This window comes from Elephas maximus, chromosome 20 (genome assembly GCF_024166365.1).
Source record: "Elephas maximus indicus isolate mEleMax1 chromosome 20, mEleMax1 primary haplotype, whole genome shotgun sequence".
Classification (NCBI taxonomy): Eukaryota; Metazoa; Chordata; class Mammalia; order Proboscidea; family Elephantidae; genus Elephas; species Elephas maximus.
In genome coordinates, this window is record NC_064838.1 from 39827589 (window position 1) to 39971201 (window position 143613).

The 143613-nt window shown below is 44.5% G+C and overlaps 4 protein-coding genes across 4 annotated transcripts; 2 read left to right on the top strand and 2 right to left on the bottom strand.

Annotated features, from left to right (window-relative positions):
* Positions 1 to 16770: 16770 nt before the first annotated feature.
* On the bottom strand, positions 16771 to 33675 carry LSM3 (LSM3 homolog, U6 small nuclear RNA and mRNA degradation associated). Its single transcript, XM_049862980.1, has 4 exons — positions 33572 to 33675; positions 30035 to 30145; positions 27279 to 27374; positions 16771 to 17143 (listed from the first exon to the last, which is right to left on the bottom strand). Exons 1-4 carry the CDS (start codon positions 33590 to 33592, stop codon positions 17063 to 17065), a joined length of 309 nt encoding a protein of 102 aa, XP_049718937.1. The 5' UTR covers positions 33593 to 33675; the 3' UTR covers positions 16771 to 17062.
* Positions 33676 to 33777: 102 nt separating this feature from the next.
* On the top strand, positions 33778 to 86007 carry XPC (XPC complex subunit, DNA damage recognition and repair factor). The gene is made up of 16 exons (XM_049861914.1): positions 33778 to 33966; positions 44752 to 44950; positions 48550 to 48668; positions 51464 to 51587; positions 52636 to 52720; positions 54452 to 54609; positions 55041 to 55161; positions 61994 to 62083; positions 62928 to 63806; positions 65436 to 65596; positions 74212 to 74293; positions 78724 to 78858; positions 78939 to 79108; positions 79613 to 79706; positions 80954 to 81043; positions 85000 to 86007. Exons 1-16 carry the CDS (start codon positions 33861 to 33863, stop codon positions 85213 to 85215), a joined length of 2829 nt encoding a protein of 942 aa, XP_049717871.1. The 5' UTR covers positions 33778 to 33860; the 3' UTR covers positions 85216 to 86007.
* Positions 86008 to 87069: 1062 nt separating this feature from the next.
* TMEM43 (transmembrane protein 43) lies at positions 87070 to 105562 on the bottom strand. Its single transcript, XM_049861915.1, has 12 exons — positions 105366 to 105562; positions 100142 to 100291; positions 99092 to 99226; positions 98385 to 98479; positions 97528 to 97577; positions 97216 to 97285; positions 96363 to 96433; positions 96111 to 96232; positions 95722 to 95796; positions 95044 to 95145; positions 91736 to 91853; positions 87070 to 89449 (listed from the first exon to the last, which is right to left on the bottom strand). Exons 1-12 carry the CDS (start codon positions 105375 to 105377, stop codon positions 89247 to 89249), a joined length of 1203 nt encoding a protein of 400 aa, XP_049717872.1. The 5' UTR covers positions 105378 to 105562; the 3' UTR covers positions 87070 to 89246.
* A 167-nt stretch (positions 105563 to 105729) lies between these two features.
* CHCHD4 (coiled-coil-helix-coiled-coil-helix domain containing 4) lies at positions 105730 to 118047 on the top strand. The gene is made up of 3 exons (XM_049861916.1): positions 105730 to 105931; positions 115319 to 115417; positions 116831 to 118047. Exons 1-3 carry the CDS (start codon positions 105910 to 105912, stop codon positions 117136 to 117138), a joined length of 429 nt encoding a protein of 142 aa, XP_049717873.1. The 5' UTR covers positions 105730 to 105909; the 3' UTR covers positions 117139 to 118047.
* Positions 118048 to 143613: the final 25566 nt, after the last annotated feature.

Genomic DNA, 143613 nt, shown 5'->3' on the forward strand with positions numbered 1-143613 from the left:
CATAGTAGATGATCAGTATTTGGCCACTGTTATTATCATTGTTGTTATTTACTTTAAAATAAGTCCCCAATGAAGCTGAAACTGTCCCCAGTTTTAGCACCATGCTCACCTTCTCTGAGTTTCTGACGCTGTTAGTTCCTCTTGCCTCTCATCAGAGATGGGGGCTTTTAGAGCTGAAAACTACATCCAGAAGGAGCTCAGTGGCCACCTCAAATTCATTTAGACTGCAGAGTCCATGGTCCACGTAAGCTTTCCTGTTTGAAAGGTTGGCGCGTCCTCAAATACATGCGTACCATCTCCTTCCTAAGTCCTAATGCTGCTTCATGCTTTGTAGAGACTATAATGCCATCCTTTCTTTGCCTGATCTGAATCTCCAATTTCCCTCACAGTCTCACCCCTCACTGTCCTTTGCCCCCATGTACTGTTGCACACTGTGGATTGTCTATTTAGACAAGCACATGACAACAAAAGGCAGTAAAATCATTGAACCTTCTGGTTAGAAGGAACTGAATGGCGCTTAGTTGAACCCCTCTTCTAGTGCTTGAAGTTTCTTCACCCCATTCTTTGCTGAGGATTCATTCAGCTATTCTTACTTATCTCCAGTGATGGGGAGCTCACTCCATGGAAAGATGGATCATTTCATCATTCACAAGGTTGGTTACCAGTTAGCTGCCTGGCTCCTTGGAAAAAAATGTCATTCCACAGCAAGAACAAAGCATCTCTCAAGGATAGGCCATCAGTGAAGAATAGTTCCAAAGAACAAGTGTTTTCTTGTCCATCCCTCCCCCAACTCTGAGCTTTGTGGGGACAAAAAAAAATGGAGATGACATTTTTCTCTAGAATAACAAAACTTTGTTAATGTGTCTCTTTTATTCATCTACCCTCCAAGCATTTCTGTAAAGAATCGACTTCAGATGCCCACAGGGAATGCATTTTCAATTCTGAACATAATTAGCTAGCTTTCAGGAGAAGAAGCAGCATTTATGGGCATAGATGAAAGCATATCCTTGGCCAAATACCCTCTTCTACTTTCCAACAGGGAACTCAGAGCAATTTAAGGCCATGACTGGTGGGTGAGGCCGTTTTCGTTGCGTAGTTTAAGGAACAGAGGCAAAGTGAAGTGAAGGTCACCCAACAAATCCAGGGCAAAGGCACGCACTAAATTCCAGGAATCTGAGACCTCCCAGCATAGCCATTGACCCCCTCAGATAAACGTTTGTCTTGCCAACCAGGGATATTTACTGCAGTCCTTACAGACAGGTTCTTAGGGCCCAGAACTATAAACAGGGAAACAAGGCCTAGTCATAAGTTGAGTGATTAATTGGCAGAGAAAGCTTATCAAGGAGGGGAAGGATCAATGAGCTGAAGAAAAATTAAACATCTTTTAAGACATTTCCCTGGCTCCCTTACATTGTTTTAATTCTTCATGCTCAGTCTGTTCATTAAACATTTCTGAAGTGGGTTTTTATTTTGTTTCTTTGTTTTTGGTTTTTGGTTATTTTTCTGGCAAGGCTATTTGATCACATCTCCAATTTAAGATTATTTCTCAGGTTGAATGGAACTTGACCTTTGCCCAGTGAAGCAGGGCAGGCTCTTGCTTATCTGAAGTAAATGGGACTGAGAGGCCATGGAATAATCAAGAATGCAACCAGAAATCGCTGGGATACAGCATTCTCCATTTCCCTGCCAAGGAGAAGGGCACAATGAGGATTAGGTGGGCTTAACAGCTCCGAGGGAGCTGCCTTGGCAGTGGACCATCTTCCAGCCCACTGTTCTCCCTTGAGGCACCTTGTCACCAGCAGTGGAAGACCACAGGCTTTGGTCTGAGAGTTGTGACTTAGACAAGCTGGGCAACCTTTCTCCTCTGTCAGGGTTTGCCTGGTGTTTCCTCAGGATTAGACTTGGGCACTGCCTTTTAAGGGAGGAAAGCCACAGAAGTGGTCTTGAGTCCTCATCAATGCATCATAGTGGGGGGTACACAGGTTGCTCTGTCCGGATATTGGTTTTCCAGCCAGCTCCTGCTAACCCACAAGCTCCAGGGTGTAGGGGCTGCATCTGCCATGTTAATCATTGTTTTCTTAGTACCTAGTAGAGAAGAAGTACTCAATACATACCTGCTAAATAGATGAAGTGAATAAGGATACTATGTCCAGTGCTGTAGGACCGTTGTGAGGATTGGTGAGAAATTTGTAAATACAAGCTGAGGACATGTTAGATGCTCAAGAAACAATGGCTCTTACATTCTCAGACTCCTTCCTTCAGCGTCGGTTAGCTGGGAAGGAATCTGGGATATTGCATTGTATAGTCCCTCGTTCTACAGGTGAGAAAATTGAGTCTGAGATAAGGAGATCAGTTTGTTTGTTCATTCATTATATATATACTCACACACACACACATATAAATTGAATATATCCACGTCCGAAAAATCAGTCACTGAAAACCCTGTGGAGCACAGTTTTATTCCGAATGGAGTCCACGGCAACTGATACATACGCTTGCGACGTGTTAGGCGTTGTACTAGGGGATCTATCACTACGGAAAAAGGCTTCAGGCTTGTGAAGAGATTCTAGAGAAGGAGACAGTGAACTAATGTATCAACAAGAATAATTCCATATATTAACAAGGGCTATGGATGGCATTTTTTTTATGGTTAGCATAGAGTTCTTGTGGCACAGTGCTTAAGAGTCTGGCTGCTAACCAAAAGGTCAGAAGTTCAAATCCACCAGCCGCTCTTTGGAAACCCCACGGGGCAGTTCTGCTTTGTTCTACAGGGTTGCTAAGAGTCGGAATTGACTCAACAGCTACAGGTTTTTTGTTTTTTTTTTCTAATGGTTAGCCTCCAAGCACTTAACCACTGTGTCCCCTGGGCTCTTTCTATGAGAAAGAATAATGAAAAAGGTGGCAGTGGTGGTAGAGTTAGATGGGGTGACCGGGAGGGCCCTTCTGAGGCGATGTGGCGTCAGAGACCTGACTGAGCGAGAGGGAGACACGTGGAACTTGGACGCAAGGCTGCTCTGGGACGCTGCTTTTCACTGGTTTGTTTTGGTGTTATCCTTTTTTATTTTTTTTTCATAGGTCTTTTTGGGGTGAGGAGGTATTACTTTTATTTGGATATAATTTCAAACTTACAGAAAAGTTCCAAGAATAGTACAAGGAACTCCCAATCAGTCTTCATCTAGATTCCCCAATTGATTCTATTTGCCCCATTTTCTCTCCTCTCTCTGTATATATGCATCACATATATACATACACTTACCCATATACACACACCAATGGCATCACAAGGGTCGGTGTCACCCAGGGTGGTAACTCATGGTGTCACCGCCTTTCCCCCACGGACCTCCTCCCATACCAGACCATACAGAATCCTTAGTAATGTTTTTTGTACTAACGTTGCTTATAAATTATAAATTCTGTATATCACTCCTTCTTTTCCTTTAATTACTACTTTGTTCTCAAAAAAGTTATTTATAAGGTTCACAAATAATAATTACCACACTAATGTCGCTAAAACACCAGAAAATTTGGCAAAATCAGCCACTATAGAAACACCAGCAGCAAAGAAAACAACAGCGCCTGTTTGTAGCGCGTGAGGCAAAACCACAGGATTCGCAGTGTCGTTGTAACTGGGTGATAATGACAGCCCTGACCACTAGGGGGCGTATCACATGAGAAGGTTCACAAAGTCAATTAACATAGAGTTTTAGCCTTGTAGGTATATCGATACACGTAAGCTAGGCTTACAAAAAGTATTTTTGTTGTTCTAACTAACAACAGGGATATTTTTATAGTCGTTTGTGTCATCTGCTCTGACACTGTTGCCAGGTATGATCTGCACCCCTGCAGCTCCCTAGTGACACCGCTGACACACTCTTTTTCAGAACCACTGGAGAGTACATAATGCAAACATATGGCCTTTTTACTCCTAGAGGGTTCAGTGTGTATTTCCCAAGAACAAAGAATATTCTCTTACACAACCACAGTCCATACTTAAATTTTGTCAAGTGCTCCAACAATAACCTCTTTAGTTTTATATATATATATAAAATTGACACACACACGTCAGAATTGACTCCACGCCAACAGGTTTTTATATACATATCACTATCACCTGTTGTCATTGAGTCGATTCTGTCTCACAGCAACCCTGCAGGACAGAACAGAACTGCCCCATAAGGTTCCCAAGGAGGAGCTGGTGGATGCGAACTGCCGACCTTTTGGTTAGGAGCCAAGCTTTTAACCGCTGTGCGGCCAGGGTTCATATATGTATATACACGTATATTCCAGATCTAGGATCACGTGTTGCATTCAGTCCTTCTGTCTTGTCTTAGTCATCTAGTGCTGCTATAACAGAAATACCACAAGTGGATGGCTTTAACAAAGAGAAATTTATTCTCTCACAGTCTAGTAGGCTACAAGTCCAAATTCAGGGTGTCAGCTCCAGAGGGTGGCTTTCTCTCTCTGTCAGCTCTGGAGGAAGGTCCTTGTCATCAATCTTCCCCTGGACTAGGAGCTTCTTGGCACAGGAATCCTGGGCCCAAAGGACGTGTTACAATCCCACCCTAACCTTTTTTAACATAAAATTATGATCACAAAATGGAGGACAACCACACAATACTGGGAATCACGCCCTAACCAAGTTGACACATATTTTGGGGGGACACAATTCAATCCATGACATGTCTCTTTAGTCTCCTTTAATGTGAATCAGTTCCTTAGCCATTCTTTGCCTTTCTTGACTCTGACGTTTTTAAGAGCACAGGCCAATTGGTTCGTTGTATGCTCCTCTGTTTTGGGTTTGCCTGACGTTTCGTCAGGATGAGGCTCAGGCACCGCCTTTTAGGCAGGAGTGCCACAAAAGTGGTCTTGTGTCCTCATCAGTGCATCCTGGCAGTGGGGAGGCACGGGGTAGCTTTGTCCCAATATCTGTGATGCTAACTTTGGTTGAAGTAGTGTCTGCCAGGTTCTTCTACTATAAAGTCACTATTTTTCCCTTTGTAGTTAATAAGTAATTTGGGGGGAGGTAAAAAAAAAAAATTTTTTTTTTTTTTTTACTTTTAGGCTGTATATATTTTGTTTGTCAAACTTTCATCCACTAGTTTTAGCGTTCACTGATATTTTTCTTACTTCCTTATTCCTTCTGTACTTATTAGTTGCCATTCTACCGTACTATTTCTTTATACAATCATTTATTTCTTTATAGCACTATCAACTCATGGATTTTTATTTACTTCAGTGGTTTATAATCCACTACTACCAGATTAGTCACAGATTTGGCCAGTGAGAACTTCTTCTAACTGGCTCCTGTGTCTTTCTCACATGTCTCCATCATTCTGCAAACATTTCCTTGTTTTCTAGCACAAGATCTTCAAGACCATCTTGTACTTTCCCTGCCCCAGCCCTGGAATCAGCCTTTTCTCCAGCAAGTCCCGATCCCTTTGGTGTTGAATGTTACTAAGAACCCAAGATCTGGATGCCAGCTATGCTCCTTGCTATCAGTGTGCTGTTGCTTTCAGGCCCTCTCAGGACAAAGAGCCAGGAGGCTTCTCAAACTTTAATGTGCATACAAATCACTGGGGATATTGTTAGACTGTAAATTTTCATTCAGTAGGTCTGGACGGTGTCAGAGCTACCACATTGCTAACAAACTTCCCGGTGAGTCTGATGCTGCTGGTCCTTGAGCCACATTTTGAACCCCAAGAATCTAGGACAGTAGTTCTCAAGATTTGGTGCATGTCAGAATCCTCTAGAGGACTTTTTAAAACACATATCCCTGGGCCCTTCTCCAGCTTTCTGATTCAGTAAGGTTTGGAGTGGGAACTGAGAATCTGCATTTCTAACAAGTTCCCAGGTGATGCTGGTATTGCTGATCTGGGGCCACACCTTGGAGAACCACTGATAGAGGACTTTGGTTCTCAAACATTGCCACACATTGGAATTCCTGAGGAGTTCAAAAAAAAAAAATCGATCCCTGAGTCCCACCCTAGAGATTGTAATTTAACTGGTATAGGATGTGGCCTGGGCATTGGGAATTTTATGAGCTTCATAAGCGGTCTATTGATTGCTCAGCACAACTTGAGAAGATTGTTCTAGTAAGAGGTAAAGCCGAATGCAAAGGCTCCAGTGAGAGTGAGCTCAGCATTTTCAAGGCACAGCAAGGAGGCCAGTGCGGCTGGAGGGGAGGAGGTGGGGGCAGAGAAGGCTGGGGGGGAGGAGGTGAGGGCAGAGAAGTCGGCAGGGGCTGAAGGGTGTGAGACAGGGAATGAGTATACTCTACTCAGGTGAGATGGGAAGCCACTGGGAAATTCTAAGCAGGTGTGATATGACCTGAATACCTTAGCTACTATGACTCTCGCCCAACAGTTTCAATGCCAGCTGTTTCTGCCAGTCCAGGTTCTTTCTCCCCAAAGGAGCTTGGATTGTGATGAATAAAGGATGAAGTAGCTTCATAGCCTTGTCCAAATGCTCTTCATATAAAACATTGCCCATGGATTTTTGTTCAGAACTATTTTCCAAAGCTTTGAAGCCCTTGCAAAGTGTAGGCATACTAAAAAAGTGTTATGTCACAGGAGAAAGCTTAGTGGACAAGGGATTTCTCTAATAATTGACTAAGACATCCAGGAGTGTTTTGCTTTAAGTCAACTTAATGCATAAGACCATGAACTTTGGGAGTATATAAAGGTCCCAGTGCCGTTGAGGAAAATTCCGACTCATAGCAACCCTAGAGGACAGAGTAGAACTGCCCCATAGAGTTTCTAAGGAGTGCCTGGTGGATTCAAACTGCCGACCTTTTGGTTAGCAGTCATAGCACTTAACCACTACACCACCACCATTTCCTATATAAAGGTAGGGGCAACCAATTTTAGTTGTGTAGAAACGCAGCTGGTCTGGGCAGAGAGGCCTGCAGAGGCCTTGCTGCAATGCCAATTCCAATAAAGTGATAACTTGAGATTTTGCTTATCTGCTGTATCCCCAAAAGGGCCCTGCACAGTATGAGTGTGCTTGGATTGGTTAGGATTCTTGTGACATGATCCACATTCTATTTTGATTCTGGCAGTTGGTAACCCTTCTTCTAGGAAGGGGCGGGGGTGGGAAACCACTGGTGATACTCTGTTGTTCTGACCATGAGAGGGCAGCAAGGTTGACCAGGGCCAAGCAAGCAGAGCCAGGTGTGGCCCTGGGTAATTTTTAGCAACATTCCTGGGCCCTGATGTCTGATGAACGCCTGCACACAGCTCTGTCAACCTGCCATGAAGATGACCTGCCCTCTCCCTCCGTTATTTGAGCCCTGGGTTTTTCCTGGGCAAGAGCTGACAGTGATGTCATCATCTCGTGATGTTGTTGCATGACCTTGTTCACTGAACTCGCTCCACTTATTTCTCTTGTACCCTAAAGCTGAACTGAGAAAAACATTGCTGAGAACCAAGGAGGAAGCGGGTAGAGGACTCTGCAAAGGGGATGCTCCCTCTCCACAACCCTCTTCCCAGTGTAATTCAGAACTGCTCAGGACTAGCTTTTATCTAACCCAGTTTCTAGCAGTACTCAGCCTGGAAAAACCATAACGGAAAAACAATGCAAGAAGATCAATGAGAATGTTTTTTAAATGTGGTAGTAGTAGACTCAGCAAGGCAGAAACTATGCACTCACAAAGAACAGTTCTGACCCTTGTTATAAAGACAGATAAATATTTACAAGAAGTCTCTTCTTACTACAGACCAACCACAGAGGACTGAAAGGCAGTTAGGAGGAGACAAGAAGTATACTATGTGGAGCCACTGGTTTAATTAAGGGAAACAAAGATATACTGAGCTACTTCTCCACGCCAGGCACCGAGCTAGATCCTTTATTGGGCATAAGTTAATCCTCAGACCTTCTTCATGAGATAGGCACTACTATTAGCCCCATTTTACAGAGGCAAAAACCGAGGATAAAGGAGGCCAAGTCTGTTATTCAGCTAGTAAGTGGTGGCGCTGGGATTTTGTATGCAAGGCTTCTAGACGCCAAATCCGTATTCTTTATCTGAAACACCTATGTGTTGGCTTTCAGACACTGGAACCAACAGTTTACCAAGAACTCTAAATTTGGGCTCTTTTAATCAATCACAGCGACCATAGGCCTCTCCCCCAACACACAATGTTCAAGCCAAAAGGACATTACCCAGGTGAGAACACGGAGGCCATGAACAGAGAAAATGATTGGCTGCCCTGTGGTGGACTCTGGCCTCAGGCCCTGATAGAGCACTCTCCAACCGCCCATTCAGCTACACACACAGGACAGAGTGCCGACCATCTCTCCGGGACCATAGCCTTAGCTCAACAGGATGCGGGCACATTTAGGAGGGCGCTTTACAACTTGTTCCTCAAGGACTAAGCAGCAAGCTGTTTTCTTTCCTACTTTGCTCCTAGCAGCAGTCTGTGGTCAAGTTCCACAAACTGGATTTAAGGAAATAAATGTCAAACTGCCTGCTGGCCCATATATGTTGACTACAAACCCAAAGGAAACCCATAGTGGTTAAGAGCTATGACTGCTAACCAAAAGGCTGGCAGTTCAAATCCACCAGGCGCTCCTTGGCAACTCTATGGGGCAGTTCTACTCTTTCCTTTAGGGTCGCTATCAGTCGGAATCAACTCGATGGCAACAGGTTTCGTTTTGGTTTTACAAACCCAAAAGAGATGAAGTTGAAAAGCAAGGAGCACAGCACCACCTTGTGTTGAAAATTAAGACAGGTACATTTACGCATGTTCTCATAGCTAGAAGTGTGGATTAGTAGCACGGCAAGCCCCTTAGGAATAAAATTCAACTCTCCACATTTCCCTTCCTATAAGACCCAGAAAGGAAACCCTAGTGGCACAGTGGTTAACAGCTATGGCTACTAACCAAAATGTGTGCAGTTCGAATCCACCAGGTGCTCCAGGTGCCCCTTGGAAACCGTATGGGGCAGTTCTACTTTATCTTACAGGCTTGCTACGGGCCGGAATCGACTCAACAGCAATGGGTTTGGTTTTTGTTTGGGTTTAAGACACAGAAAGGGTTGAGACTTGCCAAAATTCACACAGGTGGGTTATGGAGCCGATTCTCGAGTGTTTGATTTCCAGCTCTGTGTTCTATGAATCTCTTCCTACTTCATGAACTCGAACACCAGCTCACATATAGTCCAAATGGCAGCTGTTACTCAGAAGGAAGACCACTTCTTTCCAAAACGGAAAAGAGGGCAAAAAGTGAGCTTGCCATTGGAAACAAGGGGGTTGGCAGCTGCAGGAACCACACACCGTGTAACTCCAGGGGGCGGAGTTCACATGCACCGCTGTGTGAGCAGCGCCCATGGGAGGTGTGCCACACAGTGGCCCAAATGCAGGTGTCAGCACTAGGTTAGCCTGCCTGGACTTGCTTGTGGCCCGGGGCAAGACTCTTTCACTCTCTTAGCCTTTTCCTCCCCATCTGTAAAACAAAGTACAGAATTACACCTGGACCTCTAAGGACACCCTGATTGGCTCCCCTCTCTGACCTCCCACCACACTCCCAAGACTCACCCTCCTCTAGCCTATTGGTCTCTTTGCTGACCCTTGACCATGTAAAACTGTTCTTGCCTCTCCACTTGTCTCATCTGCCTGGAATAATGTTGTTTTGCCAGGTCCCCACAGGGCCAGCTCCAAACTGCCATTCGGATGTCTGCTCAGATACTATCTCTTTGGACAAACCTTCCCTGAGTCCCTTAACCTTGTGTTCATGCCCCATCAACTTAGGTCCTTCATATTCTTCATGGCACTTAACATTGTCTATTTAGTTTGTCTTATTCAGTCCTTTATGGTCAGAGCTTGGCATAGAGTAGACATTCGATAATAATTTTTAATAGGTTGAGTTATATTATGGCAAATTCATGATTCTACTTACATAGGAGAAGAAGAGGGGGGACAGCTGGAATAAGATGGAGTAACTTTAGCAAACTGGACTGGCCTTCCAATATGTCTCCTCTTCTGTGACTTCCGAACATGGCATCTGTGATGTGTCAGTAACATTCCAGGCACTGTCCTAGCTTCTCATATAGGCTACTTCCAATCCTTACAACTGCCTTGAGAATTAACTCATTTTGCAGTTAAGGAAACTGACCTTGTTGTTAGGTCTTGTCGGGTCAGCTCCAACTTATGGTGACCCTAGGTACAATAGAACAAAATATTGCCCAGTCCTGTGCCATCCTCACAATCATTGCTACGTTTGAGCCCATTGTTGCAGCCACTGAGTCAATCTATCTCATTGAAGGTCTTTTTTTCGCTGACCCTCTACTTTACCAAGCTTGATATCCTTCTGTAGGGACTGGTCCCTCCTAATAACATGTCCAAAGCACATGAGACAAAGCCTCGCCATCCTCGCTTCTAAGCAGTATTCTGGCTGTGCCTCTTCCAAGACAGATTTGTTCATTCTTCGGGCAGTCCATGGTATATTCAATACTATTTGTCAACACCATAATTCAGATGCATCAATTCTTCTTCGATCTTCCTCATTCAGTATCCAGCTTTTGCGTGCACATGAGGCAATTGAAAGAACCATGGCTTGGGTCAGGTGCACCTTAGTCCTCAAAGTGACATCTTCGCTTTTTACCACTTTACAGAGATCTTTTGCAGCATATTTGCCCAATGCAATGATGCGTCATTTGATTTCCTGGCTGCTGCTTCCATGAGCACTGACTGTGGATCCAAGTAAAATGAAACCCTTGACAACTTCAATATTTTCTCCATTTATCGTGATGTTGCTTACTGGTGCAGTTGTGACGACTTCTGTTTTCTTTGTGTTGAAATTCAATTCATACTGAAGGCTGTAGTCTTTGATCTTCATCTCTTTAAGTGCTTCAAGTCCTCTACTTTGAGCAAGCAAGGTTGTGTCATCTGCATATCACAGGCTGTTAGTCTTCCTCCAATCCTGATGCTGAGTTCTTCTTCATATAGTCCAGCTTCTCGGATTATTTGCCCAGCATACAGAATGAATAAGTATGGTAAAAGGATACGACCCTGTTACACATCTTTCCTCATTTTAAACCATGCAGTATACCCTTGTTCTGTTGGAACAACCACCTATTTGTCTATATACAGGTTCTGCATGAGCACAATTAAGTGTTCTCGAATTCCCATTCTTGGCAATGTGATCCGTAATTTGTTATGACACACACAGTTGAATGACTTTGCATAGTCAATAATTAACACAGGTAAACATCTTTCTGGTACTCTCTGCGTTCAGCCAAGATCTGACATTAGCAATGATATCTCCAGTTCCACACACTTTTCTGAATCCAGCTTGATTTTCTGGCAGTTCCCTATCAATGTACTACTGCAACCGCTTTTTAATGATCTTAAGCAAAATTTTACTTGTGTGGAATATTAATGTTATTGTTCAATAATTTCCACATTCTCTTGATCACCTTTCTTTGAAATAGGCACAAATACGGATCTCTTCCAGTGGATTGGCCAGGTAGCTGTCTTCTAAATTTCTTAGCATAGATGAGTGAGTACCTCCACTGCTGCACCTATTTGTTGAAACATGTCAATTGGTATCCTGTCAATTCTGGAGCCTCGAATTGACAGAATGCCTCCAGTGCAGCTTGGACATCTTTCGATACCGTCAGTTCTTGATCACATGCTACCTCCTGAAATGGCTGAACTTAGACCAATTCTTTTTGGTATAGTGACTCTGTGTATTCCTTCCATCTTCTTTTGATGCTTCCTGTGTCGTTCAGTATTTTGCCCATAGAATCCTTTAATATTTCAACTTGAGGCTTGAATTTTTTCTTCAGTTCTTTCAGCTTGAGAAATGCCAAGCATGTTCTTCCCTTTTGGTTTTCTAACTCCAGGTCTTTGCACATTTCATTATAATACTTTGTCTTCTCGAGCCACCCTTTGAAATCTTCTGTTCAACTCTTTTACTTCATCATTTCTTCCATTTGCTTTAGCTACTCTACACTCAAGAAAAAGTTTCAGAGTCTCTTTTGATATCCATTTTGGTCTTTTCTTTCTTTCCTGTCCTTTTAATGATCTTTCGCTTTCTTTATGTATGATGACCTTGATGTCATACCACAACTTGTCTGGTCTTCAGTCATTAGTGTTCAATGTGTCAGATCTACTCGAGATTATCTCTAAATTCAGGTGGAATATACTCAAGGTCATACTTTGGCTCTCGTGGTCTTGTTTTAATTTTCTTCAGCTTCAACTTGAACTTGCATATTAGCAAGTGATGGTCTGTTCCACATTCAGCCCCTGGCCTTGTTCTGACCGATGATGCTGAGCTTCTCTGTTGTTCCTTTATACAGGTGTAGTCAATATCATTCCTGTGTATTCCATCTGGCAAGGTCCATGTATATAGTCACCATTTACATTGTTGAAAAAAAGTATTTCCAGTGAGTAGGCTGTTGGTCTTGCAAAAGTCTATCATTCAGTCTCCGGTGTCATTTCTTTCTCCAAGGCTGTATTTTCCAACTACTGATATTTTTGTTTCCAACTTCTGCATTCCTTAGGGCACCAATAATGTGCTCAGCTGGTACATGGCACAGTTGGGGTTTGAAGCCAGGTTTACTTGACTTCATCACGCTGCTAGATCCTCTGTGGTAATTTTTCCAATTCAACTAAGGGCAGCTCTGGGGGTCCTGACAACCCCCAGAGCCCAGATCCTCACAGCAGTGTAGGTGGTTGGGATGAGTGCCAAGAAAAAATTCCTCTGGAGTAATCAATACCAGCAACTGCAGTGGGGCATGCTGCTCCCACACCCAGGAAGCTTATAGAAAATAAGCCAAGAAAATAGGAATGTACATGCTCTGCCTTTTAAAATTGGGCAATGGATTTAAAAGGAATTTAAAATACTTGGTCTCGTCTTCCTCATTCTTTGGTGTTAGTTTTTCATGTAAACTGATAACTTGTTAGGTATCCACAGCTGGCATATACTGATATGGTCAGGTAAAGGGGGCAAGATGGCAAAAAGGGTAAAATAGTAGGTGGTGTTATTGTTAGCTGCCATCAAGTTGGCCCCCTACTCATGGGGTCTCCATGCACAATGGAATCAGACCATTGTGATCCACAGGGTTTTATTGGCTGTTTTTTTGAAAGTAGATCACCAAGCCTTTCTTCCTAGTCTCTTAGTCTGGAAGCTCCATTGAAATCTGTTCAGCATAATGGCAACACACAAGCCTCTACTGGCAGACAGGTGGTGGCTGTGCTTGAGGTGCATTGGCTAGGAATCAAACCCAGGTCTCCTGCACGGAAGGTGAGAATTCTACCACTGAACCACCAATGTCCCCTAAAAAAAAATTGGCAGCATTGTACAATTATGGGGAGGACACCACAAAAAAATTGGGAAAAACAGTGTGCAAAGTTCACCTTACTTCAAAGTATCATCTTTCCCTTCTGGCGTTGGTCACAAAGTATTGTTGTGATTGGTTTTCTTGTTTAATTATTTACTCATTCAGCATTTGCTGAGGACAAACTGTTGGACAGGTCCCATGCCAGGGGTTGTGGATATGGTCCCTGTTCGTGAGCAGCCAAGTTGTCTGGTGGTGCTCAGTGCTCTTCAACTCACTCAAGTATCCTACCCTTCCCGGAGCCCCAAGGACCCAAAACCTACCCCCATCCTAACACACTCTGTATTACAGTCCCCGACCAAGACCCCCTGAGAGCCAGCTACCATCAGGCCCAGTCATCAAGCTAGTCTAAGTTCTACCGCCCTGATTTTTCCTCAGAGTGTTCCAAGGCCTCCTACTAGACTCCTGAGGAATAGCTTTAAATCGGTGTCTCCACCACAAGGTGTGTTCCAAGAAATGTGTTGCTAATAATAAAGTACCAAGTACTAATGTGATTTATTTTCCTATAGAGACTAAAGTTATCCTTGCATAATAGGCATTGTTTTCATTCTCTGTACCCCCTTCCCTCTAGTTTCCTTTGGAGAATTACCCCTCTCCACTCTCAAACCATATGGTTTAGGTGGTGATAATCTTTCTCTGAGCGCCAGGGGCAGGCCTGACTCAGGCCTGGCCAATCAGAGCCTCACAGTCTCACGGCCATGACCGGTTCATGGATGGGCACATGAACCAACTTAGGAGAATGAGACCTACAGCAGCGCGTACGCAGGTCGTTTGTAAGCCTGGATCTGCTACAAGGATGAACTTGCCCAAGAATAAAACCAACATACTTAGGCAGAGTTGTATGACAGAGAAATATCAATCGATCCCCTTGATTCAACCCAGGATGACTCCTGGAATTTTCAGGTACTTTCCATGTCCAACACAGCTGAGCACCGCTCACAACTGGCAAATGCACAATGGCACGGTCCCCTTCTTCTGGCAGCGGGCTAAAGTCAATGAGGGCAACATCTAACCATTCTTTTTAAGGGTGTGTGAAACCAGTTTCTGCCTCTTAGCATCCAGAGGGATGATAGCTCTAGTTTTGGAAAAATCTTCAAAAACCACTATTTGAAATTTGTTCCTTTGTGTCTAATGATTTTAGTCTAACTTGAGATAAACAAGTTTCTTGGGTTTCATTTTATACACATTTCATCTTAAAGATGAGCCCGCATGCAGGCCTACATTTTTTCTGTCCATTTTTCTTTGAGGAAGGATAGACAACCCCAAACAATCTCTTTCATGAAACAACCAAGCCAGGGATCCAGGCATCTGCTTGTGAGGCTCCCAAAGGAAAGCTGGTCAGAGGCTCCCCTTGAGTTGTATGCCACTGTTGTGGAAACCAGCAGTCCCCAGCCCCAATGAATACGGGCTGGCCAGCTGCCAGAAGCTCAGAGCACTATTCAGCCTCAAGTCCAAGGCATAGCCCCTGGGGGTCTTCTGACTGCATAGTCCCTCAGAGGACAGTATCCTGAAGACACCACTCTAGAGAGGAAGCTTCCATTTGGAGGACTGTGGCAGGGCCCTGCTTGAGCTGCCCACTTTGGGACTGAGTCCCAGTTTCAACCCTCCAAGAAGGTAGCCTGAGCTCCAAAGACTCATACTGCCTCCTCTCCCTCTAGCTGGTAAGTCACAGGTGGTTGTCATACAGATAATCTTTTATTGCTTCTCTTCCTGTATCTTAGCAGCTAGGAGCTAAGTGGAAGTTTCGATGTTGCAGCAGTTTTTTTTCTTGGTATTTGAGGGTAACCGTGTCAGGTTTTAAGGTTCATAAGTTTTAGAAACGTGTGTGTAAATTAGTCCTCAGAGCCAATAGTTCTAGTACAATCTATCACTTCCAGGAAAAAAAGGAGAATGACGACCAAGAATAGAATAGAAAAGGCACCCAGATATCAAGTGTGGAGATCAGAAACCACTAAAAATAACTCAGTGCTGGAGAAAACTGTCCAGTGTGGCTGAGCACAGGGGCAGATGCCTAATCATGCCACAGCAGTGGTGGCACCAGGGGCCAAGTCCACTGCCCCAGAGCCAAGGCCTCTGCAGCACACCACGCCACACACTCCCACGGGTTAGTTCAGGCAGATTCAAATCCTGCTGTCACACTAGTACCTGTTTGACTATAGACAAGCAACTTAAGCTCTTTGAGAGTCAGTTTCTTGCAGTGTTCTGTGGGAGAGTCATAAAGATTAAATTGGAATATGTATACAAAATGCCTCTGGCTGGTGCACTTTGTTTAACCGATCACGGTAATAACTATTCTGTATATTGTCATCATTATCACTTAGACAGGGGTTCTACTCAGAAAGGGGAAGCCAAAGCAGCAACCACTTCCTACCGCCAGGATCACAAGCCCCATTTTTTCAAGAGCAAACAAGTTGCTGTAAACAGGTAGTCTCAGGACTACGAAACCCGTAGGACGAAGTGTGGGGGTGGCAGAAACGCATCTCTCCTGCCTACTCACTTAAATAAGGCATGTAAGATAAAACCTTTGTCGGCTCACCCACACGTTTTTCCCTTCTTCATCAACTTCCAGTGACAGGTACGATAAATAATAGAAACAAAACCTTTTTGCACAATGTCTACTGAAAGCTTCTTTTCTACGCATGGCTTAAAATATTGTGCATATCATGCTTGATCAAACACACATTCAGCATATTTACAGACAAGTCATCCACAAATCAGATGTTCTACATTTCAAAAGGGCACACCCTACTTCATGGAGGGCATCAGGTTCTAAGTCCTATCTTAATAAAGTTTTAGGATTAAAACACACACATATACTTTCCCCTTTACTTTTTGGCCGTTAACTGCTGGCTGACTGCAGCTAGAAACAAAAACAGCTTGGCTTTAGTCACTGTGTTTCATGGTGCCATTGAGATGCACTGTTTTGACCCCTTCTCACTCATGGTCAGTGATCCTGGTCAACTACCAGTAAGAATGGAAAAACGGTTTGAGTCATAAAGTAAGTGCAGCATCGGCTGATGCGACCAAGCTGAACCACACAGGTATATAAGCACTGAAGCCTGACCTTAGCAAAGAACCACGCCAGACAGAAGAAACAGAAATTGCCCTTTGTCTCCTTCCACAAGTGTTAATGTTCACAGTGACATATTACCACTAGCACACCTGCCTGTGTGTCAGCCCACCCTGACCCGCTCCAGGTGCTCCTATCTGTGCTTTTATGGCTCCTTCTGTGCATCACTCCAGCATCACTGATCTCACTGTCCTGTAACTGTTGGCTTGAACAACTCCCTTCCCAGGATTCTTGAAGGCAGGAAGCATACTGACAGAACTACAGTTCCCAGCACTCAACCTGGAGCATCAAACACAGTAAATGGGTACTGAGTGAACGTGCTTACTTTAAATAATTCACAAGAGACTGCATTTTTAAAAAACCGAAAAAGAAAAAATCAGATTTAATTTAAGGGAAAAAAAAATCCAAAATTATCTGCAAAAAGAGTTCTGCATTTCCATCTTTACACTTACGGGAAGGGTTGGGGAAAAATAAAGATGCTATTTAGCTTAAGAGCTTGCCAGTTATCTGCAAATCAACTCATTTCAGGAGTGGAAGAATCCTTGGTCATTGCTGAATATCAAAAATTTACGCAGGCTTCTCTTTTGAATATATTCTACATTAAAGAGGCAGTGGTACGAAGTCTCCTCTTTCCCACACAGGATAAATTCTTTGTTTCAGCCAACTCTCAACGGAGGCGCAACTAGCACAACACCATCTCCCCGAACAAAGAGCATCGGAATATTCCGTTTCGTGGACTGGAGGAGGAAAAACAACAGAACACATTTACACAAACATGTTTTTTTTGGTGAGAGAAATTAAAAAAAAAAAAAAAAAAGGATTCATCACAACACAAAAAAATGGATTAAAAAACCTGATTACTTACCTTTGTCACACCCAAAACCAATCTATTAACTGTTTAATTTTCCTGGATATCAACAATTGTGCCAAGGATTAGAGCTGTAACCAAAACCCATTCTGTTTGCAACTAATTAACTCAACCTGAGATTAACTCTAAATGCCACTCATGTAAACATTTATCAACTGTTCATTATCTGTCAGGTACTATGATAGGCACTAGCCACACAAAGATGAATAAAACATAGACCCTATCCTCCTAGACTCCTCATTCCAGAGATGAAAAGAAAGTTTGGATTTATCTTCTAGATATACTTACACCGAAGCAAAATGACCGAATTATTCATGTCAGGGCAGTTTATATTAGCCCAAGATGGGAAACGGCTGTCTATCAATAGGAACGTAGTTAAATAAATGATGGTACTTCCATACAATGGAGTACTACAAAGCTAAAAACAAAAGTATGAGGAAGCAACGTATGAACTTGGATAAAGTACTGAGATAAATTAAGTTAAAAAGAGCAAGGTATGGAACAATATGCGTGGTAGGCTATCTTTTGCTGTTTCAAAAAAGGAGGGAGAATAATTACTTTTCTTTAGTGCATCCACGAAGAAACCAGGATTCTCAAGAAACCAATAACAGTGATTACCTCTGGGGCTGGGAGTGAAAAGAAGATGAACAGAAGGCAGGAAGGGGAGAGAGGCTTTTTATGTACTACGTTGTTGCTATTAGGTGCCATCAAATACGTTGTTGCTGTTAGGTGCCATCGAATCGGTTCCAACCCACAGTGACTCTACGTACAACAGAACGAAACACTACCTGGTCCTGCACCATCCTCACAATTGTTACGCTTGAGCCCATTGTCGCAGCCACTGTGTCAATCCATCTTGTTGAGTGTCTTCCTCTTTTCTGCTGACCTTGTACTGTACCAAGTATCATGTCCTTCTCCAGGAACTGACTGCTCCTGATAACATGTCCAAAGTATGTGAGACAAAGTCTTGCCATCCTTGCTTCCAAGGAACATTCTTCTTATACTTCTTCCAAGACAGATTTGTTTGTTCATTTGGTAGTCCACGGTATATTCAATATTCTTCGCCAACACCATAATTCAGATGCATTAATTCTTTAATCTTCCTTACTCATCGTCCAGCTTTCACATGCATATGAGGTAACTGAAAACACCATGCCTTGGGTCAGGCACACCTCAGTCTTCAAGGTGCCAGCTTTGCTTTTCAACACTTTAAAAGAGGTCTTTTGCAGTGTATTTGCCCAATGCAATGTGTCTTTTGATTTCCTGACTGCTGCTTCCCTGGGCGTTGACAGTGGATCCAAGTAAAATGAAATCCTTGACAACTTCAATCTTTTCTCCATTTATCCTGATGTTGCTTATTGGTCCAGTAGTGAGGATGTTTGTTTTCTTTACATTGAGGTGTAATCCGTACTCAAGGGTGTAGTCTTTGATCTTCATCAGTAAGTGCTTTAAGCCCTCTTCACCTTCAGCAAGCAAGGATGTGTCTCCTGCATATGGCAGGTTGTTAATGAGACTTCCTCCAATCCTGATGCCTATTAATCTTCATACAGTCCAGCTTCTCCGATAATTTGTTCAGCATACAGATTGATTAGGTATGATCAAAAGATACAACCCAGATGCACACCTTTCCTGACTTTAAACCATGCAGTATCACCTTGTTCTGTTCGAACAACTGCCTCTGTGACCTAAGTACAGGTTCCACATAAGCACAATTAAGTGTTCTGGAACTCCCACTCTTCCCAATGTAATCCACAATTTGTTATGATTCACACAGTCAAATGCCTTTACATAGTCAATAAAACACAGGTAAACATCTTTCTGGTATTCTCTGCTTCCAGGCAGGATCCATCTGAATATTTACCATCTTCCTTTTCATATTCTGTGATTACATAAGTTGGGATCAACTTGACGGCAACTAACAACAAACTATGTGAATCTATTACCTACTCAAAAATTTGAGTTAAAAAGAAAGCAATTTAAAGTGGAGAGAAAAGAAATATGGTATATGTTAATTATTATATGTTGTCATATAGCATCAAGCTGATTCTGACTCACAACGACCCTATAAGACAGGGCAGAACTGCCCCATAGGATTTCCTAGGCTATATTCTTTATGAGAGCAGATTGTTAGGTCTTTTCTTGGCTGTTAGGTTCAAACTGCTGACCTTTCGCTAAGCAGCCAAGCACTTTAACCATTGCATCAATTACCAGTTCTCCTTTAAGTATTATAGTGCTATGTACTATGGGATCATATACAGAGAACAATTAGTTCTATATGGGGGAGTTGGTGTAGAGATTCTCTGTCCAGCACAACAGCCACTAGCTATAGACAGCTATTTAAGTTAAAATTAAGTAAAATTTAAAATCCAGTTCCCTAGTCACACTAGAAAAGGAGCCCTGGTGGTACAAATGATTAAGCATTTCATTACTAACTAAAAAGTTTGCCATTCCAACCCACCCAGTGGCTCTGCAAGAGACAGACCTGGTCATCTGCTTCTACACACATTACAGCCAAGAAAACCCTTTAGGGCTGGTTCTACTCTCTCACATGCGGTTGCTATGAGTTGAAAATGACTTGATGGCACCTGACAACACGACAGTTACACTAGCACACATTTAATGTGCTTAGTAGCCGCATGTGGATTACAGCTACTATACAGGACAGTGTAAATACAGAATATTTTCATCACTGCAGACAGTTGTATTGAATAGCACTGATCTAAGAGACACATTTGAAGCCATCTAGGCAAAGGTTTGTAAGGTAAGGGAGGATGCTGCAAGCAGAGGGAGCAAGATGACTCATCTAGAAAAGGCATAACAACCCCAAGAAAAGTAGTTTGGTGAGAAAAAATAAGATATTTGGTGAAGGAAGGTGGAGAACATTATGGACAGTTGAAAAGTAGGCTGAGCTAAATAATAACCATTTTAGCAAGCTATGACATGAACATTATAATTATGGTGGATCTAGAGCCAAAAGATTTAAGGCTGCTCTCCATCTCCCTAGTAACAAATTAGTAGTCAAGTTAATTATTAGTTATTCAGAAGTCAATCACGTAAGTTATGGAAAATGTCTATGGTCTGTTTAAAAAAAAAACAAAAAAACCATCACCATTGAGTCAATTCTGACTCATAGCGACCCTACAGGACAGAGAAGGACTGCCCCATAGAGTTTCCAAAGAGTGGCTGGTGGATTTGAACTGCAGACCTTTTTGGTGAGCAGCCAAGCTCTTAACCACTGCACCACCAGGGCTTCCTATGGCCTATGGGCCCCCTAACTTGGTGCTTTGGTAATGTTGATTGGTTATTTCAACCAAGGAAAGAGAGTAAAATATAAAATTGGGTAGAACCGAGAAACCGTTTAGTCTGGTTTCCTATCTTGCACAGAAATACCAGAGGAATGTACAGGAGGGTGAGGCAGTTGTTCTCCTTCATGCTGAACAGACACTACATCCAGAGAAACCCATGTGCACAGACACGCACAGTCTCAGGAGGAGCCCTGCTGGGAGCAGACTGTAGTAGGAAGGAGAGGTGGGTCCCACTGTCAGCTCACTGAAATCAGGAGAGTGGAGACCACAGTTAAAGTCATTTCTGTCACAAGTAGAATTCAAGACAAGGGCATTAAAAGTTCAGGAAGAGTTTATTTTCATGGCGAAATGCTTATATTAATGTTACATGAAAAATGCAGAATATAAAATGGTATATCTCATACTCTAATACGTTTAAGACATTTTTTGTAAGCTTCTGTTGAGCTAAAAAAGGAAAATTGTTGCCAGTTAAATTATGATACAATTCTTTTTGCCCCCCCCTTTTTTTTTTTTACTGTACTTTAGATGAAGGTTTACAGAGCAAACTAGATTCTCATCCAACAATTAATACACATATAGTTTTATGACACTGGTTTCCAACCCCAAGACATGTCAACACTCTCCCCTTCTCGATCTTGGGTTCCTCATACCAGCTTTCCTGTCCCCTCCTGCCTTCTCATCCTTGCCTCTTGGCTGGTGTGCCCATTTAGTCTTGTTTTGTTTTATGGGCCTGTCTAATCTTTGGCTGAAAAGGGTATCTAGGGGCCATACTCTTAGGGTTTCTCCAGTCTCTGTCAGACCAGTAAGTTTTTTTTTTTTTTTTAGCTAGAATTTTGTTCTACATTTTTCTCTAGCTCTGTCTGGGACCCTCTACTGTGATCCCTGTCAGAGCACATACTATCAGTTTTGCTGCTCGCTGTCTTTACTAAACTAAGTTTCTTCATATTCCTTGTTTGGTAAGCCTTAGAAATCAGTAAGAAAACACATATTTTACAAACTAATCTTGGAACTAGAAAAAGTGTTAAATATTTCAGGCATAAGCTTCTCTCCTGGTTCTTTCTCACAGTTTCAAGGTGTCACGTTATTCTGGGTATTGCCGTTTGCTGCTGCTGACGCAGCTCCAGCTTACAGTGGTTACGTGTAAGAGGATGAAACGCTGCCCGGTCCTGCGCCATCTGCGCGATCACCGGCGTACCTGGGTCAACTGTTGCGGCTATTTTGTCTAGTCATCTCATTGGGGTATTTTGCTGATCCTCCATGTTACCAAACATAACATCCACTTTTAGCGTTTGGTCTTTCCTGATGTGTCCAAAGTAAATAAGCCAAAGTCTCGCCACCCTCGTTTCTAAAGAGAACTCTGGTTGCCTTTTTTCTAAGGCGGGCTTGTTTATTTTTCTGGTGCTCCATAATATACTCGACATTCTTCAAAACTACCTCAATTCGAATGAGACACAATTCTTTCTTATCAAATAAACTGTAAGATGAATCCTGATTTTAGAGATGCTGACAGGTAAGAGCTCGGCTGCTAACCAGAAGTTAAGCAGTTTGAATCTACCAGCTACTCCCTAGAAACCCTATAGGGCAGTTCTACCCTATCCTATAGGGTCACTATGAGTTGGAATTGACTTGATGGCAATGGGTTTTGGTTTTTTTGGTTTAACAGGTAAGAAAAAAAATGCATCTTAGCATTGGTACATTATGGTCTGCCTATGTTAAAAAGATAAGCAAGAAGAAAGCCAGGACAGAAACATAATGAAATATTTTCAGTGGATATTTCTAGTTGGTAGAAAAAAGAACCTCTGCTGTAAAGTTGATTCCGACTCATAGCGACCCTACAGGACAGAACAGAACTGCCCTACAGAGTTTTCAAAGAGCAGCTGGTGGATTCAAACTGCCAACCTTCGGTCTAGCAGCCGTAGCTCTTAACCACCATAACACCAGGGCTCCCTAGTTGGTAGGATGGCTGGTTTTCATTTCCTTTGTATTGTTTTTGTCTTTTCCAAGGATTCTTGGTAAGTATATGTTAATCTTATGCTCAGGAAAAAAAAAAAAAAAATTACAAGCGATTCAATGTTACTCTTCTGAATTTCTTTTCATTGAGATCAATAGTGACAAAAGTCTAGGTGATATGTTTCAACACAGAAGGAGTCTGGTATTTCTGTTGGAAAACAACTTCATGCAAAGTGTAGCTGGCCAGGGCTCTTGTTAGCATATCACCTAACACAGAAAGATTCTGGTGATGGGCTTTTCTTTGTTCTGAGCAGAGAAATGATTGCTGCTCTGTTACATTTTGGTAAACACAGCTTCAATGTTCATTTGCTCCAGATTCGTTCCATGGTGAGGTTCTTATTTTTGTCTTTGAGGCTCTGTCTAGTTAAACTTGCCACCATGATCATCCCACCCTTCTTCTGCTAGCTTCTGACTTGTAGCTTTGCTCAAGGACTGAGAATGATGTCTTATCAGACATAGCAAGATGAGGGGGTCTCCTCTCCGCTGGGCAAAAAATATTAGTAATATCTGTGTTTTTGTAACTTTAAAAAAAAAATGTGAAAAGCATGTTTTATGACCATCTTGGGTACTAGAAATGGCATAAAGGAAAAACCCCCTAGCACCAAATTAAAATTGTCCTTGTCTGTCATTCATGAATTTATCTAACTCTTCCCTATGTAGCACTCGTTACATAACGCTACATAAGCACTGCTTTAGGGCAGTGGTTCTCAAATTTTAACGTGTGGAAGAATCACCTGGAGAGTTTGTTAAATGTTTCCTGGGCTCCATCCCCAGAGCTCTGATTCAGTAGGTCAGGGGGTGGCCCTTCAAAGTGCACTTCTAACAAGTCCACTGTGATGCTAACGCTCCTGGATCAAGTGACATACCTGGAGCATTACTTTGAGAAACAAGTGTCAAATGTCTGCTGTTATCTGAAGCAGGTCTCACTTTGGGCTTTGAAATTGGAACCCAAACCTATTAAGAGCTCAAACTTTTATGCTATAGTGATTATCGTTAAAGACTCATGGCTTATGAACACACAATAGCTAAAATCAGAAGACTGAATGACATCTCTGAGGGAAAAACAAATGCACATAAAGAAAAAAAGACTAGATGCCCATATTCAGAGGGAGAAAGAAAACTAGCCAAGAAGTCAGAAGTGGTTGGAGTGAGGAGAAAAGCCAGGTCAAAGGAGAACTACAAAATCAACAAATGCTAACATTTGAATGCATTTGAAGACTTTTTATGTAACTTCTCAATTAATCCTCATAATAACCCTATGAAGTGGGTCCTATTATGATCCCCATTTTATAGGCAAGGAAACATAGACACAGACAGTTTAGGTAATTTGGTCCAATTATATAGTTTGTAGGAGCCCTAGTGGTACAGTGGTTAAGCTTGGTTGCTTACCAAATGGTTTGCAGTGTGAATCCACCAGCCACTCCTTAGAAACTCTATGGAGTAGTTTCACTCTGTCTTATGGGGTTGCTATGAGTCGGAATCGACTCAGTGGTAACAGTATATAATTGGTAAGTCGTCAGGATTTGAACCCAGGCATTCTTGAAATCTGAGGCCACAGTTTTAACCACTGCTCTAGGAGGGTCATGCAAACTGGTTAACAGAACACAGCAGTTCTCAGTGTGGTCTGCATACCCATGAGACCTTTACACAGGGTCTGTGAAGCCACAACTATTTTCATAATAACATTAAGACATTATTTACCTTTTTCACCCATGCACTAACAGCACAAAAGCAATAGTGGCATCTTCGCACAAATATAGGAAGCAGTGTCAAACTTTACTAGTAGTCATTAAATTTCTTCACCAGTACACACTTGCAATTAAAAAAAAAAAAAAAAAGAGGGGTCAGTTCAGAACGTCCCTGCTGAGCCGTTGTTATTGTTGCTGTTAGGTGCCATCGAGTCGGTTCCGACTCACAGCGACCCTATGCACAACAGAACGAAACACTGCCGGGTCCTGAGCCATCCTTACAGTCGTTGTTATTCTTGAGCTCATTGTTGCAGCCACTTTGTCGCCACTGTGTCAATCCACCTCATTGAGGGTCTTCCTCTTTTCCGCTGACCCTGTACCTTGCCAAGGATGATGTCCTTCTCCAGGGACTGAACCCTCCTGATAACATGTCCAAAGTATGTAAGACGCAGTCTCGCTATTCTTGCTTCTAAGGAGCATTCTGGTTATACTTCTTCCAAGACAGATTTGTTCATTCTTTTGGCAGTTCATGGTATATTCAATATTCTTCGCCAACACCACAATTCAAAGGCGTCAATTCTTCTTCGGTCTTCCTTATTCATTGTCCAGCTTTCACATGCATATGATGCCACTGAAAATACCATGGCTTGGGTCGCACCTTAGTCTTCAAGATGACATCTTTGTTCTTCAATACTTTGAAGAGGTCCTTTCCAGCAGATTTACCCAATGCAATCCATCGTCTGGTTTCTTGACTGCTGCTTCCATGGCTGTTGATTGTGGATCCAAGTAAAACGAAATCCTTGACAACTTCAACCTTTTCTCCGTTTATCATGATGTTGCTCGTTGGTACAGTTGTGAGGATTTTTGTTTTATGTAGAGGTGCAATGCAGACTGAAGGCTGTGGTCTTTGATCTTCATTAGTAAGTACTTCAAGTCCTTTTCACTTTCAGCAAGCAAGGTTGTGTCATCTGCATAACAAGTTGTTAATGAGTTTTCCTCCAATCCTGATGCGCTGTTCTTATTCATATAGTCCAGCTTCTCGGATTATTTGCTCGGCATACAGATTGAATAGGTTTGCTGAAAGAATACAACCCTGATGCACACCCTTCCTGACTTGAAACCAATCAGTATCCCCTTGTTCTATCCAAACAACTGCCTCTTGATCTATGTAAAGGTTCCTCATGAGCACAGTTAAGTGTTCTGAATTCCCATTCTTCACAATGTTATCCGTAATTTGTTATGATCCACACAGTCGAATGCATTTGCATAGTCAAGACCCCACGTGTCTGTCAGTTTGTCTTACCGTGGGGCCTTACATGTTGCTGTGATGCTGGAAGCTATGCCGCCGGTATTCAGATACAGCAGGGTCACCCATGGAGGACAGGTTTCAGCTGAGCTTCCAGACTAAGACAGACTAGGAAGAAGGACCTGGCAGTCTACTTCTGAAAAGCTTTAGCCAGCGAAAACCTTACGAATAGCAGCGGAACACTGTCTGATATAGTGCTGGAAGATGAGCCCCTTGCTGAGCAGTAAATATTAATTTTTTTAAATCTTGACCCTTGAGTATACATTTTAATATTCTGTGTGATAAAATGTAAAGTCCAAAGCAAGCAATCTTTGCCTAATAACTACAACTGTCTGGAGGAAAAGCACTTGAACAATGGAGTTGTGAGCTGTATAACTTTTTTTCACGGGTCACTATTTTAGCTTGAAAGAACAGGGAGAGACAAAGCATGGTTTTTCAGACTTGGGTATGTAGCAGACAATTTCTTGAAAACGAAGGAAACCTGACAGACACTTTAAGGAAAACAACCAATAGTATTTGTTGTCGATGATAAAATTCAAGCTTTCAAGTGAAAATCAGAATTCTGAAAAACTTTTACCTGCCACTGTGAGTTAGATGGCTTTCCAATACTTTAAAGACTTTCCAGGTAAGATCACTGGTCATATTGAAGAATGTGGTCTTTAACATATTTTAAACAATGAAACGTGTCAACATCTGGAAGATGTGCCTTTACTCAGTGAACTAATATTTCCACGTGACCAGCACTTGAAGTTGCAAAGTTATGCAAGGGTAAAAGATCCATTCAAGGCACAAGACAAGGCAGACCAATGGATTTTCATGTAACAAGAGTATGAAAAGTTCACTGACAAAGCTTCAGATTTCAACCACAACCAACCTTTAAGAAACTACCACTCCTTGAGTTTGGGTGTAGTATCAAAAGACAGTATGTACAAAAAAATGCTCTCTCATTTTCCAACTACCTCTCTGTGAAGCCAGAGTTTCTTCAACTGAAACAACATATCCTAACAGACTGAAAGCGAAAAAAAAAAAAAAAAAAAAAAATGTGGGAATCCAGCTGTCATTAATTAAGCTAAAAAGTAAAGATTTGTTCAAAAATGTAAAACAACGTGACTCTTCTTACCAAATATTTTGTTTTAGAAAATGTAGCTATAGCTCATAATGGTATTTAAGTTTATGGTATTATTATTTTTAATGAGTTAATATTCTTTAAAATTTCTCAGTTTTAGCCTCGTAAGACAGGTCTAGTGATCTGCTTCTAAAAGGTCGCCACCTTGAAAACTCTACAGAGCAGTTCTACTCTGCACACACGGAGTCACCTGGAGCCTGGATTGAGTTGATGGCAACTAACAACAAGTATTAACACACTGTCTAGTATTACTGCTATACTGGCAAATGCAGACACCTTACCCTATCACATCTCATTGAATCCTGGCAACCCTACGAGGTACACAGCAGTATCCTCATTTACCAATGGTCTGCAAAGTTAATTACTCTGCTCAAGGTATAGTGAGGAAGTGGCCAAGCCAGTACTGGAAACCAGGTCTGCTTCACAAAGCCCCTATTTTTAAATGCTACACTGTACCGAGTCCACGTAGACATTAACACATGACAGGCTTTCCATAAATAAGTTCTAAGCTGTTGGATGTTGAGAATGGCTGACATTTTCAAAAGGATAAATAGAATTGCATGACTTACTTTATATATCTCTTCGTATGTTTCTTCATCAATTTCTATAGTAGTCACAGTTTCTTCCACATCTCCCAATATCATATTTAAATGTTGATCATAAGCCTGAAGTGGGAGGGTGGGGGACCAAGAACTTTAATAATTAAACTACAAAAACATGAACAGGCTTACATTATGTAAATGGCTCAGTTGAACAAATAACACACACCTAATACTTACCACCACAAACTTTTACATGCAAATAAAAAAAATCCTCACTGTACTGACACACTGTTTCTTTACAAATCACTTTCAATGATAACATAATTGATCTGACAAAAATATAAAACTGTTTATATGGCCAAAAATGCACTTACTCAAAATAACTTGAAATTATTTTTTAAGTGTCCACCTTACTTGTTATCTAAGGCAGTCACAATATTTATGACATTTAATTGTGAAAAAGAGCAAATTCATCACTCATTAGTAGGCTTCCTTCAATTCTACCAGTAACAGTGTGACAAGAAAGATACAGAAAAGGAGATGCAAATCTTTTAACTGTTAAGGTGATGGCACTGCAGTCTCTTAAATGCATAAGACACTGCCATTCAATCCTCCCTGTAATGGCCTAAACTAAACGCCACAAAGGTGAAAGTGGAGCAACACCTCACCCGTTCATAACCTGTCCAGAACCTAAACGTATTTCACATCTATGGGTTCCAACAATAATCATTTCAACTCAGATATTTAGGGATGTCCTCAATCCAAGCTCCAGAGTTTATGCTTTTTACTAAAAGGTGAACTTTCTGGGACTCCGATCAGAATCCACTTACCCTACTTTTAACTAAGTGTTAATTGGCTCACCAGCTCACATCAAAATAAAAGTAGGAAATCAGCCATGTGGGCAACTGCTAAAGTGGGTACTCTAACAAGGTTAAAACCTATAGTTGAGGGGCAGAAAAACAAGAAAGGCTCATATACTAATTAAAAAAAATAAAGGTTGGGGACTGTTCAGTATAGAGACAATCAGCTCTACACAGGGAACTGAACTCCAAGAATTAAAAGTAAGATTTCTGTCCCAAGGTGTCACTTTACGTGCCACTGGTTTATGTGATTACGCTCAATTCCACTTTTCTCCCCAGACTGCCACTACTCCAACTCCTGGGGCTCCTCTTTCCTTAAGGCTAGCTGTAGAGTAAGACCACTATCTCCCCTAGCACCCTACTTCCTTCCCAAGCACTTAAGAGCATTTATCTTTAGAGGGTTTTATGGAAGGTGGAATCAAAGTACTTAAGAATAGGGTTGAAGTTAGGTCCATATTCTGGATCTCCCTTTACTATGAGCCTAGGTTCACATTCTGGTTCTCTCTCTACTGGCTGTGTCACTTTAAGTAACGTCACCCTTCTAAGCCTGAACTTCTTCAACTGTAAAACAGGGGTAATTAGTACCTACTCTGACAGCGCTATTATAAAGATTAAGTGAGATATCACACATAATGCATTTAGAATAATAGTACCTAGCATATATTTCGTGGCGCAGTGGTTAAGTGCTACAGCTGCTAACCAAGAGGTTGGCAGTTTGAATCCACCAGGCATTCCTTAGAAACTCTATGAGGCAGTTCTATGTGTCCCATAGGGTCGTTATGAGTCAGAATCAACTCAACGGCAGTGGGTTTGGGTTTTAGGGTTTGGCATATATTTAAACGCCCAAAAAATATTAGCTATTTTTAATCAGTATAAGGTAGAGGGGTAGTAATGAAAACAACACACTCAGGAAAGTAACATGTCATCAAGCAGAGACAAGCCTTTGGTTAACTCTCTTTATGAATAAATGGGACCACTTCAAGGGACTACCCTACAAAAATATTTGCAGATATGAATAAATATGTATAAAAACGCTCACTGCAGCATCATCTATAATAGCAAGAAACACAAAACAACCTAAATATCACTAACATATGCCAAATCTTATGTAGTCATTAAAAAGAATAAAGGAGATTTATATGCGTTCATGATCAATGATTTCCAAGAAAGACTAAGTAAAAAAGAAATGTGCTGATAAACAAGTATAGCAGGATTTTTTTTAAAGGTGGTGTTGCTAGGTACCGTCAAGTCCATTTCAACTCATGCAACCCCGTACAACAGAGCAGATATGCCACCAGGGCTCCACAGAACTTCTAAAGGTAGTGTATACAGTGCAAATATATCCATACGGACAGATATGTATCTATATGTGTAAATACACAGAAAACATCTGAAAGAACACAGACTCAATTTTTAACAATGGTTATCAACAGAGGAAACGGGATTTCCCTTTTACTCCATATATTTCTATGTTTCTTTCATAAGGCATTTATAGTTTATTTCATCATGTATAACAAAATTCAATAAGCTACTTCTTAGTGATTTTTTAAAAATAATATTTTATTGTGTTTTTAATGTTTAATTTATGACAAAATATTATCTGTGTATATGTAACTTAAAAAAAATTTTAAATAAAAATGGAAGATAAATAAATGTTATCTACAAATAAGCAGAAGGGAAAAATGAAGGGAATAAAAATGTTCTAAAATAGGCACATTTCTGTTAAGAGATAAAAATGTTAAAAACACGAATAAAATAGTTGTATGTGGCTTATAGAAATTTGGGTGTATTTCCAGCTCCTTCTCTTTCCCTTTTTAAAATATTTTTTAACATTGGACAGTTCTTCCATTTCAAGAGGGTGGTGCCAGGGAGGGATGACAGGGAAGCATTCCATTTTCAAGGTAATTTAGTAAACTTACTTACATGTAACCTTCCTCGAAGCTCTCGGTCGTTTCGCATTTTCACATAAATGCGCTCATCCAGGCTGAGCCTGATGAGATCCAGGGGCTCCTCTACTGTGTTGGTAGTTTGTTGCTGATGAAAGAAACAGGTTTAGTAATACAGCGCTAGAGACAGTGCGGTGTTAGTACTACTGCCCTGCTTTGTGACTATGGGCAAGTTACTTACCCTCTCTATGCTTTAGTTTCCTAATTTGAAAAATGGGGATAATGACAGGATCTACCTCATACTGTTGTGAAGGTCAATGACATACAGGTAGTCTCCAAGTTACAATGTATTCGAGCTACAACTAGCCGCACTTATGACCTCTTTTTTGTTTTTCGTACATCCCTTTGTTAGTAACATGTACTGCATACAATGTTGCTGAATGTAATTTACTGATGTCATCTTTCTTAGATGTTCACTGTTACGATTTACCGTTCAAAACACTGCCATATTGCAGGCTATGGCCTGGTCTAAAATGAAGTCTGTGTTGGTGTCGGCATAGAGTGTTGTAATGGATACAAAGCTGCACAATGTTCAACCCTAATGACACATGACAACAGAAATGTGCAAGCACCCAACAGCCATTACTACTCTGACTTCATTGTTACAACACTGATGATGACTTCATTGTAATATTCTTCCGTGTACCTGGAACACTGAATCTTCTTGGGAGGAAGTTACGGGAAAACGCATGCAGGGGATTTGGAAAAAAATGCTGGGTTATGTGAACACGCTCCAAGCATTTGATTGGGATAATATGATGGAAAAGATCGGTGGGAAAATCGTCCATATGGCAAGAACTCTGAATTTAGAACTTGATATCACTGATGTGGAACAGCTCATAGGCCAGAAAGAAGGGGAACTGACAGGTCAGGACTTAATGGGTTTTGAAGGAGAAAGAAATACTGAAGAAGAAAGAAATGAGGAACAGGAATGAGAGAAGTTGTCAAAAAATTTTACAGGGAAAGGATTAGCTAAAGTTTTTTCTAAACTAAATCAGGGGCTTCAGTTGCTTGAAAACATGGACCCAAATGCCGATCACCTTGCTAAAGTCGACAGGGAGATTTGGGAAACAGTGAGATGTAACCATGAGGGAAAAAAAAAAAAGGCCCATAGAAATAACTCTCACTAATTTCCTGACTAAAAATGCTATCACCATTTCCAGGGGTAATGCAAATGATCCAGAACCTTCCACAAGTGGAGTTATTACTCCAACTGACAAAATGCCAATCTGTCCAACTCTTCTTCACTGTTGGAGTAAATTTTTATGATCTGTGTGTTTTTTATATATGTATTAAAATACATATGTAATATGTAATGTTTTCAACCCCCAAAGACAAATAAAGATTGGATTTATAAAGATATTGACAATAAAAGGCAATAATGATGAAAACTAAAAAATAAAGAAGTATTCAACTTACCTCAGAACCAACTTACAATGGAGTTGTCAGAACAGAACCCCATTGTAAGTTGGGGACTACCTGTATATGAAGTACCTGACACATTAAAAAAAAAACAAAGCTCATGATGAGAACTGTAAGAGTTTCAATGGCTGATTTTTTTTTGAAGTAGATCACCAGGTCTTTCTTTTAAGGTGCCACTGGGTGGACTCAAACCTCCAGCCTTTCGGTTAGCAGTCAAGGGTGTTAACTGTTTGCACCACCCAGTGCTGTGTAACAAGGGATAAAAGACGCATACATCCAAAAAAAACCCACAAAAACCCCACTGCCGTTGAGTTGATTTCGACTCATAGTGACCCCATAGGGCTTCCAAGGCTGGAAATCTTTACAGAAACATACTTCCACACCTTTGTCCCACAGAGCCGCTGGCAGTTTTGAACCACCGACCTTTCAGTCAGCAGTTGATTGCTTTAACTGCTGTCCCACCAGGGTTCCTTGACGTACACACAGGGAGGAATTACACAACAGAATAATCATGACTGTACTGATTAACTTTGCTCCCTCAAAACCTAAAATATTTGACTCAGTTTAAGGGTATAAGGAGTCACTCTCAAGGAACTTATCTCCATTGTCATTAATCATTTGAAAAATGTTCATTTAATGCCTACCACACACCAGTCAGAATGCTAAGGAAATGAAGGTCTGAGAAAAGCACAGAAATGATAAATAACACTATAAGAATATACACATGACAGAGTCCCACTGCTATTTCCACCACAGTCTGGGAAGCTCCTTCTTTCATGTCGTACACTTATTGACATGGTTAGGTTCCAAAAACCAGGTCGTTATATGAAAATGGAGGATAACCACAAAAGATCACAAAATCGAGGATGGGTACATCATTACATAACTGCCAAATTACATCATTACGTAACTGCCAAATCACTAAGAATCATGGCATAGCCAAGTTGACACACAACCTTAACCATCACGGCCTGCGTTACTCTCATCTCACATCTTCACATGCATTACTGCCAGACGTACATCGTTAATGCACAAAATAGTCGGCTGGTTTTGCTATTGTCATAAATGCGAAACGTCACATGATAAGAGAGTATATAAGTGAGGAGTGAGGAGTAGATTTAGTCTTTCCTGTTATCCAGTTCTCTCACTCAATAAATACTTGTTGAGTGTTTCCAGCACGGTTCTAAACCCTAAGGATAGAATAGCGAACAAAACCAAAGCTCTGCTCTCATGAACATATATTCTAGTGGGGGGAGGCGGACATTAAACAAAGAAGTACATATTTAATATGAAAAAATATGCTATGAAGAAAAAAAGCAGGGTACGCAGACTGGGGGGCAGGGGAAGAGGGAGAATTTTATGTAGGTGGCCAGGGAAGGCCTCTTTGATGAGATGAAATCTGAATAAAAAGCTGAAGAAGTTGTGGCTTGATCCACAAAGATATCTGAGGAAGAACATTTCTGGTAAGAGGGAAGGGCAGCCTGTAGGACCATCTATTACTCTGCATCTTAGTTCCTTGCTTGTTTCCTTCACACCACATCATACTTCCTATATATCTCATATTTATGTTTACTTTTTCATTACAAGTCATCCAATAGACTATAAGCTCCAAGTGGGGGCAGAGATCACATACGTCAACGGTGGCGTCCTTGGTGTCTGGAACAGTGTATCTGTTGACTGAATGAATCATTGTTACGCTCAGTACCAATAATAAATAACTCCTAAACTTCATTACCACGCTTTCCACGCTTTCTATCAGAATCCCGACAGCTCCAGGAAGCGGCCAGAGATAATTACTCCCATTCCACAGATAAGGGTGAGACTCAGAGAAGGAAGTGACGAGAGTGGGGAATAACTAGTGGCAACGCGGGCTTCAAAAAGGAAAATACCTTAAGGGCTGAGGCAAAACTCATAGGGGGAGCATTTACCGAGGGGATGGGGTCAGATTAGGCCGTGGTAACCTGGAAAGAGACGGCACGATAGGCCCCTTTCCCGAGACCTTGGAGAAAGCAACGCAGTTACGCGAAGCCTAACAGGGCCTGCGCTGAGAGTGCAAAGCCGCCCTGAAGGGAGCACCTTAGAACACACTCACCTGGTCGACGTCGTCCGCCATGTTTCAAACCCTGCGCCCTTTCCCTCCTCTCGCGAGAACATGCCTAGCATCCGGCGCCCGTGAACGGGAGGACGCAAAGCACCGGAAGTAGACAGATCAGTATTGTTCCTTCTTCGTGCAGTTCACTTTGGCCATTCGGAGCTGGGGCGGAGCTTGTCCAAGCCGGAGGGGGTGTGGCCATCCCCGCCCCGCTCAGGGGCGGAGCTCGCGCGCAGGCTGGTTTCCGCGGCCGGATGCGTCACTCGCGTGCAGAATCTCACCGGGAGCTATGGGTCGGAGACGTGCTGTCGGCGGGGAGCCGCGGCGACGCCAGCCACGCGGACGGAACGCTGAAGACCGGAACCCGGCCCGGCGTGAGGAGGAGGAGGAGGCAGGTGAGAGCGAGGCCGACAGGGCCGAGGGGTGAGATGCTGAGGGCGGGCGGGAGGCAGGCCCGCGAGCGGATGCGTGAGACGGTGTTACTTAACGATCGGCTAGGGAGGCAGGCGGAGCCCTGCCGGGCCGTTATGTAACTGGTCCGGCCCTCCCCGACTTCCCTGCGCCTTTGTCCTCCACACCACGAGTGTAATGTGTCCCGAGCCATCCCCCTGGAGACCTACCTGACCACGAGCTCACCTGCATAATCTCCTTCCTGCTCCCTGTTACCCACAGGATAAAACCGAGTGTTACCTGTCTCATCGCAGATGCTCAAGGCTGAATGGGGAAGAGACGTTGCAGTGTTTTGCATGTCCCCAGAAGACGGACCAGGGCGTAGAATTACTTTAGTGTGCTGACTCCCAGAGTAATATCTTCAGCTAAGTCTTACCCAGAGTTCCAGTCTAGGCTCTGACTCTATTTCTTTATGGAGCTCTTGCATATGAATTGGCTTCTTATATTTATCACAGGTAAAGCAAAGCTCTTCCATTTCCCCTTTAAACTTGTTCCTTCCCCAGTTTTTCTCATCTCAGTAAGTAAGCCCTTCAGCCACTTGTTAAAGCAAAATCCTCCTTTCCTGCCTTTTCCTTATGTACACAACATTGCAATCCATCAGCGAGTCTTGTCAATTCAACCTCAGAAATAGATCTCATACCTGACTGCTTCTTTTAATTTTCGTCACCACAGCCCTTGTGCAAACCACCATCACTTTCAGTTAAATGACTGCACTTGTCTCTTTCCTGGTCTCCCTCTTTGCCTCATTCCCCTGCAGTGGGTTCTCCACTCAGCAGACTCAGATCATGCTACTTCAAACTCCAGGGCTTCACATTGTTATTAGCATAAAATCCAAATTCCTTACCATGACTTACAAGATCCTGCATGATTTGGCTACTGCTGCCTCTCCTACCACTGTTTTCCTTGCCAGATATGCTTCTTACTGGCCTCCTTTCTGTTCCTCAAACTTGCCAAATTATTTCTCACCTTGAGCCCTTGCCTTTAATGTTCCTTCTGCCTAGAATGTCCTTCCTGGCTCTTGCCATGGCTGATTTCGTCCATCCCTTTAGGTCTCAACCCAGAGCTTTCTGTCTAAGGTGGACGTCCCCAAGTACTCTATCATACCCAGTGCCGTTGAGTCGATTCTGACTCATAGTGACCCTACAGGACAGAGTAGAACTGCCCCATAGAGTTTCCAAGAAGCGCCTGGCAGATTCGAACTGCTAGTGCCCCAATTATTGCCCTCATAAGTCTTATCGTCTGTAATGCTCTTGTTAATTTATTGTTTCTTTTGCCTGTCTCACCAGAATTTAAGTTCCATGAACACGTGTCACTTTTTGTTGTATCCCATTTTTGTCTTCCCCTCATCCCCACATATAGGAAGTGCTCAATAGATATTTTGAGTAATTGCCGAATGCGTGCTCAAGGAGGGATTTCTGGGGTTCCAGAAATAACTGGGTAGAAGATTTGTTTAGGTAACCAGTAAGAGTTCCTGTAACACTAGATTCTATGATTTTGTACATATTATAAGTTCATCACCCATTAGGAAGGAGTCAAGTGGTAATAATTCCTAAACTTAGGCGATGATTTACCTTATATTTAAATAATAATGTGAGTTCCTTTGTATTCATTCATTTACTCATGTGTTCATTGAAGTGAAATTTTTTTGAGTACCTACTATGTGCTGTACATGATGAGCTAGGTGACATGAGAGATAGAGATTTCCTGGGGGAGCTTAGAGTATACTAGTGTTGATGTGACATTTGCACATAAAATATCTAAGGTGAGGTATATTAAACATCATGGGAGAAGGTACAAAAGCCTTTGTGGCTTCCAAAGGAATAATCAAGTTTGACTGGAGAAATTGTGAAATGCTCTCTGAAGGAGTTATGTTTGATCTTTGACTTTAAGGATGGATAATCTTAGCAAGCAGCCTTGAAAGCCAGTGGATGTTCTAGTCAGAGGGAATGTATTCTGAATGTTACAGTTGAAAACTTACAGGTTTTAATAGGATGGAAATGTTTCCTTTCTGGGTAGTATTCATCCCAGCTCAACACTTACCCTGGGAGCCAGCTTGATATAGCTCTAACACAGTGGTTATGTGCACGTGTGTAAATTATTTTAGGCAAATAATTTAACCTTTCTGAAGCTCATCTGTGAAACAATCTTACCTTGCAGGGTGATTGTGAATGTTCATAGTGATAGCATATAAAGCTTCTGGCCTGGCACCTGGTCCCAAGTTAGAGCTAGCTAATATCATTCAGCTTAAACGTAGGTGTCTTAGCCTCAGTTCTCTAGAGGAGCAAAACCAATGAAGTATACATAAAGATACATAGAGAGAGAAATTTTACTTCAAGGAAATTGTTCACACAGTTGCTGAGGCTGGTAAGACCCACATCCATAGGTCAGGCAGCAGGCTGAAGACCTCTGCTGGTTCACGTGGTTGCAGGAGCTGATGAACCCAAAATGTGCAGGTCAGGCAGCAGGCCAGAGACTCCTGCACGCTTGAGTCCCAAGAACTGGAGGTCAGGAGATGAGAAGAGTCCAAGTTGAGAAAGAGAGGGAGCTTTTCCAGAATATCCTTTTATATACCAGAGGCAAGCTGCACCCCCAAGGGGACTCCCCTTTCGACTGATTGGCTGCTCACATCAAATCATAAAATAGAAGGTAATTATATAGTGTCTGCCAAACCACTGAGAATTAGCCTAACCAAGTTGACACATAACATTAACCATCACAGTAGCTAAGGATACCCCCAGGCTTCACTCAGACTTTGCCAGCCAGCAGAGTTAAAACAAGTTTCCAAGGCAGCTTCCGGGATCTGAAGAGTTATAATCTTTGCTGTGGTTCAGTGGAGGGGCACAGACTTAGCAATTGTGGTTTGGGCTGCAGGTGACACTGCCGATGACTCTTCAGTGTAGAAATTCTTATAGAACTCTCGGTTTTAACAGCATGCAAATGAAAGTGACACTTGGTTGCTTGCGGCAGTTAGGAACAAAGAAAACAGTCTTCCACATTATTTGTTTATATTGGGGCACCTCTGATTTCTTCATAATTCTTTCATTGATGTAATTCATTAATTCCTTCAACAAATATTAACTGAGCATCTACTATTTCCAGGCACTATTCTGTGTGCTGAAAGTGAAAAAGACAGACAAGGTCCCTGCTCTCATAATGCTTATATTCTTTTGGGAGGGGTGGGTAAGGTAGACAACAAGTTAAAAAAAAATTCACATGGCAATAAGAGCTATGAAGAAAATAAAACAGGATGCTGTAATAAAGCTGATAGAGATAGCTAATAGGATGAGTAGCCAGGGAATGCCGCTAAGGAGTGATATTTTGAGCCAATTATTGGATATTGTGAAGGAGCCATTCATAGGAAGTCGTGGGGAGAAAGAGTTCTCCAGAGTAAACAGTAGGTTCAAAGGTTCTTAGTGTATCGATTATATCTGACAGTCTAGGAGCCCTGATCATCAAAGACAAAGTTGAGGAGTCGGACTGAGCGGCAGAGGGAGGGAGAGAAAATTCAGAAGCAGGGTGCCAGTCTTGAGCTAGCCAGCACCCTGCAGGCTGGTTCAGCTGGTGCACGTGGCCATAGACCTGTGTGAGCCAATTCAACAGCATAGGTCCTCGTTAGCATAGGGATATATTCCTAAAGTCTATTTTCAGCTGCAGCAGCCAAGGGGGAGTTGCAGGTTCGTGATATTTGACACTGCCCTGCCCATTAAGCAGGGTCCTTACCCATCCACATCAGGGGCCTGAGGACTGGCAGTTTCACTCATTCCACCTAGTCACCCATGACAGGGGTCCAAGAATAAGTGGTGCCTCTCAGATCTTAAGCCAACAGCATTGGGTGCCCAAAGTCCAGCTGCAAAATCCACCCACCTACACACTCTGGGGGACAGGGATATGCTTTCCACCTAGGCACTCAAGGACAGCCATCAGCCCCCTACCTTGCTCAGCACATAACTGCCTATTAAAGTCAGATACCTGTGCCCGTTCCAGTCACCGCTACATAGCCCTGCGTGTCAAGGACTATAGGTGAGAGTCTGCACCATGCACTCGGTTACCAATGACCTGGGCAACTGAACTGAATCCACACAAGAAAAGTAAACAGACTCCTGGGCTCACACACTGAGCAGCAGCTCTAACCACCTGGTCACAGGATGTGAGAGCTTCAGAGACACCAATAACGACAGGGACTCACATGCCCAGCTTATTTGGGCATATCAAAACAAAACAACACAAAAAGCTAGGACATAGTAAGGAATTATGCAATAAATAAATATAATTATTGATGAGTCAGAGACAAAAGCCAATATCAAATCACATAAAGAAGCAGGTCTAGATGGCTCCAGCAAGAGACCAGAATAAAGAAACAGGAAACATTCTGGAGGAAGAGAAGGTCCTGGAATTACCAGAGTTAGAGTTCAAAAGATTAATATACAGAGCTCTTCAGGAGATGGGGCAAAACTCAGACCAAGCCAAGGAACACACAGACAAAGCAATACACGAATTCAGGAAAACAATACAAGAACAGAATGACAAATTTAACAGGCTGCTAGAAACCATAGGGAGACAGCAAATAGAAGTGCAAAAGATTAACAATAAAATTTCAGAATTAGACAACTCAGTAGAAGGCCATAGGAGCAGAATTGATGCAATGAAAGTCAGAATTACTGAGATTGAAGAAAACCCCTTGATACCAATTTATTTGAGGAAAAGTCACATAAAAAAATTTTTTTTTCAATGAAGAAACTCTGAAAATTATGCGGGTTAATATCAAGAGGAAAAACCTACGAGCATTTGGAGTACCAGAATGGGGGTGGGGGGCGCAGATAACAGAAAATGCAGAGAGAATTGTCGAAGATTTGCTGGCAGAAAACTTCCCTGTTGTTGTGAAAGATGAGAAGATATCTATCCAAGAAGCTCATCAAACCCCACACAGGGTAGATCCCAAAAGAAAGTCACCAAGACATAAGCAAACTTGCCAAAAAAAAAAAAAAAAAGATAAAGAGAGAATTTTAAGAGCAGTTAGGGATAAATGAAAAGTCACCTACAAAGGAGAGTCAATAAGACTAAGCTCTGACTACCCAACACAAACCATGCAGGCAAGAAGGCAATGGAGTGACATATATAAAGCCTTTAAGAAAAAAAGTGCCGACCAATTACATATCCAGCAAAACTATCAAATATGATGGCAAAATTAGGGCATTTCCACATAAACAGAAGTTAAGGGAATTTGTAAAAACCAAACCAAAATTATAAGAAATATTAAAGGGAGTCCTCCAGCTAGAGAACCAGCAATATCAAACAACAAGCCAAGACTAGAACACGGGACGGAACTACCAGATATCAACCCAGATATGGAAGTTGCAAAAATAAGTCAAAGCTAAAAGACTAAGAATGGGGAAACAGAGACATTGATAATGTACACAATGACAACATTAAAACAAAAAAGAGGGACTAAATAATGTAGTCATAGAACTTTCATAATAGAAAGGAAGTTAAGGTGATATCAAGAAATAAAATATTGGTTTAAACTTAGAAAAATAGAGGTAAATTTTAAGGTAACCACAAAGGAAACTATTAAATCTACCCATCAAAATAAAAAAACAAGAGAAACATAAAGATTCAGCAAATTCAAAATCAGTGATAATGAAAAAGATGAAAAGAAAATATAAAGGAAAAGCGCTCAGCACAGAAAATTAAGTAGAACAAAGAAGCTGTCAACACCACTGGGCAGCAGGGGGACAATACATCAAAATGACAGCATAAAACTAATGCCTGTCAATAATTACACTGAATGTAAATGGACTAAATGCACCAATAAAGAGAGAGTGACAGTATGAATAAAAAAAAATCCGTCTATATGCTGCCTACAAGAGACACCTGTTAGACTCAAAGATGCAAACAAACGAAAACTCAAAGGATGGAAAAAAAATACATCAAGCAAACAACGAAAAAAGAGCAGGAGTGGCAATATCGATCTCTGACAAAATAGACTTTAAAGCAAAATCTACCATAAGGAATAAGGAAGGACACTATATAATGATTAAAATGTCAAAATACCAGGAGGGCATAACCATAATAAATATATATGTACTCAACGACAGCTACAAAGTACATAAAACAAACTCTAACAGCATTGAAAAGAGAAATAGACAGCTTAACAATAATAGCGGGAGACTTCAACACACCACTTTTGGTGAAGGACAGAACATCTAGAAGGAAACTCAGTAAAGACGCGGAAGATCTGAATGCCACAGTCAACCAGCTTGATCTCATAGACATATACAGAACACTCCACCCAACAGCAGCCAAGTATACTTTCCAGTGCACATGGAACATTCTCCAGAATAGACCACATATTAGGCCATAAAGCAAGCCTTAACAGAATCCAAAACATCAAAATATTACAAAGCATCTTTTCTGACCAGGTACGCAGGGATGGTTCAACATTAGAAAAACAATCAATGTAATCCATCATATACATAAAAGACAAGAACCATATGATCTTATCAATTGATGCAGTAAAGGCATTTGACAATGCCCAACACCCGTTCATGATAAAAACATGAAAATAGGAATAGAAGAGAAATTCGTTAACATACTAAAGGGATTTATACAAAACCAACAGCCAACATTATTCTAAATGGAGAGAGCCTGGAAGCATTCCTCTTGAGAACGGGAACCAGACAAGGATGCCCTTTATCACCGCTCTCATTCAACATCACGCTGGAGGTCTTAGCCAGAGTAATAAGGTTAGAAAAACAAATAAAGGCCATCCAGATTGGTAAGGAAGAAGTAAAAGTATCCCTATTTGCAAAGTGATATGATGTTATATGCAAAAAATCTCAAAGAATCCACGAAAAAACTACTGGAACTAATAGAAGAGTTCAGCAGAGTATCAGGATACAAGATAAACATACAAGAATCAGTTGGATTCCTCTACACCAACAAAGAGAACTTTGAAAAGGAAATCACCAAATCAGTACCATTTACAATAGCCCCCAAGAAGATAAAATACTTAGGAATAAACCTAACCAGAGACGTAAAAGACCTATACAAAGAAAACTACAAGACACTACTGTAAGAAACCAGAAGAGTCCTACGTCAGTGGAAAAACATACCACGCTCGTGGATAAACCGCTTATGGATAGGAAGGCTCAATGTTGTGAAAATGTCAATACTACCCAAAATGATCTGCAATCCTGATCCAATTTCCAAAACAAGATGGAGAAACAATTTATCAACTTTATATGGAAAGGGAAGAGGCCCAGATAAGTAAAGCATTACTGAAGAAGAACAAAGTGGAGGCCTCATATGACCTGATTTTAGAACCTGTTATACTGCCATGGTAGTCAGAACAGCCTGGGACTGGTACAGCAACAGACACAGAGACCAATGGAACAGAATTGAGAACCCAGATGTAAATTCATCCACCTGTGAGCAGCTAATATTTGACAAAGGCCCAAAGCCCGTTAAATGGGGAAAAGACAGTCTCTTTAGCAAATGGTGCTGGCATAACTGGATATCCATTTGCAAAGAAATGAAACAAGACCCACACCACATACCATGTACAAAAACTAACTCAAAATGTACAAAGACCTAAATATAAAATCTAAAACGATAAAGATCGTGGAAGAAAAAATAGGGACAACGCTAGGAGCCCCGATACATGGCATAAACAGAATGCAAACCATAACTAACAATGTACAAACACCAGAAGAGAAACTAGATGACTGGGAGCTCCTAAAAAATCCAACAGCTATGCTCATCAAAAGACTTCACCAAAAGAATAAAAAGAGAACCTACAGACTTGGAAAAAAATTTGGTTACAACATATCCTATCAGGGTCTAATCTCTAAAATCTACAAGATACTGGAACACGTCAACAACAAAAAGACAAATAACCCAATTAAAAAATGGGCAAAGGATATGAACAGACACTTCACCAAAGGAGACATTCGTGTGGCTAACAGATACATGAGGAAATGCTCACGATCATTAGCCACTAGAGAAATGCAAATCAAAACTACAATGAGATACCATCTCACCCCAACAAGGCTAGCATAATCCAAAAACACAAAATAACAAATACTGGAGAGGTTGTGGACAGACTGTAACACTTACGCACTGCTGGTGGGAATGTAAAATGGTACGGCCACTTTGGAAAACAATTTGGTGCTTCTTTCAAAAGCTAGAAATAGAAGTACCAAATGATCCAGCAATCCCACTCCTTAGAATATATCCTAGAGAAAGAAGAGTTGTCGCATGAATAGATATACGCACACCCATGTTCATTACAGCACTGTTCACAATAGCAAAACAGATGGAAGCAACCTAGGTATCCATCAGCAGACAAATGGATAAACAAGTTATGGTACATACACACAATGGAATACTATACAATAATAAAGAACAGTGATGAATCCGTGAAACATTGCACAACATGGATGAATCTGGAGGGCATTATGCCAAGTGAAATTAGTCACAAAAGGACAAATACTGTATGAGACCACTATTATAAGAACTCAAGAAAAGTTTGAGCACAGAAGAAAACATTCTTTGATGGTTACGAGGGTGAGGAGGGAGGGAGAGGGGAATTCACTAACTAGGTAGTAGATAAGAATCATCTTAGGTAAAGGGAAGGACAACACACAATACAGGGGAAGTCAGCACAACTGGACCAAAGCAAAAGCTAAGATGTTTCCTGAAGACAACCAAACACCTTGAGGGACAGAGTAGTAGCGGCAGGGGTCTGGGGACCATGGTTTCAAGGGACATCTAGGTCAATTGGCATAACAAAGTTTATTAAAATATTCTGCATCTCACTTTGATGAGTGGTGTCTGGGGTCTTAAAAGCCTGAGTGGCCATCTAAGATGCATCAATTGGTCCCAGCCCATTTGGAAAAAAAGAGAATGAAGAACACCAAAGACAAGGAAAACATTAGCCCAAGAAACAAAAGACCAAAAAATCAAAACCCATTGCCATAGAGTCCATTCTGACTCATAGTGACCCTATAGGACAGAGTAGAACTGCCCCATATGGTTTCCAAGGAATGCCTGTTGGATTGGAACTGCCAGCCTTTTGATGAGCAGCCATACCTCTCATGTCCACATGAACCAGAGACTCCATCAGCCTGAGATCAGAAGAACTAGATGGCGCCCGGCTACTACCAGTGACCTCCCCGACAGGGAACATAACAGAGAGCCACTGAAGGAGTGGGAGAAAAGTGCAGAACAGAGCTCAAATTCACGGAAACAAACTAGACTTAATGGTCTGACAGAGACTGTAGGAACCTCCAAAACTCTGGCCCCTAGATGCTCTGTTAACCCAGAACTAAAACCATTCCTGAGACCCACTCTTCAGTTAAAGATTAGACTGGAGTATAAAACAAAACGATACTCATGACGAGTGTGCTTTTTAGTTCAATCAGATGCAGGAGACCAAATGGGCAGCTCCTGTCCAGAGGCAGGATGGGAAGGCAGGAAGTGACAGGAACTGGTTGAATGGACATAAGAAACTGGGGATGGAAAGGGGAAGTGTGCTGTCATGCTGTAGGGATTGCAACTAATGTCGCATAACAATATATGTATAAATTTTTGTGTGAGAAATTAACTTGAGCTATAAACTTTCACCTAAAGGACAACAAAAAAAAAATTAACTTAGTAATGTAGTTATTTATATGTAAATAAACAGCATACTTTTGGATAGCCTAATTTAATAAAACCAAATGTTTGTTCACTGTTTAAAATTTTTTATATTTGTTTCATTGTTGTTTTTGAGAATATACACAGCAAAACATCAATTCAGCAGTTTCTACATGTACAATTTAGTGACATTGATTACATTCTTCGAGTTGTACAACCATCCTCACCTTCCTTTTCTGAGTTGTTCCTCCCCAATTAACATAAACTCACTGCCCATTAAGTTTCCTGTCTAATCTTTTGAGTTGCTATTGTCAGTTTGATCCCATATAGATAGATCTTGAAGGAGCATAATGCCCAAGGCAGACATTCTTTACTAGTTCAGCTAAATTGTTATTTGATTGTAAGAAGACTTTAGGGTTTAAGGTTTAAAGATGATCTCAGGTCAGTAGTTTCAGGGGTTGTTTACTTTTTTATGTTTTCCTTTAACAAAATATAACTATAATTATTTTAAGAAAATAAAGTTTTTTTTTTAAGTTATTATGGCATCCCTAAATTTTTTTTGAAGTGGCTGGTATACGAGTGTTATTTGGGTAATAGCTGTATGTGATTTGAGCAGAGTTTGGTTTTGAAAAATGGCAGAAACAGAGATTAGTAGAAATAAGATTGTGGTAAAACTCAGGCATGTTTATGAACTTAAAGTATTTCACTCAATGCGAGTGAATTATCTCTAAAACAAATAAATAGTCTTGGCAGGTAGTAAGCAAGCACAGTATTAATAGAGTCATGTTTTTTCCTTGCCGGAGATTAACTAAAATTTAAGGTTTGAAAGTTAGATTTTATTTGAATCATATGGGGCTCCGATGAGTAGAAGAAAATGCTGATTAAAGTAGATGGTTTTTAGTGTGAACATAGACTACATTAAAGGCAAAAAGGGGCTGAAAGCTGGTTGTTGACCAGACATGGTGGTGAACTGGTGATGGAGATAGGGTTTGGAGAGAGGTTGCAGAAGATGACGTTTTATAACCCTGACCATTAAACCACACTGCCTCCACCTTTTTTGTTGACCCTCACCTTATGTTCCATTGGTCACTCAGATGTCCTTGAAGATGAGAAACCCCCAAAGAAGACCCTTCTTTCCAAAGTTTCACAAGGAAAGAAAAGGAAAGGCTGCAGTGATCCTGGGGGCCCAGCTGATGATGGTCCAGCAAAGAAGAAAGTGGCCAAGGCGACTGCTAAATCCAGACGCCTCAAGGTTATAAAGGATGAAGCCCTCAGTGATGGGGAAGATTTCAGGTGAGATGGCTAAAAAGCTATGGCCAGGTCTTGATAGTTCCGTTCAGAGAGGTGTAGGCAATGGAGCTTGCTCTCTGTGCTTGTCAATGTGCTCCATGGAAAAAAATTAGACCTTTGAATCTTCTAGATAAAGAGCTCAGCCCAGTAAGAGCTGAAAAGATCTTAATGATTCTATAGTTTACCTCCTGAATTTCGCAGATGAGGACAGTGATAGCCTGGAAAAAGTGATTTATTCATGGTTACGCAGCTAGATACTGGCAAAACCAGGCAGAACCCAGGTCTTCTGACTCATGGTCCAATGCTGTTTCTACTACGTAAAGATATTAAAAAAAAAAAAACCCAGTGCCGTCGAGTCGATTCCAACTCATAGCGACCCTATAGGACAGAGTAGAACTGCCCCACAGAGTTTCCAAGGAGCACCTGGCCGATTCAAACTGCCAACCCTTTGGTTAGCAGCTGTAGCATTTAACCACTATGCCACCAGGGTTTCTAGCCACAAAGATATTAGATATATACAAAATACCTGCCATGCCAGCCTTATCTCCCATACTCTCCTTTATCTCATACACTCTATTCCTACCCAGCTGGCCTTCTCATCTTTCACTCAACAGGTTCTCGTACTTCACTACCCCTAAGTTATGCTCATATTGTTCCTTCTACCTGGACTGCTTTCTTCCATCTTAGAAGAGGCAGATCAGAAGCCATCTACTCTACGAAGTCTTCATTGATTTTCCCCACTTTCCTCGTCTGATTTCCTACAGCATCTCTCTAGGGTGCAGCATGCTGTGTCTGCCTTATATTGCCCTTATTCGTGTACATAATATCTATCCCTGCCTGCTACACAGTCAGTCCTCAGAGGGCTGGAGCCATACCTGGCTCATTTTCACGGACCTTGTGGCATCTAGGGCAGAGTATTTTATTTTGCAGAAACTAAGGCAGTGTCGCCGTGAATGAAGATTCATATTAATCTATAGTGAACTATGACTATAAGCTTACTAAGCACTTGATTGGAGCCCCGGTGATGCAGTGGCTAAGAGCTATAGCTGCTAACCGAAAGGTCAGCTGTTTGAATCAACCAGCTGTTCCTTGGAAACCACATGGGGCAGTTCTCCTCTGCCCTATAGGGTCACTTTGAGTCGGAATCAACTCCATGGCAATGGATTTGGTTTTTTGTTTTGGAAGCTCTTGATTACCTGCTTCCTTCCGTGCTTCAAAAATAAGTCCTCACAATCTAACCGAAATCCAGCAACCTCACCAGTCCTGGCATAGGAACATAGCCCAGCAGGGGGCAGCAGGAGAAAGGAACACAGGAAAGCATATCAATTTACCACCGTGCTTCATCTCTTGTCCTTTTCCCAAAACTGCGCAGTGTAATAGTTTCTCGCATATATGGCTTTTCTGGCCTTTGGGTTTATAATTGTGCCAAAAATCATTGAACCACAGCCTGCCCTGAGATTGGTTTATTTTATGTACGTTGCAGAGATTGGACAGTTTACCATGCAAAGAAGGTGGGTAAAACTCTTGTGAGGATTGGTTGATTACTTTGCTAATTAGGTGATGATGGCCTACAGATGGGAATGGTCAGTTCATGGTCTTGGTGGAAGGAGTAGGCTTGTAAAAAGGTCACTTCCACAGAGTAAGGAGGATCTCACTACCAGCAAGAAGAAGCGCATAGAGCAATATGCATCCTTTGGGCCCAGGGTTCCTGTACTGAAAACGTAGATCCAGGACAGGGAGCTGTAACACTGGAGACAATGCGAGGCAGGCACAGCAGCATGAACAGCAGTACAAGTGGCGGAAACCAGGAGACCAGCATGAAATGACTGCAGTGGGCTTCCTGGCCCACGGAACAAGGGGCTGCAGTGGGTTTGCCAACCCACAGAGTGGGAGAGAGCTGAGTCCCTTCAGGCGGAAGGCTTGCTGGCACAGTGGGGTCCCTCCAGGCACTTGTCAACGGATCCAAAGCTCGGCCCAGCAGGACAGAGGCCAGGCCCAGGGGGACTCTGCAGCAGAACACCGACCAGGGTCCAGTGGCAGAAGGCCTGAGTGAAGGGTCTGCCTGTAGACATGGCTGATAAGCAGCTGAGAGCTACCTCAGAAGCCCTCCTGATTAATGAACTGTATCCTGTCCCCTGAGTTGTTGTTACCTCCAAGTTGATCCTGATCCTGAATTGCAGCATGTTGCTTCCCTGATAAACCACATTTAAATCATGGTCAGTGAGTTCTGTGTGGCCATTGCAACAAATTACCGAACCCAGCAGAGAAGTAGTGCCATGGGGAAGACGGCTGGTGTCAGAATTGCAGAATTTGGACAGTGGAGGTATACCTCAGGAATCAGCTTTGTGCTGATCTTGATTCTCCTCCCCCCTCGTGAATTTAGATGGCACTGACGCTACTGCGTTACAGATGGCCTCTGAGCTTCCTGCTTCCCAGTTGCCTCCTCTCACTAGTTAGTTGAATTCTCTCTCTTCAGAACCACGATGCTGCCAAGGAAAGCTCTGGGTCCACCTTCCCCTCTCAACTGAGAGGTGACTGTGGCCAGACCCCGTAGTGTATGAATGTTCTGCTGTGTTTATCCTGAGGAGAAATTTGGTGTTAAGAGAAAGCAGTAGGCTAAAAAGAGCATATATGTATTATAAGAATGGAAGACTGAGGATTGGTTATTTTAAATGTCTCCGTTAAAATCTTAGATAATATTCTCATACCAAAAGCAAATATCAAAGTTTATAAAAGCTAAAAGTAACTTACTGCTGTAAACACATTTTATACATGAATTTTCTGAAATACATTTTTTAGTATACACATTAGCTGCCATTAAGTCTTGTGCCAGTATTTAGCTAGTTATTTATCTATGTAGTTATACCTAGCTAGCTATCCAGGTTGCTGGTATTTATGACATACCTACATATAGTCACATCCTCACTTAACTTGAACTGAGAACTGCCAACTTCTCTATCCTTACATCATATTTCTCAAAGGTGGGAGGGGAAACTTTTTGAATTGGCTCGTAGTAGGATCAGCAAATGTGAATTCTCTTCTTGCTGGCCTCCATCTGCACGTATATATGCACACAGCTTTCACTTCTGGACTTCACATTACTGTTTTTTCTAACGTTTCCCTTACCACTTCCAAGCACAGCTATGTTTTCCTTCACTCAGCTCTGACCAGACCAGACCTGTTGCCGTCGAGTCAATTCTGACTCATAGCGGCCCTATAGGACAGAGTAGAACTGCCTCATCGGGTTTCCAAGGAGCGCCTGGTAGATTCAAATCGCCGACCTTTTGGTTAGCAGCCGTAACTCTTAAACCTGTAGGCCACCAGGGTTTCCAGTTCGCTCAGCTCTAGGTGTAGGTTTATGGAGTTCTTTCTGTTCTGACAGCACACCTAGTATTGCACTGATGCTCAGAGCGCATCTTACTGAGAATCCGAGACCTGTGCTCACGGAGGAAATGAGGCTCAGAGCTCACAAACCATCTTTAAAACATTGCAGCAGATTTAAGAGTAACGTGGAAGGAAGAGTCTTTAAATTCCCTGTAGCTTAAATGAAACCCTAGGTTCTCAGAGCCTTTTTCATCTTCCTTCCTATGACCTTTCCACAGGAACTTCCCAGGTGCCCACAAGAAGGCAAAACATCAAAAGAAAGAGGCTCCCGTTGACGAAGATAGCAGTGAAGGAGAAGTTGAGGACGAAAGTGAAGAGGATTGGGAAGAGGTAGAAGGTAAAACATCTTCCTTTGCTTTCAGAACTGATTTTGTTTGTTTTCTGTTTGATTCTGTTTGGAGTCTTATCAGTTACTGCAATCCCGTTATTTTCTTTTGAAACTAATAAGACCAAAGATAAGGTTGCAGTTTTTTTAGGGACTTAGTTTTAGAAAAATTCATGACGAGGTTAGCAAAGAAGGTTGTATATTCTCTTCCTCTGGTAATAATCAACAGAGTAGACATAGAGAGGCAGTGTGATGCAGTAGAAGGAGCAAGGTTTTGAAGGTAGTCAGACCTGGATTCAGAACTCAACTGTGTGACCTCAAGCAAGTAACTTACCCTCTCTGAGCTTAAGTGTTTTTTTACTAGTAACGTTCAGTGAACATTGAATGCCTGCTGTATGCTGTGCATTATTATAAAAAATATCCTTTATAACTTTTTCTCTTTTTTTTTTTACAATCCAATCAAGGTATAAACCTTGTATTCGGTTGTTTTGTCTCTTTAGTCTCTTTTAATTGAGAGCAGTGTTCCTACCCACCCATTCAGATTTTTTTGCTTTTCATGATCCTGCCTTTTTTGAAGAGTCCTGATCTCTGGTTTTGTAGAATGTCTCATGTTCTGGTTTTATCTGATTATTTTCTCATGTTATTGTTAAACTTATTTCATTATCCCCCGTATCTCTTATAAACTGTAAGTTAAATCCAAAGACTTGATTGGATTTAGATTAAACATTTTTTTGGCAAAAGTACTTCCAGTGATGCTTTGTATTTAATATTGCATCCATTAAGGGGCATTTTTTTTTAATGTCAGATTGAGAGTAGCCCTGAAGGCGCAGTGGTTAAAGTGTTTGACTGTTGACTGAAGGGTCAGTGGTTCGAACCTACCAGCTGCTCCGCAGGAGGAAGATGTGGCAGTCTGCTTCCATAAAGATTTACAGCCTCAGAAACTCTGTGGGGCAGTTTTACTGTGTCCTGTAGGGCCGCTATGAGTTGGAATCGACTCGACAGCTACAGGTTTTATCTCATTTAACCCATAAAACAACCAGTAGAAGTAGTCTTTAGATGAGGAATCTAAGGCATAGAGATACTGAGTTGAATTAGAAACAGACTCTGTTGTCAAGGAGCTGACATTCATGTGTGTATTTTAGTAGACACTTATTCTTTTCCCTAAAACAATAAAAAAGCCAAATGAGAACACTCTCCCAGTCTCTGTATACTAAAATAACACCATAGTTTGCTTTGTATAGTCACGATTGAATACTAAAAACCAAACCCATTGCCGTCGAGTCAATTCCGACTCATAGTAACCCTAGAGGACAGAGTAGAACTGCTCCATAGTGTTTCCAAGGAGCGGCTGGTGGATTTAAACTCTTGATCTTTGGGTTAACAGCCGAACTCTTAACCACTGTACCACCAGGGCTCCAGAGTCATGATTTAGGTGTCTGTTTTTCACCCTGACTTGTAAATTTGTCAATGACAAGGAATGAATCTTTTTCATTTCTTTATCAACCACACTGCCCACAAACACTAGTTGCAATGAGGTAAGTTTCCTGAGCTGGGTCGAATTGTGAACTTCACTAGTAAAAGCACTTTTAAAGAAGTTCTGGGCCTAGAAGTAATGATGCCACAGTGGCAACAAGCTCACTTAATGCCAAGATCTTGTTTCTCTCTGTCATTCCCTACTAAAATGAACCAGGGCTTCTTGGAGAAAAGAGGCTGATCATTCCAAGTCTGGAGAAGGAAAGTACAAGGTGAGCCTGGAATATCTCACTATGTCAGGAAACAAAAATATTCTCAAAAACTAATGTGGCTGTGTCAAAGGACATGGTAGCTAGCTTAAAGGGGCTCCCACTAGCCAAATGGGGTAGATGCTAAAGATTAAACAGCATAGTGGTAACTGATTATAACATACTTAAGTTTTTTTTAAAACCTCCACGTTCATAGTTATATTAAAATAAATGGATAAATACAGTTTTTGAAAGCTCTTCTTTATAGATGAAAGTCAGATGATAAATGTGTATAAAATGACAGAATGGGAAAATTACCACTTTGCAATCCTCAATATAATAATCTTTGTTTCAGTCAAGATCATCAGTGTATGCTAAAACTGTTAAGTAAAAAAGTTATTGGGGACAAGATATTTAGGTTTAACATATCACTCCAAAACCCAGACTGGTTGCTGTCAAGTTGATGCCAGTTCACAGCGATCCTATAGACGGAGTGGAACTGCCTCCTAGGGTTTCCAGGCTGGTGAATTTGAACCGCTGCCCTTTTGGTTACCAGCTGAGCTCTTAACCACTGTGCCAGGAAGTTTCCAACATATCACTCCAGGGAAAAATGTACCCTGACAATGGTGCAGTCTGGAGGCATCACCTTAATCAAGTAATCAAACTTAGCATCACTAATAGAGGGGCAACCTGACATTCAAAACCAAATCTAAACCCATTGCCGTTGAGTCAATTCCGACTCAGTCCGACGCATAGCAACCCTAGAGGACAAAGCAAGACTGCCCCATAGGGTTTCCAAGACTTTAAATCTTTACAGAAACCGACTGTGGATTCGAACCGCTAACCTTTCAGTTAGCAGCCTAGCACTTAACCACTGTGCCATCAGGGCTCCTTAAATGAGGCAAACACACATAAAACACTTAGCCCTGCATCTGATGCGTTGTAGGTACTCCAAACGTGGCAGGAGTAGTGGTCTCTGCACCTGGAATCCATTCCTCACTTCCTTTTTCCCAGCAGAATCTCCATTTTTTTTCAGTATAGTAGCTATTATTCTAATTACTGATTCTTTAAAATTATTATCGATAGAACTTAGTGAACCTGTGCCAGGTGATGGAGGAGAAAATGCAGCCTTCTCTAAATCTGTTCTGCCTGTGAATCCCGTGGAGATAGAGATTGAAACACCGGAGCAGGCTAAAACAAGAGAAAGAAGGTAAGATCAGACACTTGCTTCCATGTTCTTGACACATGTAATGGACAGCAGCTGCTACTCAATGAAGGCTTTTTGAGAAGCTCCTAGGAGACCAGGGGTGAGCATTAGAGTGGTCAGGAACCTAGGTCAAGAGAACCCTGGGTTCACCTTTAGGACTTGAGTGAGAGAAACCTTGTGTCCTGCCTGAGACAGAAGATAGGGAGAGGGAAATCCTCTGCGTTGAATACCTGCTATGTGCCAAAGGCTCTGCAAGTTGTCTACATCTTGCTTAATCTTTAGATCAGTATTACAATGAGGAGCCAGGGGCTCAGAGAGGTTAAGTAACTTTCCAGGAGTCACTCAGCCAGTAAGTGGAGGAGCCAAGATCTAATTCCATGTCAGTCTGACGCAACAGTCATGCTTTTCCAACCCATCACACTACAGGACTTATGGCAGTACCCCGTCATGGTAGGGAGCCCCCATTCTATCACAGGAGCCCCAGTACCTCAGCAGCCTCTGGGGGTTTGAAAATATGGACTTCAACACCTGGTATTAATTGGTTATTGAGTTCTGTGTGGTAAGCTCATTATTAAGCACAGAGGACGGAGATAATAGAATTCATTGAATAAACTTCAGGTTTTCTTGAAGATGCTTGGGACACCAACATGGAAGAAATTTTACACCAGAAGAATATCATACAGATGAGTGTGCATTAATTTAACATAAAGGTAGTAGGTGTCAAGGAGGGAATTAGTAGTCAGAAGGTTAGACAGAAAAGATGTCTTAGAAGAAGGGAGGTCCGAGACATGTTTTTGAGACATGATTTCCTGCTCGTTGAGAGGAGGGCAGTCTGGGTAGAGAATGTTCTGACCTACGGTTTGAAAGTGAGAAGGGGTAAATTGAACGCAGAAAATGGCTGACTTGCAGATTTGCGTGAGTAGCACAGCCTTCCGTAGGAAAGCAAGAAGAGTGATTCACAGGTTGTCACGAGTAAAAGGAATAGACTGGTGGAATGGGATCTGGTTTCAAGTCCCCACTCCATTCTCTGATTTTTCAATATGCATTCCAGTGAAAAGGCGAAAATGGAGTTTGAGACATATCTTCGGAGGGTGATGAAACGCTTCACTAAAGAAGTTCATGAGGACACACACAAGGTAAGAGCAAGGGATCAAGGGCGAGGACATATTTCTCCTTTTTGATGAGGCAGGGTAGTATGGAGTCAGGCCTGCAGTCAGTCGAAGCTAGGTTTTACTTCTGGCTCTGCTACCTACTAAGTGACCTTGGGCATGTCTCTTATTCTGAGCCCTAGTTTCCTTATCCATAAAGTGGAGGTAATAATAGTGCCTACCTCGGAGGATAGCTGTGAGCATTAAGCAAAATATTATATGTGGTAGGACTTAAACAGTACATACTCTTCTGCCATCTCCTCTTGTAACTGTTTAATAACATCAGTACTGATCTCAGCTAAAGTCACAGTGGGTTTTGACTTCAGGATGGTAGTATTGAACATGTATTACTGACCTAGCAAGGTGCTAGGCACTGGGGGATAGAGACATGTATAAAGCTTATTTCCTGCCAGTAAGGAGTTTATGATTTCACAGGTGGAACAAGAAAGACCTCAAAACAGACAAACTCAAGACTGTAAGCTTAGAACAATGAAAGAGAGGAGTTGTGGGTCTGAGTAGCTGAGGAAGGCTCTATTTAGGAGAAAGGACCAGGGCTGGGTCTGGGAGAAAGGACAGCTTCGAGAGATAGGGAGAGGACGGAAAGCTGGGAAGACTGCTGTGGCTGAGTTGTGGAGGGAATGGTGGGATGACCAGCCTGCCTGGCAGTGTGGAGGGCATATGTGTTGGAGACCAGTGGGAAGGGAGGACTTCGATATTCCTTTTGTTGGCAGTGGGAACTAAAGAGGGCAGGGACGAGATGGGAATGTATGGGATGGGTGGAAGAGACATGGGGTCTGCAGCTGCCATGACATCTAAAAGAAAGGAAGAAGCTTCTTTGAAGCTTGAGATTTTACGTTTTTTTTTAAGGGAGTAATTATGTAGAGGTGAAGTGAAAAGCACACAGCCAGGGCAGTGATGAGGCTGGGGAGGGTGGAGCCTCGGGGTTCTTGGGTGGGGTTACATGAGATAGCTATGCACCTTTCACTTCTTGATGGGTGTTGGAGATGAAAGAAGGGGGAGAACTGAGAAGACTGCAAGACTCGAAGCTGAAATGAGGAGAGAAAGGTAGTGTCATTGATTAAAATAGTGAAGCTATGAGTCGGGGAGAAGGGAGATGGATTTTGAAGGGGAAATGATGATGCTATGTTTGAGAGAAGGGAAAGACAGCCAGGTAATCGTTTCAGCAGGTTGGTGAAGGGTGGGGCTGAAGATCAGTGGAGGGGCCAAGGCATGGGGGCAGCAGCAGAGGAGGTTGGGGACAAACACACACAAGTAGAGCAGCATGGTGAGCTCCATACTCCCCACTCCCAGCCGTGACCATGGTCAGCTCTCACTCAGGCTCGCTCACCTATACCACCGCTCGCCTTTGCTCCTGATCTTTTCTGAGCAGATAAATCCCAGACACTGTAGCTTTTCATCCATAAGTTCTTCCATGTGTATCTTTTAAAGGCAAACTTCTTTTAAAAAAAAAAAAAAAAAAACTTCTTTGAAGCTTAGAGATGAGACTTGATTTTTTTTTTTTTTTTAAAGAGAATGAGAGGAGAAAGAATAAAAGACAAAGTCTTGGGAAATGGCTAACAGTGATTTTTACTTTCTCATATGTAGACTACAACTATTTCGTGCCCACAAAATGTCTTTTAATTTGGCAGCAGAAATCTCTGCTAGTTTGAGTGTTTCTTCTGTACCTTCTCCTTTTTTTGCTTTCCTCCTCCTTCCTAGGTTCACCTTCTGTGCCTGCTTGCAAACGGCTTCTATCGAAATCGCATCTGTAACCAGCCAGATCTGCGTGCTATCGGCCTCTCCATCATCCCAACCCGCTTTACCAAAGTGCCGCAGAGAGATGTGGATGTCCATTACCTCTCCAACCTGGTGAAATGGTAAGGCCCTCACCCGGGCCGCAGAGCCCTGATACAGGATTCATGTTTCTCTCAGAGGGTGGATTCGAGTCAGTTCCACGCACATTCCTTGAGGTGAGACTAGGTGGTGGGCAGTGTGCACGGCATTGAAGAGAGAGGAACATCAGGCACAATCCCTGCCCTGGCCGAGCTCCCTGATACACACCAGGTAATTGCAGGGTAGTGTGACGTGTGCTCCAAAAGGTGTTCTGGGGACTACAACCCATGGGGCAGGGCACTTAGCTCGGGGGGCCTGGGAAAGCTCCCCAAGGAGCTAAGGTCTGAGTTATCATCAGTGATGAGTAGGACTTGGCCAGACAGGGTGGGGCTAGTAGAACATAGGCAGGTGTCTCATAGTTCCCTCCCCCTTTGCCCTGACCTCTGACACAAGGCAACACCTTGTTTCTATCCAGGTTTATTGGAACATTTACAGTTAATACAGACCTTTCATACAGTGAGCAAGATGGTCTGCAGACTACATTGGAAAGGAGATTTGCTATTTACTCTGCACGAGATGATGAAGAATTGGTCCACGTAAGTGATGCCTGCTGGCAGCACTACTTTTCTTATTACTGTTAACTAATAATGCCAGACATGTGCCAGACCCCACTCCAGGTGGTTTACATGTATTTCCTGTTCAGTCCTCATAACAATTTTGATAGGTGCTGAGGCTCAAAGAGGCTAAATGGCTTTCCTAAGATCATTCAATTGGTAAGCAGCAGAATCAGGATTGGGACCAGAGTCTGTGAGTCAAAAGCCAGCACTTTTGGCCAGGTATATTGAAGCATTTAATTATTGGTCATATACCCGAGAATTTGTCTCCATTAATAATTTATAAATTGTGTTTGAAAGTCCCAAGGAAATGTTTTTTTCAAATAGGATGCTGAATGGTAATCTCGATAGCTGTTCCCTTGATAGCTGTTCAGAATGTCTTTCCATACCTATAAACTTGAGTGACGACGCTGGTAGGCAGCTTTGCAGTGAGGAGAGTTTAAGACAGTGTTTTATCCCTATATTCAGAAAGGATAAAAAAGAATTGTGGTGGAGTGCTCTTATGTATAGACAAGCTTTAAGCTTTACCACATGCTTAAATATACCCTTACATAAGGCTCTGTCTGAATAAAGCAAAAATAGCAATGGAGATGTGGTTTTATCTCTAGAAACCAAACCAAACCCATTGCCGTTGAGTCGATTCTGACTCATAGTGATCCTGTAGGACAGAGTAGAACTGTCCGACAGGGTTTCCAAGGAGCGGCTGGTGGATTCAAACTGACAACCTTTTGGTTAGCAGCCGAGCTCTTAACCACTGTGCCACCAGGGCTCCTTTTCTCAAGTATTAATCCATATATCCGTATGATTCCCTGTGTACTTAGAGAAGGAGAGTAGACTTTCCATATCTTCACAGACCATCTTTAGTTGCCTTCTTCTAATTTGGCTTTAAAACGTCTCAGATATCTGGCATGGCCACTAATTATAATACTGACACCCAGAGAAAACCCTTGTTAATATTTTAGTATTATCCTGCTACATTTTCTTCCTGTGTGAATGAATAATTTCTTTTATAAGGATCAGCACAAAGCTGGTTCTTACGAGACAGAGGTTAAAGATGTCCCAAATGTCCAACTTTACCAAACTGCTGACCTGCTCCATCATCTCTAACATCAACTACTCCTCCTCCCCTGAGTATTCTTCCTGCTGTCTTTGAGTTTTATAATCCGCTGAAGCGTCTTACAGAACTCATGAACCATATCTCAAGGAAATGGCTCATGCAGTTGTGGAAACTGGCAAGTCCCAAATCCATGGGTCAGGTGTCAGACTGGAGGCTTCTCCCAACCCACATGGCTGCAGGGGCTGATAAGCCCAAACCAGAAGGTCACATGACAGGCTGCTAGCTCATGAGGCAGTGGAAGCTGGAAAATCAGGTCAGACGATAGGCTGCTGCTGGCTGAACGAGCTGTGGAAGCTGACACATCCCAGAATCAGCAGGTCAGATGGCAGGCTGCTGGCTCAGGCTCCAAGAACTGGAGGTCAGATGGTTGCAAACCAGATGCAGGATCCAGAGTGTAAGAGAACTTCCCCAGAGCATTTATATCCACTTGATGCAGACCATACCCTCAAGAAAAATCCCCCTACTTGAGAAAGTGGTGACTTGAGTCAAGCCCTTTAGTGAGGTTAGTGCTGGGGTAAGGGTGGTGACGAGTCACACCCTCTAGTAAGGTGGTGACTCAAGATACATCCCACTTTAATCCCACCTCATGAGCATAGAGGCTAGGATTTATAACACATCATAAAATGGAGGATAATTACATCAGATCACGAAATGGAAGACATCAGATCACAAAACGCAAGGCGGCATGTGATACCAGGAATCATGGCCTAGCCAAGTTGACACATAACCCCAACCGTCACAGGTTCCATACACCTTACTTGCATAGTCCCACTGAGCCACTGCATGTGAGTCACTAAGACTATAGCTGGAAGGGTCCTATTAAGAAATTCATTGCATCGCAGTGTGTATCTGTATACATATGTATTTGTTTGTTTAAGCAAAATCGGGATCATACAGTTCTTAAAGTGAACGATTCAGTAACATTTAGTTCATGCACAATGTTGTGCAGCCACCACCTCTAGCTCTGAAACATCTTCAACATCTTCATCACCCCAAAAGGAAACTACCCATTAAGCAGTGTCTTAGGCTGGATCCTCTAGAGAACCAAAATCAGTGAAGCATGTATATACACATATAGAGAGAGAAAGAGATTTATCTCAAGGAAATGGCTCATATGGTTGTAGAGTCTGGCAAGTCCCAAGTCTGTTTACCAGGCTTCAGGCTGGAGGCTTCTGACTTAAGTAGCTGCAGGGGCTGACAAACCCAAGATTGGCAGGTAAGACGGGAGGCTGCTGGCTTTTAGGCTGCAGAGGTTGACAAATCCCAGGATCGACAGACAATATGGCAGGCCACTGCCTCAAGTTCCAAGAACAGACGATCAGATGATGAGGAGCCAGATGCAGGATCCAGAGCAAGTAAGCGAGCTTTGCCCAAACATCTGGATATATATATTGGATGCAGGCCACATCCCCAAGGAAACTCCCCTTACAACTAACTTACTGGCTGATCACATCAGATCATATTATAGAGGATGACTATGTCATTCATTACATAACTGCAAGCTACATCATTACGTAACTGCCAAACTGCATCGTTAAATAACTACCAAACCACTGAAAATCACGGCCCAGCTAAGCTGACACACAACCTTAACCATCACAAGCAGTTACTTCCCATTCTCCCTTTTCCCCAGCCCATGGCAACCACCACTCTACTTGCTGTCTCTGGATTTACCTGTTTTAGATATTTTCTATAAATGGAATCATACAGTATGTGACCTTTTGTGTCTGGCTTCTTTCACTTAGTGTAATTTTTTCAAGATTCATCTACATCGTAGTATGTATCAGTACTTCATTCCTTTTCATGACCGAATAATATTCCGTTTTACATGTGTGTATATGTATAAACACGATTTGTTTATCCATTCGTCTGTCGATGGACATTTAGATTGTTTACCATTTGACTGTTGTGAATAGTGCTTCTGTAAACTTGCATAAACATGTCTTTGTTTCAGTGCCTGTTTTCAGTTCTCTTGGGTATATACCTAGGAGTGGAATTGTTGGGTCATATGGTAACTGCCAAACTGTTCTCCACAGTGGGGGTACCATTTTACATCCCTACCGCCAATGCGCAAGGGTTCAGATTTCTGCACATCCTTGACAATGCTTATTTTCCAATTTTTTTGTTCTATCCATCCTGTTGGGTGTGAAGTGATATCACGTTATCATTTTCATTTGCTTTTTCCTAAAACTAATGATGTTGAGCACCTTTTCATGTCTTTCTTAGCTATTTGCGTATCTTCGGAGAAATGTCTATTCAAATCCTTTGTGCGTTCTTTAATTAGGTTGTCTTTTTGTTGTTTAGTTGTAAGAGTTCTTAGTATACGTTGGATACTAGACCCTTATCAGATAGATGATTTGCAAGTATTTTCTCCAGTTCTGTAGGTTGTCTTTTTACTTTCCTGATAATGCCCTTTGACGCACAGAAGTTTTTTCATTTTGACAAAGTCCAAAATATCTGTATTTTCTTCCTTGTGCTTGTGGTATTATAGCTAAGAACCCAGTGCCAAATCAAAGGTCATTAAGATTTACTCATGAGTTTTCTTCTAGAAGTTTTATGGTTTCAGCTCTTATATTTAGATCATTGATCCGTTTTGAGGTAATTTTTGTGTACGATGTGAGTGAGGGGTTCAACTTCATTTTTTTTCATGTGTGTATCCAATTGTCCCAGCACCATTTGTTGAAGAGACTATTCTTTTCTCATTGTATTGCCTGGGCATCCTTGTCAAAGATCAGTTAGACATAGATGTATGGGTTTATTTCTGGACTGTTAGTACTCACTGATCTCTACATTTATCCTTAGGCCAGTACCACACTGGTTTTGATTACTGTAGCTTTGCAGTACATAAGTTTTGAAACCAGGAAGTCTGAGGCTTCCAACTTTGTTCTTCTTTGTCAACATTCCTTCGGCTGTTTGGGGCCCTTTGTAGTTACATATGAATTTGAGGATTAGCTTTTCCATTTCTTCAAAAAATGCTGTTAGAATTTTGGTAGGGGTTGCATTGAATCCATAGATTGCTTGAAATAGTATTTCCATCTGGACAGTACTGAGTCTTCCAATCTGTGAACATGGGATGTTTTTCCATTTATTTAAGTCTTTAATTTCTTTCAGCAATGTTTTATAGCTTTCAGTGTACATGTCTTTTACCTCTTTGGTTGAATTTATTCTTGGGTATTCTTTTGGATGCTATCATAAATGAATTTTTTCTTCATTTCTTTTTTATATTGTTCATTGCTGGTATATAGAAATACAACTGATTTTTTGTGTTGGTCTCGTACTCTACAACTTTGCTGAATTTTATTAGCTCTAGTAGTTTTTTTGTGGAGTCTTCAGGATTTTCTGCGTGTAGGATCATATCATCTGCAAATAGAGATTTAGTTTTACTTCATCCAATTTGGATGCCTTTTCTTTCTTTTTCTCACCTAATTGCTGTTGCTTGAATTTTCAGTATGATGCTGAGTAACAGTAGTGAGAGCAGACATCCTTGTCTCATTCCTGAACTCAGGGAGAAAGCTTTCAGCCTTTCACCATTTAGCAGGATCAAAAAAAAAAAAATTTTTTTTTTTTTAGCTGTAGTTTTCCATAAGGGCCTTTATCATGTTGAGGACTTTTCTTTCTGTTCTGAGTTTTCTGGGTGCTTTTATCATGAAAGGGTGCTGGATTTTCTCAAATGCCTAATCTGCATCAGCTGAGATGATCATGTTTTTTTTTTTTTTTCACCCCTTCATTCTATTAATGTGATGTCTTGTATTGACTGATTTTTTTATGTTGAACCATCCTTGCATTCTTAGGGTAAATGCCTTTTAGTCAGGGTGTATGATCCCTTTAGTACATGCTGTTGGGTTTGGTTTGCTACTGTTTTCTTGAGGGTTTTTGCATCTATATTTTTAAGGGCTGTATGTAGTTTTCTTGTGATTTCTCTCTCTGGTTTTTGGTATCAGGATAATACTGGTCTTACAGAATGAGTTAGAAAACATTCTCTTTTATTTTATCTTTTGGAAAAGTTTGAGAAGGATTGATGTTAATTTTTCTTTAAATGTTTCATCCTGGACTTTACTGGGATTTTTCAATTACTGATTCAGTCTCTTTATTTGTTATAGTTCTGTTCAGATTTTCTATTTCTTCTAGAGTCAGATTTGGTAATATGCGTGTTTCTAGGAATTTCTCTATTTCATCTAGGTTGTCTAAGTTGTTGGCATAGGAATCATACAGTTTGTAACCTGATTTTTTTTCCCTCAACAACGTACATGGACAGATTATTTGTTAAAGGTGAGGACCATTATGTCTGGTGGCAGTAGACTGTTTCCAGTGAATTGTCACATTATTTAATTCTCCCTATAGCCCAGTGGGAGCCCTGGTGGTTCAGTCATTGAGCATTTGGCTGCTAACCAAAAGGTTAGCAGCTTGAATCCACCTTGGAAACCCTATAGGGTGGTTCTACTCTGTTTTATAGGGTCGCTATGAGTCAGAATCAACTCAGCTGCTTCGGGCCTTTGGTATAGCCCTATGAGAAAGACACGGCAGGGATTATGATAGATGAAAAAACTCAGGCTTAGAGAAGTCACTCAGCTAGTGATGACTAGCTACTCAGTTATTTGAACTTCTAGAACTGTGCTCCTATGCCATGCTGAGCATGCTGAAACTAGAAATTAATATTGGCACAACACGATCAACTAATCTACAGATGTTATTTGGATTTTCTAGTTTTTTTCACTCATGTTCTTTCTCAGTTCCAGGATCCAACCTGAATACTGTATTACATTTAGTCGTCATATCTCCTTAGTATCTTCTAATCAGTGACAGTTTCTCAGTCTTTGCTTCTCTTTCATAACTTTGGCACTTTTGAAGAGAGAGGTTAGAAATTTTATTGAGTGTCACTCAATTTTGGTTTCTTTGATGTTTTCTCACCCCCGTTTTTAACCCCAGGAAAAACAAGGCAAAAATAATTATTTTTCTCATCACCGCGTGGCTTTTTACAGGACCTGCCTTTCAGTTTCTGGTTTTTACCTCTTTCTCATAAGGGTATTATAAAAATTGATGAGGAATGTGAGGGTCTCGAGATCTGTAAAGGAGATTTTGCTCAAGTACATAATCACTGTTACTGTTATGGGGGCCAGCTCCCCTGATGAGGTTCCTGTCCTTAAAAGTTAATAGAAGTTTTGGAACGGCAGGCTCCAGGTGAGAGATTCAGCGTGAAGAAAACGAAGAACAGGGAACAGATTTGTGTGACCTGATGATAATGGTGTTTTTTACTTTTTCTCCCCAAAATATTTTCTGTTTTATCATTTTGTTTTCATCACAAATGCAACACATGTTGAATCAGGAAAGATAGGTAACCAAAAGAAAAAAGTCCCTTAAATACCTGTAACCCACCTCTAGATTCTTTTCCAAATATTTGTATATGTCTGTATTCATGTTTATATATGGTTTTTCTTACAAAAATGTAATCACATCATACCTTCCTTTAAAAAAACAAAACTTCTTTTAATGCATGGTGAATATTTCCCTATTTTTCAGCAAAGATAAACCTCTGCAGCATTATTTTTAATAATGTTGATGGTTACAGCCTTCTGTGTTTAGATAGCTTGGCTGTTTTCAATTTTTCTGTTATAGACAGGAATTGCAACAAACATCACTGAACTAATTAAATCTTTGATTATTTTCTTAGGATAAATATGTCATTCTTTTTCATCACAGATATTTTTACTGATTCTCCGGGCCCTGCATCTCCTCACCCGACTCGTGGTATCTCTACAGCCAATTCCTCTGAAGTTAGCAGCAGCCAAGGTGAGGCTCCAGGGCTTCCAGAGAAAAGGTCAGGGAGGAGAGAGAAATCATCAAACTTAAAATCAACAACAACAACAAAAAAAAGGTTACTAGAAATTTTGAAGGGAAGTAATTCACAGAGCATAGGTCCTTTCAAGCCTGCCTGCATGTACCCCAGGTTGGGGAGGACTTGAATGGGTGTCTAACAACCTGAGCTCCGTGTGGGGCTTTGCCTCCTGGATGCAGAGTGGCCTGCATGCAGTCTCAGCTCCTTGGCACTTTAGTTTCTGTTCTCTAAAGCGGGTAAGGTGGTACCTGTTGTCCTCATTGGCAGTGTGGGGCAGTGAGGGGTGAAGGACTCTGTGAATGTTGAGATGCTCCAGGAAAAAGGAGTGCTGGCGTTGTCTGAAACCTGATGACCCAAAAGTTGGTTTTAATAATTTCTGTAGTCTTAAAACTACAACTTTATTAAGTCCATAAATATTTGTTTGCAAGATGCATTATGTGCCAGGTGGCTGTTATTATTGCAGGGGAAACCGAGACTCAGTGGTGAAATCATTTCCCTAAATCACAAAACAAGGAAGAGGCAGAATTAGAATTCGAGCCCAGGTTTGTCTGTTTCCAAATCCCAGGTTTTTTCACCTGTGCTACGTTGACAGTTTGAAGAATTACGTCCTGGCTTTACCTAAGGTGCTACAGATTTTAGCTATAACTTTCTTACTCATGTAAAGGACAGCCAGTTGATCACCGTCTGAGTGGGAACATCTTGCATACACTGGTTCTTTTGCCAGTGAGCTAACCCTGTTAGGTTATAGGATCTCTGTCATATCATTAGTAAAAAGAAAAATCTCTTACTCTTTTTAAGGGAAAGAAACCTTCGAAGGAGAGATCCATAGAGGGTCCTGGAGGCGCCTCAGAAACTCCCAGCCACATTCCAGAAAACCAAACCAAGCCAAAGGCCAGAAAAGGAACTAAACAAGAAGAAACCTTTTCTAAGGACACTGGCAATCCAAGTGCCAAAGGGAAGAGAGGCAAGGCAGCCACAGGCAGGAAGAAACAGAGAGCGCCGTCCTCCAGTGAGGAAGAGGGCAAGGGAGGAGAGCAGGAGGAGACCCAGAGAAAACGGCATGGGCGGGGGCGGCGCATGGCCTCCCGAGTGTCTTATAAAGAGGAGAGTGGGAGTGATAAGGCCAGCAGTGACTCTGACTTTGAGCTCTCTGGTGGGGAAGCCCATTCATCTGATGAGGATTCTGACCCTGACCTTCTGAGGCAGAGGCGGGCTCCAGCTCCTAAGAGGACAAAGGCGGCATCCAAGAGCGACTCCCGGACCTCGCGTGGAAGCTGCCCTAATCCCTCAGGCTTTCCAGCAGCATCCTCAAGCTCTTCGAGCAAAAAGAGAGCCAAGAAAGTTCCCCATGGTGGTGAGGAGGTAGAAAGAGAGAAAGCAGCTGGTGTCGACCAGTGGCTAGAGGTGTTCTGTGAGCAGAAGGAAGAGTGGGTGTGTGTAGACTGTGTGCACGGTGTGGTGGGCCAGCCTCTGACCTGTTACAGATACGCCACCAAGCCCATGACCTATGTTGTGGGCATTGACAATGATGGTTGGGTGCGGGACGTCACACAGAGGTACGACCCGGCCTGGATGACGGTGACCCGCAAGTGCCGGGTTGATGCCAAGTGGTGGGCTGAAACCTTGAGGCCATACCAGAGCCCATTTGTGGATAGAGAAAAGAAAGAAGATTTGGAGGTAAGGCCTTGGCTGCCAGAGGCTTTTGAAGACTCAGTCAGGTTATTGAAATTATTCCCATTTGTGAGCACCTCATATATGCCTGGCATGGTGTTGGGTATTTTTAATGTGTTGCCTTGTTATTTATTCAAACACCACTGTAAAGCAGGGGGTATTATTGCCTTAATTTTACCATCAAAAAAATTGAGGTTCTGAAAGATTAACTGGTGTGGTATTTGAACCCAGGTATTTCTGGTTTTGAAGACTGTGTACTTAGAATTATTGCTCAATTAAAAACTTGTAGCTTTGAAATAATTTATGCAAGTGATGTAACTCATACTAAGTGAAAGAAGGAATAACTCATCAATGTAATTATCACCCCCTTCTTCTCCACACGTACAGAACACGCATCTCTGGGAAGGAAGGGTCTTAGGCAATATGTTCAGTCTGTTGAGAAGCCACACTGGGAAGCAGAGACTTCCACAGTGTAACACATATGGTAATGGGTTCTGGATTCAACAACTGACACCAGGAGCGGGGCCGAGCTTTCCGTGTACTATCATTGTGTTGTTGCAGGGAGCTTGGCAGATTGGCAGATTTATTCCTAATCCCTTGTTTTACCCCAAACCTAGATTTAGCATTCCCTGTAGCAGTGCAGTTCCTCCCACACTGAGAGTTTGCCCTGCAAGTGCTTTTGGTTCATTTTATTTAGAAATGATGCTACTGAGGAAAGTGATGTATTTTTCTTCCTTGAAGATCTTTAATGGAACAGGCAGTAACTGCTAGAGCCGGTTAAGGTGTCTAAGGGGGTGGGAGGAGGCTTAGCTGAGGTTGCAGGGAGCCACAGAATGACTTTACTAGAACAGGCAGTAACTGCTAGAGCCGGTTAGGGTGTCTAAGGGGGTGGGAAGAGGCTTAGCTGAAGCTGCAGGGAGCCACAGAATGACTTTACTAGAACAGGCAGTAACTGCTAGAGCCGGTTACGGTGTCTAAGGGGGTGGGAAGAGGCTTAGCTGAAGCTGCAGGGAGCCACAGAATGACTTTACTAGAACAGGCAGTAACTGCTAGAGCCGGTTAGGGTGTCTAAGGGGGTGGGAAGAGGCTTAGCTGAAGCTGCAGGGAGCCACAGAATGACTTTACTAGAACAGGCAGTAACTGCTAGAGCCGGTTAAGGTGTCGAAGGGGGTGGGAGGAGGCTTAGCTGAAGCTGCAGAGAGCCACAGAATGACTGGGTTCTTCACTGCTTTTGTTTTGTCTAAACCCAAACCAAACCTGCTGCTCTTGAGCAGATTCCAATTCATAGCGACCCTATAGGATGGAGTAAAACTGCCCCATAGAGTTTCCAAGGCTGAAATCTTCACGGAAGCAGATTCCACATCTTTCTCCTGGGGAGCAGCTAGTAGGTTGGAACTGTCGACCTTTCAGTTAGCAACTGAGTGCTTTCACCGTTGTGCCGCGAGGGTACCTCGCAGTTTATCTAAAGCCTGCTTAATGCCCAGAACTACAAACGCAGCGTTACAAAGCCCTTGGTATTCGTGAGACCTCTACCCCACCATCCGTTATCAGAGCAAGTCAATCCGAGCATTGTCCACCTCAACCCTCACTTCCTCTCCTAAAGCATATTCAGCATTGTCTGTCTGGCCTTTGCAGTTTCAGACAAAACACCTGGACCAGCCTTTGCCCACTGCCATCGGCACGTACAAGAACCACCCTCTTTATGCCCTGAAGAGGCATCTCCTGAAATACCAGGCCATCTACCCTGAGACAGCTGCAGTCCTCGGATACTGTCGTGGAGAAGCTGTCTACTCCAGGTGAGAGAGGCAGCCCAGGCAGCCTAGTGGGCTTCGTGGTTGCCTGCGATTAGCAGCCTCCATCCCGGACAAAGGGCTGGGTGAGCACGTCTCGTTTGTCCACAGCACCATCAGGGATGAGCTCTAACGTGTGCATGCGCTGTTGCAGGGGAGGGGTGGTGTAATCTAGCGTCAGGACCTGTCTGTATTCAAGAGGGATAAGAATCAAGACTGGCACAAAGCTGATTCCTGTGAGATGGAGGTCAGACATATCTTCACTCTCCAACATTTTCACGATTTCTGACACCAGCCATCGCCCGAGTTGCACCCTCTACTTCTCTGCTGGGTTTGATAATTCATTGCAGTGGCCACACAGAACTCACAGACCATACTCACAATTATGTGGTTTATTAGAGAGGTAACAGGCTACAACTTGGGATCAGGATCAACCTGGAAGTAACAGGATACAGCTCAGGAGACAGGATACAACTTTTCAGTCAGGACAGCTGCCAACTAAGACAGCTCTCAGCTTATTCTTGGCCATGCCTGCAGACAGGTGTCCCTTCTCTTGGCCGTGCCAGCTGACAGGTCCTTCCTGGGCCTCTGCCCTACTTGGGCATGGGTTACAGTTACAGCTCTTTAGCTCCACTGACAAGTGCCTGGAGTCACCCTACACCGCCAGCAAATGTCCTGCCAGAAGGTGCTCAGCTCTGTCTTGCTCCATGGGCCAGCAAGCCCACTGCAGCCACTTTGCACTGGTCGTCTGCTGCTCACTTGTACTGGTACTGTGATTTCTCTGCCTTTGAGCTCTGCTGTGCTTGTTGCCCTTTCTTGCCATCTTATGCTGTCTTCAGTGTTCCAGTATTCTCTTTTGGATCTAGCATGTTCTCAGCACAGGGACTCCAGGTTCAGAAAACACGCTCTGCTCTAGGCTCTACGTCATGCTTGTGAGGTTCCCCCCAACTTCTCTGAAATTGGCCCTTATATTCACATTCAAGGCATGGCCCTCTCAGCTAGTCCATTAACTGACCAGTCCCCTCAGGAGACCATAATCACCCATTTTGCCTGGCAATTGACCAGTTAACGCTAGGTCACTTAATCCTGTTAGGTGGTTTTACACACCTGATTTGCACAGTAAACTAACCAGTTCCTTTGCAAGATTGTGGCCCAGCCAGTCATTTTGGCAGGATTATAAACTCAAGGCCAGAAAGGCCATATATAAGAGAAACCCATTGCACCACAGGGGGGTGTAGAGAAGAGATTCAATCTTTTTTTTTTTTTTAATGATATTTTATTGTGTTTTCAGTGAAGGTTTACACAGCAGTTTATGTTCCCATTCAACAATTTCTACACAAGTTGTTAAGTGACATTGGTTGCATTCATCACAATGCGTGAAGATCTCTGATCTCACAGTAGGTGGGGCCGTGGTTTATGTAGACTATTTGTCCTGTAGACTAGTTTCTTCTTCGAGCCTTTGGTTTCCTTCTTAATCTTCTGCTCTGGACGAGTACAGACCAATAGTTGTATCTTAGATGACCGCTTACAAGCTTTTAAGGCTCCAGACACTACTCATCAAACTAGGATGTATGACATAACCTTATGAATTATATTATGCCAGTTGATGGAGATGTCCCATGAGACTATGGTCCTAATCCTTCAAACCCAGAAACCTAATCCTGCAAGGCATTTGGTTATGCTTAAGTAGTATCGTAACTGTGCCCCCTGTGCTTTATTATATATATGATTGTATGTGCATACAGTCACATAGATATATTTACATATGCATACACCTACATTACACACGTGTACATACCTTTACACATGTATAAGAAGCCCTGGTGGCACAGTGGTTAAATGCTCGGCTGCTGCTAACCAAAAGGCCAGTGGTTCGAATCCACCAGCTGCTCCACGGAAGAAAGATGTGGCAGTCTGCTTTTGTGAAGATTACAGCCTTGGAAACCCTATGGGGCGATTCTCCTCTGTCCTACAGAGTCACTGTGAATCAGAATCAACAGCAATGGGTATACACATATACGCCTGCGTGCAAACATGCATGTATAACCGTATGTGTATCAGTTGCTTCTGATGTTGTTTCAAAACTATATATGCCATAGCAATTACCAGCAGGCCTTTTTTTCTCATGTAGTTTTTAGTGACGTTGTTTATCTTTGTGAAGCTGTGTACACTTCACCCTCATTTGGTGTTACCTTTTCCGTCACCAAAAATAACAAGTGTCCACTATCTAGAGAGTGAATCCCCTCCTCCCACCCCAATCCCTGGTAACCACTAATGAGCATGGGCTTCTGTTTACTTACGCGTTCATGTCATGTGTAAAAGTGAGAACACACAACATTTTTTTTGCATGTGTGATTAACTTATTTCACTCAACTTGATGTTCTCCAGGTTCATTCATGTTCTAAGATGTTTTGGAAATTCATTTTTCTTTATTGCCGAGTACTATTCCATTGTATGTATGTACCGCATTTTACTTATCCATTCATCTCTTGGTGAGCACTTGGCTTCTTTTCATCTTTTAGCTATTGTGGGTAATACCGCAAAGAACATAGGTGTACATATGTCTGTATGTGTCACTGCTGTTAGATCCCTGGAAGAATTGCTGAGTCATATGGCAACTCTGGTGGTGTGGTGGTTAAGAGCTCACTTGCTAACCAAAAGATTGGCAGTTGGAATCCACCAGCCACTCCTTGGAAACCCTACGAGGCAGTTCTGCTTTGTCCTGTAGGGTTGCTATGAGTTGGAATCAACTCAGTGGCAACGAGTTTTGGTATGGCAGCTCTACCTCTGGCTTTTAGAGGAACTGCCAGACTGTTTTCCACAACAGCTGTACCATTTTGCGTTTTCACCGGCAGTGGATGAGGGTTCCAATTCCTCCACGTCCCCTCCAACACTTGGTATTTCCCTTTTTTTTTTTTAATCTTGGCCATCCTTGTGGGAGTGAATTGGCATCTCATTGTGGTTTTGATATACATTCTCTGATGGTTACTGATGTTGAACATCTGTTCATCTGTCTGTTGGCCATTTGAATATCCGAATATGCTCCTTGCTGAAGTGTCTGTTCATGTCCTTTGCCCGGTTTTTGATTAGATTTTGCTTATCTTTTTGTTAAGTTGTAGAAGTTTTCTATATATTTTCAATATTAGACCCTTATCAGTTATATTGTTCCCGAAGGTTTTTTCCCAGTCTGTAGATTGTCTCTTTATTCTTTTGATAAAGTCTTTTTTTTTCAGTTAATTAATTAATTTATTTATTTTTAATTAATTTTTATTAAGCTTCAAGTGAACATTTACCATTCCAATCAGTCTGTCACATGTAGGTTTACATACATCTTACTCCCTTTTCCCACTTGCTCTCCCCCTATTGAGTCAGCTCTTTCAGTCTCTCGTTTCGTGCCAATTTTGCCATCTTCCCTCTCTCTCTATCTTCCTATCCCCCCTCCAGTCAGGAGTTGCCAACACACTCTCAAGTGTCCACCTGATTTAATTAGCTCACTCTTCATCAGCATCTCTCTCCCCCCCGCTGACCAGTCCTTTTCATGCCTGATGAGTTGTCTTCGGGGATGGTTCCTGTCCTGTGCCATCAGAAGTTCTGGGGAGCATTGTCTCTGGGATTCCTCTAGTCGCAGTCATACCATTAGGTATGGTCTTTTTATGAAAATTTGGGGTCTGTATCCCATTGGTCTCCTGCTCCCTCAGGAGTTGTCTGTTATGCTCCCTAACAGGGCAGACATCGATTGTGGCCAGGCACCAACTAGTTCTTCTGGTCTCAGGATAATGTAGGTCTCTGGTTCATGTGGCCCTTTCTGTCTCTTGGGTTCTTAGTTGTCGTGTGACCTTGGTGTTCTTCCTTTGCCTTTGCTCAAGGTAGGTTGAGACCAATTGATGTATCTTAGATGGCCGCTTGTTGGCATTTAGGACCCCAGGCGCCACAATTCAAAGTGGGATGCAGAATGTTTTCATAATAGAATTATTTTGCCCATTGACTTAGAAGTCCCCTGAAACCATGTTCCCCAGACCCCAGCCCCTGCTCCGCTGACCTTTGAAGCTTTCATTTTATCCCGGAAACCTCTTTGCTTTTAGTCCAGTCCAATTAGGCTGACCTTCCTTGTATTGAGTGTTGTCTTTCCCTTCACCCAAAGCAGTTCTTATCTACTGATTGATCAATAAAAAACCCTCTCCCTCCCTCCCCTCTTTGTAACCACAAAAGTATGTGTTCTTCTCCGTTTTTTCTATTTCTCAAGATCTTATAATAGTGGTCTTATACAATATTTGTCCTTTTGCCTCTGACTTATTTCGCTCAGCATAATGCCTTCCAGATTCCTCCATGTTATGAAATATTTCACAGATTCGTCACTGTTCTTTATCGATGCGTAGTATTCCATTGTGTGAATATACCACAATTTATTTACCCATTCATCCGTTGACGGACATCTTGGTTGCTTCCAGCTTTTTGCTATTGTAAACAGAGCTGCAATAAACATGGGTGTGCATATATCTGTTTGATAAAGTCTTTTGATGAACATAAGTATTTAACTTTTATGAGGTCCCAATTATCTGTTTTGTTTTCTGTTGCTCATGTATTCACTGTTGTGTTTGATATTCTATCACTGAAAAAAAAATAGGTCCCAAAGCTTTGCTCTTAAATTTTCTTCCAAGAAATGTATGGTTTTAGATTTATCATTTAGGTCTTTGATTCATTTTGAATGAATAGTTTTTGTGTGTGGTGTGAGGTCTAGACCTTGTTTCATTTTTTGCATGTGAAAATCCAGTTTTGGCAGCACCATTTGTTGAAGAGACTGTTTCTTCCCCGTTGAATGGATTTAGTACCCTTATTGAAAATCAATTGACCACAGATGTTTGGATTTATTTCTGGATTTTCAATTCCATTCCATTGGTCTTTGTATCTATCACGGACCAGGCTGTTTTGATTCCTGTAGCTGTGTAATATGTTTTAAAGTCAGGAAGTGTGAGGCCTCCTACTTTGTTCTTCTTCAAAATTACTTTGGCCATTTGGAGTCTCTTGTCTTTCCATTTAAAATTGAGGATTATCTTTTTCTGTTTCTGTAAAGAATGCTGTTGGAACTTTGATCAGGATTGTGTTGTATATGTAGATTGCTTTAGGTAGTATTGATATTTCGACTTACTAAGTGTTCCAGTCCATGAGTATGGAACATCTTTTCATCCATTTAGGTTTCCTTTGGTCCGTTTCAGCAGTGTTTTATGGTTTTCCGTATATAAGTCTTTCACATCCCTGGGTAAGCTTATTCCTAGATATTTTATTCTCTTAGATGTCATTGTAAATGGAGTTGTTTTCTTAATCAAGAGATTAATTCTTGAAATTAAAACAATGAAGGACTCAAAATCCAGCAGGAAAAAATAAGTTACGAGGGATAAATAAAAAGTAGGACAAATTAGATTTAAAGTAGGACAGTGAGAACTGTGGTGCAATGATACGATGTATGACTTTTGCGTGACCTTTCTAGCCGTGGTCTTGTAACTTCCACCCGAGAGATTGGGCGGAACTGTGTGATAGGGTAATTGTGGCCCTCCAAAGGAATTGATCAGTTTGCCATCCCGCTGGGCTTGAAATAAGCCACCCCAGAGGCAAGAAAGGAGAGGATCCCACCACCATCAAGGAAAAAGAGCCAGCGAGTCCTTTGGACCCTGGATCCCTGTGCTGAGAAGCTCCTAGAACCAAGAGAGCGAGCCGTAACACTGAAGGCAGAGACCCAGCAGCAGGAGATGGTATGGTGGGATTTCTGGCCATGGGGAGAGAAAGCTGAGTGCCTTTGGGCAGAGGCCAAGGGCCAGGCAGAGGCATGCCTGCGAGCGTAGCTGGGAAGAGGCTATCCTGATCGAAGAGCTGTATACTGAGTGTTCCTGAGCCTGAATTGTAACTGTTACTTCCCTAATAAATCCCATAATTGTGAGTATGGTCTGTGAATCTGTGTGGCCATTGCAATGAATTATCGAACCCAGCAGAGAAGTAGAGAGTGCCGTGGGAGGGACGGTTGGTGTCAGAATTGGTAAAGATGGCGGAGAGGAGGCATGTCTGACTCTACCCCATAGAAATCAGCCTTGTGCTGTTGATCTTGATTGTCCTTCCCCTTGTGAAGTTAGAGTAGGTCAGATACCACCCTCATGCCATTTTCATAGAAACACACCTCTCAAAAGATAAAGACCTACAAAGGAAAGAATGCAGAACTTAATAATGAAAGTTAAAAATGAATGGAATAAGAGTAAAAAATGAAATTAAAATTTGTGCAAAATTAAAACTGAGAAGATTTTAATAAAAATATAATTTTAAGGTGAGAAAAAATAAAAATAGAAGCAGGAATTTTAAGGATTTGTAATAGAAAGCAAATAAGAGATTAAAAAAAAAACACTGAAATAGAAGATTAAAAAAATACAGGATATTCTTAATAAATAGGAAAGTAAGGAAAAGAAAGGGGAAAAAGGAAACACAGGGAAACCTGCATCAAACCTCTGACTGGGGACTACTTGTCAGCCCTGGTCAGGCCCCACACCTGTCCACCCCGACCCCTACCTTCTCTGCTGCTGTCTGAAGACTATCACCATGTCGTACCTATTCCTTTGGGTGGTCACAGATGTTTACTGTCCGTGGGATTGTGGAAGTGGAGCTCTGAGCTTTGACAGAGTGAGTGATGCTGTTGGTAAAGAAGCCCTGCCCCCGCACTGAGAGTGTCTGGTTCTCCCCTCAGCCTTGTGAGATAGAAACGAAAAAGCTTATTATCCCTAACTGGTAGAGGAGGATACTGAGGCTTAGGAACATAAAGTGACTTGTTCAGGGTCACCCAGCTAAAAAGTGACACAGACGGGATTGGACCCATGTCCATTGTACTGTGCTGAGATATAGACTGTGGGATCATTTGCAAAGAGCCTGATTTCTGCCCTTGATGGAACCTTGGTGACCTTGCTTGTTGGAGCTCCTCTTTGGACAGCTTAGGGGTTCAAACTAAAAAGATGTGGACATGACCTGTTAAAGAAGGCTCAGTAAGGAAGGTAGTTGAAACTCGGTGGAAAACAGAATTGAACAACTGTGTGTGTGGTGTGATGGATTGCTTTTATATGGCCTTTCTAGCCATGGTCTTGTAACTCCCAAAAGATTTGGGTGGGGTTATGCAAATAAGGTGCTTGTGGCCCACTAAGGGGGTTGGACAGCTTGCTAATAATACAAATAAGGAGCATGGCACGCTTGTGGGGATGGGACCATGCAAATAAGGTGTGTAGAACCGTAAGGGGGATTGGTCAGTTTTGCCATCTCACTAGGCTTAAAATGAGCCATCCCAGAGGCAGAAAGGGGAGACCTCAATACCACCAAGAAGAAGAGATGGGAGCAGAGTGTGTCCTCTTGACCGGAGGTTCCTGCACTGAGAACCTCCTAGACCCAGGAGACAGAGAGCTGCAACGCTGGAGACAGTGCAAGATGGTGAAAAGCGGCGGCAGCAGAATCAGGAGATGGATGTGAGACAGCGCAGTGGGCTTCTCAGCGCATGGAGTAAGGTGGTTACAGTAGGTGTGCTGACCCATGGGGCGAGAGAACCGAGCGCCTTCAGGCCAAGGCTTTCTGGCAGAGGGGGGTGCCCCAGGCACTTATTGGCAGAGCTAAAGAGCTTTGTAATGCGTGAGCAGGGCAGAGGCAAGACCAAGGGTCACAGAGAAGCCCCCCTGCAGGTACAGCTGAGAAGAGCCTGTCCTGATGGAAGAACTGTATCCCGAGTCATTCCTGATCCTGAACTGTAACCTGTTAAAAAAAAAGTTACTTCCCTAAAAAACCCCATAACTCTGAGTATGGTCTGTGAATTCTGTGTGGCCACTGCAACGAATTTTTGAACCCAGCAGAGAAGTAGAGAGTGCCATGGGAGGGACAGCTGGGGTCAGAATTGGTAAAAAAACATTGGAGGATGGAGGTATGTCTGACCTCCACTTCATAGGAATCAGCCTTAAGCTGTTTGATGCTAATAATGACTCTTCTCCTCACCCCCATTAAGTTAGAGGACCTCTTGCACCACTGTGCCATTTTTACAGTGGGGTGGCTCTTAGCCTTGGAAGGACAGTGAAGCCAGAGGATCCTCCCCGTAGTCACAGGCTGCCACGAATTATTTGGCTGTTCCATTTGCATGAGTCTTGATTCCATGATAGTTTATTCGCTCATTGTAGCTAGTTTCTATGTAATCTTCTTTGGAGTTCACGCCCCCTTTCTCTGGCCCTCACAGCAGGCCCTCACTCTGTGTGGGCCTAGGACAGCAGAGGAGAGGAAAGCTTAGGAAGGGGAGGAGGGGCAAAGGCAAGCCATAAAGCTGCAGATAAAATAACTTCAGTTAGCCTAGGAATTGTAAGTGGACAGAGACACCCCCCTGCAAAAAAAGACAGGAAGTCACAGTTAGAGGTGGTGTGCCCGACCCAGATCCTCTGGCTGCCTTAGGAGTAGGGCCTGCTCCAGGCCATGAGGCAGAGCCTGGGAAGTCAGCAGGACTGAGCTTCCTTTGCTTACAGGGTCATGAGGTACCTTGGTTCTGCAGATGCCTGTGCAGAACGTCCCATCAGGTAGGGCATGAACTGAGTTTGTCCTTTGTCTCCCCATGTTGTCTCCTGTAGGGACTGTGTGCACACCCTGCACTCCAAGGACACATGGCTGAAACAGGCGAGAGTGGTGAGGCTGGGAGAAGTACCCTACAAGGTAAACAGAGTTGGGGGTACCTGGGAGCTCTGGACTAAAGCTGAGTGGAAGAGCGGAGTGGGGTGGGGGGAGGATGACTAAGGAGCTGCCAAGCAGATACACAGGACAGGAATCCAGAAATGCCCGACTTTGCTGGCTTGAGGAATATTTGAGGAGGAGACAAGCATTTAAATTGACTTATTAACAAGGGATTTGTAAGGGATGGAGTTCCCAGAGTATGCAAGAAATCTAGGCCAAAAATCAGCCCTCAGACTCCTGTTGGGTGCACAAAGACCCTGTAGATTGGAACTGCATTGTATAGACTCACTCACCAATCATAATTACCCCTTTTCTTTGATAATTCATCAATCATTTTGCATAGGTATGATCTTAATGGGGTTCCAGCAACCATAGGCTTTGGCATATGATGCCTATCTTACAGATGGAGAAGCAGGAGCGCAGAAAGGGGAAGTGACTTGTCCAAGGCCTTACAGTCAGTAAGATGGCAGAGGCAGGCAAGAATCACAGGCCCTGCCTCATTCCAGGGTTCTCTCCCTCACAATCTGCTGTTGCACTCTGTTATGTCACCTGTGCATGAGAGACAGGACCTCAGGACAGGTAATCCCAGATTTACAGCATATTCGAGTTACAGTGAACTGCACTTCATGACTATCTGGTGTTTTTTTGTTTTGTTTTCCCTTGTACATCTTATCGTTAGTAATATGTACTACATACAGTGTTGCAGCATGTAATCTGCTGACGTTATTGTTTTCAGATGTTTGCCTGTAGATGGTCAAAGATCGGATTTATAAAGATACTGATAATAAAAGGCAATAATAATGAAAAATAAAAAAAAAAAAAGAGGTGTTTGACTTACATCAGGACCAACTTAAGATGAAGTCGTCTGAACAGAACCCTGTCCTAAGTCGGGGATTACTTGTACAGTGTCGTAACAGGCTGTCACAGCTCAGCTAAACCAGAGAAATACAGTGGCTGCCACAGGGGGCGCATTTACTTTTATTTGTCCGATCCCCAGGAGGACCCTTTTGAAGTTGCAAAGCCCTGAGGGCCTGGGTGGAGAGGGGGGAAGCCCCCATTAGTGGGAAGTGGCTGCAGGAATGTGTAGCCGTTCTCTTCCAGAGCAGCTGAAGTACATTATGCTACCTTCTGGGACCCCTCACCTCTGTTTTACGTTCTGTATCATCTAAAAAAAAAAAAAAAATTTTTTTTTTTATCATCTAACTAGTCTCTTCATCCTAGAATACCACTGCCCAATAGAAATAGAAATGTGAACTACAAACACGAGCTCCGTATGTGAGTTTAAATTTTTAACTAGCCATGTTAAAAAGAAGTAAAAAGAACAGCTGAAATTTTAACACTTAAATATATTCAAATATATCTAAAAATTATTTCAACATGTAATAAGTGTTTTTAAATGTTAATGAGGTGTTTTACATTCATTTTTTTTCATATTAAGTCTTTAAAATCCGGTGTGTATTTGATACTTTTAATCCATCCCAGTTCGGATTAGCCATATTTCAAGTGTTCAGTAAGCCACATTGGACTGGTGGCTGTTATATTAGGACAATTCTAGAATAACCCTGGGGGCAATGGTGCTTCATTGGTAGCATTTTCACCTTCCATGTAGGAGACCTGGGGTCAAGTCCCAGCTCCTGGACCTCATGTGCAGCCACAACCCACCCACCTGTCAGTGGAGGCTTCCATATTGCTATGATGCTGAACAGGTTTCAGCAGAGCTTCCAGAGTACGATGGACTAGGAAGAAAGGCCTGGCAATATACTTCCAAAAATCAGCCTATGGAAACCCTATGGATCAGAACAAAATTTCCAATTCTCATGGAATCCAGACTTTCCTGCACCATTGAGGATGGATGAACCCCCAGAACTGCACCCACTCCTCACTTATCAACATGGTTAGGTTCCAAAGATAAAGTCATTATATGAAATCAGTGTTGTGTAAAAATGGAGGATGACTACATCATTACATAACTGCCAAACCACTGAGAATCCTGGCCCAACCAAGTTGACACATAACCTTAACCATCACAGCCAGTGTTACTCTTGCCTTGCACCTCAGCGTTAGTTTTTACTGCCAGACGTACTATCCAAGATAGTTGGATAGTAGATTTTTTACTATTGTTGTAAACGTGAAATGTAGAATAACAAGATAGTCGACAAATGAGAAACAGGCGTATTGCCCTGAAATAATCTTTAAACCTTAAGCTAATATCCTCTGAAGTCTTCTTAAAACTAAATAGTTTAGCTTAATTAGTAAACGTCTGCCTTCAGCATCGTGCTCTTTTTTAAAAACTATACGGGATCAGGATGACAACGGCAACTCCAAAGGTTAGGTTGGGAATTTAGGGGGCAGTGAGTTCATGTTAATGGGGGACGGACAATTTAGAAAAGGAGGGTGAGAATGGTTGCATAATTTGAAGAATGTCATCAGTGTCACTGAATTGTACATGTAGGAATTGTTGAATTGGTGTGTGTTTTGCTATGTATATTCTAAACAACAACAACTATGGATCACGATGGTCCGATCCATAACTGAACACGGGGATGGTGCAGGACCTGAGGCAGTGTTTCCTTTCATTGTGCATGGGGTCTCCATGAGTCAGGGGCCACAACAGCAGAATAATCCCAGAATCCTCAAACCCACCCCTTACTCCTGATGCTCACTGTCCCAGCTCCTGCCTCGTTCTCTCTTGCTTAGATTACAGCCACAGCCTCCTGTTCGGTCCTTACCTCTGGTCTCACCCACTTTAATCCATTCCCTACATCACAGTCACAGGGATTTTTCTGACACAAAAAACTATGTGACACTCGCCCGTTTAGCCTGCTCTTACCTCCACTCCAGCTTCCCATTGCCTTCAGGCTAAAATGCCACTTTTTCAACATGGCATACAAGACCCGTGATGCTCTGATGTCTGCCTCCTCTCCAGCAGTGTCCCTCCGCATAAGCCCCATTCTCCATAGCAGACTACTTCTGAAGTCCCCGGGTACTTCTGTGTTTGCTCATGAGTCCCTTCAGCCCCACATGCCCTTTTCCCTCAACCCTGTTCACCTGACCACCCCCTCGGTGCCCTTTAAGACTCAGCTCAGACGTTTACCCGTTCTGAGCAGCCTTTCTTGACCTCTTTCCTCCACAGGGCTGAGTGAGGGGCCCTGCCTCTGAGCTCCCACTACAGCCTTTCTTCCCCCTGTCGAAACGCTCTCCACACGGAGGTTACAGTTATCTTTTTCCCTGTAGGAGCCTGAGCTCCTTAGGAGTAAACATGACTGCTTCCCTGTCACCAGTGACTGGTAGCATGGCACCAGTAGAACAAAGGTGTCGTGATCTGTAATGCATGCTGAACAGTGCTGGGTGAATGGCTTCCTCAGAAAGGGACTGCTGGACCCCAGGGCCCCCTGGAATGATGGGGATGATGTGCCCAGAGACCGTGGCAGGAGTGGGCACAAGAGCAGGGGTCGGCAAACAACAGATGGCAGGCCACATCCAACCTGGGTCTTGTTTCTGAGGGCCCTTCGTCTCAGAATGCTTTTTATAAAGGGTTGTAAAAAAAAAAAAATACTCTGAGACAAAGGCCATATATGACTCTTCACAGAAAAAGTTTGCTGACCTCTGCACCAGAGGAAGCTAGTGTGCCCAGCCCAGGAGCCAATCCTTAGCCCTACCCAGCACCACACCTCCCTGCAAAAGTTATGCAACCTTCTCCTCCTTGCCAATCCTCCACACTTTCATCCCTTAACTCCTCAGAGGAAATCTTGGTATTGGCCACTAGACATCTGCCAGGGAGCCTTTTGGGGGCCCTAAAGCGTCAGTGCGTTCCAGGATGCAGGAGGCAGCATAGAGCAAGGCAATAGTTAAGACACAGGCTGGACAGCCAGCCAGCTACCTTTAAATCCTGGCTTTTCTAATTTACTAGCCACGGGAGATACAGTAAGTGACTTCATCCCTGAGTCTCTATTTCACTATCAAGAATGAAAGTAGAGAAAATAGTACAGTGGTTAAAAGTACATACTGTGGAGCTGAACTTCCTGGGTTTAGATACTGGTTTTGCCCCTTATGAGCTGTGCAGCTTTAATCGTTTAAACCTCCTAGGTTCCTCATCTGGCAAATGGAATGGTAATAGGGCCTACCTCCTAGGTTTGTTACAGAGATTAAATAAGTTAATACATTTAAAGCACTGAGAACAGTGCCTGGGGCAGGGTGAACACTGTACATGTGAGTTAACACCAGTAGTAGTAGTTAGGAGTTGTTGCCATTGTTGTAAAAGGGGATTAAAAAGCGCACCAATCTCAGAGGCATGTTTTGAGAATTAAATGAGGGAACAGGTATAAAGCCCTGAGCAGAGCGCCTTGTATGTACCAAGCACTCAAGAAATGGTAGCTGTGTGGTATAAACTGTGGCTGTTCCCTCTGGTGTAGATGGTGAAAGGCTATTCCAACCGGGCCCGGAAAGCCCGTCTGGCTGAGCCCCAGCTGCAGGATTACAATGACCTGGCCCTGTTTGGCCGCTGGCAGACAGAGGAGTACCAGCCCCCAGTGGCTGTGGACGGAAAGGTAAGGGCAGCACTCAGCAGGACCAGGACAGGCTCCTTCATCCTCCAGCTGGCCAAATCGTGGTATGTCCCCCTCTGCAGGTGCCTCGGAATGAGTTTGGGAATGTTTACCTCTTCCTGCCCAGCATGATGCCTGTCGGCTGTGTCCAGCTGAACCTGCCCAACCTGCACCGCGTGGCCCGCAAGCTGGACATTGACTGTGTGCAGGCCATCACGGGCTTCGACTTCCACGGAGGCTATTCCCACCCCGTGTGCGTGAGGGGCCTCCAGTGGAGGCGAAAGGAGGGAGGAGGAGGTTATGGAGGTGGGAGGTGGAAAGTCGATGTGGGCTGGTGAGGTTGAGGCCCAGGGCTTTCATTTTCAAGTTTTTACACTGGATTTGCAGAATCAACCTTAACACCTTACCAATCCCGGCGGCAAAGCCAGTGAAGCCAGCATCCTATTAATGCTGGATTAAAACAGTTCTCTGGCAGTGGTCACAGCATCCTTCTGGTTTATGCTCTGTTCTGCTGTGCAGTTGGGGGGTGGGAGCCTCATCCCAACGCTCAGGCACAGCTGGGGAAGAAGCTGCTGGTCTAGTTGCCCTTGCCCTTCCTTCTGCAGGGGTGGTATCTTACTAGGTGCCAGCCGGCATTGTGGACTGGCTGACCCAGGAAGTCCTTAAGAGCCTCAGTGTTGAGGAGTGCCCACTGTCCTCTGCAAAGGGAGGCAGTGAGGCAGACTCGGGGAAGATGGCCCATGTTTTGTCCCCTCAGAACTGACGGGTACATCGTCTGCGAGGAATACAAAGAAGTGCTCCTGGACGCCTGGGAAAAGGAACAGGCACTCATAGAAAAGAAGGAGAAAGAGGTGAGCAGCCTGGCAAGGGGCCAACTTGGGGGCACTGAGGTAGAGACAGCACATAGCTCTCAGGTCTTCTCCCCTCCCTGGGCCTCACCTGCACCATGTGTAAGAAGGGGAGAGGGTAGTTGAGCTTTAAAGCTCGTTCCAGCTCTCTTCGTGAAGGCACCCTAGGGGGCCAGCACTGTATATAACAGGGTCCTGCCTGCTCCTCAGAATCCACTATCAGGCTCTTGATCTGCGTAGCTCTGGGGACCGCTGCCCCTGCCACCAAAACCACCATCTGTCTGGAAGGGAATTGCCCATAGTCCAGGTTCTGGATGACCTCATCTCCTAAAACTTCAGTCAGTAACAATCAAAAGAAAGGAGCCCCAGCTGCACGTAACGGTTAAGCACTTGGTTGCTAACCAAAAGGTTGGCAATTCAGATCCTCCAGCGGCTTCTCAGGAGAAAGACCTGGCAGTCTGCTCCCATAAGATGACAGCCTAGCAAATCCTATAGGCAGTTCTGCTCTGTCACATGGAGTCGCTGTGAGTTGGAAATCAACCTTGACAGCACCCAACAACACATCAACGGTTGTGGTTCAGTGGTAGAATTTTCCTCTTCCATGTGGGAGCCCGGGGTTCTGTTTCCAGCCCGTGCAGCTCATACATAGCCACCACCTGTCAGTGGAGGCTTGTGCATTGCTATGATGCAGAACAGGTTTTAGGGGAGCTTCGAGACTAAGACACTAGGAAGAAAGGCCTGGCAATCCACCTCTGAAAATTAGCCAACAAACCTCTATGGATCACTATGACTTGATCCATAACCAATCATGGGGACAGACTGGGTAGCGTTTTTTTTTTTTTTCCCATTGTGTAAAGAGTCACCATGAGTTGGGGGTCAATTCAATGGCAGCAAACAACAGCAACAGTTAAGGAGATGTTTCTGGTTTTGGTGGTTTTATAAAGTATCACTATAATGAGACCACTTCTTAGAAAAGGTCGGCTTGGAATCCGCCAGGTGCTCCTTAGAAACTCTATGGGGCAGTTCTACTCTGTCCTATAGGGCCGCTGTGAGTCGGAATCGACTTGACGGCACTGGGGCAGGTTCTTAGAAAAGGAGACTTGGAGTGATGGAGAAACTTATTTTTTAACCTAAAATTTTATATATATTTTTACATTCGTATTCACACGTTCCATCTAGATATTTATTTTTCCTGAAAATATCAGTGCTTCCTTAACATTTTATGCTCTCCACCCTTTTCTGACCTGCAGAAAAAGGAGAAACGGGCTCTAGGGAACTGGAAGCTGCTGGCCAAAGGACTGCTTATCAGAGAGAGGCTGAAGCTTCGCTATGGGGCCAAGGTCAGTGCAGGCCTTTGTAAAGAAAGCAAGCCAGAGTCACTTTCCTGGGGTTCCAGCTCAGAAATGGTCAGGTCCTGGATAACTATGGCACAACACCATAGTCCCTGTGTCTCCAGGGGAAGGCACTCCTGGAGTCAGGCCTCTGCTGGCTCTTCTAGCACCCAGCCCTGCCCAGACATCCACTTTCCAACCTATCTGCACAAGTACCTGCTGTGGTCTGATCTGTGCTAACCGCCCACCCAGGAGGCACAATGTCCTGCCTTGTCTGTCTCAAGGTCCAGATAGATGCAAATGCGTTTTTTGCATCCATAGAGATGGTCATGTGGTTGTCCTCCTTTCTTCTGTTGATGTGTATTACGTTGATTTTCTAATGTTGACCACTCTCTGCTTTTCCTGCAATAAATCCTACTTGGTCATGGTGTATAACTCTTTTAATATGCTGTTGGATTCTGTTCAGTAGTGTTTTGTTGGTTTTTGCATCTATAAGGGATATTGGCCTGTGGTTTTCTTGTGGTGTCTTGTTTTGGTATCAGGGTTATGTTTGCTTCATAGGATAAATTAGGGAGTATTCCTTCCTTCTGCATGTTTTGGAAGAGTTTATAATAGGATTGCTGTCAGTTCTCTAAATGCTTGGGGGAATTCCCCAGTGAAGCCATCTGGTCCAGGACTTTTTTGTTGGGAGGTTTTTTTTTAATCACTGATTCAGTCTCTTCAGTTGTTACGCACCTGTTGACACTTTCTATTTCCTCTTGAGCCAGTTTGAGTAGGTTGTGTGCATGTAAGAGTTTGTTCATTTCATCTAGCTTATCCATTTTGTTGCTGTATAGTTGGTCAAATACTCGGTCATAATTGTCTTATTTCTGTTGGGTCGGTTGTAATGTCTCCACTTTCATTTCTTTTTTTGGCTATTTGCATCTTTTCTCTTTTTTCCTTGTCAGTCTAGCTAAAGGTTTGCCAATTTCAAAGAACCAATTTCTGGTTTTGTTAATTGTTTTTTTTCTGGTTTTGATTTTATTTCCTCTCTGATCTTTTTTATTTCCTTTCTTCTGGTAGGTTTAGGCTTAGTTTGCCCCTCTCTTTCTAGTTCCTGAAGTTGTCAAGTTAAGCTGTGGATTTGAGATCTTCTTTTTTCATGTAGGCATTTATGGCTAATGTTTCCCTCCACGTACTGCTTTCACTGCATCCCATAAGCTTTAATATGTTGTGCTTTCATTTTCTTTTGACTCTCTAAGAAATTTCTCTTTTGATTTCTGCCTTGACCCACTGGTAGTTGATATGTTGTTTAATTTGTGTATTTTCCGGTTTGTTGTTGTTGTTGTTGTTGTTTCTGATTTCTAGCCTCACTCTGTTGTGGTCAGAGAAAATATTTTGTATGATTTCAATCTTTTTAAGTTTATTGAGGAGACGAGCTTTATGACCTAACACATGGTCTAGCCCAGAGAATGATCCATGTGCACTGGGGGAGTAGAATGTATATTGTGCTGTTGTTGGGTCAGGTGTTCTATACATGCCTGTTAAGTCTAGTTGGTTTACAGTGTTATTCGGGTCCTGTTTCCTTGGTGATTTTCTTTCTAGATGTTATGTCCAATATTGAAAGTGGTGTGCTGAAGTCTACAACTATTATTGAAGTGCTGTCTATTTTCCCTGTAATTCCGTCAGTGTTTGCTTTATATATTTAGGTGCTCCGGTGTTGACTGCACATATATTTATGATTGTTAAATCTTCTAAATGAATTGACCCTTTCATTGTTATTTAATATCCGTCTTTATCTCTTCTAACAGATTTTGTCTTAAAGTGTACTTTGTCTGATACTAAGATTGCCACTCAAGCTCTCTTTTGGTTATTATTTGCATGGAATATTTTTTCCCATCCTTTCCCTTTCAACTTGTGTCATTGGGTTTAAGACGTGTCTCTTGTAAAAGCATATAGTTGGATCATTTTTTTTTTTTAATCCATTCTTCCACTCTCTGCCTTTTGATTAGCGTATTTAGTCTATTCATTCGCTGTAATTACCAGTAAGAAGTGGCTCACTTCTGCAGTTTTGTTGTTTTTTGTTTGTCTGAAGCCTTTTTTGTCTGTTTTCTATGACTGCTTTCTTTTGTTTTGTTGGTATATTGGAGTGAGCCATTTTGGTTCCCTTCTCCTTTTGTGTTTTTTTTTTTAAGATATTTTCTTAGTGGTTATCATGAATATTAAATTTAACAGCTTATAACATCCTAGGGTAAGTTTTTAACAACTTTAGTAACATACAAGAAATTCCATACATACACCATCCTCCCCATTTTGTTATCACTAATTATGTGTTTATATTTCCTGTGCCCTGTTAATATAATTTTATCCTTGCTTTTTATACATTTATTATTAAAAATCATGAAGGACAAAATAATTAGAATTATCAAACATGAATAGCTTATTAATAGCTCCTATTCTTTTTTGGGGGGTGGGGGTTTAATCTTGTCCAGGAACCTTGGTGGCACGGTGGTTAAGAGCTGGGCTGCTAACCAAGAGGTCAGCAGTTTGAATCCACCAGCCATACCTTGGAAACCCTAGGGGGCAGTTCTGTTCTGTCCTGTAGGTTTGCTATGAGTCGAAATCAACTCGATGGCAGTGGGTTTGGTTTTGGTTTATTCTTCTTGTCCATGCAATTCCCTTTATTAGGTTTTTTTTTTTTTTAAATATATGGCTTCGAATTGCTTTCTAGTATCTTTTCCCTTGCATCTACAGAACTCCCCTTAGTATTTTTTGTGGGGCCAGCCTGGTGGATATGAACTGTCTCAGCTTCTGTGTTATCTGGGAACGTTTCAGTTTCACCCTCATTGTTGAAGGACGGTTTCACTGGGTATAGTATTCTTGGTTGACAGTGTATCATTCTGTTGCCTTCTGGCTTCCAGTGTTTGAGGATAAATTGGTATTTAATCTTATTTGGGATCCTTTTATGTGACTGTTTGCTTCTCTCTCACTGCTTTCAGGAGTCTCTCTTTATCCTTACTTTTTGGGTGCCTGACTATGATGTTTCTTGATGTGGATCTCTTTTGGTTTATCCTGCTCGGGGTTCTTTGAGCTTCTTGGATTTGTAGATTCATATCCTTTGTCAGATTGGGAAATTTCCTGTCATTATTTCTTCAAATATTCTATCTATCCTTTTCTCTCTCATCACCCTCCAAAATTCCCATGTTGTATATATTAGATCTCTTGTTGTCCCATAATTCCAGTAAATTGTGCCCAGCCTTCTTCAGCCTCTGTTCTTGTTGCTTTTCAGTGTCTGCAAGTTTAACTGTCTTATTCTCTTCTTCAGTATTCTTCTTTCTGCCTGATTAAATCTGTTGTTAAATCCTTCCATTGTGTGTTTCTTTCCAGTTATTGTCCCTTGCAGGTGCAATATTTTTGTTTGGTTTCTTTTTATCTTTTTTTTCAGAGCCTGGTTTTGTTCTTGCATTGCTTTCCTTATTTCTTTTAGAACTTTGTGTTTTCCCTTAACTCCTCAATTATGTTTAATGTTGTTGTACTATATTCTTCCATTCTTTGAATTAATTGGTCTTCCATAGATGTGCTTTCACTCTATAGCATATTTTTGCTCAAAACTGGGGTAACAAATGCAAAGCACCAGTCACACTTATCTCCTAGATTTGAGTACAAGCTGCCCCAACGTCTTTGCACTCCCCCACGCTCAGCTTACAGCAGGCTCTCCAGGACCTGTTTAAATGAGCCCTGATCTGAGGAAGACATAGAAGGAGCCACGTTGAGTAGGAAGCAATACTTGCAAGTGCTGATGTGGAGAACTAGGAAGTCTTGCCTCTTCCCACCAATGCCTGTGTTTCACCAGAGCCACACCACTCAGGCTTGACTGGTAGCTGAGTCAAGTACTGTGAGCTGTTGTGCCTCTTGACAGCACTCCCCGCTGTCTCTTCACTGACACGTGCCCTATGTTTCCCCTCCCCTGTCTCCCACTTCTACAGAGTGAGGCAGTAGCTCTCCACACAGATGCAGGAGGAGGCGGGCTTTCTTCTGATGAAGAGGAGGGGACCAGCTCCCAAGCAGAAGCAGCCAGGATCTTGGCTGCCTCTTGGCCCCAAAACCGAGAAACTGAAGACCAGAAGCAGAAGTGCTCTAAGAAGACCAGAAGGGGAAAGAAAGAGGCAGCTTCTCATCTGTTTCCATTTGAGAAGCTGTGATGCTAGAGTTTACCTTCTCATGTGTTCCACCACTGCAGGCCTCAGCCTGCCCTTGGGGGGTGCCCAGGCACCTCAGAGCAGTGGCTTTTCTGCTGAGAAGGAAACAGAAGCAGCATGCACTACAGACACTGGCCGGAGGACAGAAGGGTCACACTGAAGTTACGCTGCAGTTTGGTCTGGCCCCGGTCTTCTTGGATTCACCCAGGATAGGACTTTGAAAGCTTTTTGCTACCAAGCCCTAGCCTTTGAGCTATGAGAAACTTCTCCAGGAGATACTCTCCTGCCACCTCAGCCTTATTCTTCCCATCTTTGGAAATATGGGTCAGCTCTTTTATAGACACCACTGGGGACTTGAGATGATGGTCACTGAGGAACACAGTGGTCCTTTCTTCCAGTTAAATCCTTCAACTGTCAGTGTGCTCATGCCTCTCTTTCAGACTTTCTCTGAAGACCACTTATTTCTCCCCTGAATCAGGTTCACTAATACTGCCTAATGCTGCCTCTTGTCACATGAGAGAGCGCAGAGGAGTGCAGACCATCTCGGGTTGTGATGGTGGTGGGACCTACTTTTCGAAGTTACACTTTGTGGCTGCAGAAGACTAGAACTAAGAGCTAAAATCAGGAAAGAAAAACTAATTGAGAATCAAAGAAATGTTAATAAAAGTAGACCAATGTTAAACTAGATGTAATTCATTCCTGGATAAATTTACAAAGCTATATGCCACTGTAGATACTCAGAGAAACAAGTTTTATAATATTTTGAGAAAAAAATAAAGCATTTATCTAAAAAGACTCAATTCTACATTTTCTTTGAGATTTTGTCAGTTAAGAACACCCAAATAACGTAACAATTTGTACACATGTTGAGACTACATTAGAAATCAGATAGTGATGTCCTATAGGCTCATCATTACATAGATGGAATTTTTTTTTTTCTGTTGAAAACAGAAGATACTACGTAATCTTTGACGGGAGCCACTAAAAATCTGAGGAAGTTTTATCCCAGGGAAACAAAACCTTTGGGGTGTGACTCATGCAGCAAGAGCCTGGCTGGAACACTCTTGTTGAGAAACACACTGGTGTTGCTATGGGAACTGAAGTCTCACACTTCCTGTACCAATACCCATGCTCTCCTAGAGGTGAGCCGACTTGTTTTTTGGTGCTTTGAGTCAAGGGTATAGTCCTGTGTCTGGAGAAGTAGTTCATTCAAGCAGATGCCAGCTACTAGGAGGTATTCTGGAAATGCAATAAAACATTAGGTTTTGAGAAATATAAAAGTGGGTTTGGGAAAGTTATCTCACCTGTTTCAATTTTAACAAAAATAAGTACTCAAATTGCTAGCTTCAGGGTGGACAATGAGGCATTTCATGGGCTTTATCTGAGACAGAAGGACATTGTCCCAATTTTAGATGAGGAAACGGGCTTGGTGGTCATTTGCCCAATGTCACACATCCAATCAGTGGCAGACTTGGGACCTGGACTCAGGTCTTTGTGTTGACCCAAAGCCCATGATGCCCTTTGTACTGTTTCATGCTGCTGCCCCATTCCGTGTCTTCTGGCACATTCTGAAGATGAGTGAAGTATGAGTCACTGACTAAATCAAGCCAAAGCTAAGTAGGCGTTGGCATGTAAGGCTTCTAAGTGCTAGGAATATTGAGTTGCCCTTTTTTAAAAAAAAAAAAAGTTGAAGAACAATGGCCACTAGCCACTAAAAACAATTTAGAACCCAGTGGGTTCTTAAAATTCATAGTTAAGTTCTGTGACTAAAGTCTCTGAGATAGAAATTTCAGAAAGAATGAAAATAAAAGGATAATGGCAAGTTTCTATACCAAAAGATACTTAAAATTTTATTTTGAATTTTTATCAAAAATACAAAGGTAATACAAATTTCATGGTGATTTTTCAAAAGCTCCAGGTTTTTCTTTACATTATTTTGCTCTTTGAGAACAGTTTTTAAATTGTAATTTAAAATCTGTATCAGGGAAAACTATACAAACCTCAAATCCCAAGAGCTTTCATCTTGTTATACTGTCTTAAAGGCTCTGTTAAGAGCTTAGGTGGCACTGCTCGTTCAATAAGCAGTAGCGGATACTAGTTCAGTACTTAAACCCAGAAAAGTCATCTGTGGGGCTGGCTGTTTCTTTTTAACATGAAGAATCTAGAGCACAGATACCCCAGGACAACAGAATATTCGGTCACCAGTTTCAGAAATTCTGACCCCTTTTTCAGCTATCAAATACTTATTTAAAAAAGCGAACACTCCCAGCGAAGGCAAAACAGTTCCTGAATATTGGGAAAAAAGATGCACAAAGAATCTCTTAAGACATCAAGGTTACAACACACTTTAAAAGGGTATAAGAGTAGTTGGGAAATTTAGAGATTATATAAATTAAGCATGGGTGGATCTTACTTGGGAGGAGATTAAGGAGACAAGAACCTCCCAGAGCAGCCTCCTGAGGCCCAGATGCCAATGTCGGCACTCTGCGATGAAGGAACAGGCCAGACGTGGGCATTGTACAGCCAGCCTGCAGCCTGAGTCTTGACTTTGGTTGACTGGGGGCCACCATGTAGGAGCCCACCTGATATAAAGCGTCCAACCTTTTAATGACTGACTAAAAACTCAAAACTATTTTTAAGTGGGCCGTTCATGACACCAGAGGATGAAAGGAAATGCTTTTCTCCATCCGGTAGAGATTCCCCATCTCATCCCAGGGTAAAAAGAAATCCTTGCCTAACGCTTGTTTCAAAAGCTTCTTAAAGCTTCCCAAATAACCCAGAGTAGTGACAGAGGTGACTTTTTATTTTTACCAGCTAAGCCATAACCCAATTTGACACGGTCCTGTGCTCTGAATTAACTTCAGCTGATAGGTTAAAGGGTGTTTTTCTGTAACAGTCTGAAATGTTAATCATTCAGGAGTTTGTTCATTTTGTTTTTTAAATCTTATTTCAAAAAATTCCCTCAGGGTAGGAAAGTACACAAGAGATTACTCATCATAGCAAAGAAAAGCTTATAAACAGGACTTTTTGGAGATCCTATACACTAAAAGGAAACCCTGGTGGCATAGTGGTTGAGAGCTACAGCTGCTAACCAAAAGGTCGGCAGTTTGAATCCATCAGACGCTCCTTGGAAACTGGGGCAGTTCTCCTAGGGTCGCTAGGAGTTGGAATCAACTCGACAGCAACGGGTTTTTTTTTTTTTTAATACACTAAAAAGATTCCGCCAAACCATAAGAAAAACCAAACCCGTTGCCATCGAGTTGATCCTGACCCCTAGCAACCCTGTAGGACAGAGTAGAACTGCCCCATAGGGTTTCCAAGGAGCGCCTGGGGGATTCGAACTGCCGACCTTTTGGTTAGCAGCTGTAGCACTTAACCTCTACATCACCAAGGTTTCCTAAAATACGTATAAAGCCCAATAAATTTTTAATTTTTTCTCATCATGACATCTTCGAGTGTTTTTTGTTTGTTTTAAAGTATCAAACCAAGTTCTACCCAAACACTCGGTTTTTGGTGCACTGGCATTGCTGGGCAAGTGCTTTGTCTTGGTAATCCAGTAGTGCTTAGCAATAACTAAAGGTCACCCTTTAAGGCCATAGATAGGTTTGATGGTTGTGGCAGCATCCTGACACTATAGTCTTCAATGACGGGAAGAAGCAAGTGATGAGGCTGAGCCCTTTATCAGCAGGTCTCTGTGGAGTGTCACTGCTTCGTCACCTCACACAGATGAGCCGAGTGAAACAAGTTCAGCCGGCCACACACACCAGGTTACAACAGAAGGGAAGGGAACAAAAGGAGAATGCTTGTTACACTGCTAGATGTAAGCTGCCTTCTGCCCACCAAAGCTGCTTATTGGCAAGAGAAGGGGTGGAGAAGACGTTAGCTGATGAACACCAAATCCTAGCACGTGCGTGTTGCCAAGTCAGGCACCTTGAAGAGTGGAGGGAAAGTGGGGTCAAAAACCGACCTGGACTCATGCTGGGTCAGTGGGAGGGGGAGGTGGTGGCTTGGGTCAGGCAGGTGCCAGGCCTGTTTCACTCCAGCTTTTTGGCCGGCACTCGTGTCCGAGCAATGATGATGGGCACCAATGCCAAGCAGCCGATGAAGAGGGCCCACAGGGGCCGGTAGAAGAGCCACCCAGCAGCCACAGTCAACAAGGTCAGTGAGGTGGCCATGCAGAAGGCAAAGGCTTTCAGGCCAATGTTGACCAGGTCTCGGAAGACAGGAAACCAGTCCACTGTGGGAAAGGAAAGGCACTGAGATGAGGAGGCCACCATACTTTGCATCTCAGAGCAGGTGGTTCCCTTCCTAGAAAAGGGTCGGTCCTTGATGCCATGTGAATAAGGAGAGGGAAGGGTCAGAGTGGTGGAACGCCAGTAACCCTATACTGAGAGCCAAAGTCCAGAGGAGGGCCCTCTGTTTATTGCATTTTCACGAAGAAGCTTGTGTATGGAGCCCTCTAAGGATGTCTATTTGGGCTGCTCAGCCATCCCTGGAGGTGTTGGTTCATTCGAGCACCAAGTTGTGACTAAGTATCTATGTGTCCAGCTCTGGGCAGGGCTGAGGAAAACAGATTAGCCAAAGTCTTGGTCCTGCCTCATGATCTCACAGACTATTGGCCCAGCTAAATTCACCTGGAATTACTCTGTTCTTGGCCTGCCTGGCCTCTCCAGGTTGGCCTGGCAGCAGCAGATGCCCCCTGGGGCAATCTCCAGCCAGGTCCTAGGAGGCCCCAGGGCTTTGGTTCCACTGGGTTTGCAGAGCAGCCCTGGTACTCCATCATGACTACAGGAGGCCCCTGCAGGCTGCCTCTGGGCCTCATCCTAGTATTCAAAAGTGAGTAGCAGCCCTACTTAGCCCTTATCACAAGTGAGTTCATGTTCATTAGCATTGCCTATGTGTCTGGCACTATGGGCATCATGTCATCAAGCCCTAATGCCTACCCTACAACGTAGGTGTTATTTTTAACCCTGTTTTACCCACAAGGTCACTGAGGCTCAGGGAATTAAGAGACTTGCCCAAAGTCCTACAGCTAGAAAGTGCCAGAACCAGGATTTACACTCAAAACTGCCTGGGTGCAGAGCCTGAGCGCTTAGCCATTGCTCTAAAATGTAAACCTTGAGAGGACAGGGACCCTGTCTGACCTGTTCACTGCTTTGTCCCCAGGATCTAGATCACTGTCTCACACACAGCAGGCACTATTAGTTGAATGCATGAATGAATGAATGAATGAGTAGATGAATGAATGCTTCTGTGTTGCAGCTTCCTGGATCTTTCTACCTGCATTATGTACCCCCTATGCTCTACTGTCTGCCCTGAGTCAAGTGTTGGCATTCTAGGTGTGGAGGGGACCAGAGGGCCACAGAGAATGAAAGGAGAGTCCTCTGAGAGGGGCTTCAACCGCTTCATCTTGGATACATGGGAACTGAGGGAGGCTCCAAGAGGCGGAGTGGCCTGCTCAAGGTCACACAGCCAAGAGGGGCTTAGTTCAAGGGTTTTGTTTAAAATTCTGATCTCTCTCTAGTGGTGCCAAACATGTGGCCAGTTTTCCTGAGCACAGTTCAGCCATCCAGAATAAGCCTCAGAGGAAGCATCCTTCCTCTCCCTGGGCCTCATTTTCCCTCCTGTAAGATGAGGGAGGTGGCCCTCCCAGCTCTGACCATCTGGGCTTTACTGCAGCCACCTCTCTCCCCAGCTTGCAAGTAGCAAATTGGGGAGAGGTTTCTGTCGGGGCCCAGGAGGCTGGGCAGAATCATCTGACTAGATGGGGAAACGCACTGGGGTAGAGGCTCGGGTGGCAAGTCCCCTGAGACACCCCATCATCCTGGCTCAACACTGAGCCCAGCACTTACCCCGGGGCTCAGAGCCTGAACCACACTGGGTCACCTGGGCTCCGATTAGGCTCCCTGGCTCCAGCTTCAGGCCAAGTGAGCAGCCCACCAAACTCCCCTGAGCTCCAGACTTCCTGGCTGCCCCAAATCTGGCCCAGATTTGGGGGTGAGGAAGGAAGCATAACAGTTTTTGAGTGTTCCCTATTTGCCAAACATTTGACAAAACTCTGCAAGTTAGGTGTGAAGTAACTGAAGTGGAGACGGGAAAAGGACTGACCCGAGTACCCACAGCTCCACAGGCACAGACTGCAAGTGCAGATCTGGCTCACTCCCAGGCTGCCCGGCCTCCTCCCGTGGCTATTTGATTACTTGTGGAATGAAGACATGAGCAAGTGACAGCCAGTGAACAGGTGGATGAGTGGGCCAGACCCTCATATCATGAGCACTAGACCCGCCTCCTCTGAGTCTGACATCCACCCTGCCCTCACCCCCTGCAAGCACACGGTAGGCACTCCATCTTGGCCCTTGTGCCTGCCTTCCTCTGCTCATTCATCCCAAAGCTACAGAGCAGGGAGCACTCTATCAGCTGGAGAGGCTGACAGATGACGATGTGATAAGCACAGTGGAAAGCACTCAGGGCTGCAACAGGTAAGGTGGGGCCCCGCAGCCCCCAGCCCTGTCTCTGCACCTACCCAGGGTATAGAGGATCCGGGTCATGAGGTTGAGGCCCATAAACATGGCCATCCAGCCAGTAGCCCGCAGGCCCCAGGTCTTCAAGGAGTTGCTCTTTTGTTCTCTATGAAACACCTCCTGCAGGACGAGGGGGAGACAGGGTGGTCACGACTCTGAGGAGGTCACCAGCCTACCCAGTTGGTAGGGGTAGGTGCTGAGGGAGCTGTGCCAACCCAGAAGCTGTTGGCCATCTCTGAACAGATCAGAGATAGGGCAAACCTCCCACCCCAGAACTAGCTCTCAGCCCACCTGGCACAGCACAGGGCAAAGCACAAGAGAGGTTTGTGGAAGGTATAAGCCCTCCTCAGGCAGATCCCACCCCCTTCAAATACCTCAGCCCACTGTCTCACCTGTAATGAACTTGACCCTCCTTCACACTGCATCGGTACCTCTATGGGGCCATTTAGGGCCATCCCTGAAGAGCTGGTGGTGTCTGAGTGTTTGCATGCCAGGCACTGTGCAGAATACTTCGTGTATGCTATCAGATTTACTCTCAGAACATGGCTTCTGGGACACCTCATTCTCCTTGTTTCCCTCCTACTTCTCAGGCTGCATCTTCTCAGTCTCCACTGCCATTCCTTCTCTTCTTGCTGTCCCCTCAACGCTAAAATTCTTCAGGTGCTTTCTTTTCCTTTCTCAGCCTACACTCTACCCATGTAATACCATCCAGTGTCTCTCAAATGTGCAGCTGTAGCTCAGGCACCTCTTCTGGCTTCACACATTGCCTACTGGACATGTCCCCTTGATGTCCTGGCACATCCGGCACTGACATGTGAGCCTCCACCCCAACTGATTTCTCTCTGTCCTCCCCATCTCAGCAAATGGTACAAGTAGCCACCTGCTCAAGCCAAAACCTGGCTGTCTCATTTGACTTGCTCCCCTCCTGCCACCTCCTATCCAATCCATCAGCAGGTCCTGTCAACTCCACAGCCACATTTTCCCAAATCTTCTCTCTCCACTATCAACCCCCTAATCTAAGCCATCACCGTCTCTCACTGGCCTCTCTCCTTCTACCCGTCACCCCAACGAGGTCACCTGCCAGGGCCCTATTGCCCTGCCCTTACAGCCTGCCCCCCAGCCCCACTGGCTGCTTGTCCTGAGGCCAGGTCAGGTGTCTTCTTGCCTTTGGGCCTTTCCACAGCTCCCTCTGCCTAGAACTCATATGCCCCCAGTTGTGCCCAGCTGGCTCCAACATATTCTTCCCATCTCTGCTTAAATGCCAGTTCTTCAGAGAGACTTCCTGATGCTCTGATCTAAGTCAGGCACCCGTGTCATAATCTATAACGATAACGATAATAGCTAACATTTATCATTTATTATCAGTTGCTGTCTTCAGTGGTTTATAAATATTACTTTATGTAATCCTCAAAATAACTTCACAAGGTAGGCGCACTTAACCCCATTTTACAAATGAAGAAACTGAAGTTCTGACAGGATAAGTAACTTGCCCGGGGTCTCACTTCAAGCAGTTAACTAAACTCTACATTCCCGAGGGCGGACCATGTCTGCTCTCTGCACTGTCCCTGGAGCTCAATAAACACTTGTTGAATGAATGCATGAATAATCCTCACAACAACCAAGTAAAGTAAGGATGATAACAATAATAATAAGCAAATAAATAAATGTTTCCATCTGACAGATGAGGAAACAGTCTTAGAGAGGATGAAAGCCAGGCGCAGGGAGGCAGAGCCAGGGCCTGCACGAGGGCCTGTGTCCAACACCTGTTCTATAGCCACTATCCGCTCCTCCTTCCTGGGACTACAACCCAGGCATCCTGACTTGCAGAGTCTGGGGTTTCTTCTCGGTGCCCCCAGGCTGCCTCCTTGGCTCCGGGGCTTCTGTCTGTGCTTGGCAGAGACCCTAGACCCTGTGGGGGATGGGAGCAGTGGGGGGGCTATAAGGGGATGAGTTGGGGCTACTAAGCAGCCAGAGGTGCAGGGTAATCAGGAGCCAGCCTATCTGCACTGCCAGCCCTGCCCCCTGGGGAGGTATCTAAGCCAGGAGCCCCACCCATTCCTCTCTCATGGGGCACCTCTGAGACCTAGGTCCCCCTCTGCCTGCAGCGGGTAGAAGCCTGGGGCTGAGCAAGAGCCTTGGGAGAGAACAAGGTCTTGACAGGGTCTACTAATTGTAGAAAGCCCCCAGGGGGCCCACAGAGCTGGGTGGAAAGGGTGACTCATGGTATGGCCTACCAGGTTGGGAAGTAGCAGCTCTACCCCGAGGTTGGTGACTAGGCTCCTGGGCAACATCCTGACCACACTCTGCCCTGGCCAGGTACAAGGAGTGGTTGTGGCCCAGCTCCACCATGGGGCTGTGAGGCTAGAGGGGGAAAGGTGACAGCGGAGGGCCTAATATAGGGACAAAGGGTCACAGCTAATCCCTGACACCTGCCCACCGCCTTTACCATTTCTAGCCCTCCTGACGAAAAGCCCCACAATCCATTTCAGGGCCAGCACAGAACGTTCCACCAATGGTACACTGTGTTCCTCAACAATGTGAAAACTCTATTCCGTTAAAGAGAAGGATTTCCTGCCTAAAGAACAGAGACCAACTATGAAAGCACAAAATTGAACTGATCACCTTATCTTTCCACCCCTTCTCTGAGGACTTGGGTGAGGCATGACCTTTCCCATTTTACAGGTGGGAGAAAGAAGGCCAAAAAGCTCTGGGGGCCACTGTCTGAGGGTACTGGTCCTGGGGTGCCCCAGCTCTAAACCCTCACTGCCTTCCTGAGGCTCTTGAGGAAGTGCACACCTCTGCCTGCCACGCCCACCTCACCTCCCGCACCCACTCCCCAAAAGATGCACTCCTCCCTGCCTGACTGGGCCCTTCTCCTTGCCTGAACTGACCTGACTCTTCCAGGATCCCCTTTTTCTCATCATCTGGGTCTCAGCAAAAATGTCACTCCTCAGAGATGCATTTCTCACCCAGCATCACAGCCTATTTCCTTTATTGTCCGTTTATCGCAGAGGACCTGCTCTTCCCTTCACCACACTTGACACAACCTGCCCTTCTTACTAGCTTTTCCATTCATCTGTCCCACACGACTGAAGCCTGCGGCGAGGTCTGCTTTGCTCGCCATTCTTTCCTCAGTGCCCAGCAGGCTGGCACACAGCAGGAGCTGATCGTTCCTTCTATTTGTTTTTCTTGCCTCACTGCACTGGCTATTTCCTCTAGCAGGGGAGCTTGTTACATAACGGTTGCAGGAAAGGAAGGAGGGAGGGCCCATCTGTCTCCCCATCACACAGGCAGGGCAGCAGCAACTCACCTCTGCTGAGAAGTCCCCGTGGTGCAGGAGAAGCAAGGTGTCCCCAGACTTGGTGGAGTATGGGACTAGCTGGTCACCCCGCTGCCGGGCAACCACAGTGACCTGGTCAGAGAAATTAATGTCAGAGCTGAGGGGGGTGATCAGAGGCTAGGCACGTATTGAGACCCTCCTTTCCACATTTCCCAGAAATCCCTTTGGGGACTGTGTGCCGCTAGGGAAGTGAATAAAGAGAACCGAGCGTCACCCCTGCCTGGGGCTTCTCTCTCCACATGCCTACCTAGGGGTACACCAAGCCCAGGACGGCCAGCTGAGCTGTTTCATCCAAAGCCCCAGGGAGAACCACAAGCAAAGCAGGAACTGGGGTGGGACTACGCATGACAGCGTCAGGAATGCAAGACCAGGTATTTATAGGTCAAAAATTGGGGGCTGGGAGAGCAGGGGCTAGGCTGATTGGAAGAAGGGCTCTCTTAGGTATAGTTATGAAATCCTTCTAGAACTGCAGGGGTCCACGGACGGGCTGCACGGGACATGAACCTCTGAAATGGCTCCAAAGCATGCACATATGGATTTTTCTAGAGAAGGCTCCAACAAAGCATTCTCAAGATTCTTCAAGGAGCCTGTGCCCGCCAGAATGTGATAAGCCCTGACTCGGAGTCTGCCCCGCAGAAGCCAGCTTACCACATGAGCAGGACCCAGATCGGGGTCATCGCCACTCAGTCCTGCGTAGGAAAATGAGACACGCAGGTCTCCCACCTGCAGGGTGGAAAAGAAGTGAGACAAGTGGATCAGAAGCTGCTGTCCTGGGTCCATGGGTCCTGGGCCGATGATGACATCGAGCCCACCAGGCACCTCATGCCCCTTTCACACCTCCACACCTTTGCCCAGGCTATTCCATCCCTAGAACTCTTCCTCTCCCCTCCTTCAGCCTCCCACCTGGGAAAGTGTAGCTATGGAATCAACCGAGTCAAATCAGAGCCTCAAACAGGCTTCTGACTTTTATGTGTTGTCCATAGGGACAATGTTTTACGGCCCCAGTGTTAGCCAGACTGTCCAGGCCTGCCATATACCTCTGGATACTTAGGGTTCTCACTGTGGTAGAAAAAGTCTCCCCGGCGGATGATGTCCACGTGGGGGTCCTCCAGCTTGGACAGGCTCAGTGGCTTGAAGTTGTCGACTTTGTCAATGAGGCCTAAGAGGAGCAGGGTGGTGAGAAATAAGGTGAATCTCTGAACCCCTCAGCCTTACAGCTGGCCTCACCTCCTATCCCTTCCACCACCCCCACACACATACCTCACACCCCAGCCAGGCCTGTGACTTACCTGCCGAGAGGAAAAACCTGCCAATTTGGACAAAGGGGGCTGTGGCCGTGAATGACTCCACCGCCATCGCACTGTGGGACAGAGGGATCTGTCAGTGAAGTGAGGTGTCAGGGTGAGAGCTGTGTGGGTCCCCGTGGGGTGTGCTGGGCAGGGGCCCTACCAGGCAGCTCCAGAGTGTCCCCACCAGACCAGACATGGCAGGCACTTTGTCCCACCCCCAGGGGCTTCTGTCCCCCCTCCCCGGGTTGAGCAGTGCCCTCTGTCTCCTGTCCCCCAGAATTTCATACCCTCTTGCCTCAGCTTGCCAGCCTGTCCTGCTGTACCCACTTCCCACCCCTCAGAGCCTCCTCCCAGCCCCGGGAGCATCTGCACCCTGCTGTGTGGTATCCAGGACCCTGTCACACAGCCCTGCCCATTGCTGCCCACAGCCCGGACTCCAGCCATGCCCAGCGCTGTTCCCGCTTCACCACCTCCATGCCCATTCCTTCCTTTGAGTGCCCCCTCCCAGGTAACCTCCCTCTGTGGAAATCTTCAGAAGCCCAGATCCAAGGCCACTGCCTCCTGAAAGCCCTTCCTGATGGTCCTCCCACCCTCCTGGCCTCTGGCTGTGACAAAATGCCTCCCTGGCTCAGTATGTACAGGCCTTGTACTCATGCCTCCTTTGAGGGGAGCTCGTGGGCCAGGGGAGTCCCCTTCCCGTGAACAGGTCCTGGCCTAAAAACTATGTTCCGCATTTTCATCAACTCACCAGGCAGAATTAACTCAACCTCGTTACTCAGATGAGGCAACTGAGGCTGTAGGCCTGCCCGGGGACAGGCGAGGCTGCTCTTAGGCCTAGGGGCCCAGCTCTCACCTGGGGTTTTTGTGCCCAATCTCCCGGTCGAAGTTTTTGCTGCTGACAATTTCCGACTTCCATTCGGTATCTGCACAGGGAGAGGCAATGACTCAAGCCATGGTAAGAGCGGACACGTGTCTGAGGCTCACTGACCCCAGGTCCCCATGCCCTAGCCACCACCACTCACAGGGTAGAAGGGGTGGGGAGCCTGATTCGATGGATGGGTTTCCCACAGCTCCACCCACTACAGTCAGCCTCCCTTGGAGCAGAGGCCACCTGTGTGCAGGCGACACAGCCAGCACATCTGGGGGTGGGGGTCCCGGTACTCACTGTAGGAGTACCTCGTCTCCGTCTTCACCTGCCCATTCTCAGTGTACTCCCTGCAGGGAGAGTACAGGGAGCCATGAGCGGCCCAGTCACTCCTCAGCATTCTAATCCATGCATATCCCGCTGGAAGCAACCTCCACCATGAAGTCAAATCCCACACTGGGGCAGAGCCTTGTCTGTAGCTGCCCAGGGCACTCACTCCCTGGCAGAGCCAGCTCCATCCCTTGAAGGCTCTGACTGGAGAAAAGTGCCTTCTCATCTGAAGCTGAAATCCACCCCCACCAGGCTCACCCAAAGGTCCCAGCCTCACCCTCTGGGCCCTCTTTCCCCAGGACAGCCCTACTGAAGGCCTCTGAAGCTCTGTGTCAATATGGCTCAGGTGGCATTGACCCCACCCAGCTCCAGGTGACCCCAGCCTGGCCACGACAGCTGGCTCTGGGACTTCTACTGGGACTGACAGGTCATAAGCCTGGAGGTCGCCTCTGCTCCCTTGTGGAGAGAGGATGGAACCAACGCTGCAGAGAACTGAACACTGACACTGGGATGGGGTCAGGGGGTGGGGGACTGACCTAGTGACATCGTTTGAGGCCTGGATCCAGTCATGCCCACACTTCCCCTGACATCCAAGATAAGGGAGCCAATCAATCTCCTTTCTTCCAAAAGCCACTTGACCCTAAACTCCTGCTACCTCCAAACAAATGATAACTGACTAATAATTTGGGGATAACCTGAAATTTTTCCGAAAGGGAGATTTTAGACTTTATACTTCAGGAGAGTCAAAATGGAAGCCACCTGCATTTGATTCTAACATCTGCACCACCTTTACCCCCAAGCTGACCTTTCACTTCCCAGCAGCTCACCTGGACTCTTCCGTCTCTACCCACTGGTACATCTCCACGTGGCGCCGCAGCTTCACCGCTGGAATATGCACCCCGTAGTTTGGATCAGTCAAGAGCTTCCATGAGAATCAAAAAACCAAAAAATAAAGGATGAAACTCACTTCAGCCCAGAATTCAAGGCTTTGGGGAAGTCAGACTCGGAGAGAAACAGGTATCAAGAGCAGGGACAGATAATAGAGAATTTTCCAGTCACTTTATGTGGGAGAACCCAGTGAAACTGCTTGCGCAAAGTTCTTAACACGCAACACCCATTGCCACGAGCCTCACAGCCCAGGCACAGTGGGAGGGTGCCAACTACAACGTATTCGGCGTCCAAGCAACCGGAGAGCTCCAACTGCCGGAGTACTTGTGCAGGCCTGCGTTAGACACTCACGGCTAGTGATAATCATCACGGCACCTATGTGTGAAGCTCAAACATGTGCTAGGCATTGACTAAAGCCTATTTGCTTAACCTCACTTCAAAACTGGCATGTTACAATTTCTGTTACAGTTCTTATTTGTTATAATTATTGTCTCCATTTTCCAGATGAAGAGTTGAGACTTGGAGTGACTGGGCCACACAGCTATGAGTGGCGGAGCTGGGAATCATTGCTTTCAAACTGCTCAACCAGACAGTATCTGGTGATGTGGCAGGGCCACTAGCGGGCCACGACCATTGCCAAACCTACCTTGGAAGTCCGCAGGGCCCCTATGATGTGCACCAGCCTCCCCTCGTTCTCCGGAGCCACACTGTGGATGCTGTCCGGGGACACCACAAGCGAGAGCCCCTCAGCCAGGGAGGTCGCCGTCTTCAATGCGCGGCCCTGAGAGCGGAGGAAAGCAGCTAGCACCAAGTCGGGGTGGTTCGAAGCAGTTGTGCTTGCTGCAGACTGTCAGAGCATGATGGGCCTCAGAGAGGCACTGCGACTCTTCCCTCCTTTTTACAGCTAGAAAGCTGAGGCCCAGCAAGCATGCAGATCAGGATTGGAGCCCAGGATCCCTGCTCTTCCAGGCAGACCTCTTCCCATGACTCCACTGGTCCCTACCCCTCCTCTCCTGCCAATCTCAGCACTGACCCCGTGTTAGGAAGAGCTGGCCCCTTTCCCCAATTTCCTTTGTCTTCTCCACCCCTCGCCTACTCTCAGCGCATGTGGTTTACGTAGGCTGATTTGAACCATCATTTAAATCATTTGACTAAGGCCTAGCCACCAACAACCCCCTGGCTACAGGATTTGGTTCAGAGAGAGGACAGAGACCCAAGCCAGGACACTGAGAGCTCTCCCTGCAACTGTGGCTAAACTGATTTAGAAAGACATGGTTCCTCTTTTCTCTGGGGTTGCTAAGCTGGTTGGATGTCCCCCTGGAGTTGCTAGGGCCACCTCTGTCATCATGAAGAATAAGCCTTCCCAAGAACAATGCCATCACAGAGAAAAACTGCTAAGGGATGGAGAAATGAAGATTCCTGATGACCCAGCATGAACACCTGGATCCAACCAGGCCTGAAGCTGGGGCTACTCCCAGGATTTTTAGGCATGTGAACTGATCTGTTCCTTTTCCTGCTTACATCAGTTGTGAGATGGGTCACAACAGAAAAGCTTCTGATGAATTCAGCACCTCTCTCTCTTTTGGAAAATCTGGGCCCTTTATTACCAAATCTAGCCTCTGGATTCACAGCCTTAGCTCTCTGACACCGGCGGGGCGGACCCTCACTTTATACAGTGGGACCCTGAACATTTTACCTCATTGGTGAAAATTATGTAGAAGGACAGCAGGAAGGTCATGAGCCCCACAAACATGCCACCCGAGGTCTTGCTAAGCCGCTCCAGGAAGCCTGGCTGGGGGCTTGCTGTTGTTTTCGTGTGTTCTCTTCTGTTAGCCGTACTGGAGTACTGAGGAAAAAACAGATTTTTAAAAGTCAGAATGAGAGTTAGGTTTTTAAAAAATATAATTGAGTTTTGCTATTTATTTATTTAAACTCAGTTCTTATTGAGATACAATTTTCACACGGTAAAAATGCACAGATATTAAGGGTATAGTTTAATGGGCTTTGACCAATGTATGCCCTATGTGACCAACACCCAGACCAAGATAGAGAACATTCCTATCACCCAGAAAATTCCTTTGTGCCCTTTCCTATCAGTACTCTCCCTACCCTCAGATGAAACAACTCATCAGATTTCTATCACTATAGATGAGTTTTGCCTCTTGTAGAACTTCACATAAATGGAATCATACAGCATGAAATCCTGTCTGTCTGGCTTCTTTCACTCAGCATAGTGCTTTCTGAGACTCATCTGTGTTGCATATCAGTGATTTGTTCCTTTCTTTGGCTGTGTAATATTCTAATGTGTGGACATGCTACAATTCATGTATTCATTCACCAGTTGATGAACACCTGGGTTGTTTCCAGTTTGGGGCTATTATGAGTCATGTGTGGACGTGTGCCTTCATTTCTCTTATATGTTTGTATGCATAAGAGTAATGAAACATATATACATGCATATATGGAAACCCTGGTGGCCTAGTGGTTAAGAGCTATGGCTGCTAACCAAAAGGTCGGCAGTTCGAATCCACCAGGCATTCCTCAGAAACCCTATGGGGCAGTTCTACTCTGTCCTGTAGGGACACTATGAGTTGGAATCGACTTGACGGCAACGGGTTTTTTATATGCATATATATATATGGGAGTAGAACTGCTGGGTCATAAGACAGACGTATGTTTAACTTTTTAAGAAACTGCCTGTTTTAAGAAAAGGTTGTTAGAGATGTATTTTTAATTAAATTCAACAAATAGTGACTGAGCTGAGGGCCATGCATGCTGGGCCTGGTGGAGAGGAAAGAGGGGGAGACAGGCTTATGGGGCAGTCATGTGACAGCCACAAACAATACTAGAAGATCATGCTGATTGAGTGTCCAGTGAGAGGGTGGATCCATGCTAAACAAGTGACCCCTTCCAGCTGGGGGATCAAGGCAGGCTGCCAGGAAGAGGGTACATTTGAGGAGGGTTTTGGAAGGGCATCCCTAGCAGGGAAGCTGTGCAGAAGTGATTCTATAGGAAGAGCTGCCAACCTGCTGGGCCTAGGGCTTTAGGGCAGTGGGGGAGATGCAGGAAGCGAGGCACAGCCAGGCCTCTAAAGCCAGGCTTTGTTCAGGTGATAACAAAAACAAGGTTTGGAGTGTGTTCATAAGCATGGAATCTGCAGGACTGAGTTTGAGTCCTGGCTCTGTCACGCCAGCTATGTGACCTTGGGCAGCAATTTAATCCCTATGTTCCTTCCGTTTTTTTCATCTGTAAAATGGGAACAATAATCCAATGCACTGGGTTCTTGTGAGGACGTAATTAGATGGCTCAGTGACCAGTGTATGGTGAGCCCTGTACAGGTGCTGGCTGGTGGGAGTGTTATCAGGTTTCTCTGTGGTGTCAAGGCTGGGGTGAGCTGACAAAGGTCACCAAGATGTCAAGTGGTTTGCAGATGAGCACCAGGGTGAGCGAGGACCCATCCTGCACTGAGTTGGGTGGGGGGGAGGTGTCAATGGAGAGATTCAAGACAGAATTTCTGCTTCAACAAAGCGGATACCAAGTTCTTCTGCTTGTCCCTGAATGCCACCACCACAGGCTTGTCAGGGACTAGGTGTCCATTGTGTCCAGAAATGGTCTTGACTTTCCATGCCATTTGGAAACATTAGTGGAGTTACTCACCATAACAAAGATGGTAAACATCCCTGTCTACCACATGCCCGTCATGGACAATCCCAAGGCGGTGGGTGCCATCACTACTCCTATTTCACAGATGAGAGAACCAAGGGCTGGGGGTTAAGTCACCTGCCTAGATCACATAGTCAATAAAAGATGGACTGATTTAGGATTCAAATTCAGGCAGACTGGAGGCCACTCTCCTACTGCTCTGCTCCAGACTGCATTCTGCATTTCTTCGGCTGTAATGTGAGTTGAACCCTGGGAGCCAGCCGTGGGCAGTGACGGAAAAGAAGAGAGGGCAGCCCCAGCCTTGGCCTCCCCTCAGCTACCTTGAGAAGCCAGTATCAAGAGAAGGGGCTCAAAGACGGCCTTGAAGGGAGGGAAAAGAAGCACAGGGGGTCCCCCCAGGCTAGGGTTATGGGTAGGAGGTGACACAACACACACAGTCCGCATTCTGAACTGATATTCCCAGTAAACGTGGAGGCATATTTATCCCCAACGACACATACCCAGCTCTCAGGGCTCAGAGACAACGTGGTAGGAACCGAGATCCACATCCAGGCCTTGGAATAGGACAGAACTGGATTTAAACCTCAGTTCTGCAAATCATGGGCTCTGTGACCCTTGGCTGTTGCTCCACTCTTCTAATTCTGTTTATTCCCTGTCTTAGTCATCTAGTGCTGCTATAACAGAAATACCACAAGTGGATGGCTTTAACAAACATAAATTTATTTTCTCACAATCTAAGAGGCTAGAAGTCCAAATTCAGGGCATCAGCTCCGGTGGAAGGTTTCTCTCTCTATCGGCTCTGGAGGAAGGTCTTTCTCCTCAATCTTTCCCTTGACTAGGAGCTACTCTGCACAGGAACCCCCAGCCTAAAGGACCTGCTCTGCTCCCGGCCACACCCCAGGGAAACTCCCTTTACATTGGATCAGGAATGTGACCTGGTAAGGGTGTTACAATCCCACCCTAATCCTCTTTAACATAAAATTACAATCATAAAATGGAGGACAACCACAGAATACTGGGAATCATGGCCTAGCCAAGTTAATATACATATTTTAGGGGAAACATAATTCAATCCATGACATTCCCTTATAAAATAAGATGGTATAGTACCTCCCTCACAGGACAGTTGTTATATGGCTATGAATTCTGTCACTTTTCTTCTCTGATCCACCCTTCCCTCTTCAGATCTTTCTTCTTCACCAGCCTAGTAAACCAAAAACCAAACCCACTGCTGTCGAGTTGATTCCGACTCCAGCCTGGTAGCTCCTGTAAATGTGCACCCAGCTACTGGATGAATAAACCAAGGCTTGGCTGCAAAGGATAGCTAAGCAAGTCTGTTACCTGACAAAGTGTCTGGTCCCAACATATGTGAGACGGTCTCTGCCCAAACCAGGACAGGGAGATAGACACAGTCCAGCAACTATGAGGACAGAATTTCTTTTTTCCATATATTAAGTACCTACTATGTGCTTTTTTTTTTTTTTTTATGTGCTAGGTGGTACAGTGATTAAGAACTGGGTTGCTAGCCAAAATCCACCAGCCATTACTTGGAAACCGTGCAGGGCAGTTCTACTCTGTCCTATAAGGGTCGCTATGAATCAGAATCAATTTAATGGCAAAAGGTTTATGTGCCAGGCGGAGGCATGGTAGCACAGTAGTTAAGAGCTCGGCTGCTAACCAAAAAGGTCAGCAGTTCAAATCCACCAGCCGCTCCTTGGAAACCCTATGGGGCAGTTCTACTCTGTCCTGTAGGGTCGCTATGGGTCGGAATTGACTCGACGGCAACAGGTTTGGTTTTTTTGGTTTATGAGTCAGGCACTGTGCTGAGCAGTCTGGCTTAAACTTCACAGCAAGCTATAGGAGAGAAACCATTACTGATTCCATTTTACGGACGAGGAAACATAAACCAGAGAGAGTAAGGCCACACAGCTACTGAGCAGAAGAATCTGGATCTGCCCTCAGGGCTGCCTGACTCCAAAGGCACCTCTTCAGCACCTTCCCATGACAAAACCATTCCCTGGAGCAAGTGCCTCTGCCTGCTGGGAAGTTCCACATTGTAAAATATGGTGAGGGGAGGGGCAGCCAAGAATCCACCTACTGGGAGTGGGATGGCCTCCTGGCTGCACCCTCCTCACAGCAGACCCTGGGCCTCTGGGTCTGAAAGCCCACGGACCACCTCAGCTCAAGGCTTCTATCCCCCACACTCCCAGGGCAACACTAACCTGAAGCAGAGCGTGCTAGGGTTGTGGGTGACAAACCCTGGTCTCTCAGGGGGCGTGGGAAGCAGAGAATGCTCAGGGACAGAGAAAGGGTATGGAAAGCGGGTGTAACAAGCCAGGGGACGGTGGCTGGAACACTCCATCAAAACACGAGGGAGGGTGTGTGTGGGGATGGCAGGATGCCCAGGCTGGCTACAGAAGCACTTTCACACAGAGGAGTGGTGAGTCACCAGCTTCTCCCAATCCAGCACCCTGCAGGAGGTGCTGCTCCTCCCTTTGTCGAATGAACGTTGGGCGTAAATAGAAAAGCTCCTGAGAAAGGCTGGCTGCAAAGAGAAGAGGGCAGCCTTTGGAAGGGAACCACCTTCAGCCAAGGCCTCTTTAATCAAATCCCCTCTAGAAGCAGGCGGATCCGGCAGTTGGGAAATGCGCCTTCTCACCATAATCCTAACTCTTGCGCCCCAGCTCAACCCGAGCCCCTTTGCTGCATCACGGCCTCGATGTGCATACATCCCTAGAACGGGGACCTCACTTACCGTCGGGCCAGCCCTGTCCGTTGGTGGAGAGCTCCACTTGGGGCCGGAACGGCCACCCCGCCCTCCCCACAGACAGGCCTCTCTCTGAGGTCCCCTCCAGCTCTCATATTCTGCAAGTTTGAGAACCCCAATTTGCTCACATGGAGTCTCCACGAGTCGTGATCACCTCGATGCTAACTAACAACAAGTGCCCAGGAGGGAACTGGGAATGAAATGTAGGGCCTCAGGTAGGCGCCGCGCTCAACAAGATGCCACTGCCAGAAGCGACACCTCCCGGGTTTCCCTCCCCACAAACGCGCGACCCGAGGATGAGCTAGGCTAAAGAATATGGACAAGCGGAGGATGGAGAGATTCAAGATAGATCAACAGGCTGACGAGCTGCCAGCGGCATGAACACAACCGTGCAGAGGTAGACAGACAGCGGTCAGACGAACAAAAGGAACCGGAGGCCCCTGGGTGACGGCAAGTCTGGGTGTGGCCCGGGTGAGCAGGAGACACTCACGTTCGCGGCCATCGTGGCACCTGGCTCGTCGCCGCCTCCTCGCTCTGCTCAGCTAGAGCTGACAACCGGAATCCAGTGGCCTCTTGCCGGCCGGGAGCTGCAAATGCCGGCGTGGGGTCCAGGACAAGGCGGGACTTGCTACAGAGTTACCACCCCAGGCGCCCCCATTCTTCTGAGCACGCGCGCCGCAAAGCCTCCTGGAAAATGCAGTCCGTGGAAAGCCCGGAGTCACAGGCTTCCGCCACAAAGTTGCAACATGCGCGGAACCGCACTCGTGCGCATGCGCATCGCAGGACTTTCTGGGAAATGTAGTTTCTGCTGCCTGGAAAGGGGCCATGGGACACGCAGCCTCCTGGGAAATGTAGTTCTCAATTGAGGGGCCGGGCTGAAGCTAGGAGGGCGCGGAAGCAGGCGCGCGGCGGGCAGGCCTGGAGGGGGCGGGCCCGCGCGGGCCTCGGAGCCGCCCGCCCTACCTGAGAGGAGGTCACGGCGTGGATCCGCCACCGCCGCTCGGGCTGCGAAGTCTGAGTGCCCGGCTGCCGCCATGTCCTACTGCCGGCAAGAAGGTAGGGAGGACGAGCAGGCTGCCGTGGAGACCGGCCTACGAGGGCCTGCAGGGGACACGGCACCCGGACAGCCCCCGCAGGCCCGGGCGCCCCGCGACCCCACGGCCGGCCCGGCAACCCGAGGCGCAGTCCTGGGCGCCGTCCTCGGGACCCTAGGGGGCGGTCTGGGCGGCAGAGTCTTCACCCCATTCTGCAGATGAGAAAACCCAGGCTCTGGGAGGAACGGGGCTGGTCCAAGGTCATGGAGAGTCTTGAACCCTGGCCTCAGAGGAACCAGCACGTGCGAGATTCATAAACTAGGCCCGGAGGGTGCACGAGAAATGCTGAGCACGTTTCCTGGCCCGTAATTGGGAATTTATTAGTATTAATTATTACAGTCACTCTCACCACAAACCACGTGTTTCCATACTGCATGCGCCTTGTTCCTGTCCCGAAAAGTTGCCCCTCGGGTCAGATGCTGTGCAGGAGTGGTAGAAGTACCCCTGGCGGGAACACTTGTTAGCCCCTACTAACCCTGGTGGTGTAGTGGTTAAGAGCTAGGCTGGTAACCAGAAGGTCGGCAGGCCGAGTCCACCAGGCGCTCCTTGGAAACCCTATGGGGCAGTTCTCTTCTATTCTGTCTTGTAGGGTCCCTATGAGTCAGAATCGACTCGACAACAGCGGGTTTGGTTTTGGTTACTACGTCAGGCACTGTTCAAGGAGCTGTTACATAGTTTATTTCACTGGCCTTTCAGCGATCTAAGTCAGCTCCTGTTTTTATCCCCATTTTACCGAAGAGTAAATTAAGGCACAGAGGGGTTTAAGTGACTTGGCCTAAATCACATGGCCAGTATGTGGTGGAGGTGGGTATGAGCCCTGGCATCTGAACTGCACTATCCAATCTGGAGCCTGGGTTCCCAGGAGCCTTAGGCCAGGAAGGCTTCCCCTCCCCCGACAAGGTGGGTCACCACTCACGCCTTTCTGTTTCCCTGTTGTTACCACTAGGCCAGAGCTTGGAAGGTTAGATGGTACCAGTGCCTCCTCATATGCTACCACTAACTGATCTGCCATCTAATTCCTCCCGGCCCCACTTTCCAGTGGTGTAAAATGAGAAGTTGAGCTTCATTCATTCTGCAAATAATCATGAAACACCTCTGTGCAGGGCCGGTGGACACTTAAGAATATAAAATTCCAGAGAGTCGGAACTCACCCAGAGATTTTTTGGTCAATAGTCCTGTCCCCTCAGTTTAACTCAGGAAACCTGAAGCCCAGAAAAGGGGCTCACCTGTCCAAGGGCATGCAGCCAGTTAGGGGCAGAGCTCCTCGTAGAATGATAGGCCTTTTCCCCAATACCCCAGCCTGCTTCTGGAACTTTTCCTCCTTCCCTGGATCATAAAGCCATAATACTCACTGATGTCTCTAAAAACCCATTGCCATCGACTCTGACTCACAATGACCTTATAAGACAGAATAGAACTGCTCTCTAGAGTTTCCAAGGCTGTAATCTTTGTGGGAGAAGATTGCCACATTTTTGTCCTGCAGAGTATCTGCTATGTTCAAATCACTGACCTTTCAGTTAGTAGCTGAGCATTTAACCACTGCGCCACCAGGGCTCCTTCTAATGTCTCTAATGAGCACTGTTTCCTGCTGATTAATAATTAAGTCTGCCATAAACGAAAGTCCTCTGCCCTAACCAGTTTATGTTAGACAGTAAGTCCTTTGTCCTATTTTTAACTCCCTTTCTCTTAGTCTCAAGTTTACTTCATTTAACAAATCATTTTTGACCCTCTTGGGTACAGTGAGGCTGTGCAGATAAATAACACCTCTTCTGTTCTTGAGGAGTTTACAGCAGTCACAGGTTCTCTGGGAAGGAGGGGCAGTGTCCCTCTGCCACCAAAGCGTGAAGCCCTGTCTTTTCCTGGTTCAGAGGTCTCTCTCTTCCTTAGTTTGGAGATGAGAATTGAAAGTACTCACTTGCAGGCCTGTTTTAGTTGTTACTACAGGTTAAAGGCCTTAGCTTGGTATTCTAGGTGTTTTGCAGTGTGAACTCAGCCTTGCTTTGTGGCCTTGGGCCACCCGTACTTCTCCGTCAGCTCCACACTGCTCCTTTCTTTGGTTTCTTCTCTTCCTAATACTGAGCCTGCCCTCTCCTGTTAAGTCATCAAATATTGAGCATCTGTATGTGCCAGCCATTGGACATATATTAGTGACAAAGGTGACACAATCTGTGCCTTCCTGGCATCTGGTGGAAGAGAGGGGCATTAAAGCACCAACAGTTGTCATTGTTGTTAGGTGCCCTTGAGTTGATTCTGACTCATAGCGACCCTCTGTACAACAGAACGAAACGCTGCCCCAGTCCTGCGCCATCCTCACGATCCTTGTTATGCTTGAGCCCATTGTTGCAGCCACTGTGTCAGTCCATCTTGTTCAGGGTCTTCTCTTTTTTGCTGACCCTCTACTTTACCAAGCATGATGTCCTTCTCCAGGGACTGATCCCTCCTGATAACATTGTCCAAAGTATATGAGATGTAGTCTCACCATCCGTGCCTCTAAGGAGCATCCTGGTTTTACTTATTCCAAGACAGATTTGTTCATTCTTTTGGCAGTCCAAGGTATATTCAATACTCTTCGGGAACACCACCATTCAAGGGTGTCAGTTCTTCGGTCTTATTCATTGTCCAGCTTTTGTATGCATACGAGGCAGTTGAAAACACCACAGCTTGGGTCAGGCGCACCTGAGCCTTCAATGTGACATCTTTGCTTTTCAACACTTTAAAAACATCTTTTGCAGCTGATTTGCCCAGTGCAGTGCATCTTTGGATTTCTTGACTGCTGCTTCCATGGGCATTGATTGTGGATTCAAGTAAAATGAAATCCTTTATAATTTCAATCTTGTCTGCATTTATCATGATGTTGCTTATTGATCCCATTGTGAGGACTGTTATTTTCTTGAGGTTGAGGTGTAATCCATACTGAAGGCTGTGGTCATTGATCTTCCTCAGTAAGTGCTTCAAGTCCTCTTCACTTTCAGCAAGCAAGCCTGTGTCATCTGCATAACACAGATTGTTAATGAGTCTTCCTCCAATCCTGATGTTGCATTCTTCTTCATATATTCTAGCTTCTCAGATTATTTGCTCAGCATACAGATTGAATAAGTATGGTGAAAGAATACAGCCCTGACACACACCTTTCCTGACTTTAAACCACGCAGTCTCCCCTTATTCTGTTCGAATGACTGCCTCTCGATCTATGTAGAGGTTCCTCATGAGCACAATTAAGTGTTCTGATATTCCCATTCTTTGCAATGTTAGCCATAATTTGTTATGATCCACACAGTCCAATGCCTTTGCATAGTAAATAAAATACAGGTAAACATCTTTCTGGTATTCTCTGCTTTCAGCCAGGATCCATCTGTCATCAGCAGTGATATCCCTGGTTTTACGTCCTCTTCTGAATCAGGCTTGAATTTCTGGCAGTTCCCTGTCCATGTACTGTTGCAGCCACTTTTGAATGATACTCAGCAAAATTTTACTTGCATGTGATATGAATGATATTGTTTGGAATAGACAAAAATCCCTGCTCTTGTGGAGCTGATGTTCCAGTGGGGGAGACAGGCAGTAAACACCTAAATGTGTTAGGTGGGGAAAAGTGCTTTGGAGAAAAATAAAACAGGGTAAGGAGATGGGGAAGTGGCCTGGGAAGGGGGCATCTGAGCAGGAGATGTGAAGGCAGGGACAGAGTGGCTATGAGGAGATCTGAGGGAAGACTGCTCCTGGAAGAGAGAACAGCCTGTGCAGAGGCCCAGAAGTAAGAGTGTGCTCAGCAGGTTCAAGTAAAAGCAAGGGGCCAGTGTGGCTGGAGTGGAGGGAGCAAGTGATGGGAGATGGCATTGTAGCGGTGAGGGATGCCGATCTTTCTGGATATGTTTGAAGGTAGAGCCAACAGGATTTGCTGATGGAGGTGTGAGAGGAAGACAGGGTCAAGAATGGCTCTGCAGAGAGTAAAACTGTGGAATTGAGAATGGGGTGTCTTGGTGTCGAACTGCTCAGTTAGTCGCTCTGTTCTCAGTCTGCACTCCTGCTTTCACCTCTGAGGCCTCTAATTCCAGAGCCTTACCAGGGTCCTGGGGTGGGGAGCGATTTGCTTCTGGCCGACTTCCACTCCGTGTACTTTGGGTTCAGCTTTCTCCACTTGTTAAGTTGGAGACCACTCCTCCATCAGCTTTCCCACTTCCAAAGCTTTATTGGCATCTCAAGCCTGCCATTGTCACTTTTCCTGGCTACTTTATCTTTGTCAGTTGGTGTCATTTAAAACTTTGTTTTTTAAGTGGAATTTCAAGAGAAACTTGTGTGTTTCGGTACCGTTGTTTGGCCAAAGCCTATTCCTGCCCTAACCGTGTGAGATAGGGAAATCAGGTGAGGTGGTAGGGCTCGTTTTCCGGGGCCCAGAGAGGTTGTGTTTAAACCCAGTTCGGAGCTCAAGTCCTCAGACTCCTAATCTCTCTGTGATCTCGATGCCACAATAAGCCAGCCTTCCGGAAGGTCTGGACTTAAATCTCAATCTTAGGACCATGGTTTTATTCATTTGACAGACATTTTTTGAGCCCTCGTTATTTGTCCGTTCAACAAACATCAGGACTGTCTGGGTACTAGAATTGAGGGTGCAAAGATACATCACTCCCCAGAAACCACAGTCTAATTACCCAGGGGACCTTCTTTCCTCTGGGAAAAGTGCCACCTGATTTAGGTCACTCAGTCAGGATTGTGTTAAATGGAATTCAGTTCTCCATGGACAAAGTCAGGTACCAAGCCCTCCCAGTTTATCCTTGTCTGCCTTCCCATGCAAGGCTGCCCCTGTCTGTCTTCCCCAATCCCTGAGTCCTTCTCTTTCTTGCTAGGGTGCAGATCCCCCTTGTTGCGTATTTGTGCCTCATCTTTAGGAGAAAAAAAACCCAGTAGCTACTGTTCACTGTCTGCCACGTGCCAGAGTTGGGTTTAGGTTTTCCAGTTCATTTAATCCTCACAACAGCCACGTGAGGTGACTGGTGTTTTAATCTCATTCGCAGGAAATGCAGACTCGAAGGTTAAGAGTGTCCTGCCCAAGGTCACACAGCTAGTGAGTATGTCAGGACTGGAACCAGGGTCTGTCTGCCCGTGCTGTTAATAGGAATGAGATGCATCACTGCAGTGGTCTCATAAGTGCGCAGTGGAATCCTACTGGGATCCTTAGTTGAGGTTTCGTTCCCTTACTGGCATTTTAGTTCTGTAATTATGTGAGCAAAAATAGTTTGAGCTGGACCATCTTGCAGATTCCAAGTGCCTGGAGAGCAAAGTACCAGATCATGCTGCTTCTTGCATCTTCCACTGGGTTTTTTACTTAGTGGGTGTTTGCATATTTTTTAATTAAGTTGAAGTTTATCAACACCATTAGTTGAATATAGAGTAGCTTTTTTAACCTAAGCCTCTGAGACTTCATGGACAGAAATAAAGTGTCAGAGGGGGTAGTCTGCTGAACTCTGTCTGGCAGAGTGATGAGCCTGATTTTAGAGTGGGCCTGGTAGAGGGACCGAGAAACCCAACCCAGGGAGCTTGCTGTCCTGAGACATAGGACCTTACTGTTCAGCCCACACAGGGAGAGCTGCAGGTTGAAGAGCATACGGAAACTGGGCACAGGAGGGCAGAGGTGACCACATAAGGAGCCACTGAGATGGTTGTGTGTGGCCACCCGAGAGGGATGGAGCGGGACAGCAGATAAAGGTGTCAGAGCTTATGAGTTCACGTGCCCGAGCCAAGTCCCAGGCCTTTTATAAAGCTCCGTGGAGGATTCTGTCACCATCAGTCCAGCATTAGGGAATCGCTACTTTTTGAATTTTAGTGTATATTGGCTCCAAAGGACAGAATTCTTTTGGACCCCTTGTTGTGTGCTGTCAAGTCAATTCCAACTCATAGTGAGCCACCCTATAAGCCACAGTAGGCTGCCCCATAGGGTTTCCAAGGCTGTAATCTTTACAGAAGCAGACTGCCACATCTTTGTCCCATGGAGGGGCTGGCGGGTTTGAACCACTTAACCACCAGGGCTCCTTTGTGGACCCCTTAGTATTGATATTTTACTTTTTTTTATTATTATGTTATATAAATGTCTGAGAAACTTCCACTTACATATAAATATATGGTTGTGGTCTTAACCAGCTCTAAAATCAAGCAGACTAATGGATTGAATGCTAACAGTGTTCAATTTAACAACATTAATTTAATCTGGTGGATGATGTTTGAGACATTTCAATTGCCCGTCCCACTGAACACAGGCTTCTCTGCCAGTGCAGGTCCTTTTAGGTTGACCATGCTTGTGCTACCATCACTTGACGGCCGAGGTCAGAGGGCAGTCTCTGAATGACTGAGGAACCTTCACTCACCACTTGGTACGGCGATTGAGAAGTCATTTGGCCCTCACTGGCTGTGAAGGCGTCGTATTTGTATCAGTCCGCCTTGGTTCTTTTCCCTCCTCATCAGCCCATGGTCATTAGTCTTTCTGTTTAGAACCCTGCAAGGGCATGAGGTAGTTATTCACGTCCTTCTAAGTATTCTTCTATTATTATTATTTTTTTTTTAGATTACCTTGGAAATGAAAGCATAAGCATTTTTATTTCTTTAGAGAATTCCTGAGAAACTCTTGAGAATTCATGGGAAATATTAGTCTAGCTGGTTATTTGAGGCCTGCTAGCTGCCCCAGTCAGCCATCTTATGACGAGTTCTTCCTTTCACAGTCAGGTCTGGTAGGTTAAGTAAGTATTGTGCTTGTATTGACATTGCTTTTAGCCATTCCAGAGGCAAGGGCCTGGGAGTACAATCAGCTGGGGTGGGACAGATGTGCAGTGGACACATATCAGCGTGGGTCCAGAGCACACTCGGGGTCTTTCAGACCAGAGGTGTGTTCCTATTTGCCCTTGACACATCTGTGTGCCTTTGAGCTTGTTTCTTGCCTCCTCCGAGCCTCTGGTTCCCTTGTGTAAAAAGGAGGTAAAATACCCACAACCGCAGCATAGGGTTGATACGCAATGCACAGGGCTTAAGTGTTTCAAAGATATAATTGTTACTGTTCTGCTGCCTATCCAGCTTGAGCTGTGCTCTCAGAGAAATGTCTGGAAAGGCTGTGTGAGGACTTTGCTGTGTGGGAGGGACCTGAAACAGGATAGTGCTAGGCTAGTGTTTCCCAAGCTTTGCTCTGGAGCCTGTGAGCAACATGGGCTTCCTGGAGAGCTGGATTCAGCTTTTGTTGGGTTAGGCCGAGCCTCTGTTTATATCACAAACTCTATGGGTGCCTCTGATACCTGGCCAGGTTTGCACCCCATGCCTTCTGGGCCTGTGACTGGGCTTCATCATTGGGTGGGCTGAGCTAAGATCTTGGTAAACAAATGTCAGAAGCTGAACCCAGAAATTTGCGTCAGCTTCTTCTGCTTAGCGTTCAGCATTTTTGCAGATTGCTTGTGAAAACTGGCCAGAATTACCAAGGTCATTAGGCGCGTTAGCAAGGCCGGCTGCGGGGCCCAGTCCTTTCCCAGGCCATGTGGAGAAGCAGTCTTCCTGGAATAACATGTGAGGTGTCTGGGCAGAGACCAGCTCTGGAGCCAGAACCTCAGGTGGGGTGACGGTCTGCTACCTGTGAGTGCCAAGGGCTAGCTGTCGTTACAAGGCTGTGTTCACTCCAAGCGCTGGCTTTCTGATACTGGTCCTTCAGAGCCTCTGTCCTGACTCTCCTTGCCCTGCCCCCCCCCCCGCCAGCTTGTTATGTTTGGGTGACTATTTTTAAAAAATATCAAACTGCAGATTGTCACAGAAGTCATCATTAGCAGTTCTGTGAAATGGGCCTGCCACCCCCTCCACCAGTCATTCCACTGAGGGAAGTAGCCCCCCAGGCCTCATGAACACTGGGGAGAAGCCACAGCATTCCCCCACCGTCAATGATCCTGTCCTCTCCTGGCCACAATTGGGGGCCAGGAGGAGTCTTGACTCTGGGCACTCTCACACCACCAGGGTCCTCAACCCTTCAGAGGCAGGCATCTTCTTGGACAGACTAAGTGCTGTGTGGCCAGTCAGCCAGCCAAGTCTTGACATCAGTAGTGCACTTCTTGCTTCATCAAGGTGCTCATCTTTCTCAGACTTTCTATGGGTTCTAAACCCTGTGAGTAAACCCCTAGGGGGGGCTGGAATCCAGTGTCCTTTTTCTTTAGTGCTTTTTTTTTTTTTCTGTCTCTCTCTCTACCTCTGCCCCACCCCCGCCAGCCTGAGAGAGCAGCTTGTGTAACAGGGAGCATCCCTGCCCTAGTAAACCATCTCCATCTGTTTGCAGATCCCTGCCAGGCCTGGGGGAGGAGGGATGACGGGATACAGATGAGGCTGCTCACAGGTTGGTGAGGAGACTGTCGGTGGTCAGAGAGCCGTGGGAGTTCTGGGAAGTGACTGTTCCTTTCCTGAAGGGAAGAAGAAAGGACGTGCTGCACTGGTGGACTGTTGGCATACTCGAGCACTCATTTGACTGGATTGGTGGTGTCTGGGGTGTGGTAGGGAAGCCAGATGGGGTGGGACAGGGCCCTGAGTGCCACGCTAGGAAGCCTGGGATGATTGAAGCTGCAGTTGAGGAAAATGAGTGTGGCAGCACTGCTGAGGTGGCTGGGAGGGGGAGCATGTGAAAGGCCAGTTGGTCCGGAGGCTGTGGAAGGGCCTTGTGAGGAAGACGGGGAGAGGAGTGGAGAGAACAGAGAAGACTGTGAGCTTGGTATTCAACTAACCAAATGTGGGAGGGCAGACAGGTCCAAGACAATGCTGTAGCACCTGTTAGGTTGCGTGACTAAGTGGCTGGTGGTGGTCAGTTATTGGGATCTTGGAAGAGAAGGAAACTTGGGGAGAGACGTAGTGACTCGTTTGAGGGCAGTGGGAGAGTTCAGCTGGGAGCAGGATATTGACGCTAGAATGGGGAGATGGTCTGAGAGTGGTAGTTGAGAGTAGAGAGGATGAAGCCAGTGTGTGTAAAAAGCCACTCAAGCAGTAGGAGTTGTACAGAAAGAGTCCACCATCCCAGAAGCCAAGGGAGAAAAGTGTTTTTGGAAGGGGACATTTTGTCTCCTGGTGGGAGAATGCATGAGGAGGGCAGGCTATGCCATCTTGCCATCTTCCTCCTTGTGCAGCCCTCAGTGGAGGTTTTGTTCCAGCAGCAGGCACTTGGAAGGAGTGGCTCACAGACCCTCCACCCATAGTCAGATACACAGCCCACGGGAGAACAGTTTGATGGAACCCCTCACTTTGAGGTTTCACGGGGGCGTTCTTCAAACTTGGTTTGTGTGACTGCTTTGGGCTTAGAGCTGCTTCACTGCTCTTTAGTGAAACATTTCTTCCTCTGTCCTCTAAATGGTAGGGAAGGATCGAATCATATTTGTGACCAAAGAAGACCATGAAACTCCAAGCAATGCAGAGCTGGTAGCTGATGACCCCAACGATCCGTACGAGGAGCACGGTGAGTGACGTGTGGCTCCCAGGGGCCCACAGACACAGACTGGGGAAAACTCATGATTCCTTCCACATTTCGTCCTAGCCAAGGCTGGGCTTTGAGGGATCCATCTCAGTCTCAGACGGCCTCTCAGGACGGTGCGACCATCTCCCTCAGAGGTGTGAGGGGTGCTGAGTGCTTTCCAGCCCAATTCTGATTCACTGCCCTGGCGGTTAGGCCAGAGCACCAGAGTTTCTCCTCACTGAAGTGCTTCTGCCCCTTTCTCTTGGAAGTTTTCACTCTTGACTTAAGTAGGTCTGGTGCTTCTCAATGATTAAGTTTCGGGGAGGATATCAGTGACTTCTAATAGTCACAGGGCTCCTCCTGCTCAGTCAAGCTTCCAGACTGGATTCTGCCTCATCTACAGACTTTGTTGTTAGCAAGCAGACCCATAAACAGTCAGATTCATTGATCAGCTTCTGAGGTAGAATTAAGAGATAGAGCTCAGCCTAGGACCTGCTGCTTCCCTGGAGTGAAAAATCATGTATGTATTTAGTGTCTATAGAAGACTCATGTGAGAAACTTCTTTCTGAATCGTATTTTCAGGTCTGTGATGAAGCTGAAAATGAACCTATTGTCTTGAAAGCATTGTGGAAAACCAGGAAATAACTAAATACTATTTAGGTGTGAAGAAAAGGTGGGAAATTCAAAAGGGAGCCTATATAATATTGAAAATGAAAATCTATCTGTAACCCCACCTCACGCCACCCCCTAAACACATAAACAGTTTAACAGTTTGGTTAATAGTCCTCTAGGTTTTTAATCTTTAAAAGAATGGAATCGTACTACCCTGGCCTGCCATTAGCCTTTGCATTGTACAGCAGGTCTTGGGCATCTTTCCCCATCAGCACATTTTTTACTAGTCCAGACTGCTGAGCTTCTGAGAGCAGCCTCAGCACAGGAGGGGCTTGAGAGCCAGGAGCACTGGTGGGTGGTCTGGTTCTGGTCTTTTGTATGGGAGTCAGGCCAGGGATTGGAAGCAGGTCAATAGTTCAGCTCCTTAAAGTGTTCAGGCTTTCAAAAAGCTTCTCCCTACCCATTCAAGTGATTTCTTCTTCTTTGGATTAAATGGTTTTCAGTATTCAGTTATTAGAGCAGTCTCACAGCCCTAGGAGGTGGCTTAGAATATAGTTCAGTATTGCCCAGGGAGAAAGATGCTGAAGGTGGCTTCTCTGAGTGGACCAGGAGTGCTGGGTTTATGCCAGGCATTTGAACCTGATCTACATCAAGAGGCAGGTCTACAGGTGAGTGCCCACCAGGTGACATTTTATACCGCTCCATACCTTCCAAGTGACCTGTGAGGATGAGACTTGGTTTTAATTTTTCTGAAACCTTAGAAAAGGTTTCTCTCACATATCTTGCCCTATCTTCCTGTTCCAGGATTGATACTGCCAAGTGGAGACATTAACTGGAATTGCCCGTGCCTTGGAGGAATGGCCAGTGGCCCCTGTGGGGAGCAGTTCAAGTCCGCCTTTTCCTGCTTCCACTACAGCACGGAGGACGTCAAGGGGTCAGACTGTGTAGACCAGTTCCGGGCCATGCAGGAATGCATGCAGAAATACCCGGACCTCTATCCCCAGGATGATGATGATGACGAGGACGAGAAGAAGAAGCCAGAAGGTTTAGAGGAAACAGCTCCCACTGAAACTACAACGACCAAAAAAGAGGAGAGCGCAAGCTCAAGCTAATGAAGGCACAAGACCCTGGGCCCCAGTCCTTCCATTTCAGGTCGATGTGGACCTTTACAAACGCCTTTCAGTCACTCGCAGAGGAAGTGTCTTTCCTTCTTCTGTTCTGTGCACTGTAATGTACACAATAACTTATTTTTGAGGATCAGGGGTCTTGGCCCCTAGTCAGATACACTGAAAAAAGTAGGAGTTGTATGTCTGCGTGTCCCATGTAAACCTGTCGGTGAACGTAGCTGCCACTTTTGAATTCTCTTTTCTCAGATTGCCCTGAATTTTGCCACTTTGAAATAACGTGCTGAATAGTCTCAGCAACCAAAAATCATCCAGGAGTGTTTCTTGTGAGTGAGCTAATTTATCCTAATCCATTATGTCCCTTTTAGTACATTTCACACCCTTTTGGGAAATGAAACAAAAAAAAATCTTCTTTTTTAAAGATGCTGGCATGGGGCCATTCCTAAGAGCAGAGACCAGATTATCAGATACTTCTTTCTCAGAAATCATCTTGACCTTGAGCATGTGATAACGTCCTGTGAGGTTGTCATCTACTCCATCCCTGATCTGTCTTGGTTTTCGTTTTTGCGTTGAGCTGCAGGTTTTCCGCATTTGGAAGGAGGAGGTCTGGACTCTCTAATTTACAGTCCCTTTGTAAGTGAAGGGAAAGGCTGGTTGGCACTGTTCCTTTTTTTTTCCAGAAGCCCTCGTTTGGGGCCTGTGTTAGCACCAGTTCTGTCTCAGCCGATGCAGATGCCGTGTTCTGGAGAGGTGGCGACCTAGTTGTTACCAGAGTAACAGCCAAGAGGGAGACTGGTGTGAATTAAAAGGAAAAAAGATTTCTACCTAATTTCGAATGTGTTCTTTGTTTTTACTAAAGATGTTTCTGATGTGAGGAAATATAAATTATAAAATAAAAATTAAAAAAAACTCAATTGCATTTCCTCTTTAAAGATACTGGTAACCCGATTTGAGTTTGTTAAAATTTTCTGTGTTGAGTTCAGATCAAGCTACCTTTTATTGGCTATGAGTCAGATGCCTTCATACAGACACTGCAGTTAATCCCTGAGGTCAGGAAAGTGCTTCCTATTTGAAGATAGGAAACTGCAAGCCCTTGCAGGTTAAATAACTTACCCAAAGTGAGTGCTAAGCAATGTAACAAATTACTACAAAATGTAGTGACTTAAAAACAAGTTGTTTATCTCACAATTTCTGTAGGTCAGGAATCTGGGCGTGGCTTATCTGGGTCCTCTGGCTCAGAATCTCAGAAGGCTGTGATCCAGGTGTCGGCTAGAGTTGCAGTCATCTCAGAGCTTGACTGAGGAGGATCCAATTTCAAAATCCCTCAAGATGTTTTTGGCAGGATTTGATTCCTTGTGGTTCCTTGTGGCTGTTGGACCGAGGCCTCAGTTCCTCACTGGCTATTGGCTGGAGACCTTCCTCAGTTCCTTGCCCCGGGCCTCTTCTTAAGGCAGCTCACAACATGGCAGGTGGCTTCCATCAGGACAAGCGAGAGAGCAAGATAGGATGAGCAAGATGGGAGCCAGAGTCTTTTTGTAACCTTATCTTGAAAGTGACATCCCTTTACATTTACCACAGTCTGTTTGTGAGAAGCGAGCCACTGGGTCCGGCCTACACTCAAGGGGAGGAACACAAGGGCATGAATACCAAGAGGCTGCCTACCACACGGGAGAATGAGGTAATGCTACATTAAGACTCAAGCACAGTTAAAATGTGAGAACTCATGGTTCAGAGGCTTTAGACAGGTAGAAAGCTATAGGATCAGAACTTTAAAAAAGCTTGGTTAGGAGCCAAGAACCTGAAGTCGGCTGAGACTGGAAGCTGTGACACCCTCACGGAAAGCCCTTGTGACTTTTTTAGCTGCACACATTTTTTTTAAATATACTAATTTTCAGTGAAAATTTTGATCACCATAAAGGTGTTACCGAAAGGTGACCACGTCATGATCCCATTTGCCTGATGCATTCAAGAAACTTTTACAGGTCGAAGCCAGAGGGGCATGGGAAAGTGATTCCTATATGGTGCCTGCCCTTTCAAAGTCACAGCTGAGTCAGGAAGTCAACATTTGCTAGAAAGCAAAAAGGAATGGGTGTGTGTTACATGATGACACCAGGTTCTCAGGGTAAATTCTTTTTTTCCAGCCATGGGAACTCTGAGAGCAGAGAACCCTCAAACTGTCTGCCCAAGTCCACTTTGGGTTAGCCAAGGACTCTATCCTTTCCCACTCTGCAGAGGAAAACCAACTTGGTGATAAAGTACCACTGCATACGCAACTGGGAGTGAGTGGAGATTGAACTTTAGCACCAAGAGTTTGAATAATTTATATTTAAACTGCCATGTAGCCTCATAAGCAAAAAGCTTTCAATAGACTAAATAGGTAATGTAAAGACAAAATTACAGAGGTGATAATTTAAAAACAGCAATTCAAGGTCTACTTAAGGTAACACTGACTTGGAAATGCCAGCTACCTTACATGTACAGTGTTTTGTTGTTTTACCATGTGGGAAGTGCCGCATATCAGCCAGACATCTTAGTACACTGAATTTTAGTCCTCAGTAAATTCTAGCAATGTTCAGAATTTAACTTAGCATATTTTAGTAACTCACAGTCTCGAACTTCTAGAAAGTAGCCCTTAAGTAAAAATAAAAGACTCCTCCTTCACTTGGAAGAACTAAAGAAAAGACTTGTATGTTTTTATCATTTTACATATAACTTTCAAGACCCCAGAATGGTACTTTCGGAAATCAGTAGTTTAGTGTGATATAAGTACACAACCAAAGAGTGAAGAAAAAGAGCATACAGTTCACCGAAATAGAGTGTTAAGAAAACAGAGGATAACAGTATAGATGAACCAGGATCACCCATCAACTGGTAATTGATTCCCTCTCTTTTCATGTATGTTTGAAGTTTTCCATGATAAAAAGTTAACAGAAAAAAACAGGTACTAAGCAGAAATGTTAAACCTCTTGTTACCTCAAGTTGGTTTAAGTTCATAGCCAAGCTATTGCCCTGTCCCACCATGATTTTATGGGCAGTGGCTTATGGTTTGCCTTGCTGATCAAGGACTTAGAAAAAACAGATTTGCACAGTTGGTGCCTAGGAGGTCTTGGGGGAAGTATGAGGGTCAACCTCACAGAATAGGCAGAATGTAAAGGTAGTCATTGCTACACAAATGCCTACCAGAGGAGCCCACATTACGGAGGGAATTCTCCGTAACCAGGCAGACATGACAGCCTGTCTTGTGGATGGTACTCAACTTCGTCCCCAGCCTCCATGTTCTCGTAACCATCCATAAATGGAGGCTGTGCATGGAATGTACGTCATGATCTTTCACTCACCAAGGTGGCCCAACCTTTCAACACTAGAGGTTGATGTTGAATCTTTGATATGGAAACATTTAATGGTGACAGGTTGAGTATTAGACCTATCATGGAGAGGTAGGGATGGTGCTTTATTCACCGAGACAGACACATATTCCAAGGATGGATTTGACTTCCTTGCCCAAAGCTCTTCGCCCAGCACAATGTCTCCTGACTTACCAAGTGTCTGACATGTATCTTAGAATGTCTCTATGGTATCTTGTAAATAAACCGTCTACAACCTCGGAGACATTTTAAAGCAAAGGCAGTATATTGGGAGTCAGACCCATGGAATTCCCTGGTTTTTCAATGTTCCCCATCACTCAGAAGTAGCTGATTTGATAGAGAGGTGGAATGACTTCCTGGAGGCTGTTGTGGTGCCAGTTTTTTTGAAGGGAGGCCTGTGGGCTTGGGATGCTGCCCTACAGGGTATTGTATATTCAATATGTGGGACTGTTTATTTCGAAGCTAGACTGCATAGCTAGGAACCAAAGGGGGAAGGTGGGTCCTTCTCATTATGACATTTACTAATCTGCTTGAAGAATTTATTTCCTGTGCTTGCAACCTTGGGCTGAGAGAGAGAAGGTAGTGGGACAGGAGTGGGGACCATGAGCATTTGGGCCACTTCCTTGTGTAACTTGTGCCTTCCGGTCCTGCTCAGGCCTGATCTTGTATATATACCACTTTCATTTAATGTTAGAATGCTGCGTTGCACATTTGACATTATAACTCGGGGTCAGAAAACACCCAGTTCATGAGGGGCAGCTCACGCTTGATGCTTCAAGCACCATTGGATCAGCCTGATCAATGGCCCAAGTGGCAGAAGAGCTTACACAGAAGCCTGAACCTGCCGCAGAGCCTTCTCTTGTTCTGGGCCCCACTCAAAATTAGCAACTTTTGAGTCAGTTGATAAATAGGCCGGAATAGCACACTCAAATGAGGGATATGTTGCCCCCAAAATCCAAAGAGGCCTACTAGGCATTATGCCTCCTTTTCAGCTGTAGGAGGGGCCAGATGCAACAATTTATCCTTCACTTTGTAAGGAATTTCTTGACATGCCACTGAACCCTTAGAAATGTCACTGAGGTGGAAGGCCCTTAATTATTGAGTTAATTTCCCACCCTCTGAAATGTAAATGTCTTACCAATAAGTCTAGAGCCATTGATACTTCTTCCTTAATAGATCCTATCAGCATAATGTCATTAGTGTAATGGACCAGTGTAATGGTTTGTGGAAGAGAAAGGCCATCAAGTTCCTTGCAGACTATGACAAAGGGCTGGAGAGTTAATATACCTTTGATGTAGGACAATGAAGATGTATTGCTGGCCTTGCCAGCTGATGGCCTTTAGAAACAGGTACGGAGGAAAAAAATCATTGGCCAGATCAATAGCTGCTTTTCCAGTGCTAGGAGATGTATTAATTTGTTCAAGCAACGAAGCCACATCTGGAATAGCAGCTGCACTTGGAGTCCCCACCTGATTAAGTTTACAATAATCTATTGTCATTCTCCAAAATCCATCTGTTTTTCACACAGGCCAAATAGGAGAGTTGAGTGGGAATGTGGTGGGAATCACCACCCCTGTGTCCTTCAAATCCTTGAGGGTGGCAGTAATCTCTGCAATCCCCCAGGAATGTGATATTGCTTTTGGTTTACTGTTTTCCTAGGTAGGGGAAGTTCTAATGGCTTCCACTGACCTTTCCTACCATAGTAGCCCTTACTCTACGTGTCAGGGATCCAGTGTGGGGCTCTGCCAATTTCTGAGTATGTCTAATCCAATTATGCCTTCTGGAGCTGGTGAAGTCACTACAGGATGGGTTCGGGGACCCACTGGACCCACTGTGAGATGGACCTGAGCTAAGACTCCATTAATAACCTGACCCCCATATGCCCCTACTCTGGTGCTCCACAGTGATGTTTTTGGTTTCCTGGGATTAGAGCCAGTGTACGGTAATCTCCAAAAAGTCTGATTATTTCCTTTTCCCCAAGGAACAGTCACTCTCATAAAAGGCTGTAGATCCCTTTGGGGAAGGCTGGCAGAAAGATTAACTAAATTTATGGCAGTGTAGTGGGGTTCCTCTCAAGAGGACCTGACCTGGCCTCCGCTTCATTCAAGAAGTTGTGGGTCTATAAACTGGCTCAAGTCAGGGAATCGACTGAGGAGCTGTGACTATTTTGGTGATTCAAGTTAGATTGCCATTTTACTTGACCTGTAATACTTTTGTTTGTACAGATCAAGTAAATATTTAGTAGGTTTCCCATCTGTTTCACTCCTAGGGACACCATGACTAAGTAGCCATGCTGTAAGTCCATGTGAGTCAGACTATTCTGATTACTGCTTTGACTGCTGTCCCTTACAGAAACCACACTTGCCTTGACTTTGACAGTTAAGTGCAGCCGCTTGGCCCTTGCTATCATGTGATCCAATCACCACAATCGCAGTTAGGTGTCTTAATTCATTTAGGGCAGTTCCCACTGTAAAATCTGCTTGATACAGAAGAACAATCATGGCAGTCTTCAAGGATGCTGGGGCTCTCTTCACAAATTTATTCCTCACAAGTGGTGGTGAAGGGTGTGTCTTCGGGGCACTCCATGGGTGGGTCTGTGGGTCCAACCTGATAAACCTCTCTAAAATTCCAATTCCTCTAAGCCTTTGGATACCTTCTTCTACAGTATACCAAGGCAGTTCTGGCATTTCAGCTTCATTTAGTGCAGGCCATCTCCTGGTCCACGTTTCAGTCAACCAACCAAATAAACTATTAGATCCATTTGTAACCTCTCTAGCTAAAACACTGAATGAAGAATCTGTGCTTAGTGGGCCCATATCAATAAACTCAGACTGATGCAACTTTATGTTCCTTGCACCATTATCTCACGCTCTTAATAACCCTTCCCACACGTATTCCCCAGGTTTCTGTTTGTCTATAGTAGAAAAATCAAGCAGAAGTGTAGCTTACCTCTTCGTGGGTCACACTTTGTAGTTCACCTCTTGGAGCTCGCTGGGACTTAAGTCTAGTGAATAGGTCTAGGAGAAAAAATAGATGGCAGGGGTGGGGTTTGGGAGCATTCAGCAATGCCTTGCAAGGAATCTGTCCAAAGCACTGCCCCAGGCAAGGACACTTAAGACATACCTGGGTTAATCTCATCAGGTGGGGGTGGAAGGGATGGTTTTACTGGGGAAGGTCCTTTAGCAGACAAAACTGGAATAATCCCTTCAGATGGAAAGGCTGGTTCTTTTGGCAGGGGGAATTCAACAGAATTTAGGGACTTAATGTTCCTAGTTTCCAGATTACCTGCCCATATGTCCCCATCCCAAGTTTCAGGATTCCATTTATTCCCAACCAATGCCCTCACTTTAACTTCAGACACCATTCGAGGTTGGGAATTCAAATGATGTAATTCAGTCACTTAGGGTAAGACTCTGAGTTTGCTTTTCAGCAATATCACTGCAAGAAATAATTTACTACAAGTAATATGAGAGAAATGTACAAACTTTGACCTGAAGGAATGTCTATTACACATAATTTTGCAAAAAAAAAAAAAAATTGATCTTCAGCAAAAGATTCCATTTTCCAAAACAAAAAAAAAAGTTTTTATAAAATTAGAAATGTTCTGGAACTATATACACCAGAGTCTGAGCAGGTTTATTCTTGGGAGTTGTATAGGGTTGAAGAAGAACAACTCAATGAGTCGGAATCGACTCAAGGACAGTGGGTTTGGTTTTTCTGGTTTCGGTATAGATACAGGTAGACACAGATATAGAGTTGCCATATGGTTGCATTACTGTGAGATATTAAATGCACCAAAGACTTTAATTGAATAGTAGATATCAAAGAAAGCCACTCAAATAAAATTAGTCCAGATGTTTAACTGAAAGCAAACCCATACTATATTTTAATTTTGCATTTATAAGAATGCCATTATTTGAAATGGTCTTTTCTTTCTAAACTTCATTCTTTTCCCCTTTCCCTTCCTCTGCCTCCTCCTTCTTATTTTCTTTTACAGGCAATTTTTAAGATTTTTTTGTGTTTAAAGTATGCATCATGCATTTCATGAAATTGTACAAACCATCAAGTAGTAACTAGTTTTACAAAACGTGCTTTATTCCGTGCTTCCTGGGTATTGCTTCCTCTTTGATGACGCAGAAATTTTCAGAGTAAATTTTGTTTTCCTTTTTCCTCCCATTTTAATGACAGGGACCCACCCACGCTGAGTAGTCACTCACACACAGGAGGAGCCTGGCGGTGGTCCCTCCCTGCCCGTGGGGCTCTCCCTGGTGGGGCCCCCTCAGGCTGAGAGAAGAGGGTCAACAGCTGACTCTCCCAGCTCAGGCCCCATCCTAGGCCAGGACACTGTGGCCAGTGCAGTGAGTGACATGTCTTTACTTGGGTGCTGTGCTTTGCAGTGGGTGTGCCAGGATGAGCTACACAGCCTCATCCCTGCCTCATGTGCTGGTCCCGATGAGAAAACACATGGATGGGAGGCTTATAGGGGCTTCCCTTCCTCATCTTCACCACTGGAGGTGGAAGAGCAGGGAGGCCACTGCTGCCTTATAAGTCTGAGAGGATGAAGGGTGGTGGGGTCACAGAGGGGAGTCAGGGAGAAGTTGAGAGCTGATAGAATAAGGGCTGGCCTTGAAGATTCCTTGGGTTTAGTTGGAGAAGAAAATCCCACAATGTACACATGGAAAGAGTGACACATAGATGTACAAAGAAAGCCAGGAGAATTGGGCTATCAGGAACCAAGGGATTAGAATTCAGAAAGGAGGGAAAGATTGATAGGCCAAGGTCAAAGGAAGATGTCCATGGATTTTGTCAGCTCAAGGAGCTTCCTGGCTGGCTGAGTGGAATCTATACACATTCCTGGGGCTGGAAGGGAGCTCTGTCTAGACCCTCTGGCATAGTGGTGGTGGTGGGGGTGGAGAGAAAGGGTGAGGTGTGAGAGTTTGTGAGAAAGTTGGAAGAAAGGATAGATTCCGCTTTAGGAAAGTTTGGCAGGGAAGTTTAAGATAGAGAAAATGCAGAATCCAGATGGGGTCGCCTTTCAGGAGAAGATGTAATAGAGATGAATCTCTCCTGCCTTTTAGAACTGCCTTTATTGAAGGCATTTTCAATTTTGAGTTGTTCTTTCCTTTCTTAATCCTGCTAATTCCTCCTAGAGTATAATATAAAAACAAAAACCAAACCCACTGCTGTCAGGTCGATTCCAACTCATAGTGACCCTATAGGACAGAGTAGATAGAACTGCCCCATACGGTTGCCAAGGAGTGCCTGGGGGATTTGAACTGCAGATCTTTAGGTTAGCAGCCATAGCTTTTAACCACTACGCCACCAGGGTTTCCATATATATGTCTATACAGTTAACTTTAAATTGTAAAAGGGACTGGTGTGTGTGTCTTAGCTATGATATGGATTTATTAGTTTTCCAACCTGTTCTACTGAGTTTGGTACATTTCATAGGGAGCAGGGGACACCTGTACTTTATTGCCCACCTTCAGAAGGATTTTTGAGGAGGATATTAATAAAGGGATACACACCTCTTCTCCATCTACCATTGTATAACCTAGCTTAATTTTTATTGGTATTGATATTTTTATGTCTTTGTTCTCTTTCCCCCACCCATGCTAGAGGGCCCAGACAGAGCTTTCTTCAGGTCCCCACAGGGGTCTCTATGAAGACCTAGGCTGAGAGCTTCTGGGCCTTTCTGAGTGATCTGATGTACCCTGATGTCTCCTTTTCAGTGATGCTAGAATGTGCAAACAGCTGATTCTGTGAGCAAAATGGGACATGCCACATACTGATTCACAGACACACAGACACACACCCACACTCCCCACGGATGGAGGTGTGGCAACAGGTCCCAGCGTCATGGCTGCCCTTGGTGGCACCAAGGAACTGAAAGTGGCTGCCTGCTACTGGGCAGGGCTGGGACTCCTAGATGTTCACTGCTGCCACCAGATGCCAGCATTCCCAACACATGCACGCACACGCGCACACACACGCACGCACACAATGTGGAGAACCAGGGACAGGGACCAGGTCCGTGGCTACTTTAGGCCTCAGTCTGAGGACTCACAAGGTACAGAGGTGATGCAAGTGTGACAGCAATGATGTCCCAGGCTAACAGGTGTGGGTAGTATGAGTAGGGCAACACACACACGGATACACATACACACGGTACATAGACATCTAGAGAGCTCGAGACAGATAAACAGACACTCCCAGGTACATACACTCACAGCCACAAATTCTCACCCAAACAGGCCCCTGTACACACACACATGAGCACATGTGCACACGCACACACATGCTTTCTCTCTCTCTCTCCCTCCAGGAATCTAAATGCTTCCCTTATAAATTCTCCGCCCCAGAGGCCCTGGTGGCACAATTCAAAACCACCAGTAGCTCCGCAGGAGAAAGTTGGGGCAGTCTGCTTCCATAGAGATTTACAGCCTCGGAAACGATGGAATTACTGTAAGTCAGAACTGGTGGCAGGGGGTTTAGTGGGTTTGGGGTGTCTTGTGGTGGTTGCTGGTTACCCACCCTAAAGCTAGCTCCCAGGTGACCTCAGGGAAAGTGACAGGTGAGCTCTGTCTGATTTTCACCTTTCTGTGTAGGGGTGTGGGGGGACCTGCCTGCCAGGTGAGTGAGGGCACATACCCACAAGGGGAGCAGCCTGCTGCTCAGGGAGGGAGTCCCCTGGCTCCAAGGACTGCAAATTTGGGGGCGAGGGGAGGGAAGGCTTTATTTTCCCACAGCAAACCTCTCCCCTTTCCTGATGTCTGCTCCTCCTCCCTCAGTCTCATCCAATCCCCCTACAAGTCCCGTCAGGCCTCCAGGGACTTGTTACCTTAAAAACCCCCACTGAGACCCACCCACTTGCCCCTCCACAAGGGGAGACCCGACCCATACACATCTCACTGGAGGGCCCTCTTGCTGCATCCCCTCTGCAGAGAGTATAAATACATCCGGAGGCCCCCCATGCCTAAAGCCCCCTCCCCCAACTCACCCACCCCCCAAAAAACAAAAACAAATTCATTGCTGTTGAGTTGATTCCGACTCATAGAAACCCAATAAGAGCCCCGTAAGGTTTCCAAGGAGCAGCTGGTGGATTTGAACTGCTGACCTTTTGATTAGCAGCCGAGCTCTTAATCTCTGCACCACCAGGCCCCCGTCCAGCCCAGCAAGAGGTAAATACCCACTTAAATGAGCCCCATCCTAGAGGTGGTCGGCCCCCGCAAAGAGTGGACAGCCCTCCAATGGAGTCCTTTTTCTACCACAGCTGCAGCTGCCCCTCCCCTGGGAGGGGGTCTCGAACCCATCCACCCAGGCGCCTACCTTCTTCTTGGCACTGTTCAGCAGCCTCTTCTGGGTCTCCCTCTCTGTGAGGTGAGATGGGTGAATGAAAGATAGGTCAGCTGAGCGGAGGGACAGGAACCTTGGCTGCCCTCCTGCCACCCCTGGCCTGTGCCCCCTGAACCTTGGGGCAGAAGCCATGGCTCCATGGGCTGCATTCCACGTCCTGAGAAATGGGGGTGACCTCCTCACTGGGCACTGCAGTTGCAGCTGTGGCGGGGTGGGGTCAAGGGCCCAGTGATGGTCAAGGGCACCTGAGTTAAGGAACTACCAGGCAACTAGACCCCACCCCTTCGGAACATTGGACCACAAGGAAGCGGTGGCCGCCTGTGGACCTCCTGGGAATAGTCACCTAGCAAGGACAGTGTGGTGAGGGCATCACAGCTCAGATGAAAGGAACTCGCACCCTAGGTCCAAGTGTTTAAGGTTCCAGTTCCAGGGAGGGAGAGTCAGATTGGCCTGGCCAGGGACCCATGACTGCCCCTTGGCTTGGGGAGGGGAGCCTCAGCCACAATCCCACCACCCCGTTATCCCCAACAGGGGTGTGGTAACTCCCCCAGGAGCCCAGAGAATGAGAAATGGTTGCTTGTCACCAGAAAAAAATAACTATATCCTAAGGACCTAATGGAAACCCTGGTGGTGTAGTGGTTAAGTGCCCTGACTACTAATGAAGAGGTTTGGCAGTTCGAATCCACTAGGTGCTCCTTGAAAACTCCATGGGGCAGTTCTACTCTGTCCTATAGGATCGCTATGAGTCGGAATCGACTCGATGGCAATGGTGTTTTTTTTTTTTCTTTTTTTATGTGCCAGATACTGCACTAAGGGCTTTGCTTGGATAATCTTGTTGATCCACCGCCACCATATAGTCCTATATCATAACCATGGAAAGCGAAGCCCAAAGGGAAAAAGCTTTTTGGCCAAGTTCATGCAGCGAGTGAGTGGCAGCCAGAATTCTGACCCCAGAGCTGCTGCCATTGATCAATGAAGTAGTTCTACATCATGGCTGTATTTCTGAGTTAAGTGGGATTCTTTGGAGAAGTAGGGGGCTTAGGCCTCCGTCAACGGATCATTTTTTCAAAACCTACACTTTTCCTTTTCTGCCAAGCACCAAGACTGGGAAGTTGACCTGTGCTGGCTCTTCCCTAAAAACTGGCATTTTTTCCCCAAGGTAACAGATTTGAAGGTGTTTGACACAACAGCAACAGGAAGGTGGGGAGGCCAAGGCTGGGACCAGGATTTGCTGGGGTTCTAAACTATATGGTTAGCGCCCTCTGCTTCAGTTGGATCACTCAGCACTGGGGAGACCATCACCAAAGGGCAGCTGGGGAACAGCTGGGGCCCTCCCTTTGGCCAGAGCAAGTAATCTTTCCTGGGCCCCAGAGGCTTCCTCGGGGCCTGAGAAGCCCATGCCCTGACCCAGGCTATACCTCAAACCTGCATTGAGGACCCATTGGTGCAGCAGCTGGAACCTGTCAGAAGAGCGGATTCTTCCTGCAGTGAACCTTCAGCGCCCTCTGTCGAGAAAGCTCAACATCTGGCTCAGTGTAAAGGAGAAATTCTTAGAATGCCCAGTCCATTGTGAAGGTGCAGGTACTGAAGGAGTTTGAAGCTAGGCAACACATCGTAAGCTAGCCCAGCTCATAACCTCACAGCTAATAATATGATAATGAGGACAATAATAATGGCTACAATTTATCGAGCCATTAACAGTATGAGTGGCGCTGTGCTAAGGACTTCCCACATATTATTTAATTACCCAACAAGCCCCTGAGGTCGGGTCCTCCTATTATTTGCATTTTATAGCAGAGGCCCAGAGAAGTTGAATAACTCATTCAGGGGCATGTGGCTATCAAGGAAGCAGAGGCTGGATTCAAACCCAGGCACTCTTTAGCATCTTACTATACAGAGATGCCCCAGTTAGCATGGCGTTGTGTGCCCTGTGCAGCAGACCCTATTGGTTGTCTCTCAAATTACCATTTCCCATCCCTTCTTTCCAGAGCCAGCTATATGAGCTGTACTAGCCCCCAGGGGCACTAGGTTTACTGAGACTCCCAATTCATTATGTGTCCAAAATAAATTAACTGAAATATTATCAAAAGAAACTAAATACCAACTAGCTTACATGACTTTATATAGATGTTCCCAAACTATGCACCGTGGCTCAGTGGCAAAAACGGGATGTGCAAAACCCAGCTGTAGAAAATGCTCTTGTATTTAAGAAATGATTTACTGTTGTAACCTCGCACAAAAAGCTCACCATTTTGATAGGACGACTATAGACAACTTCCATGGCATGCATCTCAAGTGGGAGCCATGTGAGGGGCCCTGAAAGCAACTTGGACAGAAACATGGGTGTCACTGAGTGCTGCACCCATCAGGTAGCAGAAGTGATCAGGGAGCATCAATTGACAAAGGTATGCAGTCTCCAAGGCCTGTATTAGTTATCACCTCCAACCCAGAAAGAAACATTGAAATCAATATCCTTAATAAAATTTGAATGTAATGCTATCGTAGATTAAAGAACGATTTGGTCAAATGCATAACTTTCAACCAACATGAGTATTTTTATTTAATTTAGAAGACATACCAGACACAAATGAGTGAAATAAGTACTACACAAGTTTAGAATTAATTCTTCAAGACAAAAAATTTTCAGATATTAATGGCAGAGAATTATTTGAGGAAACTGAATCCCTAAATAGTTTGATTTCTAAAAATGTAAGTACTCCTCAAGTGAAAAAAAAAGTGCTGTAAAAAATTAGCATAGCACATTTATGAAAATTCCTCATGGGGGGAGGGAATGGTTGGCAAACAAACTTAGAAAGTTCGTGTTATTTGTGTAAAAATACAGCACGTATATGCCTACAGATACACCTATACACGCGTGTGAATTTACTAGCATATGCCTTCCTATACACACATATATGCATCCGTATCTACCTATGCAACCACACACATATTTTTTTTAACTGTTGTATCAAAATTATATGTATTTACCAAAACTATCCCTTTTTCTTGTGTACTTCTAAGTGTCTTTATTTACCTTGGTCAAGTTGTGCTGAATTCACCCATATTTTGGATTGCCTTTTCCACCACCAAAAGTAACAAGTGTCTACTATCTAGACCACCACTCGTCTGTCAGTTTTTCACACTGTGCTGGTTTGTGTCCTGCTGTGATGCTGGAAGCTATGCCACTGGTATTTCAACTACCAGCAGAGTCACCCATGGTGGGCAGGTTTCAGTGGAGCTTCCAGACTAAGATAGACTAGGAAGAAGGACCGGTGATTTATCTCTAAAAGAAAAGTGGCCAATGAAAACGTTATAAATAGCAGAGGAACATTGCTTGATATAGTACCAGAAGATGAGCCCTTCAGGTTGGAAGGCACTCAAAAGATGACTGGGGAAGAGTTGCCTTCTCAAAGTAGAGATGACCTTAATGATATGGATGAAGTCAAGCTCTTGAGACTTTCGTGTGCTGATATGGCACAACTCAAAAAGAGAAGAAACAGCTGCAAACATCCGTTAATAATTGGAACAAGGAATGTATGAAATACAAATCTAGGAAACGTGGAAGTCATTAAAAATGCAATGGAAAACATAAAGATAGATATCCTAGGCGACAGAGAGCTGAAATGAACTGGTATTGGCCATTTTGAATAACACAATCATATGGTCTGTTACACAGGGAACAACAACTTGAAGAGCAATGACGTCACATCCATCATCAAAAAGAACATTTCAAAATCTATTCTGAAGTACAACACTGTCAGTGATAGGATAATATCCATACGCCTACAAGGAAGACCAGTTAATATGACTATTTACACACCAACCACTAATGCTAAAGATGAAGTAATTGAAGATTTTTACCAACTTCTGCAGTCTGAAATTGATGGAACATGCAACCAAGATGCATTGATAATTACTGATGATTGGAATGCAAAAGTTGGATCAGTAGTTGGAAAATATGGCCTTGGTAATAGAAACAGCGCTTGAGATAGCATGATAGAATTAGTATTAAGGGACTTGTCTTCTATTTTGCTGACTCTCCCATTGATTCAATTCTGCTTCTGTGTCCTTCCATTGAGTTCTCTATTTCTGATGTTTTATTAATCTTCTGGATTTCTAGTTGTTGTTTTTTATGGTTTCTAATTGTCACTTTATTTTGTCATTTTGTTCTTGTTTTCCTGAATACTAGAGTTTTGTCTGTGTTTTCCTTGGTCTCTTTGAGGATCCTATACATAAGTCTTTTGAATTCCTTATTAGGTAGTTAGTTCTATTAGCATTTACCCCTCCGGAAGGTTTTCTGCCCTTCTATTTTACCTACTTGTTTGAGCCATCTTATCCTGTTTCTTCATATGATTTGTTATTGTCAGCTGTCTCCAAGGCATTTAGGTGTTTATTTATATGTTTCTTTACTGGTTGTATGTATGCCTGTTTTGTGCTGATTTTTTGTTTTGTTTTGTTACGATGTATCAGGAGCTTTGTTTCTTCTCTTTTTCTTCAGAATGTCTTTCTTCCTTTGAATTATTTTAATTGTTGTTTTGTGGTTCTGGTCTATGTGTGACTTTCGGTGGTGTCTGTGGCCGGGTGTGATTTCCTCTCACTAGTGGGTCACGCCTATGTGCAAGTCCTCTGTGGTTAGCCTCATACGTTTTCCCTTACAGGATTGAGTGGAGGTGGGAGAGCGGGTTCTCTCCCTGATACTGGGTGACAAGTGTTGAGTGGTCAGGGTCCCTCCACAGCACTTGTGGGATCATAGGGTCCTTCCATGTTGGTGCTAGCAGTTAGTGCGTTCTCTGGAGGTCAGGGCAGGATGTCTATGTATCCACTGTGAGGGAGTGCTACCCAAATGGGCAGGCCCACTGTGTGTACACGAATTGGCGTCTCAGTAGGTGGTAGGGTATTCAGGGTTTTCAGCAAGTGCAGATGGCCTGCAGGAACTGTTTGGCTGTGGGATGTGTGGCATTGCAGCCAGGTGGATGTTGGACGAGGGCACTAGGACCTGCTGCTCATCGTTTGGCAGAGGTGAAGATGGCATCTGTCAGGATGTGGCTGGCATTGCTGATGAGGTGAGGTATCTGTCCAGTCGGTCACCAGGGTGTGGGTGCCGGGAGCATTCTTGACAGTTGCTGGATTGGGTGCTGTGTGTGTGCACCACCAGTTGTCAGGTGGTCACAGTGAGGGTGCACAGGGCACCGGTCACCTGGTGTGTGACACAGGAACTCGCACCGCTGGTTGCTGGATGGGCAAGGCAGTGTGGGTGGGGAAGGGTTGTCTCACACCTCTGGTCACCAGTATAGGTGGTGGGAGTGCATGCTGGCAATTGAGGGTAGGTAGGGTGGCTTGGGGATGGGCAGAGTGGGCAGAAGCCTCCAGTCATGGGTCCAAAGACATGGGAGCATGCACCATGGATCTCTGGGTGAGTGAGGTGGCGCAGGAATGGGTGGAGCAGGCATGGGCCTCTGGTAGTAGGTCCAAAGGCACAGGAGCATATACCAGCAGTTGCCAGGTGGGCAAAGTGGCTTGGGAGCGGGCGGAAAGGAAACAAGCCTCCAGTTGCCAGTCTAATGGCATGGAAGTACGCACAGTGGATCATCTGGTTGGGGGGGGGGTAGGGAACCCACTGTTGGTTACCAGGAGGCTGGAGAGAGAGGGGGCAGACAGGGGAAACGTATTTCCCCAGTCTCTGGCATGAGTGCTGGGGCATTCCCCACAGAGTGCAGCCAGCAGTCAGGACTTGGCCCTGACCAAATACAGGAGTAGGGGGCTGTCCAGAGTCTGGATGGGTGGGAGACCTCTAGTCACCACTCCAAGGATCCTCCACTGCTTCAGCACTGCCCACCCAAATGCTCAGGGACAGCTGCTGGTGAGCAGCTCTGTCCCTGTTTTCTAGGTGCTTCCCTGCTCTATCACTAGGGCTCTTGCCCGCCTTCCTGCACTTTCCCTCCTTAGATCCAGTTCACGTTCTGCTCACCTTGCTTCATTTCAGGTTTGTCTACACAGTACCTCTATCTCCTATTGGGGATTCCATGAAGTTACCTTCCTGTGCTCCTCACCTGTGAACACTACTCATTTTGTCTCAAGATGGCCATGCTGTGCTGGTCCAGCTGGCAGGATATCTACAGTCCGTAAATCTCCTTCTTCACTGCTTTCATTCAGTTTCTCCTTCCCTTCAGTGTTTGATCTAGTTCTTCATCCTTCCGTCTGCTCTTCTGGGTTCCCAGATTGTCATCTGTACCTGTTTCACTTGGTTTCTTGATTCTTTGCTGTAGGAGGTGGCATGGTGTGTGTGATCATCTTGGTTCTACTCTTTCAAAATTTTGAAATACGTAAAAGCAAATAATCTACAAGGTGTGATGCCAAATCTATGAGTTGCTCTAAGAATTTTATTTAAGCTACTGGTGACAGTTGGTAGATGCAAAAGAAGTTTAAAAATGTATTAAAACTTATCTGAGATCTAATGTCAAATTATTGCTTGAATTCTCCTGCAATCTTGGCAATTAAAAGCGTTGTAGTCCAACAAAGTAAATCTTAATGAAATGATTCAAATTTTTGCAGATTTAAGAGCAAGAAAATTTTTTCAATACACAGTGTCTTGTGTAATAGTTTCTAAATATTTAGTTGATTATACAATTACGCATTTTTATATTTTATTGTTTGATTATTGTTTTTAACAAAAAATAATTATCTTTTTTTGTATGTATCAGTTGTAATCAGGGCAGGTCACCCATAATAGTTGTAGTAATAATAATAATAATAAAGTTGTGATCACTATAGAAAATGTGATTTTTATATTTGATATAGCCTGTGAGCAATGTTTATTTCTTACTTTGTTACTAATTATATTTTATTACATTATTTCCCTTTTTTTGGAAATAAAATAAGCAAATAAGTACTGGACTTTTTTTGGTGCTATGATATTAAAGGGGTGCCGCCAATGGGCACCCACCGCCTAAGGTGTGAAAACACACTCCTTTGGCCCTGCCTCTTTCTAATGAAACTTTGAATGGGTCCAGGTATTCACCTCCTGCCCTTGGTTCCATGGCCTGATGGACGGGTAGCCTTTTCCATCCTGCAGGTGGGTCTTGATAGGTCTAAGCCAATCAGCATGCCCCTGTTTCTCTTGCCAGTGATTGGTTACGCTTGAGCTTGTGACCCAGGAGACACGAGGGCAGTCCACCGGCACCTTCTGAGAAACGTGTCCTCACTCTTCAGAAGACAGACCCCTCCTTTTCTATCCTGCAGTGGCTCCTCTGTGTGGGCCACCACATTTGACCAGGAGGGAGGAGAGTCTGACAGCAGGACCAACACAAGGAGGAGGACAGAGCCAGCAGAATCACCAAGAAGTGGGGTGCGAACCCAGAGCTCCCCCAACTTTGGATTTCTTGTTGTTTTGGAAAATACAGCTAATCGTTGGGATGTCAGTTCCAATAAAGCTTTGCCTACTTGTAGTTGAAAATATCCTATTGATACTTTGTTCCTATGTCATATAACCCGTTGCCATCCCGTCGATTCCGACTCATAGCAACCCTACAGGACAGAGTAGAATTGCCCTTAGGGTTTTTAAGGAGGGGCTGGTGGATTCAAACTGCTGACCTTTTGGTTAGCAGCTGAACTCTTAACCCCTGCACCACCAAGGCTTCTGTGTCGTATACTCACTCATGTGTCTTTGTGCACATGAATAGGAAAACAATCTGACCTACCTCTATGTCAGTAAATACAGATCTAGATCATTATTTTTCAAATCTATGAAAGGATTTGATAAGGATATATGCCCCATAACTTAAACCATCTTCTATTACTGAATAGGAGCCCTGGTGGTGCAGTGGTTAAGCACTTGGCTAACTGAAACGTCGGTGGTTGGAACCCACCAGCCGCTCCACAGGAGAAATATGTGTATGGCAGTCTGCTTCTGTAAGGATTTACAGCCTTGGAAACTCTATGGGGCAGTTCTACTCTGTCTTATAGGGTCGCTAGAAGTTGGAATCAACTTGACAATGGGTTTGGTTTGGTTTGTATTTGAATATTTGGAATAATTCAATTAGTGCTTAATCATGAACAATTTTATTAATTTCCTTAGGATAAATCCCCAAGGTTATTAAAAAAAAAATTAAAGGTTATTAACAGGTCTAAATTTGTAGCAAGTACAGTTTAGAGTAAATGGTGCTGCAGATAGCATTTTATTAGCTAGCTTGAGGCTCAGACCTCGCTAATGTAGATCTAGACCCACTCATCCCCGTGTTACTTACTCGCCATGATCGACTTGTACCCATGGGCGTGCTTGGGGAGGATGGAGGGTTTGGATGTTGAGGGCTTGAGAGAGGGGAGGAGTCAAAAGAGGAGATTGTCGATGGTAGGTTCTCTGGACTGGGTTTGAGTTCCAGGGCTCAAAGGGACAACGGCCAAAGCTGACCAAACTCTTAGTGCTGCTCTTTCCCGATTAAAGCTGATCTGGACCCTTGTAACAGAGTGTGGCACAAAGCCATGGAGGAAGCCCTTCTCACCTGTTTCTGGCAAGATTGCTCTGGCTGCAAGTAGCAGAAACCAGTCTAAACAAATAGGAATTTGCTGTCACCATCTAACGAGAAACCTAGAGATAGATATTGGAGGTGTTGGAGGACCGAATTATGACTTTCGTGAGCCCTAGGCCCTTTTACCTTCAGAGAGCACTTCTTCCATAAATGCTATTAATCATTATATTTATGACTATTGGCATAGATGAATATATAATAATATATGCTATTGCTGGTTTGCTAGGTGCCATCGAGTCAGTTTCAACTTGTAGCAACCTTATACACAACTGAATGAAACGCTGCCCAGCCCTGAGCCATCCTCACAATCGTCGCTGGATCTGAGCCCATTGTTGCAGCCGCTGTGTTAGCCCATCTCGTTGAGGGCCTTCTTCTTGTTCACTGACCCTCTACTTCCAGCATCACAGCAAACCAAACCACCACCCTATGACAAACTGACAGAGGAGTGGTTGGATAATATATATTAAGAGTGTATTTTGAAGTCTTTTCTTCAGCCTAAAATTAATTAAAGACATAAAATTCATTGAGTGTTGTACTAAAATATGTAAGATACTTGGAAAACAAGTGCTAAGGGGCTTTATAAAATATCCAATAACCAAGCCAGTTTACAGGCTAATACTCAGCGGACCTTAGAGAAAGCCTTAAGTACAGCTCCAGTGCCATCTTGTGGGTAATATTGAGATCAGCACCTCTAAACACCAAAAAAAGTACGGAGCAGAGGTACGGAGATGACATATTCTGGAAGGGGTGAGTAGTCAGGTATCCTTGAAAATTTGGGGGAGGGTATGGGCAGATGCAGTTGGAAAAGTGGGCTGGGGGGTCAGCTCCTGAACGAGGCCTTTATCTCATAGGCACTGAAGGGTTTTTAACCACTCAGTGACATGATTTGATGTGTGTTTAGGATAATTCAGGCCTATATGCACAGTGGTTAAACGCTCAACTGCTAAATGAAAGGTTGCTGGTTCAAACCCACCAGCAGCTCCATTGGAGAAAGATGTGGCAGTCTGCTTCCGTAGAGATTCACAGCCTTAGGAATCCCACGGGGGCAGTTCTGCTCTGTCCTATGGGGTCGCTATGAGTCGGAATTAATTCGACGGCATCGGGTTTGGGTTTGGGTTTCTAGGCATATAGGCACAGAACATGAAAGGACCGGATGCTACGGGATCAGATGCATTCATGCCTACACTTACTGCCTGAATCATTGGGCCAGACCACTGGAATGGCCGCCCCCTACTCTAATACATAAGCAGGATACCTATAATATTAGCATACAGATATAGATATGTGTGTGTATAATTTTCCATATGTAGACTACATGATAATGGTGTTAAAATACAGATTCCCTGATCCTATCCATCCCCAAAGCCCCCTTTTTGAGAATTACTAAGTTATTTCTTGGCTTCACACCAGCCTGAAAGGCAGGTATCATTTTCCTTATCTTACAGGATGAAAAAAAATGAGGCTCGGTGAGGTTGCCTCTGGCAAGGGCAAAAGTCCTCCCTTCCCAATGGACGGATCTGTCATGGACCAGGTGCCAGAGGTATTCCCCTTCTGTCGCATGTAAACAGGCTGAACCTTGGGAATCCAGGCCAGGCTTAACTGTGTATCAGCTGTGTGACATGCTTACCCTCTCTGGACCTCCAGGTTATAGTATCCACACGTGAGGTGCCAGGAAAATGCTCTGTGAACAAGAGTGGGGGACAACTATCATTGTTGTCCTAATAAAGCAAAGCCTTTCAAGCCACATTCCCCAGGACCCCTCCAAGTCAACTGGTCTCCGTGGACCTCAGAAGGATAATTCCCAACCCCACCCCAAAATGTGAAAAGCCCACAGCATCCTGTGGGGGCGGTGAGGGGCCCGTTAAGAAAGTGCTGGAAGGACAGGTGTGCTCTGTTGCTGTTGCCCCTCACCATCTCCCTAGCTGCTTATGGACATAACAGCTGCTAATAAACATAAAGTATATGCCTTGTGGGGGGATGATTACTCTCTGAAGAAACTCAAAACTCTGTGAAGCTATAGTAGTGGGATAAAGGAGAAAGGGCTGTTTTCTGATGCCAGTAAATCTAGCCCACTCTGAACAGGGGCAGTAAATGAGTGCATTGCTTGCAGGGCACTTTCCACTTTTACTGCCCCCTCTTACCTTTTAGGAAACCCTGGCAGCATAGTGGTTAAGAGCTATGGCTGTTCACAAAAAGGTCAGCAGTTCAAATCCACCAGGTGCTCCTTGGAAACAGTAGAGGGCATTTCTGCTCTGTCCTATAAGGTCGCTACAAGTCGGAACTGACTCGATGGCAAAGGGTTTTTTCCTTTTATTGCCACTTCCCCTACCTATTCTCTGTACATGCTATTTGGCATGTTGTACAGATGTCCAATTAGACTTTAATCCCGGGAGAGGGGAATTTAGATTTTCTTTTCCTAAGATGTGAACTGGGGTGTGCTTGAATGCAATCTAACCCTGTGGTCGGGAGCCTAGGCTAACAATGTGTGCTGTTCTACTCATCCCTGTCCTGTTTATTCTGTAAGTAATAAATACCGGTCGATAACGCCATTAGAAGTGTCTGCTCTGTGCTCTGCTCCAAACAGTCCTTCACTAAGAACTTGTGAACATAGTGACATTGCTGAAAGGCTGTGCACGTCAGACAATCACTCTCCCCCTCCATTGCTCCAATTTTACAGATGGCGAAACTGAGAGCCTTGACAGGAAAGTTCTTCCTGCAAGGTTACATTGTGGGCCTAGCATCTTGCTTCCCTTTTGGGCTTGAGAAGACAGGATCCCCGGGAATGGGTGGGAGCCACTCAGGGTGGCCTTGATGGGGCTTTGTCCATTTGAATAGTATAGGGATGGTCTGGCACCTCTAGGAGGGTGATGTGCCATGGGATTTCCAGTACCCACTCCCAACACCTCCACAAGGCCCAACACACTCCTCCTCCCCCCTGTCACCTGCTCGGTTCTACTCAGCCCTGCTCATCCCCTCTTGGCTCCATCTGACTCATTCCACCCACGCACTTGAATTCTTTGGGCTCGTGGAACAACCTCAGACTCACTTGCTCAGTCCAGCTTGGCTCAATTTGACCTATCTCAGGCGGTGTCCCGCAAGGCTCGGCTCCACTGGACCTGCCTTGTTCCCCCCTCTAGTGACTTGTGGGGCCCACCTGTCCATGTGCCAACCTCCTCACCGATCCAGGTCACTCAGTTCTGTCCTCCGAAATGACCTTGCAAGGGGACTTCCCTTGTTTTATATTATCACAGAGAGATAATGCAAGTTGAGGGACAAACAGTAAAATTGGAGTACGGCAATCTTGGGGCAGTCTGTTCACCTCTCTGAGTCTTAGTCTCTCCATCTGCAAACTGAAGCTACTGCTAATACTGTTCTCCCCAGGCTATGTGAGGGTTAGTGAGTTGGTGAGCATGTTTTGTGCACCATATGTGTACCAGGCAGAGGAGACCCCAGTGAACAAGGCAGCTAGAGCACTGGCCCTGCATGCGAAGGAGCATATGGAGGAATAAAGCAGAATGTTTTCAAAAGCCCCGGCCCTCTGCTTTTCACTAGCTGTGTGACTGAGCATCTAGCTTAGCCTCTCTGAGCCCAGTTTTCCCTCTGTAAGGTGGCCATAGTTCCTTGGCAAGCAAAAACTATCTGCACCCCCAAGGAGGTGAAGAGCTTTACACTGAAAACTACAAAACATTGCTTAAAGAAATTAAGGAAGACCTAAATAAACAGATCTTACATACTTTGGACATGTTGTCAGGAAGGATCAGTTCCTGGAGAAGGACATCATGCTTGGCAGAGTACAGGGTTAGCAGAAAAGAGGAAGACCCTCAGTGAGGTGGATTGACACAGTGGCTGCAACAATGAGATCAAGCATAACAACAATTGTAAGAATGGCGCAGGACCGGGCAGTGTTTTGTTCTGTTGTGCATAGGGTCACTGCGAGTCGGAACCCACTCGACAGCACCTAACAACAATAACAACAAATAAATGGAAATACATCATGTGTTCATGAATTAGAAGACTTAATATTGTTAAGATGTCAATATCACCAAGGTGATCTACACATTCAATGCAACCCCCATCAAAATTCCAGTGGCCTTTTTTGCAGAAATGGAAAAGTTGATCCTCAAATTCATACGAAATTGTGAGGAACCCCAGATAGCCAAAATATCTTGAAAAAGAAGAGCAAATTTGGAGGCCTCAGACTTCCCAGTTTCAGACTTTACCAGTGTGGTACTGGTATGAGGATAGACATAAAGACCAATGGAATGGAATTGAGAGTCCAGAAATAAACCCATACACCTATGGCCAACTGAATTTTGACAAGGATGCTAAGACCATTCAATGGGGGGAAAACCCTTTCAACAAATGGTGCAGGGAAAATGGACATCCACATGCAAAAGAATAAAGCTGGTCCTCAATCTCACACCTTATATGAAAATTAATTCAAGAGAGATAAACATCCTAAATATAAGAACTAAAATCATAAAACTCTTAGAAGAAAACATAGGGGTAAATCTTCATGACCTTGGATTTGGCAATGGATTCTTTTTTTTTTTATTGTGCTTTATAGCACAAATTAGTTTCTCATTAAAAAATTTATACACAAATATTTTTTGTGACATTGGGTACAATCCCTGCATTCTGTCAACACTTCCTTCCTTTCCCTTTCCACCGTGGGTTCCCTGTGTCCATTCATCCAGTTTTCCTGTCCCTTCCTGCCTTCTCATTTTTACTTTTGAGCGGGTGTTGCCCATTTGGTCTCATATGCTTGATTGAACTAAGAAGCATGTTCTTCACACATGATATTTGTTTTTTAGGCCTTTCTAATCTTTGGCTAAAAGGTGGACTTTGGAGTGGCTTCAGTTCTGAGTTAACGGGTTGTCTGGGGGCCATAGCTGGCAGTGGATTTTTAGCTATGACACCAAAAGCATGAGCAATTAAAAAAAAAATTAGATTTCATTAAAATTAAAAACTTTTGTGGATCAAAGGACATTATCATGAAAGTGAAAGATGACCTGCAGAATGGGAGGAAATATTTACAAATCATATATGTGGTTTAGTATCTGCTCTTGTATCCAGAATATGTAAAGAACTACAATTTGACAACAAAAAAATCAAATAACCCAATTAACAAATGGACAAAGGACTTAAATAGACATTTTTCTGTATATAAGATCATGTCATCTGCAAATAGAGATACTTCTACTTCTTCCTTACTAATCTGGATGCCCTCTATTTCTTTATCTAGCCTAATTGCTCTGGCTAGGACCTCCAGCACAATGCTGAATAAGAGTGGTGATAAAGGGGATCCTTGACTGGTTCCCAGTCTCAAGGGGAATGCGTTCAGGCTCTCTCCATTTAGGATGATGTTGGCTGTTGGCCTTGTATAAAAAAAAAAAAAATTCCCTTTATTATGTTGAGGAATTTTCCTTCTATTCCTATTTTGCTGAGTTTTTATCATGAATGTGTGTTGGACTTTGTCAATGCCTTTTCTGCATCAATTGATAAAATCATGTGATTCTTGTCTTTTGTTTTATTTATATGATGGATTACATTAACAGTTTTTCTAATGTTGAACCATCCCTGCATACCTGGTATGAATCCCACTTTAAAAAAAAATGGTAAATTATTTTTTTGATATGTTGTTGAATTCTATTGGCTAGGATGTTGTTGAGGATTTTTGCATCTAAGGTCATGAGAGACATAGGTCCGTATTTTCTTTTTTTTTAACCTGGTTTTGGTATCAGGGATATGGTGGCTTCATAGAATGAGTTTGGGAGTATTCCGTCCTATTCTGTGCCCTGAAATACCTTTAGTTGTATTGGTGTTAACTCTTCCCTGAAAGTTTGGTAGGACCCTGCAGTGAAGCCGTCTGGGCCAGGGCTTTTTTTCGTTGGGAGTTTTTTGGTTACCTTTTCAATCTCTTCTTTTGTTATGGGTCTATTTAGTTGTTCTACCTCTGTCTGTGTTAGTTTAGGTACGTAGTGTGTTTCTAGGAATTCATCCATTTCTTCTAGGTTTTCAAATTTGTTTGAGTACAGTTTTTCGTAGTAATCTGATATGATTCTTTTTAATTTCAGTTGGGTCTTTTGTCATATTGCCCATCTTATTTCTTATTCAGGTTATTTGCTTCCTGTCTTGTTTTTCTTTTGTCGCTTTGGCTAATGGTTTATCAATTTTGTTAATTTTTTCAAAGAACCAGCTTTTGATCTTGTTAACTCTTTCAATTGTTTTTCTGTTTTCTTTTTCATTTAATTCTGTTCTAATTTTTATTATTTGCTTTCTTCTGGTGCCTGCGGGTTTCTTTTGTTGCTCTCTTTCTATTTATTCAAGTTGTAGGGATAGTTCTTTGCTTTTGGCCTTTTCTTCTTTTTGGATGTGTGCATTTATTGATATAAACTGGCCTCTGAGCACTGCTTTCACTGTGTCCTAAAGGTTCTGATAGGAAGTATTTTCATCCTCATTGGATTCTATGAATTTCTTTATTCCATCCTTAATGTCTTCTACAAGCCAGTTGTTTTTGAGCAGGGTATTTATTGTTCAGTTTCCAAGTGTTTGATTTCTTTTCCCTGCTTTTTCTGTTATTGATTTCTGCTTTTATTGCCTTATGGTCAGAGAAGATGCTTGTAATAGTTCAATGTTTTGGATTCTGCTAAGGCTTGCTTTATGACCTAATATGTGGTCTCTTCTAGAAAATGTCCCATGTGCACTAGAAAAGAAAGTATACTTGGCTGCTGTTGGGTGGAGTGTTCTGTATATGCCTATGATGTCACGTTGGTTGATTGTGGCATTTAGATCTTCCATGTCTTTATTGAGCCTCTTTCTGGATGTTCTGCCCTCACTGAAAGTGGTGTATTGAAGTCTCTTACTATAATTGTGGTGCTGTCTATCTGACTTTTCAATGCTGTTAGAGTTTGTTTTATGTATCTTGCAGCCCTGTCATTGGGTGCATAAATATTTAATATGGCTATATTCTCCTGGCATATTGTCCCTTTAATCATTATATAGTGTCCTTCCTTATCCTTTGTAGTGGATTTAACTTTAAAGTTTATTTTGTCAGAAATTAATATTGCCACTCCTGGTCTTTTTTGATTGTTGTTTGCTTGATATATTTTTTTCCATCCTTTGAGTTTTAGTTTGTTCATGTCTCTAAGTCTAAGGTGTGTCTCTTGGAGGCAGCATATAGATGGATCGTGTTTTTTTTTTTTTTATCCATTCTG

Excerpts from the sequence above, each read along its gene's own strand:
- XPC (XM_049861914.1), top strand. The coding sequence starts at position 33,861 with ATGGGTCGGAGACGTGCTGTCGGCGGGGAGCCGCGGCGACGCCAGCCA. Across the intron at positions 33,967-44,751 it reads TGAGGAGGAGGAGGAGGCAG|ATGTCCTTGAAGATGAGAAA; the intron begins GTGAGAGCGAGG and ends TTGGTCACTCAG. Across the intron at positions 65,597-74,211 it reads GGAGAAGCTGTCTACTCCAG|GGACTGTGTGCACACCCTGC; the intron begins GTGAGAGAGGCA and ends TGTCTCCTGTAG.
- LSM3 (XM_049862980.1), bottom strand. The coding sequence starts at position 33,592 with ATGGCGGACGACGTCGACCAG. Across the intron at positions 30,146-33,571 it reads TGGCGGACGACGTCGACCAG|CAACAAACTACCAACACAGT; the intron begins GTGAGTGTGTTC and ends TTCTTTCATCAG. Across the intron at positions 27,375-30,034 it reads AGCTTCGAGGAAGGTTACAT|GCTTATGATCAACATTTAAA; the intron begins GTAAGTAAGTTT and ends CTCCCACTTCAG.
- CHCHD4 (XM_049861916.1), top strand. The coding sequence starts at position 105,910 with ATGTCCTACTGCCGGCAAGAAG. Across the intron at positions 105,932-115,318 it reads GTCCTACTGCCGGCAAGAAG|GGAAGGATCGAATCATATTT; the intron begins GTAGGGAGGACG and ends TCTAAATGGTAG. Across the intron at positions 115,418-116,830 it reads CGATCCGTACGAGGAGCACG|GATTGATACTGCCAAGTGGA; the intron begins GTGAGTGACGTG and ends TTCCTGTTCCAG.
- TMEM43 (XM_049861915.1), bottom strand. Across the intron at positions 99,227-100,141 it reads ACATAATTTTCACCAATGAG|GGCCGCGCATTGAAGACGGC; the intron begins GTAAAATGTTCA and ends CTCCGCTCTCAG. Across the intron at positions 91,854-95,043 it reads ACGGGGACTTCTCAGCAGAG|GAGGTGTTTCATAGAGAACA; the intron begins GTGAGTTGCTGC and ends CTCGTCCTGCAG.